The 144,179-nt window shown below is 40.7% G+C and overlaps 3 protein-coding genes across 16 annotated transcripts; 1 reads left to right on the top strand and 2 right to left on the bottom strand.

The window, feature by feature from the left end:
* The first annotated feature begins 42,100 nt into the window (after positions 1 to 42,100).
* On the top strand, positions 42,101 to 66,088 carry CSTF2 (cleavage stimulation factor subunit 2). Of its 6 annotated transcripts, XM_047715933.1 has the most exons (16): positions 42,101 to 42,237; positions 43,536 to 43,614; positions 44,156 to 44,325; positions 45,037 to 45,173; positions 45,646 to 45,765; positions 45,876 to 46,013; positions 47,557 to 47,680; positions 52,481 to 52,543; positions 54,871 to 54,930; positions 55,113 to 55,199; positions 55,578 to 55,719; positions 56,523 to 56,698; positions 57,291 to 57,598; positions 61,061 to 61,171; positions 62,091 to 62,216; positions 65,877 to 66,088. In XM_047715933.1, the coding sequence occupies exons 1-15, from the start codon at positions 42,180 to 42,182 to the stop codon at positions 62,211 to 62,213; spliced, it is 1,896 nt and encodes a 631-aa protein (XP_047571889.1). In that variant the 5' UTR covers positions 42,101 to 42,179; the 3' UTR covers positions 62,214 to 62,216; positions 65,877 to 66,088. The 6 variants fall into 6 exon arrangements, with proteins under 6 accessions (XP_047571889.1, XP_047571892.1, XP_047571893.1 ...); XM_047715936.1 differs by lacking the exon at positions 55,113 to 55,199; XM_047715937.1 differs by lacking the exons at positions 54,871 to 54,930; positions 55,113 to 55,199.
* Positions 66,089 to 68,307: 2,219 nt separating this feature from the next.
* NOX1 (NADPH oxidase 1) lies at positions 68,308 to 94,911 on the bottom strand. Of its 3 annotated transcripts, XM_047715938.1 has the most exons (14): positions 94,791 to 94,911; positions 89,514 to 89,606; positions 84,977 to 85,004; positions 84,686 to 84,768; positions 84,361 to 84,445; positions 83,492 to 83,643; positions 83,206 to 83,387; positions 82,985 to 83,117; positions 75,789 to 75,881; positions 74,462 to 74,697; positions 74,082 to 74,244; positions 73,542 to 73,688; positions 73,221 to 73,345; positions 68,308 to 69,174 (listed from the first exon to the last, which is right to left on the bottom strand). In XM_047715938.1, exons 1-14 carry the CDS (start codon positions 94,833 to 94,835, stop codon positions 69,057 to 69,059), a joined length of 1,683 nt encoding a protein of 560 aa, XP_047571894.1. In that variant the 5' UTR covers positions 94,836 to 94,911; the 3' UTR covers positions 68,308 to 69,056. The 3 variants fall into 3 exon arrangements, with proteins under 3 accessions (XP_047571894.1, XP_047571896.1, XP_047571895.1); XM_047715940.1 differs by lacking the exon at positions 73,542 to 73,688; XM_047715939.1 differs by lacking the exons at positions 84,686 to 84,768; positions 84,977 to 85,004.
* Positions 94,912 to 115,375: 20,464 nt separating this feature from the next.
* XKRX (XK related X-linked) lies at positions 115,376 to 143,952 on the bottom strand. Of its 7 annotated transcripts, XR_007124827.1 has the most exons (5): positions 142,358 to 143,952; positions 138,063 to 138,331; positions 132,431 to 133,160; positions 132,248 to 132,346; positions 127,414 to 128,940 (listed from the first exon to the last, which is right to left on the bottom strand). XR_007124827.1 is itself a non-coding variant. In XM_047716461.1 (4 exons), the coding sequence occupies exons 1-4, from the start codon at positions 142,690 to 142,692 to the stop codon at positions 132,331 to 132,333; spliced, it is 1,350 nt and encodes a 449-aa protein (XP_047572417.1). In that variant the 5' UTR covers positions 142,693 to 143,952; the 3' UTR covers positions 132,182 to 132,330. The 7 variants fall into 7 exon arrangements, 2 of the variants coding, with proteins under 2 accessions (XP_047572417.1, XP_047572416.1); XR_007124830.1 differs by lacking the exon at positions 127,414 to 128,940 and adding an exon at positions 115,376 to 115,402 and having other exon boundaries at positions 132,248 to 133,160; XR_007124826.1 differs by having other exon boundaries at positions 132,248 to 133,160.
* Positions 143,953 to 144,179: the final 227 nt, after the last annotated feature.

The raw sequence follows: 144,179 nt of genomic DNA, 5'->3' as shown, positions 1-144,179 counted from the left end.
TAGGTAGCATAGACATTTTCACAATATTTATTCTTCCAATCCAGGAGAATGGAACATTTTTCCATTTCTTTGTGTCTTCCTCAATTTCTTTCATGAGTACTTTATAGTTTTCTGTGTACAGATTCTTAGTCTCTTTGGTTAGGTTTATTCCTAGGTATCTTATAGTTTTGGGTGCAATTGTAAGTGGGATGGACTCCCTAATTTCTCTTTCTTCTGTCTTGTTGTTGGTGTAGAGAAATGCAACTGATTTCTGTGCATTGATTTTATATCCTGACACTTTACTGAATTCCTGTACAAGTTCTAGCAGTTTTGGAGTAGAGTCTTTTGGGTTTTCCACATATAGTATCATATCATCTCTGAAGAGTGATAGTTTGACTTCTTCTTTGCCGATTTGGATGCCTTTAATTTCCTTTTGTTGTCTGATTGCTGAGGCTAGGACTTCTAGTACTATGTTGAATAGCAGTAGTGATAACGGACATCCCTGCCATGTTGCTGACCTTAGCGGAAAAGCCTTCAGTTTTTCTCCATTGAGAATGATATTTGCGGTGGGTTTTTCATGGATGGCTTTGATAATATTGAGGTATGTGCCGTCTATCCCTACACTTTGAAGAGTTTTGATCAGGAAGGGATGCTGTACTTTGTCAAATGCTTTTTCAGCATCTATGGAGAGTATATGGTTCTTGTTCTTTCTTTTATTAATGTGTTGTATCACATTGATTGATTTGCAGATGTTGAACCAGCCTTGCAGCCCTGAAATAAATCCCACTTGGTCGTGGTGAATAATCCTTTTAATGTACTGTTAAATCCTATTGGCTAGTATTTTGGTGAGAATTTTTGCATCTGTGTTCATCAAGGATATTGGTCTGTAGTTCTCTTTTTTGATGGGATCCTTGTCTGGTTTTGGGATCAAATGATGCTGGCCTCATAAAATGAGTTTGGAAGTTTTCCTTCTATTTCTATTTTTTGGAACAGTTTCAGGAGAATAGGAATTAGTTCTTCTTTAAATGTTTGGTAGAATTCCCCCGGGAAGCCATCTGGCCCTGTGCTTTTGTTTGTTTGGAGATTTTTGATGACTGTTTCAATCTCCTTACTGGTTATGGGTCTGTTCAGGCTTTCCATTTCTTCCTGGTTCAGTTGTGGTAGTTTATATGTCTCTAGGAATGCATCCATTTCTTCCAGATTGTCAAATTTGTTGGCATAGAGTTGCTCATAGTATGTTCTTATAATTGTCTGTTTTTCTTTGGTGTTCGTTGTGATCTCTCCTCTTTCATTCATGATTTTATTTATTTGGGTCCTCTCTCTTTTCTTTTTGATAAGTCTGGCCAGGGGTTTATCAATCTTATTAATTCTTTCAAAGAACCAGCCCCTAGTTTCGTTGATTTGTTCTATTGTTTTTTTTTTTTTTTTTTTTTTTTGGTTTCTATTTCATTGATTTCTGCTCTGATCTTTATGATTTCTCTTCTCCTGCTGGGTTTAGGGTTTCTTTCTTGTTCTTTCTCCAGCTCCTTTAGGTGTAGGGTTAGGTTGTGTACCTGAGACCTTTCTTGTTTCTTGAGAAAGGCTTGTACCGCTATATATTTTCCTCTCAGGACTGCCTTTGTTGTGTCCCACAGATTCTGAACCGTTGTGTTTTCATTATCATTTGTTTCCATAAATTTTTTCAATTCTTCTTTAATTTCCTGGTTGACCCATTCATTCTTTAGAAGGATGCTGTTTAGTCTCCATGTATTTGGGTTCTTTCCAAATTTCCTCTTGTTATTGAGTTCTAGCTTCAAAGCATTGTGGTCTGAAAATATGCAGGGAATGATTTCAATCTTTTGATAATGGTTGAGACCTGATTTAGGACCAAGAATGTGATCTATTCTGGAGAATGTTCCATGTGCACTAGAGAAGAATGTGTATTCTGTTGCTTTGGGATGAAAAGTTCTGAATATATCTGTGATGTCCATCTGGTCCAGTGTGTCATTTAAGGCCTTTATTTCCTTGTTGATCTTTTGCTTGGATGATCTGTCCATTTCAGTGAGGGGAGTGTTAAAGTCCCCTCCTATTATTGTATTATTGTCGATGTGTTTCTTTGATTTTGTTATTAATTGGTTTATATAGTTGGCTGCTCCCACGTTAGGGTCATAGATATTTAAAATTGTTAGATATTCTTGTTGGATAGTTCCTTTGAGTATTATATAGTGTCCTTCCTCATCTCTTATTATAGTCTTTGGCTTAAAATCTAATTGATCTGATATAAGGATTGCCACTCCTGCTTTCTTCTGATGTCCATTAGCATGGTAAATTCTTTTCCACCCCCTCACTTTAAACCTGGAGGTGTCTTCGGGTTTAAGATGAGTTTCTTGTAGGCAACATATAGATGGGTTTCGTTTTTTTATCCATTCTGATACCCTGTGTCTTTTGATTGGGGCATTTAGCCCATTAACATTCAGGGTAAGTATTGAGAGATATGAATTTAGTGCCATTGTATTGCCTGTAAGGTGACTGTTATTGTATATTGTCTCTGTTTCTTTCTGATCTACTTCTTTTAGCGTCTCTCTTTGCTTAGAGGACCCCTTTCAATATTTCCTGTAGAGCTGGTTTGGTATTTGCAAATTCTTTCAGTTTTTGTTTGTCCTGGAAGCTTTTAATCTCTCCTTCTATTTTCAATGATAGCCTAGCTGGATATAGTATTCTTGGCTGCATGTTTTTCTCATTTAGTACTCTGAATATATCATGCCAGCTCTTTCTGGCCTGCCAGGTCTCTGTGGATAAGTCTGCTGCCAATCTAATATTTTTACCATTGTACCTTACAGACTTCTTTTCCCGGGCTGCTTTCAGGATCTTTTCATTGTCACTAAGACTTGTAAATTTTACTATTAGGTGACGGGGTGTGGACCTATTCTTATTGATTTTGAGGGGGGTTCTCTGAACCTCCTGGATTTTGATGCTTGTTCCCTTTGCCATATTGGGGAAATTCTCTCCAATAATTCTCTCCAACATACCTTCTACTCCCCTCTCTGTTTCCTCTTCTTCTGGAATCCCAATTATTCTAATGTTGTTTCGTCTTATGGTGTCACTTATCTCTCGAATTCTCCCCTCGTGGTCCAGTAGCTGTTTGTCCCTCTTTTGCTCAGCTTCTTTATTCTCTGTCATTTGGTCTTCTATATCGCTAATTCTTTCTTCTGCCTCATTTATCCTAGCAGTCAGAGCCTCCATTTTTTATTGCACCTCATTAATAGCTTTTTTGATTTCAACTTGGTTAGATTTTAGTTCTTTTATTTCTCCAGAAAGGGCTTTTATATCTCCCGAGAGGGTTGCTTTAATATCTTCCATGCCTTTTTCGAGCCCGGCTAGAACCTTGAGAATCGTCATTCTGAACTCTATATCTGACATATTACCAATGTCTGTATTGATTAGTTCCCTAGCCTTTGGTACTGTTTCTTGTTCTTTTTTTTTGTTGTGAATTTTTCCGCCTTGTCATTTTGTCCAGATAAGAGTATATGAAGGAGCAAGTAAAATACTAAAAGGGTGGCAACAACCCCAGGAAAATATGCTTTAGCCAAATCAGAAGAGATCCCAAATCGTGAGGGGGGAGAAAGGGGATAAAAAGGGGTTCGGAAAGAAAAAAAAAAAAAAGAAACTATTAAAAAAAGAAAGCCGATAAAAAATACAAAAAGGAATATATATATATATATATATATATATATATATATATATATACATATATATATATTAAACTATTTTAAAAACGTTAAAAAAGAAAATGGTAAAAGTTAAAAAAATTTAGCAGAAGAAGAGAAAAAAAAATTGAAAAAGAAAAAAAATTAAATTAACTGCAAGGCTAAAGAATCATGGGGAGAAAGCCATGAGTTCCATGCTTTGCTTTCTTCTCCTCTGGAATTCCACCGCTCTCCTTGGTATTGAAACTGCACTCCTTGGTAGGTGAACTTGGTCCTGGCTGGGTTTCCCATTGATCTTCTGGGGGAGGGGCCTGTTGTAGTGATTCTCAAGCGTCTTTGCCCCAGGCGGAGTTGCACCGCCCTTACCCAGGGCCGGGCTGAGTAATCCGCTCGGGTTTGCTGGATTTGCTTTCGGGAGCTTTTGTTCCCTGAGCGCTTTCCGTAGAGTTCTGGAAGACCGGAATGAAGATGGCGGCCTCCTGGTCTCCGGCCCGGAGGAGCTGAGAGCCCGGGGCCCCACTCCTCAGTGCGCCCTCAGAGAACAGCGCCCAATTACTCCCGTCACCCTGGCCTCCGGCCGCGCTCTGAGCTGACCAAGCCTGCGACCGGTTCAAGGTAACCCCGAGATTAGAGCTCACTCCTCGGCTCTGTCTCTGTAGCCGGCTTCCCCGTTCTAATACCGGTAAGCTCTGCGACACTCAGACACCCCCGATCCTTCTGTGACCCTGTGGGACCTGAGGCCGCGCTGACCCCGCCTGGGCTTCACCCTGGTTAAGCCTCTGGAGTGATGTCCCTCAGTGGAACAGACTTTTAAAAGTCCTGATTTTGTGCTCCGTTGTTCCGCCGCTCGGCGGGAGCCGGCCCCTCCCCCCACGGTCTATCTTCCAGTCGCTTTGGATTCACTTCTCCGCCAGTCCTACCTTTCAGATAGTGGTTGATTTTCTGTTTCTAGAATTGTTGTTCTTCTTCTCTTCAATCTCCCGTTGGATTTGTAGGTGTTTGCAATCTTTAGATAAGCTATTTAGCTGATCTCCCGCTACCTGAAGTAGTCTCAGCCTGCTACTTCTCCGCCATCTTAACTCCTCCTATCCTGAATTCTTTTATAAGCTTCATACATGTTTTAATACTTGTACTATAGAATGACTATATCTATGAACAAATTAAAATTTACCAGATTTACTGGTTGTTTCTCACAAAATTTCAAACTGTATCTAAATATTGGGCTTTAGGTAACCTTCTTTAACTTGTGGGGTTTTTTAAATTAACTTAAAATGTATTATTTCTTTCAGGGGTACAGGTCTGTGATTCATCAATTCAACAATTCACAATGCTCACCATAGCACATACCCTCCCCAGTGTCCATCTCCCAGCACCCCCATCCCTGCCACCCCACTCCCTTCCAGCAACCCTGTTTCCTGAGATTAAGAGTCTCTTCTGGTTTGTCTTCCTCTCTGGTTTCATCTTGTTTGATTTTTTTCTCTCTTCCCCTATGATCCTCTGCCTTCCACTGACTTTAATCACAAGGCATGGTTATACTAAGAGACATCCTAAGAGACTGACTGAATTCCAGACATACTTACCCTAAGTTCCCTTGTGTAGTAGTAATCCAATTTCCCCTTGATAATAAAAAACAATCACCCCAGGCAATGCCATAACTCCTTTCTTCTCTATTGATTCAGAGGCATGAGGAACCCAAAGTAGCCAGGTGGCAGTCTTAACCTCCAGCTCATTGGAATCATTGTTGTGTCTCCCAATAAAAGCTTTCCTCCCTCTGACACCAAAACCTCTAGGCCAGCAGAACACAATATCATGAGAACGGGAAGCAAAAATTTTGGTAGTCAGTCACTATGATAATAGTGAGTGATGCACTTTCATTTCTACCCCTTGATTCCTGGACCTGTGAATCCTGGCTATTGGAAAACAGCACCATATACTGGACACTTATTCAGAGCATCTACAGTTTTCTGGAGAACCCTGCCCTGGGCCTGCAAGGTATTGCCACCTAGCTGGTACTATAACTAAATCTTAAAAAGGTCATTTCATTGTTATATTAAGCAAGCTGCTTCAAGATGATAGGGAATAGGGGTGACTGGGTGGCTGAGTCCATTAAGCACCTGCCTTCAGCTCAGGTCATGATCCCGGGGCCCTGGGATGGAGCCCCACGTCAAGCTCCTTGCTCGGTGGGAAGCCTGCTTCTCCCTCTTCCCTCTGCCCCTCCCCCCAAAAATAAATAAATAAAATCTTTTTTAAAAAGATCTTAAAAAAAGATAGGAAATATAGTAAGACCAGTGAATTCCATAAGTATGAGTCCACTGTCATACTTCTTTTGCTGCGAAGTGATTTCCTTGATCTGCAGGCAATGCTCTGTGAAATACCACAATGGTGGATAAGGCATTCCTTAAGTCCACAGATGGTAGTTTTGGAGGAAGCACTGCATGCAGGGTAGGCAATTTGTATCTAGTATGTCTATTCCAGTAAGGACAAATGTTGCCCCTTCCATGATGGGAGCAGTCCAAGGTAATCAACCTGCCACCAGGTAACTGGCTGATTATACCAGGGAATGATACTATCAGGGGCTCAGATCTGGTCTCTACTGTTGATAGACTGCACAATCAGTGTTAGCCATAGCCATGCTCGGCTTAGTTAGTGGAAGTCCATGTCACTGAGCCTACGTATAACTACCATCCTGCCACCACAGCCACTTTGCTCATGAGTCCACTGGAAATGACAGAAGCGGCTGGAAAAAGAGTTGAATGGCACCCACAGAATGGGCCATCCTACCCACTTGATCATTAAAATATTCCTCTGGTGAGGTAATCAAACCATTGGTGAGCACTCACACAGGCTATAAATATCTTCACATCTTTTGCCAATTCAGACAGGTCTATCCACAGAACTCGTTCCTAAATTTCTTTATCACCAATTCTTTAATCATGTTCTTTCCAAGTCCCTAGCCCTTGGCCACAGCCCAGGAACTGGTATATAATCACATGTCTGGTCATTTGTCTTTCCAACATAAGTGAACAATCAGAGGTACTACCTGAAGTTCTGCCCACTAGAAGGATTTCCCTTCACCAATGTCATTCAGGGATGTCCCAGAGAGGGGCCACAGTGCTGCAGCTGTCCACTTTTGAGCAGTACCTGCATACCATGCAGAACTATCTATAAACCAGGTCCAAGTCTTTTCTTCCTGCCAAATGATTGTAGGGAACTACCGCATGAAGCAATAGATACAGGCTGGGAGGAAGAAGGCAGTATAGCAGGAGTGGGGACCATGGGCATTTGGGTCACTTCTTCATGTAACTTGTGTCTTTAGGGCCCATCTGGGCCTGATCACATATATACCACTTCCATTTGATGATGGAGCATTGTTTTGCATACCCAGCTTTAAGGCTTGCTGGGTCAGACAACGCTCAAGTTCATGAAAGGCAGCTAAGGTCATGTGGTAACTTGGTGGCCCATGGTCAAGTGTTCTGTCTCAGGCCCAGTAGCAGGTTGGAGCAGTTTCTCAAAAGGGGAGTTATTTCCAGATGATGACAGGGTCTTGCTCCAAAATCTTAAAGGACTACACTGCGATTCACCTGGAGAAGTCTACCAAACTCTTCAAACACCATCTCTGTCACTACCACTTCAAGCACCTATTGGATCTTCTGGATCATATGGCCCAAGTGCAGTACACCTTGCTAAGTAGCCTGAACTGCTGCAAAGTCTTCTCTTGTTCTAGATTTCAGTCAAAACTAGCAACTTTCCAGGTCACTCAGTAAATGGGCTAGAGTAACACACCCAAATGAATATGTTCCTTCCAAAATTCAAAGAGGCCCACTAGGCACTGTGCCTCTTTCTTGGTTGTAAAAGGGACCAAATACAATTTATCCTTCATCTTGGATGTCTCAGCATTGGTGCCCCACACCACTGGAGCCCTAGAAATTTCAGACAGAAGACCCCTGAATTTTAGTTCAATCTAATTCCCACCCTCTGAGCACAACTGTATCACCAATAAGTCTAGATCAGTTGCTAATTCTCACTCACTAGGTCCAATTACCATAATGTCATCAGTACAATGAAACAGTGTGACATCTTGTGAAAGGGAAAGGCAATCACATTCCCTGCAAACTACATCACAACATAGAGCTTGACAGCTGATTTATCCCTGAAGTAAGACAGTGAAGGTACATTGCTGGTCTTGCCAGCTGAAAGCAGACTGCTTCTGGTGGATCTTATGGACAGGTATGAGGGAAAAAAGTGCATCTGCCAAATCAATAGCTGCATACCATGTACCACATAATCTTAATTTGCTCAAGCAATGATACCACATCTGGTACAGCACCTGCAAATGGAGCCACTACCTAGTTAGGCTTAAAATAATCCATTGTCATTCTCCACCTGTCTTCTGCATAGATCAAAGATATAGAAGAACTGAAGGGGGATGTGGTAGAAATCACCACTCCTGCATCTTTCAATCTTCCCTGGTGGCACTAATCTCTGCAATCCCTCCAGGAATGTGGAGTTTTTTTTAAATTTATTACTGAAGTATTTTTGATTTATTATTTCCTAAGTAGAAGCAGTTCTAATGGCTTCTACTTGGTCTTTCCCACCATAGTAGCCCTCACTCCATAGATCAGGAAACAGCTGGGATTCTGCCAGCTGTTATGTGTTTCTATTCCAGTTATATATTCTGGAACTAAGGAAATAATCACAGAATGGGTTTGAGGACCCACTGGACTCCCTGTGAGATAGACCTGAGCTACAACTCCATTGATCACCTGATATCCATAAGCCCATATTCTGACTGCAGGACCACAGAAATCTTTCAGGCCTCCTAGAATTAGTGTCAGTTCAAATCCGTGTCCAGCAGTCCCTGGAAGGTCTGATTATTTCCTTGTCTTCAATGTGCAGTTACCTCAGTAAAAGGTTGTAGGTTCTTTTGTACAACAGAATAACAGTATAAATTCTCAATAGTATATGGGGGTCCTTCCTCAAGAGAACTGGCCTCTCCTTCCTTCAAGAGTTGTGGGCCTGGGCACATGGGTGGCTCATTTGGTTGAGTGACTGCCTTCAGCTCAGGTCATGATCCTGGAGTCCTGGGATTGAGTTCCACATCAGGCTCCCTGCTCAGCAGAAGGTCTTCTTCTCCCTCTGACCTTCCCCCTCTCATGCTTACTCTTCCTCATTCTCTTCTCTCTTTCAAATAAATAAATAAAATATTTAAAAAAAAAAAACAGAGAGTTCTGGGGCTACAACCTATCTCAAGTGTGGGAATTTATTGAGAAACTGTGATTCTTGGCTTTAGGATTTGAGTTAGACTTTAGTTCATGTGACCTAAAACTTTTCTGTTTATACAGATCAAATAAGAATCTAGTAGGTTTTCTATTTGTTTCACTTTTTAGAACACAATAGCTAGCCAGTGCCATAAGTCTGCATGAATCAGAAAAATCTGCTGTTTCGATTATACTGCCCATTACAATAACCACACCCACCTTCCCTTTGGTGTTTGAGTGCCACCACTTGGCCCCCAGGATTCAATTATTCCCATTACATTTAGTTTTTCCAACTGAGTGGCTGTGGTTCCCACTATAAGGTCTGGTCCACAGAGAAGAGCAATCACAGAGCTCTTTGAGGATGCTAGGGCTCCACTCACAAAATTATTTCTCATAGTATTAGTAAAAGGTAGGTCTTCTGGACCCTCCCAGGATGGATGAGTACATCTTAAATGACAAATCCACTCTAATAGTCTAATCTCTCTAAGCCTTTCAACTCCTTCCTCTACATTAAACTAAGGGAGATGGGACATTTCCAATTCACATAAGGTGGGCCATCTTTTGGTCCATATTTCAGCCAACCAACCAATTAAAGCCCTAATTTCCCAAGCTACATCACACTACAGAATTACATTACGTGCAGAATCTCTGCTTAGTGAGCTGTTGGAGGTCATTGAGAGGATGTGACCACTGGTTGACACATGAACTAAACCCAAGAAATTGGATGCACAAAATTGTAACTAATTGAAAACTTTTAAGATTTGTATTTGCCCTTGATGAATAATCTTATGGAAACTATACACTACATTTTGGGGAAGGAAGCTTCAATAGCAGTTGGTATTTTAGAAGTTCATCTGTTTCATTCTCAACCACAACATTCACCACTTTGTTCTCAATTTCCCAGTGATTCCACCTCTTAATGTCTCAATCAGGCTTTGTCACAAGCACTCAAAACTTTAAGCCATGGCAGTTTGTGTCCTCCTGGCTATGCAAAGGTCTCCAACTTCTTATTCTGCTCTCCTACCTTGTCTGCTAGCCCCAAAGTTAGTTGAGTAGTGAATAACTCTGGTTAACATCCTTCTCTACCTTGGCCCTTCTGCCAACTTTCTAACTGGAGCTTCAGCTTCTAATTGGGCTGAAATGCTTACAATAGAGACCGGCTCAACATAGAAGTAATCTGTTTCCTTTCTTTGCTGCAATGCACTGTGAAAAGTTTCTCAAACAAGCACATCAAAATAATGAGCATTTTTAGAAGTCTCTGTACTTAAGCAGTGATCAAGCATCTAACATACAACTACTCCCACACACAAACACACAGGTTGATGGCCAATTCAGAACTCCCCACCCCCACAGATGCCTCTTTCCCAAGACCCATTTCTGCAGTCTCCTGGCTGGCTGACCAACTGTTTATTCACAAATGGGTCCCATACACAGAGGACTAGGAGAGAACAAAGAAAAAGACCATTCCAGACTAGTATGTAGCAGTTTTAATAAGCGAGGGAACTTACATGTAAGACTTGTCCTGGGCAGTCACAAGATGAGTAAATCTCTGCAACCAACCATCAGAGCCTTACAAGTTTATTTAGTTAACTGCATCAGTCACATATTCCCTCCAGATGGACTCAGCAACACACTGCTCTCTCAAGGCTGCATCCTTGAAAACAGCTCCTACTGTGAGAATGGTGAACTGAATGTACATTCCAATGATAGGGGAGGAGGTAAGGAGCCGCTAATTGTCCAGGTCCAGTTTGTGGGTTAACTGGCAGTCACGTCCTCTCAATTACCTCCTCCTATAACAATTCTAGTTATTTTAGAAGTGATGTTACAGTGGGGTGCCTGGCTGGCTCAGCCAGAAGAGCATGTAACTCTTGATCTCTGGGTCATGAGTTCAAGCCCCACGTTGAGTATAGAGATTACTTAAAGAAATGAGATATTTAAAAAAAGGATGTCACCGAAATAATCAAATTCCCTTGCCAAATGCATTATAATGAACTCTCATCAGATCTTTATGCACAGCCACTTGTAAGTCTTATGTCATTTGCAGACAGTTGTTTTACTCTGATGCTTTGCAAAAGTGTTCCTGCAAACCTACTTTATCTTTTTTTTTAATTTTATTTTTTATAAACATATATTTTTATCCCCAGGGGTACAGGTCTGCGAATCGCCAGGTTTACACACTTCACAGCACTCACCATAGCACATACCCTCCCCAATATCCATAACCCCACCCCCCCTCTCCCAACCCCCCTCCCCCCATCAACCCTCAGTTTGTTTTGTGAGATTAAGAGTCACTTATGGTTTGTCTCCCTCCCAATCCCATCTTGTTTCATTTACTCTTCTCCTACCCCCTTAACCCCCCATGTTGCATCTCCTCTCCCTCATATCAGGGAGATCATATGATAGTTGTCTTTCTCTGATTGACTTATTTTGCTAAGCATGATACCCTCTAGTTCCATCCACGTCGTCGCAAATGGCAAGATTTCATTTCTTTTGATGGCTGCATAGTATTCCATTGTGTATATATACCACATCTTCTTTATCCATTCGTCTGTTGATGGACATCTAGGTTCTTTCCATAGTTTGGCTATTGTAGACATTGCTGCTATAAACATTCAGGTGCACGTGCCCCTTCGGATAGATGCTGGCGAGGATGCGGAGAAAGGGGAACCTTCCTACACTGTTGGTGGGAATGCAAGCTGGTACAACCACTCTGGAAAACAGCATGGAGGTTCCTCAAAATGTTGAAAATAGAACTACCCTATGACCCAGCAATTGCACTGCTGGGTATTTACCCTAAAGAAACCTACTTTATCTTTAAGGAAATTCATGGAAAAGGATCTGACAAGTAAAGGTTTTTGATAACTAAGATCATTCCACTGAACTAAGAATTTACAGAACTCTAATGGAAAAAAAATTAGATGAACTCACTAAACTGCTAACAAAAGATCAAAAATTATATGGGGCTAGAGAATGATTATGATTTTTATGACTTTTTGTTTAAAACATTCTTTGTGTGTGTTTTACACATTTAATATAAACTTTTCCTCTTTTCTCTTACACTATTGGCAATTTGCCAAGATATACCTTTATCAATAATGATAAAACACTTGTCTTTTTCTCCCTACCTGATCTCTTTAGAATTCAGAAACTCTTAGTGATTATTCTTACATCCATGATGCTAACAGTTATTTGCCTAAGTTCCATGAGAACCTGTTCTCCTTATAATGGGACACAAATGGAAACACTGGTTATGTTACCAGGGCTTTGACTAGAATGCCATATTCCAAAATGTACACAGAATCAGATATGACTAGACAGCATTAAGGAACACATTATCAGGGTAAGAACTTCCCTTCCTACCAAGGGATGGATTGAGAATATAGCCCATCAACCCACCTCTAGATACCCAACACCATGAAAGTGTATAATGGTATGGATCACAGGAGATACCCATTGTCCAGATTCTTACCATGGATCAGTGTGCTATGTTGCTGAGAATACCATGCCCCACCATGCCTGGGAAAGGTGTTAACTACTAGAGTTTGCAATAGGACATCCCACCAAGATGGGTAAATTACTTTGCACCCCTGGTTCACAGTGAACTATTCAATTTCCACTGGAATCTCATTGCCCTGGTACAAGCCGGACCTACTGAAACACCATATACCTGTAACAGAACATGCACCATTAAAAGAGTGGTAAAGGTGGGAATTCTGCTGTGGCAGATCCCACCCCCAGTCCATCTCTTCACACCTGCCAGTCCTGCCTCCCCCCGCCAATATGTATGGTATGTACAACCAGGTCAAATTCCTAAAGCTGCACTCACATTAACATCTGAGGTTCATGCCACAAGTGTAATTCTTATAGAAGGGGAAGACCTTCCCATACAAGTTCCTACTAAATATCTGTCTTTCCAACCTTAGATTTCTGCTGCTTCTGTAGGATCCAATCAGTGGATGAGCACATTCTGTTTTCTACCGATACAATCATTTGGCCACTGTCTATATACCCTCCATTGGCCTGGAGGACCTTATAGCACACATAGAAGCCCTAATTAAATTCACCCAATAAGACTTAAATGATAGACAGCAAACCTATCTTCGTTGAACACTGAAATATTTGTAATAAGAAAAACTGTCCTCCAAAATAGGATGGTCTTGGGACATTATTACTGACTCACAAGGAGGCCTCTATGCCATTATCAAAACAGAATGTTATATGTTCATATCTGATGACTCTCCTCATGTATCATCTTTATTAAATGACTTGAGGACACAAGGGAATGTCTGAGTGATCCAACCCCTAGCCTAGGGGACTTAAGAAATCAATGGATTATGTTGCTCTTGGTAGAAAAAAAAAAAAAAGATGTTATCACGAGCTGTACCTGGACAATCAGAGGCTCCTTACCCTGTACTTTGGATATATGTTCTGCCCACCATTCCCACACTAGATGCCACTTCAAGGATGCAGCCTTGAGATAAGACCATCTGGACTGTGTATGTGACTGAATTCCATTAAGAACTCTATATAAACTTTTAAGATTCTAGTGGATGGGTACAGAGACCTACTCCTCTTGCAGCCATCCAAGACAAGCCTCATAAATAAGTTTCCTTGCTTATTAAAACAACCTCCTGCCAAAACTAGAACAGCCTGCTGCTTCAGTCTCTCCAGGCCCCCCCAGTTCCAAATTTCACCCAGGAAACTCCCAAGGTTCGAACCAACATGAGCCTGTATCAATAAATTTGGACTGATCCAACTTTATATTCTTTCCACCATTATTCCATACTCTGAGTACACATTCCCACAATTTCCTTGGATTTGGGCATGTATAAATTACTTGAAAAAACTCAAGTAATTCATCTGAAGTACAGTGCACCACCCCATGGATCACATTTTATACCACATCTTTAGAGGTTTGCTGGGACTTGAGTCTATTTATAGAAGCAGTGAGGGGGTGATGAGAGTGGATCCTAAGTCTCAGTATTGTCTTACATGGAAACTGCCTCTGGGGAAGCCATTGCCATTTCCTCAAGCAATACAGTGTTAATCCCCATAGACAGGTGGAGAGGCCCACACCACTATGACTAGGGAGGTGGCTGCTACTGAGGGTAGGGAGGACACTTCTGCTGTAGTTGAGGGAAATACTTTTCCTGGGGCTGGACAGGTTGGTTCCACTGGGAGTGGGAAGACCTCTTCCACCAGCAAAGAAGTTCCTTCAGTACTTAGAAGCTCGATGTTCCTAGCCTCATCAAGATCTTCCTACACATCCTTATTGCAATTTACAGGATCCCACTCTTTCCCAATCAATGCCCCTACTTTAACAGAAGATATCCTGCAAGGTTGAGAGTTAAACTTATGTTGTAACTCAGCCAATTACAAGGTGAGGTTCTATATTTGAGTGTCAGCAATTTCAACGCTGCTATGAGATAAGACTCTCTTTCAAGGCACACATAAGGCTCCTAAGTCATTTACAGGGCATTTGAGCTGGGAATTCAAATCCCTGACCTCATTCCTTTCTTTCACCCCTCTGTCCTGCAACATTAGGAGCAATGTCATTATATTCCTTAGTTTTCAAAAAAATGTTTAAAAGTATCATATTCTGAGTCACTTAGCTCCTTGCTTCTCAAGAGTGGTTGGTTAGGAGTATCTGGTGCAGAGATTTTGCATATCTCTACGAATAGTTCGCACCATGGACTATCAGTGTTCTGTCCTAATGGAAATAGAGTCATTAGTGTCTTTTTTTAAAGATTTTATTTATTTATTTGACAGAGAGAGATCACAAGTAGGCAGAGAGGCAGGCAGAGAGAAAGGGGGAAGCAGGCTCCCTGCTGAGCAGAGAGCCTGATGTGGGGCTCGATCCCAGGACCCTGAGACCATGACCTGAGCCAAAGGCAGAGGCTTAACCCATTGAGCCATCCAGGCGCCCCCTTTAGTGTCTTAAAATCTAATCAGATTAGAGAGCAAATTCCAGAAACAACAGAACCAAATCCGAAAACATCCTTAAATTTCTATTCCTCTGGAACCACTCTTGGTTCCAAATTCTGCATTGGTCAAGGTTCTCCCAGAAACAGAATAAAACTGATATAGATAATGACATGGGGAGAGTCAGAAAGGGAGGGAAGGAGAAAGGAATTGAGAGAAGAGAGATTTATTATAGGAATTGGATCACATAGTTATGGAGACTGAAAAAAACCCACTTTTGGATATCTGCACTCCCCATCTTCAATGCAGCGTTACTTACAAGAGCCAAGACATGGAAGTCACCCAAGTGTCCACCAATGGGTAAAAGAAAGAAAATGTAGTAATACAGAGCAATTCCTCCTGAAGAACTGAGGGCTGACTGAACAGCAAAACAAAGGATAAAGGGACCATACTGAGAATGGCAGGAGAGAAGGAGGCACAGACATGTTAACAATAAAATCCCACCCCCGATGCTGCAAACTATGGTAGGGAGAGTCAGTACTGCAGAAACAGGAGCAGATTCAGTTGCCCTGGAACAGAGAAAAAAGATGCAATTTAGAAGGACAACAGCAATGAAAAGGAACTAACCCTCCTCTAAATGGTGGGAGGCTATTGGAACTCTCTTCAGCGGGGGCTAGCCAGCACCACCTTTTACATCCCCCCTCCACATTTTAAGTGCAGACAGGAGCAGGGTCCAGGTGCTCCAGTGGACTCACTGCCACAACAATCCCCAAGCCCCTAGAATATACCAGCTCCAGACACCTTGGAGTAGAGGGGGAAAAAACTGTGGTTTAAAAGAGCAACTGATGAGCACCTGGGAGGCTCAGTCTGTTAAGTGTCTGCCTTCAGCTCAGGTCGTGGTCTCATGGTCCTGGAATCAAGCCACGCATCAAGGGAGTCGGCTTTTCCCTCTCCCTCTGCTCCTCTCCCCTGCATGTGCTCTCTCCCTCTCTCTTTCTCTTTCAAATAAGTAAATAAAATCCTTTAAAAATAGTAAAAGAGCAATTGAAATATCAAGGAACAAGTCCTAAAACTCAAAGAGCAGGGGAGTTGCAGGAACTCTCTAAAATCAAAGGGACTGGTGGCACCACTGTTTATATTCTCCCTCCACCTTAACAGTAAAGACGGGAACAAGGTCCAGGCACCTGAGCCACCTGCTGCCTCAACAAGTAGTGGCCCTTAGCCCACACCAGCCCCAGCTTACCCCCAAGGTGGCCCCACTGCCTCAAACCATCCTGAGCTCCAGCCATCCCACCAAGACAACCCCAGCAGGACACACCCTGGGACACTCCTACTAGACAGTGACCACTACAGCTCCAGCCAACTGACCAAGGTACAAAGAACCCTAGAACATCCCAGGCCCACACCTAATTCAGCTCCAGACCACTTGCCAGGTCAATCACTGCATGAAGCACCATGAAACCTCCCAGCCCACACCCACCTCAGCTCCAGTTACCCACCAGGGCCCCTATTCGGGAACATCACAAGCCTCCCAGCCTATAGCCACTTCAGCTACAGCCATTTTGCCAGCGTGTCCCATGTACACAGTACCCTGAAACCACTCAGCCTGCACCCACTTTGGATCTTGCGATCTTGCCAGTGTCCACTGTGTGGAGCACCCCAGAACCCTGTGGCCCATGCGTGCTTCAGCTCCAGATGCCCTGTTAGGACACCCACTGAGTGGAATACCCCAGGATCCCCAGGCTGCACCCACTACAACTCCAGCCAACCAGCCAAAGCAACCAGGTACACACAGTCTATACAGGGGCTGTCCCTACACAAGACCATTCCTTCAACTCTAGAAGTAGCTAGTCTGCATAATTCACAGAAAGAATCACAAAAAGTCAAACAAAATGAGGAGAAAGAGGAATATGCTCTGACAGAACAAAATAAAACCTCAGAAAAAGAACTAAACAAAGTGGAGACAAGCAATCTACCTGATAAAAAGTTCACAGTAACAGCCATAAAGAAATTCACTGGATGTGAAAGAAAAGTAGATGAACTCGGTGAGAATTTCAACAGAGAGAGAAAATATAAAAAGAACCAATTGCACCTGAAGAATATAACCGAAATGAAAAATACACCAGAGGCAATCAACAGCAGATTAAGATAAGGAGGAACAGGGGGTGCCTGGGTGGCTCAGTCAGTTAAGCATCTGTCTTCAGCTCGGTCTTGATCTCAGGGTCCTGAGATTGAGCCCCACATGGGGCTCTCCACTGAGCAGTGAGTCTGCTTCTCCCTCTCCCCCTGTGATCTCTCTCACTTTAGCTCCCTCTCAAATCGATAAATAAAATCTTTAAAAAATAAAAGATAAAGAGGAACAGATTAGTGATTGGAGGCTGGGTAGTGGAAACCATGCAAGCAACACCACAAAAAAAAAAGAATTTTAAAAAACAAGGACAGATTATGGGAGTTCTGGGGAAACATCAAGCATACTAACATTCACATCATAGGGGTCCCAAAAGAAGATAGAAAGGGGCAAAAAACTTACTTGAAGAAATAATAGCTTAAATTTCCCTATTCCAGGGAAGAAAACAGACATCCATATCCCAGAAGCAGAGATGCTCAAATAAGATGAATCCAAAGACATCCACACCAAGACATGTAACTATGAAAAATATCTAAACAAAAACATAAAGAGAAAATCTTTAAAAACTTAAGAGAAGAATACTTTCATACAAGAGAAATCTCACAAGATTATCAACTGATTTTTCAACAGAAAGTTTGCTGGTGACAAGAAAGTAACACGAAATATTCAAAGTGCTGAAAAGAACCTACAACAAAGAATACTCTACCCAGCAAGGTTATCCTTAAGAATTCAAAGAGAGAGGGTGCCTGGGTGGCTCAGTGGGTTAGCGTCTGCCTTCGGTTCAGGTCACGATCCCAGAGGCCTAGGATTGAGTCCCATATCAGGCTCCCTGCTCACAGGGGAATCTGCTTCTCCCTCTCCCTCTACCTCTACTCTCTGTTTGTGCTCTCTCTTTCTTTCTCTCTCATATAAATAAATAAAATCATTAAAAAAAAAGAATTGAAAGAGAGATAAAGAGTAACCCAGAGAAACAAGAGTTAATGGAGTTCATCACCACTAAACTTTCATTATAAAAACTGTTAAAGGGACTTCTTTATTTTTTTAAAGGGACTTCTTTAAGCAGAAAACAAAAGGCAATAATTAGAAGTAAAATTATGAAAGAAAAAAAGATTCACAAGTAAAAGCATGCATACAGGAAGGATGGTAGATTAATCAATTATAAAACTAGCATGAAGGGGGGGTGCCTGGGTGGCTCAGTGGGTTAAGCCTCTGCCTTCGGCTCAGGTCATGATCTCAGGATCCTGGGATCAAGCCCCACATCGGATTCTCTGCTTCCCCCCCTCTCTCTTCCTGCCTCTCTGCCTACTTGTGATCTCTCTGTGTCAAATAAATAAAATCTTAAAAAAAAAACTAGTATGAAGGGTAAAAGACAAAAGTAGTAAAATCAATTATAACTAAAAAATCAATTAAGGAACTCATAAAAAGACGTAAAATATAACATCATATACATAAAATATGGAAAGGAAGTAAAAAATGAAACAGACTCTTAACTATGGAAAACAAAGTTATGGTTACCAGACAAGGGTGGGGGATGGATGAAATAGGTGATGGGGATTAAGGAGTGCACTTGTTATGATGAGCACCAGGTGATGTATGGTATTTATGAATCACTATATTGTAACCTGAAACTAATATGTAGGTTAACTCTCCTGGAAATAAAATTTTTTAAAATGAAGGTCTTTTAAAATGTGTTCAAATTTAAAGAACCATCAACTGAACACAGAATACTATATACTTAGGATATTATATACAAACCTCATTATAACCAAAAACCAAAACGTGTAATAGAGATGCAAAAAAACAGAGATAAATCCAAGTATATAACTAAAAAAACTCATCAATCACAAGGGAAAAGAGTAAAAGAAGGAACAGAGAACAAAACATCCAGAAAAGAGTTAATTAAATGGCATTAACTACATACCTATCAATAATTACTTTAAATGTAAATGGTCTAAATACTCCACCAAAAAAATATATGGTGAATGAATAAAAAAAAGCAAGATCCATCCATAACATGCCTAGGAAAGACTTCAAACTGAACAACACATATAAACTGAAAGTGAAAGGATGGAAAAACATAATTCCATGCAAATGGTAGTGGGAAAAATGTGCAGGTAGAAATACTTAGATCAGACAAAATAGATTAAAACAAAGACTAAGAGGCTGGGAAGATGGCAGAGTAGGAGGACCCTAAGCTTGCCTCCTCCCAAGATACAACTAGATAACACTCATATCAGTGTAAATAACCCAGAAAACAACACAAAGATTAACAGAACAGCCTCCACAACTAAAGACAGAGAAGAAGCCACATAGAAAAAGGGAGGAGACAGAGTCTGGGAGTGAAACAGACTATGGAAGTCTACAGTTGGAAGGGAGCTGAGGGCACAGAGAAGGGCAGGAAACAGACAATAACACTGCGGAATACACACAAGAAGAATATACCGTATATACATGATTTTGAAAGGAAGAGGGGCCAAATTTCCTAAGTTGTTACAACGAGCGAGACTGAAAACCTGGAATTCTAAAAATCAGTGAGCTCTGCTCTAGGAGCACACAGAAGATGTTAAGAAGCTGAGCCCCCTCCATGGGGTGCCTGAGTGGCTCAGTGGGTTAAAGCCTCTGCCTTCAGCTCAGGTCATGATCCCAGGGTCCTGGGATCAAGCCCCGCATTGGGCTCTCTGCTCAGCAGGGAGCCTGCTTTCTCCTCTCTCTGCCTGCCTCTCTGCCTACTTGTGATCTCTGTCTGTCAAATAAATAAATAAAATCTTAAAAAAAAAAAAAAAAGAAGCTGAGCCCACCCTTAAAGAGACAGCATGACAAACACAGAGATATAGCCTATAAGGCACATTTAAGGGAGAGTGATTTACTCATCTCAGAGCTTGTGCTAGAGAAGCAGGAATCACAAGGAGCCCCCTCCAGAACAAAGGAGCTGGGAAGGTACCATGTCCATTCCCCGCCCCTCAGCATAAACAAACAGCCACCTACAGGAGTCAGTGTGGTGCCAACACTCTTCCCTAACTTGCTTACACAAACCCTGTGCCCTCAATTGACAGTCTGCCCTTTTGAGTCATGCTGGCCTCAATCTCTTGCTAAAGGGCCCCTCCCCCAGAAAAACCTTGTCAAAGACAAACCTTGTCAGCCTCCCATCCCAAATATTTTGTGGGGCCTCAATTCTGATGATGGATACGACAGCAACTGCCACTGCAGTAGCAGGCCCTACTGAAGCCTGAGGTATGCCTTGTTAAGGTTCACACATGACCCACATGGACTTTGCTGATCCCCTTAGCCAGCCCAGTCCCAGCAGTGGGTCTCATTTCAAAAGCAGACGGGCAGGTAACTTGTTAAAATTAACCCAACACAAACCAGGGACCAAACACAGCTCGCACAAAAGACAGCTACTGCACACAACTGGACTGAATGAAAAGGTGTCCAGGACAAAACAGGGAACTCAGAACATACATAGGAGAAACCCCTGAAGTGCCAGGTCCTGGGGAACAGGGACATTGCACTGTGGGCACTACAGGACCTCTACTTCATAAGGCCATTACCTTCAAGAGGAGGAGACATAGGTGACTTGTCTAACACAAAGAAACAGACGCAGAGTTACACAAAATGAAGAGACACAGGAATATGTCCCAAATAAAAGAACAGGGGGCGCCTGGGTGGCTCAGTGGGTTAAGCCTCTGCCTTCAGCTCAGGTCATGATCTCAGGGTTCTGGGATCAAGCCCCGCATTGGGCTCTCTGCTCAGCGGGGAGCCTGCTTCCTCCTCTCTCTCTGCCTACTTGTGATCTCTGTCTGTCAAATAAATAAATAAAGTCTTAAAAAAAAAAGAACAGGAGGAAAAAAAACACAGTAAGGAACCTAAGCAAAACAGATATAAGTAATATGCCTGATAGAGAGTTTAAAGTAATGATCATATACTCACTGGACTTTAGAAAAGAGTGGAGGACATCAGTAAGACCCTTAACAAACACACAAAAAACAGCCAGTCCAAGATGAAGAACATAATAAATGAAATTAAAAATAAACTTGATGAGAGATGCCTGGGTGGCTCAGCCAGTTAAGCATCTGCCTTCAGCTCAGGTCATGATTCCAGGGCTCTGGAATCAAGCCCCATGTCGGGCTCCCTGCTAACCTTAAACCTAACCCTGGGATCGAGTCCCGCATAGCTTTCCTTGCTCAGTGGGGAGCCTGCTTCTCCCTCTACCCTGCTCATGCTCTCTTTCTCTCTCTCAAATGAATAAGTAAAATCTTTTAAAAAATAAAATAAGGGGCACCTGGGTGGCTCAGTGGTTAAAGCCTCTGCCTTCGGCTCGGGTCATGATCTCAAGGTCCTGGGATCGAGCCTCACATCGGGCTCTCTGCTCAGCAGGAAGCCTGCCTCCTCCTCCTCTCTCTCTGCCTGCCTCTCTGCCTACTTGTGATCTGTCAAATAAATAAAAATTTAAAAAATAAATAAATAAAATAAAATCAGAAATAAGACAATAATGCCCACTCTCACCAGTTTTCTTAAACATAATAGTGGAAATCCTAGCAGTAGCGATCAGAAAAATAAATAAATAAAAAGCATCAGTTAAATAGTCACTCTTCACAGATGACATAATACTATACAGAGAAAACCCTAAAGACTCCACCAAAAAACTATTAAAAATAATACATGAATTCAGTAAAGCTGACACAAAATTAATATACAGAATCTGTTCCATTTCTACACACTAATAATGAAGAAGCAGAAAAAGAATTAAGAAAACAACCTGTTTACAATTGTACCAAAAAGAATAAAATACCTAGGAATAAATTTAACCAGAGGTGAAAGACCAGTACTCTAAGAACCATAAAACACTGATGTAAGAAATTGAAAAGAACACAAAAAAGGAAAGATATACACGCTCATGGATCAGAAGAATTAATATTGTTAAAATGTCCATACTACCCAAGGTAATCCTCAGACTCAATACAATCCCTATCAAAACACAAACAATGAATCACAGAACACTACATCAAAAACTAATGGTGTACTGTATGGTGACTAACATAACCTAATAAAAAAAATTAATAGTACTTTTCACAGAACTAGGAAAAATAATGGTGAAATTTGTATGGACCACAAAAGACGCCAAATAGCCAAAGCAACCCTGAGAAAGAACAAGAAGATTGGAGGTATACTATGCCAGACTTCAAGATATACTACAAAGGTAAAATGATCAAAACAGTATGGCACTGGTACAAAACAGACCAACATATAGATCAGCAGGGCAGGACAGAGAGCCCACAGAAATACACCCACACTTATATGGTCAATTACTCTATACAAATGAGGCAAGAATATATAATGGCAGAAAAGACAGTCTATCCAATAAATGGTGCTGGGAAGAGTGAACAGCTACGTGTAAGAATAAAACTAGACCACTTTCTTACACCATACACAAAAATAAAGCCAAAATGGATTAAAGACCTAAATATAAGACCTGACACCATAAAACTCCAAAAAGAAAACACAGGCAGTAATCTCCCGGACATCAGCTGTAGCAACATTTTTCTGGACCGTTCTCCTCAGGTAAGGAAAACAAAAGCAAAAAATAAACTATTAGGACTACACCAAAAAGAACAACAAAAAAACCCATCAATAAACAAAAGGACACCTACTGAAGATATTTGTAAATGATAGATCTGATAAGGGGTTAATATCCAAAATACAAAGAGAACTTTATTCAAGTTATCACCAAAAAAACTCAAACAATCCAATTTAAAAATGGACAGAGGACCTGAATGGACATTTTCCCAAGGAAGACATATAGATGGCCAAATAGACACATAAAATGAGCTCCATATCACTAATCATCAGGGAAATGCAATCAAAACCACGATGAGATCACTTACACCTCTTAGCATGAAGACAAGAAATAACAATTGTTTGCAAGGATGTAGAGAAAAGAGAACACTTGCATTACTGGTGGGAAGTAAATTGGTGCAACTACTGTCGAAAACAGTATGGCAGTTCCTTAAAATGTTAAAAATAGAAATATCATATGATTCAGTAATTCCACTAATGGGTATTTACCCAAAGAAAATGAGAACACTAATTCCAAAAGACATATATGCCCCTATGTTTATTGTAGCATTATTTATAATATTCAAGGTATGGAAGCAACCTATGTGTCCATCAATAAATGAATGGATAAAGGAGATGTCATACACACACACACACACACAAAGAATAGAACATTACACAGCCCTAAGAAAGAATGAGATCTTGCCATTTGCAACAACATGGATGGACCTAGATAGAGGGTATAAATGCTAAGTGAGAGACATCAGAGAAGACAAAAACCGTATAATTTCACTTATATGTGGAATGTAAAAAACAAATGAACAAAGAAAACAGAGACAGAATTGTTAAGTACAAAGAACAAAATCATGTTTGCCAGAGGGGAGGGGTTTGGAGAGATGTGTGAAATACATGAAAAGGATTAAAGAGTTACAAACTTCTAGTCATAAAACTGGTAAGTCACAGGACTAAAAAGTATAGCATAGGGAATATAGTCAATAATATTGTAATAACATTGTATGGTGACAGATGGAGATGGTAACTACACTTTATCATGGACAGAATTATTGAATCACCACTGTACACCTGAAACTAATATAACATTTCCCATCAAATATAGTTCAAAACAAGGGAAAGAAAATATGGTAAAATATTACAATGGAATGTAATTCAGCCATAAAAAAGAGGAAATCTTGTAATTTGGGATACCATGGATGGACTTTGAGGGCATTATGCTAAGTGAAGTAAGTCAGAAGATGAAAAATAACATATGATCTCACTTACATGTAGAATCTGGGGGCGGGGGTGGAAACAAACTCACAGAGAACAGATTGGTGGTTGTCAGAGGTGGAGGTGGGCAGTGGGCTAAATGGGTGAAGGGGGTCAAAAGGTACAAACTTTCAGTTTTAAAATAAATAAGTCATTGGATATAATGTATAGCATGGTGACTACAGCTAATAATACTGTACCGTATATTTGAGAATTGCTAAAAGAGTAGATCTTAAAAATTCTCACAAGAAAAAAATATAATTATATGTGGTGATAGACATTAATTAGACTTAGTGCAGTGGTCATTCTGCAACTTATACAATTTAAGTGCTTATGTTGTACATTTGAAACTAGTAATATGTCAGTTACACCTCAATAAAGAAAAAACAAATGGGCAGAAGTAGCCAAAGGCCACCAAAAATACTTGCAAAAGAAACATTTGATAAGGATTTTAACCCTGATCAAACGACAGGTCAGAAACCTAACAGACACCTCACCAAAGACACACATACAGCACATGAGCATATGAAAGAAGCTCCACATCATATGTCACCAGGGAATTGCAAATTAAACCAACAAATATATACCACTACATAAGTATTAGAATGGCCAAATTCTAGAGCAGTGAGTGACAACACCAAATGATGGTGAGAATGTGGAGCAGCAAGAACTCTCTCATTTACTGCTAATGAGAATGTAAAATGGTATTTAGCCTCTTGGAAACAGTTTAGTGGTTTCTTACAAAACCATATATGTTTTTAACCATACAATCTAGCAATCACATTCCTTGGTATTTACCTAAAGAAGAAAACTTACGTTCATGCAAAAACCCGCACACAGATATTTTAGGAGCTTTATTCATAACTGCCGAAACTTTGGAAGCAATAAGATGTCCTTCAGTAAGTGAATGGATAAACAAACTGTGGTACATTTAAATAACATAGTATTATTCATTGCTAAAAAGAAATGGGCTATCAAGCCATGAAAAGACATGGAGGAACTTTAAATGCTTATTACTGAGCAAAAGAAGTTAATCTGAAAAGGCTACGTGTTGTGTGACTCCAACTATATGACATTCTAGAAAAGGCAAAACTATGAAAACAATTAAAAAAGAGATCAGTTAGGGGTTGCAAGCAGGGGTACCGAGCAGACATTATTTTTAAGGCAGCAGAAATACTCTGTATGATACTATAATGATGGGCATGTATAATCCCATATGTTTCCAAACCCAAAGAATTTACACAAGAATGAACTCTAAGGACACCTGGGCGGCTCAGTGGGTTAAGCCTCTGCCTTCAGCTCAGGTCATGATCTCAGGGTCCTGGGATCAAGCCCCACATCGGGCTCTCTGCTCAGCAGGAAGCCTGCTTCCCCCTCTCTCTGCCTGCCTCTCTGCCTACTTATGATTTCTCTCCCCATCAAATAAATAAATAAAACCTTTAAAAAAAAGAATTCTAGGGGCGCCTGGGTGGCTCAGTGGGTTAAGCCACTGCCTTCGGCTCAGGTCATGATCTCGGAGTCCTGGGATCGAGCCCCGCATCGGGCTCTCTGCTCTCTCAGGGAGCCTGCTTCCTCCTCTCTCTCTCTGCCTGCCTCTCTGCCTGCTTGTGATCTCTCTGTGAAATAAAAAAAAAATAATAAAATAAATAAAAAAAATAAAAAAAAAAGAATTCTAATGTAGACTATGAGGTTTGGGTGATTATAGTGTGTCAATGTAGATTCATCAATTGCAACCAAAGTACCACTACGGTAGGAGATGTTGAAAATGCAGGAGGCTATTTAAGTGTGGAGGCAAGGTGTATATAAGAAATCTCTGCACCTTTCTCTCAATTTTGCTGTGAAGCTACAACTGCTCTAAAAAAAACTAAGTCTTGGGGCGCCTGGATGGCTCAGTGGGTTAAAGCCTCTGCCTTCAGCTTAGATCATGATCCTAAGGGTCCTGGGATCAAGCCCCGCATCAGGCTATCTACTCAGCGGGGAGCCTGCTTCTCTCTCTCTCTGCCTGCCTTTCTGCCTACTTGTGACCTCTGTCAAATAAATAAATAAAATAAAATAAAATAAAAATCAAGTCTTTTAAAAAACCCACAGGATAGAAGAAAATAATAGCAAATAAGGGTCAAAAAACCCACAGGATAGAAGACAATAATAGCAAATAAGGGTCTAGTATCTAGAATATATAAAGAACTCTTACAATTCAACATCAAAATGACAACCCAGGGGCACCTGAGTGGTTCAATCAGTTAAGTGTCTGACTCCTGATTTCGGCTCAGGTCATGACCTCAGGGTTGTGAGATCAAGCCCCATATCAGGCTCCACACCAAGCCTGCTTAAGATTCTCTCCCTCTCCTTCTATCCCTCCCACCCAGATCACACTCTCTCAGGAAAAAAAAAGACAACCCAATTAACAAATGGACAAAGGACTTACATATTTTTCAATGAAGAATTATATTATCTCCACTAAGCACATGAAAAGGGGCTCAACAGCATTATTAGAGAAATGCAAAATAAAATCACAAGATACCACTTTACACCCACTAAGCTACCCAAAATTAAAAAAAAAAAAAAAACACCCAGAAATGAGTATTGGTGAAGATGTAGAGAAAATGGAACCTTTGTATACTGTTTGTGGGAATGTAAAATGGTGCAGCCACTTTTGAAAGTTTGAGACTTTGTTAAAAATTGAAACACAGAATTACCGTATCACCCAGCAATTCCACCCCTAGGTATATACATAAAAGAACTGAAAACAGGAGTTCTAAAATGATCTAAAATGACTAACAATTGCATGTGTCTGTGATTATAGTAAATATTATTGAGTAGTTTACTCTTTTTTTTTTTAAAGATTTACTTCTTTATTTTAGAGAGACAAAGCCACTCAGGCACCCCTTAATTATTTTTTGTGAATTATACAGGGATAATATCTGAAAATAGCTGCTATACCCACACACACACTCTCACACATGAATACAGAATGAAATACTGACATATGCTATATCAATGAACCTTGAAATTATGTTCATTCAGTTAAAGAAGCCAGTCACAAAAGACCACATTACATGATTCAATTTATATAAAAGTCCTTAACAGTCAAATATACAGAAATGAATGAAATATACAGAAATGAACCAATACATTATTGGTTACCCAGGGCATGACAGAATGGGGAATTGGGGTGATTAGAGCTAAAAATTACAGAGTTTCCTTGTGATGTGAAAAAATACTTTAAAACTGATGGTGGTATTGGAGAGGGCACGGATTGCATGGAGCACTGGGTGTGGTGCAAAAACAATGAATACTGTTACGCTGAAAATAAATTTAAAAAATAAAAAAAATAATAATAGGGGCGCCTGGGTGGCTCAGTGGGTTAAGCCGCTGCCTTCAGCTCAGGTCATGATCCCAGGTCCTGGGTTCAAGCCCCACATCGGGCTTTCTGCTCAGCAGGGAGCCTGCTTCCTCCTCTCTCTCTGCCTGCCTCTCTGCCTACTTGTGATTTCTCTCTGTCAAATAAATAAATAAAATCTTTAAAAAAAATAAATAATAATAATAATAATAAAACAACTCCCCCCAAAAAAATAGAAAAAAAAAACTGATGGTGGTGATAGTTCCACAGTTCTGTGAATATACTAAAAACAACTGAATTATATACTTCAAATGGGAATTATATGACAATAAACGGTTTTTCTGTAAAAGAGAAAAAAAGAACTGAAGCAGATTACTAGGAGATAAGGGGCTCAGAACTTACACTGAGATAACAAGTTAAAGGCATCAACTACAGAAGCTCATTCACACATGGAACCCTTGTGCACAGGATTTACCTCCTCTAGTCAACTAACGGACAGGGATAATCTGCTCATACGGTTCGGATCCAGGACTATGTGATCTTACATGGACAGCACAGGATTTTACCACCTGAATATGCAGGATCTGTGTCTTCCATAGTTTAGTGTGCACTTGGATGAAGAATGGCAAAATGAGTTTCTTCAGATCAAACCCACCTTTGCCACTCTAGCTTGGCTACTGCCAGATTTCCTCACAGAAACGCTGGTAGCCTTGTATTTCCAGTGGTCATTGATAATTTGCTAAGGATAATGACAGTGTTTCTCCATCTCTACTTCCCTGCTTCCATGAAGATGGAGATCCTTCCTCAGGGAAGATCCCACAATTTGGTGGACACGCAAAATGCCCCCAGTTCTGATACAACCTTTAACAGGCAATGAACCAACCTTCTTCAAAGTGAAGGACCAGCCCCAGAATTACCCTATCAGTGATATGCAACAGTTTCAGCTACAAGAGGCATAAAGAAATGAAATGAGGAACAACAGCTATATTATCAAGTGGGACACAGCCATAGCAAAGCAAAAGAAAACAATGACTACCTAGATTTTCCCAATTCTCTTTATCAGTTGTGTATACTGAAAAGAAGAAAAATAAATTCTTCCACACTTTATTCTGTAGGAAATGATGACTCATCCTTTTTAAAAGATTTTATTTATTTATTTGACAGAGAGAGAGATCACAAGTAGGCAGAGAGGCAGGCAGAGAGAGAGAGAGGAGAAAGCAGGCTCCCTGCTGAGCAGAGAGCTCAATGCAGGGTTCGATCCCAGCACCCCAAGATCGTGACCTGAGCCAAAGGCAGAGGCTTAACCCACTGAGCCACCCAGGTGCCCCAATGATGACTCATCTTTCATGAGTTTTCACTTCGACTTATTACATTTCTCACATCATTTTCCTCTCTAATTTAAGGCAAGCAATACACATCTTTAAACAGTTTTAAATTCCTAAAGTCCCATACTTTTATTTCTACCACTTTATTATCTTTCTGTATTGGTTCCATACCTTGGCTTCCTACCACATCCCCTTCCCCCATCCAATTACATGCAAATAACTTCCTACATTGTTATCACTGAAATTCTGAGTAAAATCACTCAATATAAGAGCAGTACTTTGTACAGTGAGATGATAAAGGCAAACAATAGAGGTGGTCTGGTTTTATTTTTGGAGAGAAGGATATTTTCTGACTTTACTGTAAAAAGTCACTCTAAATTATCAAACGATGTATTTCCCCAGCACTCACCTGTTACTCTCAAAGTATATTTAGCACCAGTCTGCTACTCCATCTACCTCTAGATTTTTTTTCTCAGCCTAGCTATGAGGATTCCAATCATAGCCATAGAAGGCAGCACAGCATGAACTGGGAATGGCAATGTAAAATAGTCAATCTCCACAGATTAGACACTGCTTGGTATTATGGACCCCAAGTGGCCAACCATTAAAAAGGTTCCAAGTTCTAAGACTCAGAAATAGCAATCTCCTTGAGGGAACACCTAGCTCTGGACTGAGTTGGAAGTTAATTTCCTATAGTCACAGCCAAGGGATTAAAGAAGGCATAATGAAACTGACTACCTCAGATTTAAGAAGTCCCTTTATTCATATTTGTAGATGACTATATTTGAGAGCTACTAGAAAATGTTTATCTTCCTCCTGATTATCAATAAGCAGATACTTAGTACTATCTTGACTGGGGTATTTACGCACATGTTCTTCAGGAAGATGACAGCATTAATACAAATATTTAGAAGATATGTAGGAACATAACCAAATGTTCAACACTTCGAGTATTTACACCATATATATATCAAGGGCCAGTACATTCTAGAGGATAAACAGCAGTGTTCAAAAGGCAGTAAAAAGGGAGGTATTAGCACTCCTTGTATTACTCCAGGTGGCATTTGAAGTTATTTGAATCATAGTCTAGTGAAGAAAAAGATGAGAAAAGAACATGTCATGCACGAAAATCATGGGAGAAGGTTCACAGGTATAAAAAATATGGCAATCTTATGGGGATGCCAACACTCAGGAGGAAGATTTTGGACAGTGCCCATAGTGAAAGAGGAAGACTCTTTAGGTGAAGAATCACATGATCAAATGGAAGATAATTTCTTCTTTAAGGAATCACTTAAAGAGCTCCCCTAACAAGGGTAAACTAAATTTGTTAGGAAGATAACAAAAAAATTTAATTCTATTAACAAAAAGAGATTGGGAGGTGCTTGGGTAGCTCAGTCAGTTAAGCATCTGCCTTCAGCTCAGGTCACAATTCCGGGGTCCTGGAATCAAGCTCTGCATTGGGCTCCCTGCTCAGCAAGGGAGTCTGCTTCTCCCTCTCCTTTTCCCCCTCCCCGCACTTAAGTTTGCACTCTCTCTCTCTCTCTAATAAATAAATAAAATCTTTTTAAAAAAGAGATCTGATGTTCAGTTCACATTAATATGAATATTTTATATCCAAACAACATAATTTTTTACGGTCTTGAAGAAAAACATTGATAAAAACTCAAGAGTGAACTGAACCTGAATATGGATCTGAGGAAGAGATAACTAGTTAAAGTAAAGGGTCCCTAGAACTGTTATCTACAACAGACCCACACGTGCTTCTCCAGTATGAGGCAGTGATGCCACTTGCAACTTCCCTGCGGTGATCTCAAAGGAAAACACACACTGGGTCACATCAAAAGTATTCCTAGGGAAAGAAATACAACAAGGGGGAGCTGAGTAACAGAGGCATCAAACAAAAATGGTAAGGGTTCATAGTTGTTCATGACATTAAAATAGCTAGTTCAGAGAAGTAAAGAAATAAGACTAGTAACAATAGCTAACATATGAATGCTTACTGCGTGCCAGGCACAGCAAAGCATGTGCTTTATATTATTTAATCAAATTACAGATGAGCAAATTGAGGTTCACAGACACACAATTAAAAATGTCAGAGTTGGCATTTAAACCTAAGGCTTCTGACTCTTAGTTTATGCTGTTAAATTACCTCCGATTGTAAACTACCATTCAGGAGAAAATTGGATTATGACCCTTCTGGCTTTCTCTTCTTCTTTGGTCTTGTTAACCACCTCCTATACATATATACCCTTCCAAATGAGTTTTCGTTGGCTACTACAATCTATTAGACCTTTCACATATTCTGGAAGACATCTTGATTTACTAAAAGGAACCACAGCTCTTTGGAGAAATGACTGATTCTCCAGTGGCTGAGGCAAGGAATATACAAAATAGGCATCCTGTAGTATAAGAAAGTAAGGAAAGTGCACAAAAAAACACAACAGTGAGGGCATGCCAAAGGGACATAGGGACCAACATGAAAGAGCTGAAACAATTGGAGAAACAAAATAAATAACCTACAGAAGAATGCTAAATAATTTATGTAGTCTCTCCCTCTCCAAGAAGTAGAGCTTAATTTTCCTCAATCCTTCTTAACTGTGGTATATGAAGCAGAAAAAGTAATTTTACAGAGCAGAAACCTGTCCAACACTACCTTGGCCAGCTGATCAAGGCCTTGACATGACACAGTAAGAATGGTCTTCCTCCCAAACACCCATAAGGCAGTCTAATCATGAGAAAAGCCATCAGACAAATTCAAATGAGGCACAATCTACAAAATACCTGAGTGGTATTCCTCAATACAGTCAAGGTCATCAAAACAAAGAAATTCTGTGAAACTGCCACAGTAAACAGAAGCCAAAGGATCCATGACAAGAACGTAACATGGTATCCTAGACTGGGTCCTAGAATGGAAAAAAAATAGATTAAAAGTAAGAAAATCTGAATAAAGTATAGACTTTAATTAATAATAACCAGTATTGGTTGATTAATTGTAACAAACATAGCATACTAAACTAACATGTTGATAAAAGGAACAACTGTGTAGGTCAGAGGGTGGGTGGATATGGGAATTCTGTATTATCTTTGCAACTTTCTGGTAAATCTAAAATTATTCTAAAATACAAAGTTTATTTTTCAAAAAAATCAAAAAGACCGGAAAAAGAAATATAGTCAAATCCCAGCCTTTATCCTTATTAACTGCATAACCCTGTTCAAGTCACTATCTGAGCTTTGGTATCCCTGTTGATAAAATAGATACTCTTTTTAGGGGACATCTGCAAGTTGGCAGACTAGCAAGATCTGTCCAGGCCTTCCATCCCCCACCCACACTGACATTTAAAAAAAAAAAAACAACAACTAGAGGAGACAAGGAAGATGACAGAGTAGGAGGATCCTGGGCTCACCTCCTCCCACAGACACACTAAGGCAATGACTTCATGTAGTGCAGTGCACTCTGAAAACTACCTGAACACAGGCAGAACAGACCCTCCCAACACCAATGACATTTAAAAAAAGGCGAGGGAGGCTATATTGAGAAGAGTAGAAGGGACAGAGACATAGCCAGCAATCAAATGCCTGGCACAGTGACTCACAAGCAGAAGGTGTATCACAGGCATGGAGGTCCTCTCCTTCAAGGAGTGAGGGGATCAAGACCCACACTGGGCAGCTCCAGCCCTGGGGAGCTACAGCAAAAGGAAGAGCCTCCATTATATCTGTCTCTGAAAATGAGCAGGACTCAAAACTGCAAGACTTGAAAACAAGCAGGGCTTGACTCCAGAAGAGCCACAGGACTATAGGAAACTGAGACTTCACTCCAAAAGGGCCAGTACCCTCTATCACTCAGTCTGACACTCTCAGCACAGAAGCACCAGTTTGAAAAACACCTATGTTATACGTGAAGGAGATTTACTAATTTTAGGTATGTGCTAGAAATAGGGATCTACTGGAACTTTTTCCAGGAAAGGGAATGCTAGTGGGCAGCACCATTTTTCTTGCCCTCCTTTAGTCTAGCTGGCCCAGCACTGGCGGACACCAGTTCTGATACTCTCCATCTACCTTGCTAGCACTCTTTGCCCTGCCTCAGTGTTCCCCTGCAAACCCGCCCCCGTGGGAGCCCCTCCAAAGCAACTACTACCTCATCATGCCTGGCGGGCAGCCCAGCCCAGGACAGGCACCCCTACAAGATGACTCCTGCCCTGGGGAGGGAGGTAAGATTCCTGCCCCATCTACAGGATACCCATAGCCATTGTGGCCAGCCAACTCAACCAGCTGTACCAAGATATGGTTGCACCCACTAGCAAGCCACCAGCATCTATAGCCCTGCTTCTCAGCCAGCTACAATGGGAACTAATTCCACCTACCAGCACACCAACAGCAGTTATAGATGGGACACTCAACCAGCTGTGTTAGGAGCTACCCCACCCAGCAGAAAGCCAGCAACAGCTATATTTGCACCACTCACCAAGGTGCACCAGGGTCCAGCTCTGCCTACCAGCATGCTCACAGCAGTCACACCCAGGTCACTGCTGACAACAGAGCTGATGGCCAGCCAAGCTCACAAGTGTACCAGCAGCAGTCATGGCCAAGTCACAACAAGACATATGTCCCACAGAGTGGACACTCCCACAGTGTCTGGTTCTGTTGACCAGGGAGACTGCACTACTGAGCACCACAAGGTGCCTTTTCATAAGGCCACTACTTTCAGCACCAGAAAACATAGATGACATACCTAATTCAAAGAAACAAACACAGAGACTCGGACAAAATGAGGAGATAGACAAATATATTCTAAACAAAAGAACAATAAAAAGCTTCAGAAAAAGAACTAAATGTAATGGAGATGAGCAATCTATTTGATAAGGACTTCAGAGTAATGGTCATAAAGATATTCATCAGATTTGAGAAAAGAGTGGATGAACTAAGCGAAAACAGCAACAAAGAGATAGAAAAATATGAAAAAGAACCAAATAGAACTGAAGGATAAAATAACTGAAGTGAAAAATATGCTAGAGAGAATCAAGAGCAGATTAAAAAAATGTAGAAAAACAATGAAGCAATCTGGAAGACAGGGTAGCGGAAAGCATCCAAGCTGAAGAACAAAAAGGAAAAACACTTTTTAAAAATGGAGATAGGTTAAGGGACTTCTGAGACAATATCAAGCATACTAACATTCACATTAGAGAGGTCCCAGAAAGAGAAGACAGAGGGAAGGGGGCAGAAAACTTATGTGAAAAAATAATAGCTAAAATTTCCCTAACATGGGGAAAGAAAAAGACATCCAGGTCCAGCAAGCTCAGAGAGCCCCAAACAAGATGAACCCAAGGAGGTCCACATCAAGACATATATTAATTAAAATGTTCAAAAAAATTAAAAATAAAAGGAGAATCCTTAGAGGCACTTGGGTGGCTGAGTCAGTTGGGTATCCACCTCTCTATCTCAGCTCAGGTCATGTTCTCAAGGTTGTAAGATCAAGCCCTGTGTCAGGCTCTGTGCTCAGGTGGAGTCTGCTCAGGATTCTCCCTCTCCCTCTCCCTTTCTCTCAAATAAGTAAATAAAGAGAATCTTCTAAAAACAAGAAAAAAGCAAATAGTTATGTACAAAGGAAATACCATAACCCTATAAGCTGATATATTAGTAGAAAATCTGTACGCCAGAAAGGAGTGGCATGTTATATTCAAAGTACTGAAAGGAAAATACCTGCCATCAAGAATATTCAACCCACAAGGTTATCATTCAGAATTAAGGGAGAAATAGTTTCCCAGAAACAAAATATACTAGTACATCACCACTAAAACTGCCTTACAAGAAGTGTCAAAGGGAATTCTGAAGTGGAAGAGAGAAAGCCACAACTAGAAGAAAATTATGAAAGGAAAAAATTTCACTGGTAAAAGCAAACCAAATAAAGGTAGTAAATCAGCCACTTATAAAGCTAATATGAGGGTTAAAAGACAAAATCAGTAAAAACAATTGTATCTACAAAAGTTGGCTAAGAGATGCACAAAATAAAAAGACATAAAATTTGACATATAATACATACAATGTGGAGTGCGGGAAGTAAAAATGTAGTGTCTTTAAAATGTATTTGAGGGGCGCCTGGGTGGCTCAGTGGGTTAAGCCGCTGCCTTTGGCTCGGGTCATGATCTCAGGGTCCTGGGATCGAGCCCCGCGTCGGGCTCTCTGCTCAGCAGGGAGCCTGCTTCCTCCTCTCTCTCTGCCTGCCTCTCTGCCTACTTGTGATTTCTCTCTGTCAGATAAATAAATAAAATCTTTAAAAAAAAAAAAAAAGAATGTATTTGAACTTAAGTGACCATCAACTTAAGACAGATGGCTATATATATGCCATATATATATATATATACACATATATATGTGTATATATATATATATATGTTACATATGAACCCCATGATAACCACAAAAAAAACCTGTAATAGATACACAAAAAGTAGAGAGAGGAATCCAAGCATAATACTAAAATCATCAAATCACAAGTGAACAGAACAAGATGAAAGGAAAAGAACTATAAACACAACCAGAAAACAAAAATGGCAATAAGTACACACCTGTCAATAATTACTTTGAGTGTTAATGGTCTAAATGCTCCAATCAAAAGAAATAGGGTGAATTAACGGATTTTAAAAAGCCCATCTATATGCTGCCTATAAGAGACCCACTTCAAACTTAAAGATACATAAAGACTGAAAGTGAAGAATAGAAAAAGATACTCCACGTAAACAGAGACGAAAAAAAAAAAAGCTAGGGTAGCAATACTGAGATCAGACAAAACAGACTTCAAAGACCATGACGAGAGACAAAAAAGAGCATTACACAATAAAGGATCAATCCGACAACAGGATATAACAATTGGGTACAGGATATATGTACCCAATAGAGGGGCACCTAAACATATAAAGCAAGTATTAACAGACCTAAAGGGAACGATTAACAGTAATTCAATAAGAGCAGGGGTCACCCACATACATCAGTGGATCACCCAGAGAGAAAATCAATAAGGAAACCATGGCTTTGAACAACCACCAGACCAGCTGGACTTAACAGATATATACATAACATTCCACCCAAAAATAGTAAAATACACATTCATGTGCCCATGGAACATTCCCCAGCATAAATAACATGTTAGGCAACAAAACAAGTCTCAATAAATTTATGAAGGCTGAAATCATATCAAGTATCTTTCAGACCACAGTGGTATGAAACTAGAAAACAATTACCAAAAAAAAAAAAAAAGGGAAAAACACAAACATGTGGAGGCTACACATGCTACTAAACAACCAACAGGTCAACTACAAAATCAAAGAGGAAATCAAACATACATGGAGACAAATGAAAATGGAAACACAGCTGTTCAAAATCTTGGTACACGGCCCAAGCAGCTTTAAAAGGGACGTTTACAGGGTGCCTTGGTGGCTCAGTCATTAAGTGTCTGGCTTTGGCTCAGGTCATGATCCCAGGGTCCTAGGATTGAGCCCTGCACCCAGCTCCCTGCTCAGCAGGGAGCCTGCTTCTCCCTCTCCCTCTCCCTCTGCCCCTGCTTGTGTTCCCTCTGTCACTGTCTCTGTGTCAAATAAATAATTTTTTTTTAAAAAAGAGGGAGAGACGTTTACAGCAATACAGGACTACCTCAGTATGAAAAATCTCCAACAATCTAACTTTACACCTAACAGAACTAGAAAAAGAACAAAAAAAGTCCAAAGTTAATAGAAAGGAGGGGGAAAAAAAGATCAGAGCAAAAAATAGAGTTGATCCTTCAACAGCATGGATTTGAACTATGCAGGGCCACCTTCACACAGACTGTGTTTTGTGTGTGTGTTTTTTTTAAGATTTTTTATTTATTTGACAGGGAAAGAGAGAGAGAGAGAACAAGCTGGGGCAGCAGCAGGCAGAGTGAGAGAGAGAAGCAGGCTCCCCACTGAGCAGGAAGCTCAATATGGGGTTTGACCCCAGGACCCTGAGATTATGCCCTGAGCTGAAGGCAGAAAATTGACAGACTGAGTCACCCAGGTGACCCCAGATTTTGTTTTATAAAGTATAGTACTGTAAATGTCTTTTCTCTTCCTCACAATCATTGTTTTTTTAAGATTTTATTTATTCATTTGAAAGGGACAGAGACAGAGAGAGCACAAGCAGAGGGAAAGGCAGAGGCAGAGGGAGAAGCAGGCTCCCCGCTGAGCGGGCTGCCCACTGTGGGGCTCAAACCCAGGACCTGGAGATCATGACCTCAGCCAAAGTCAGATGCCTAACCATCTGAGCCACCCAGGCGCCCCTTCCTTACAATTTTCGTAATAACATTTTCTCTTTAGCACACCTAATTGTAAGACTAGAATACAAATACATATTAAATATGCGTCAATCAATTGTTTATATTCTCAGTAAGGCTTCCAGTCAAGAACAGGCTATCAGTAAAGCTATGCAGGAGTAAAAAGTTGTATGCAGATTTTCAACTCTGCAGGGGTTGGGGCCCCTAGCCCCCACAATGGTCAAGAATCAACTGTAAATGATGGGGTGCCTGGGTGGCCCAGTGGGTTAAAGCCTCTGCCTTTGGCTCAGGTCGTGATCCCAGGGTCCTGGGATGGAGCCCCGAGTCCCCCCACGGGGCTCTCTGCTCAGCAGGGAGCCTGCTTCCCCTTCTCTCTCTGCCTGCTTCTCTGCCTACTTGTGATCTCTCTCTCTGCATTAAATAAACAAATAAAATCTTTGAAAAAATAAATACAATTAAAAAATTTTTTTAAAAAGAATCAACTGTAAATGAAATAGAGCCCCCCAAACAATCAAAAATATAATGAAACTCAGTGCTGGTTTTTTGCATTTTTTAAATTAAATTTTATTTTTTTTCAGTGTTCCAAAATTCATTGTTTATGCACCACACCCAGTGCTCCATGCAATATGTGCCCTCCTTAATACCCACCACCACACTCACTCAAACCCCTACCCCCATCCCCTCCAAGTTTGTTTCTCAGAGTCCACAATCTCTCATGGTTTGTCTCCTGCTCTGATTTCCCCCAACTCACCGTCCTCTCCATCTCTCAATGTCCTCCGTGTTACTCCTTTTGCTCCACAAATAAGTGAAACCACATGATACTTGACTCTCTGCTTGACTTACTTCACTCAGCATAATCTCAGCACTGGTTTTCTGAAGAGATAAAAGTGATAAACCTTTAGCCAGACTCATCAAGAAAAAGACAAAGAAAACTCAAATAAAATCAGAAATTAAAGAGAAGTTACAACCAACACCAGAGAAATACAAATGATTTTAAGAGGCTGCTACAAAAAATTATATGCCAATAACTGGACAACCCACAAGAAATAGAAAAGTTCTTAGAAATATACAATCTTCCAAAACTTCCAAAACTTCCAAATCAAGAAATGGTAGAAAATGTGAACAAACCAATTACTAATAACAATATTCAATCAATAATCAAATCCCAGCAAAAAAAGTCTACAACCACATGCTTCACAGGTGAATTCTACCAAACATTTACAGGAGAATTAATCACTATCCTTTTCAGAGGCACTTGGGTGGCTCGGTCAGTTAAGCATCTGCCTTTGGCTCAGGTCATGATCCCAGGGTCCTGTGATCAAGCCCATGTCAGGCTCTCTGTTCAGTGCTCTCTGGCCCTCTCAAATAAGTAAATAACATCTTTTTTTTTAAAAATGCAATGGAATACCACTTCACACTCATTAAGGTGGCTATTACTCCAAAAATAAAAATGTAAATAACAAATGCTGGTAAGGATGAATGGGAATTCCCAAGCACTACTGATGGGAATGTAAAAGATGCAGCCACTGTGGAAAATGGTATGGCAGTTTCTCAAAAAATTATACACAGAATTACCACATGATCTAGCAATTACACTTTTGGATACATACACAAAAGAATTCAAAGCAGGAACTCAAACAGGTATTTGTACTCCTATGTTCATAGCATTATTCACAATAGCCAAAAGGTAGAAGTAACACAATTGTCCTTTAACGGATGAGTGGCTAAACAAATTTTCAAGTGTACCTACAATGGAATATTATTCAACCTTAGAAAGGCAGGAAATTCTAACACATGCTACAACACAGATGAACCTTGAAGGCACTACACTAAGTGAAATATACCAGTTACAAAGTAAAAACAGTGTTAAGATTCCACTTATATGAGGTACCTAAAGTAGTCAAATTCATAGACACAGAGAGTAGCATGGTGGTTGCCAGGGGCTGGTGGGAGGGGATAATGGGGGATTAATATTTAATGGATATGGAGTTTCCATTTAGGAAAATAAAGAAGTTCTGCAGATGGATAGTGATGAAGGTTGCACAATGTGAATATACTTAATGCCACTGAACTATACACTTGAAAATGATTAAAATGGTAAATTTGGGGGCACCTGGGTGGCTCAGTGGGTTAAAGCCTCTGCCTTCCGCTCAGGTCATGACCCCAGGGTCCTGGGATGGAGCTCCACATTGGGCTCGCTGCTCAGCAGGGAGCCTGCTTCCTCCTCTCTCTCTCTCTCTGCCTCTGCCTATTTGAGATCTCTGTCAAATAAATAAATAAATAAAATCTTTCAAAGAAATGGTAAATTTTGTCATGCATACTTTGCTATAATAAAAGAATACATATAGCACACTAAAACAATCCCCCAGGTTTTGTGAGACTGAAGATCTATGTAGAAAAGCTTTGTAATCGATACAGCCCTTCACAAATACCAGCTCTTTTTAATCATTATCACCCTGTTTACTCCAACCTGATACCATTACCTGCATATTCTGTCCAGCCCTGTTCACCCAGCAGCACACTGTTGGAGTTTTAGTGTGGTACAAGTGATATCCACCTTTGTTTTGCTAAACCCTGGATTCCACACATCACTGCAATAGTTTCCCAGAGTTCTGGTTCTGAAAAAGAACAAGGCCCCCCAAAAGACCAGTTTTATACAAGCCTGATTGGATTCTAGAGAAAAAAAAACTCAGAGACTTCCTCCTCTTACCCAGTTCTCCCCAATGCTTGCTTTGGAAGCAGCCCTCATTTAGCAGCAAGAGGTCACCATGCCATTGCCAAGAACAAAGAAAATCTTCCTCCAATTCAAGCTAACTAGCTAACTGCCTGGCCTACTACCAAACAATGTATCTCATAAGGCAGCCCTTGAGCAGGTGAACAATCAGGAAACTTCAGGGTTCTAGGAAACGAATATAGGAAATGTATTCATTGAGTTTGAACTACGAATGAAAGTAGTGAGATAAGAAATAAAAAATTAAGTTTGCCTGGGTGGCTCAGTTGGTTGAGTGTCTGCCTTTGGCTCAGGTCATGATTCCAGGATCCTGGGATGGAGCCCCTCGTCGGTCTCCTTGCTCAGAGGGGAGTCTGCTTGTCCCTCTTCCTCTGCCCCTGCTCACTCTCTCGCTCACTTTCTCTCAAATAAATAAATCTTTTTTTTAAAGATTTTATTTATTTATTTGACAGAGAGAAATCACAAGTAGGCAGAGAGGCAGGCAGAGAGAGGAGGAAGCAGGCTTCCTGCGGAGCAGAGAGCCCGATGCGGGGCTCGATCCCAGGACCCTGAGATCATGACCTGAGCTGAAGGCAGAGGCTTTAACCCACTGAGCCACCCAGGCGCCCCAAATAAAATCTTTTTAAAAAAAGAAATAAAAAAATAAATAAAAAATAAAAAATAAAAAAAAAGAAATAAAAAATGAAAATGCTAAAATCAAAAGACCGGAACGACCACCTTTGATGGACTGCACAATTCTCTATACTGTAGCCTCAGAGCTGAACCCTCAAAAACTCACAGAAAGTATAAATATTACTGCAGAACAGGTGTGATAATACAGTAGTGCAAAACGTAGGAATAATGTTTCTTTCTAGAAAGCAAGCCAATTGGAACCTACACCCAGATACTGACCAGGATCTGTGTGGCCCTTCAGGTGCTCTCTGAGCACCCCAAGTTTCCTTAGCTATTACAGGTGTTGTTCCTTGAGAATTTCTCCTAACATGAGTAATGCTACAGTGCCATCTGGAATCTTTTTCATGCAATGATGTATATCCAGGAGTTGCTGCCTTTGCAGATATTCCCTGGAGACCAAAGAGGGATTTTATTCCATGGCTCTGAGGAACTTAAATGTCGGCCAAACATGAAGTAGTACTTACCACAGCCTTTTAAGTTTGACTTCTATGGCCAAGTGTGCCCTCACAATCTTGAATGTCTTCACTTGCTTCACTTTTACGTTGGCCAAGATTCTTGGTATCGTCAACAAGACTAAATAAGAACTTGGGACTTTTCCATGAAACTTTCTGCCAATGCCCCACAAATCTTGACTATGGTTTCCCAAATTCTTTGATTCTCCACCGGGTATCCTTTCTCTTCTGTGCAAATCCCCCAAATAACACTTATTCTAAGTATAATCCCACTTTTGTAGAAATGCATTTTTCCTAGTTCCCCCTCACACACCTCTTCATACTGCATTGATATTGTTAACTGAGGTTCAGTCATGACACCTACAAAAACACCATGAGACCCCCTACCTTCTGCCATCATTTTGTTATAACCTATAGGCTAAAGATATGTATCACTCTGAGAGTGTTGCAGTCAAGGAAAACAACTCTGAGGGACAACAGGCACTGAAGCAGGAATCACTAGCACAGGGCCTATAAATTAAACCCAAATATACAAAAGCAAAAGCTTAGAAACCATCCCCTGCACACACCTCCTCCTTTATAACCAGTGGAGTAGGGTTGATGAAGAGAGACCAATAATCCATTCTCTACAAATGACTGATGACAGCACAAGTCCCTGGTTATAGGTGCCTCAACCTATTCTTGAATGGTTCGTTGTTATGAGCCACCGACCCAGTATCACCAAGTCAAATGCTCTAAGTTCTCTTCCAAAAATGGTAATAAAATATGCCGAGTCGCTCATATTCCCGCAGTTATACTGGGAGACAACAGCTACGGGAGTTAAACATTCAGTCTCCGAACCAAAGCAATCCGAGTTCAAATGCTACTTTAGCCGCTTGCTGCGTACCCCAATCAATGATCTTTTCTGATACCCCGCTAGCCTATGCCCTCCGCCAGCTCGCTCCTTCACCACCACCAAACATATGGAGCTGAGGGGGGCTACACAAGAACAGACAGGAGTCTGTTCTCCCTTTACCTCCCCATCTCCTTGGCTATGGTGATGCCTTGAATTTGAGCGCTCCTCATTCTCTCATTCACTAGACTGCCGCGACTCTCCTCATATTGCTTGGTACACTCCAGCTTTTACAAACTCACCGGCACGCTGCTGGGGCGGGACCAAGCACTTCCCTTCCCTCATAGGGAGGAACTAAAATGTAAGGGCCAAGGTTGTTAGCAAATGACTTTCCCATTACCACGGTAAAGCGGCTGCCGCCATCTTTATTGTGACCGATGATTCTTCGTGTTGGTCTAAGAAAAAATGAATAATAAGGAACTCTGCAGACTAAAATCCTGCAGATTAGTCTAGGACCGCACAAGCCTAAGTCGGAACCGAGTGATAGTCCGGTCGCAACCCAGCCCGGAGTGCTTAGCTCTTGGGGATGGAGGGCGCGCCAGCTGCGGACGCAATGACGCCAGAGGAGGGGCCATGTGCGCGCCCTGCCCAGGTGCTTCCGGCTTACGAGCCCGTACTGAAGCGTGTTTAGCGCAGAGCTGAGGCGCCGTAAGGAAGTGTGCTCTGGCGCACCGGAAGCTGCCGGAAGAGAGCGATGGCGGGTTTGACTGTGAGAGACCCCGCGGTGGATCGTTCTCTGCGTTCGGTGTTCGGTAAGAGGAATTCGTGGAGCCAAGCGTCGGGGAGGGATAGAAAGAGACAAGGAGCAGCAAAGAATACCCCCTGCACCTAATGAATTCCTGCAGGAGCTGGTGATGGGTCGGGCTTGCCCGTCTTGTGGAACGGCCGCTCTAGTGGACTCGCGGGCAAAGTGATGCTCCCTTCCCGTGAGATCTCACAGCCTTTTCATGATGTGGCTGAGGAAGTTAAACTAGCGTTCAGTTTCTATGCGTTTCTCCTTTCATGAGCTTCTATTATTATCTAGAATCGAGGGCGCCTGGCAACTGTCCCGTACGACTCACTCCCTGTCCCAGAATACAGATAATATGATGAGTGTATAGAACGCTGTGTCCATTTCCCGCCCTCTCATAAGGACTTTCAGCCTCTGTTTTTTACTTGTAACATTTTGGTTCGATACTGGTAGTGGCCACCTGGAGTCTTAAAGTGGATTGTAAATGAATGAATGAACGAATAGATCTCGTCGAAGAAATTTTAAAGAGGATCAGGTCCATTCTGAGTAATCTTTTCACATGAAATAAGGTTTTTTTATTTTTTAAAAGATTTTATTTATTTATTTGACAGATCACAAGTAGGCAGAGAGGGAGGCGCGGGGGGCGGGGGGGGGGGGGAAGCAGGCTCCCTGCTGAGCAGAGAGCCCGATGGGGGGACCTGATCCCGGGACCCTGAGATGACCTGATCCGAAGGCAGAGGCTTAACCCACTGAGCCACCCAGGTGCCTGGAAATAAGTTGTTTGTTTGTTTGTTTGTTTGAAGTCCGTGTGGTGATTTTAAAGCACCTTTTGGAATGGCCATAACAAAACAGTTCAGAATAATTTTTAAACATCCTTCACTACATTCATGGTTATTCTTTGAGTTTGTATGTATGTGTGGAAATATAGAAATAATATGCCAGTTTTTAAAATATCAAATACATTGGTATTTTTAGTAGTTGTCGATAAGACTTGCAGATCTTCGAGTAAATACCAATGCCAAAGTATTTATTTTCACCGAAGGTAAGGAAAATCATAACACTTGTAAGATAAGTCTGAGAACTGATATTTCGAAGTGCCTGTGCCTTTTATATTTAATCTTAGTAGTTTGTTTTGTAATTAAAGTCAGCAGACAACATTGAAATGTTGTCTGAAATACCATGGAACTAGCAGTGTGGGAACACTATTTTGAGGTAGTTGTTACATTTTCAATGATGTAAGTACTGATTCGTTTTACTTTCTCACAGTGGAAATAGGTTACATACTCAGACTTTTAATCTGTTGTCTATTTTCTTCCATAGTGGGGAACATTCCATATGAGGCTACTGAAGAGCAATTAAAGGACATCTTTTCTGAGGTTGGACCTGTTGTTAGTTTCAGGTGAGATTCTCCTTTGATTACTTGGGGTTTTCTTTAAAATCACAAATTTGGCCTTTAGCAATAATAGCAAGGTTTTTACTGGTGATTTTCACATGCATCCTTCTGTTTGTAACAGCTTTATTCCAGTATAATTCACATACCATACAATTCACATTTATTTTTACTAAAAGATACATTTTTTTAACTTTATTTATTTATTTGAGAGAGAGAATGAAAGAGAGAGAACATAAGAGTCGGGAGGGTCAGAGGGAGAAGCAGACCAGACTCTCTGCTGAGCAGGCAGCCTGATGTGGGACTTGATCCCGGGACTCCAGGATCATGACCTGAGCCAAAGGCAATCGCTTAACCAACTGAGCCACCCAGGCGCCCTTACTAAAAGATACATATTTTTATTTAAAAATGTTTAAAAAATATTTCAGTGAAATAGTCAAAGTGATAAAGTTATTTGTCTTAGAGTGGACCAAATTAGAACATGCCCATGTTAGCAAGAACCCTATGTATATGTAACATTTGTGCCTGATACTTGGTTCTACTCCTCCAGGTTGGTATATGATAGGGAGACGGGAAAGCCAAAGGGTTATGGCTTCTGTGAATACCAAGACCAGGAGACAGCACTTAGTGCCATGCGAAACCTGAATGGGCGTGAATTCAGTGGGAGAGCACTTCGAGTGGACAATGCTGCCAGTGAAAAGAACAAAGAAGAGCTGAAGAGTGAGTATAAACCTGATTTGTATGCAACATGAATTAGTAAAGATGTAACAACGAAGATGTTTCCATTTGTGATATGTTTTAGCACCTGTTAAAATGGTTAGCCACTTAGGTTCTTGACCCCCTTGAGGCTCCTGCATTAGGGAAGTATATATCTTTGAGAAACAAGATAAAGTTGACTTTAGAAGTCCTTTAGTTACAAAGGAGTTGATTTACAGTTGAAGATGAATTCAGGCTCACCAAGCCATTAGTTGCACGAACTATGTCCTTAGGTAACCGCTGCTATAACTGTTTGTCAGATCTGTAATTGGTGGGATTACTAAGGCATCCTGGCTTTTTTCACGAGGTACCAGATCAGGAATTCCATTCTTAATTAGCATCTTTTTCTGTTATTTTGTTTTTAAGATTAGCATCTTTATCTCTTGTTTCGCTTCTAATGACTTGTCAAAAGGAAATCAGTATGCCTCATCCCTAATTTAGGTTAACATTGTCTACCTATGTGATCCTAGTCCCAGCTTTCTTCTGAGAACAGAAAATACTTCTGTCACTTTCCTCTACAGAAATAAGAGACTTGCAGATCACTTACTTCTCAGTTCCAGATAATTTAAAGTTATAACAGGTCCTGGAAAGGAAGCAGCCCTGGAAAGTAGATACTTGAAATGATTTAGCTCATAATTTTGCCTCCTTAACTTTTTGTACTTTCTTCCCGATCAGGCCTTGGCACTGGTGCCCCTGTCATTGAGTCACCTTATGGAGAGACCATCAGTCCTGAGGATGCCCCTGAGTCCATTAGCAAAGCAGTTGCCAGTCTTCCACCAGAGCAGATGTTTGAGCTGATGAAACAAATGAAGGTGGGAGGAGGCATTAGGTTAAGAACAAATCAAATCACATCAAATTTTTGAGGAGTTAATCAAGTGAATGGAAATGATTCCCTGAACTCAAATATAAGGTGTGCCTGTTGACCACCATTTCTTGCACCTTCGATATGCCATATGTGCACAGCATATTTTATATTTTGTACAAAGAGCTTTCCATTTTTTTATACACAAACACAACTATACAATCTGGCTTTTTGTGGCCCATAGATATCAGAAGTAGATCTTCAGATGTGGCTTTTCTCCTAAACGGTGGTATTATGGTATTTGAAATGCCTCTTCCTTCTCTTGCCTGTCATGACTGAAATTTTGTGTGCTATACAAAAACCGATGATAGCTTAAAAAGCTTCTTGAGTATTATATTTATCAGATGAGAATGGCTCTAAATCACTATTAATTTCTAAGTACTAAGTATTGAACCTGATGATGAATCTCTTTATCTTCCCAGCTTTGTGTCCAGAATAGTCCCCAGGAAGCACGGAACATGTTGCTTCAGAACCCTCAACTGGCTTATGCTTTGCTACAAGCGCAGGTAGTGATGAGAATTGTGGATCCAGAGATTGCTCTGGTGAGTGCTTCTTATTTGTTTATGGAAACACCACGGCACACTTTGGGGTAGGAACTGCCTGATTGCCTTGTTAAACACACAACTCATAGATTTGTCTTTTCATTTTTTAGAAAATCCTGCATCGCCAGACAAATATCCCAACACTGATTGCAGGCAACCCTCAGCCAGTCCACAGTGCTGGGCCTGGCTCAGGATCCACTGTGTCAATGAACCAACAGAATCCTCAGGCCCCTCAGGCCCAGGCTTTGGTAGGGCTTTATCTCCTATAACGTTTCTTTTACATGTTTTGAATGCCTTTTCATGTTAGGAAGATATACTGAAAGAAGAACAGTCAGGAGCTGAAGATGATAATTTCAGTTCCCAGGCATAAAAGCAGTTTTCATTTTGCAGAGTACATGGCATCTGAGTGAACATAGATTTGGTGCCAAGTTTGTGAAACAAAGCGATCCTTCATGTGTGTCCTTTTATTTTTTTTTTTAAGATTTTACTTATTTATTTGATAGACAGGGATCACAAGTAGGCAGAGAGGCAGGCGGCGGTGGGGGGGGGGAGCAGGCTCCCTGCTGAGCTGAGAGCCCGATGCAGGGCTCCATCCCAGGACCCTGGAATCATGACCTGAGCCGAAGGCAGAGGCTTTAACCCACTGAACCACCCAGGGGCCCCTGTCCTTTTATATATAGGCTAATTTTGGTATTTATGTGCATGTGTGGTACTATGGTTGGCACTTTGTTATTCTACATCCATTATCTCATCTAGGACTTAAAGTAATTGTATGAGGTTGGCATTCTTACATCTCCTTACCAATGGAAAAAAGTAAAGCTTACTTGCCAAGCATGACACAAAACTGAAGCCATAGAAAATCAGTACATTTGAAAACTGAAAAATTTCTATATAGAGAAATAGAAATAAACCCCAAAGATAAATGACAAATTGGGAAAAAGTATATGCCACACACATGACAGACAACCGGCCGATTACAAGTCCTTGGTCACGTTCAAGAATGTTTATTGCCACATTATAATTGTGAAAGGTTAAAACATCCTAAATGTACATCAGTGGAATAATGGGGAAAATGTTGTATATTTATCCAGTGAAATACTCTATAGCAGTTAAATAAATTAGACCTGTTGCCATGAATGACTTTCAAAAACTTAATTCCATATAGTAGTAAAGAGGAACTAGGATACATGGTGTAACACAGATAACTCAGAAGTTACAGAAGTGAAAATGAGTGAATGTAGAAGCCTTCCCAGAATATGGCATATTTGTATTTGCACAGATCCCAAAAAAATGTTGAATGAGTTGCAAATATGTTTATTTAGTACGTAATGATTTACATAAAATTTTTAAATGTCTGTAAAAATTCTTAAGTGGTTGTCTTAAGAAGGGGACACAGGATGCAGTTAGGGAAGACCAGAGGGCAGATTTCAAGTATATATATTTATTTCCTAAACTGTATGTTTATTTTCTTTTCTATACAATTTATATATCTGGAGCTTTTCATAATAAAAGTGTTCAACCTCAGGGTAAATGTAAACAAAAAGAACAGTAATCTACCATTTTTACCATTCAGATTGGTAGAGGTAAACAACTTGAAGTCAACCGTAGGTGCCACATATGGCCTCACAACACAGGTCAGACTTGTCAGTGTCTGCTTTTAGAGAACATGGTCCATCTTAATTGTGTTCTATATAACCAGGCTCATGTGTATTGTCCAAAGGCATATACATACCTTTTTTATTTTTTTTTTTATTTTTTTATTTTTTTATTTTTGTTTTTATTTTTGTTCAGGGTGGAATGCATGTCAATGGTGCACCTCCTCTGATGCAAGCTTCTATGCAGGCTGGAGTTCCAGCACCAGGACAGATGCCAGCAGCTGTAACAGGGCCTGGTCCTGGTTCCTTAGCTCCTGGAGGTATGTTTCCTTCACAGTCTCCACCATTTTGGTATTTTGCTAAAGTTTTGTTGTAGCAAATGGTATAATGTCACCAAAATATTATGTGATAATGAGATCTTGATATAAAATTACATAGCTAGGAAGCATATATCCTAGATGGAGGGAATAGTTAGTCTCTTATACACAGAGAGAAGGGAAAAGGACCACAAAATGGAAAAGTGAAGTAAAACTTCCAAATTAGCAAGGGGGAAATGGAATGAATGGAAACTAGCCAACAAAGCCAGCAAATAGAGGGAAAAGAAAACAACATTGTGAAGTAAGTAATAATAAACGTAGAGTAAAGAGAAAGGAATAAAGTTTCATGTAGTCGTTATTCTGCTAAATGTGAATGGACTGAATTTTCCCACCAAAAGCCAGAGACTTAGATTAGGTTGAAAGGTACATTAAAAAAAAAAGACACCAAATACTTAGTGACATTTGTTTTATTATATTTAATAGATATGAAATTGCATTTCATTAAATATAATCAGACCAAACAACAAAAGGAAAAAAGAATTTTTGAAACTGTACATTTTGATTGCAAGTATGTATGTAGAAATTATTAATGAGTATTGCTATTATGCTTTTGGTCTTTGTCATTCAATAATCATAACTAAGAGTTACTGAGTGAAATAGTGGTTCCCTATATGAAACTCCTATATGAACACATGATAGATATCAATATTTTAAGTTTTTATGCAACATATTTGCCTCTTGTTAATTTATCTAATCTGGGTTAGATTGACTGCAACACTACTCAGTGTTGAATCTCAATTGTTCTGTTTTGTAGAGAAACTGGTCTATAGACCTAAGTTGACAAGGAATAGAGGAAGGGATTTTAAAAGAAATTTCAGCAAATTCATGATTTTTATTTACCTATAGAGTAAATATCTTTCAATGAAAGAAGTGGATTCTGTATTTTATACATTTTGAGTTGTGGGTGCCTAATTTAAAAACCTTAAGATAAGGGTGCCTGGGTGGCTCAGTTGGTTAAGCGACTGCCTTCGGCTCAGATCATGATCCTGGAGTTCAGGGATCAAGTTCCAGGATCAAGTCCTGCATCGGTCTCCCAGCTCCGTGGGGAGTCTGCTTCTCCCTCTGACCTTCTTCCCTCTCATGCTCTCTCTTACTCGCTCTCTCTCTCAAATAAATAAATTAATTCTTTTTTTAAAGGATTTTATTTATGTGTATGACAGAGATCACAAGTAGGCAGAGAGGCAGGTGGGGGGCGGTGGGGGGAAGCAGGCTCCCTGCTGAGCAGAGCCTGATGTGGGGCTCTATCCCAGGACCCTAAAATCATGACCTGAGCTGAAGGCAGAGGCTTAACCCACTGAGCCACCCAGGTGCCCCAATAAATTAAATCTTTAAAAAAAAAAAAAAAACTTAAAATATCACAAGTCGAAATGTGGCCCTACTACACATGACAAGTATGCAACCCATGACATAGGCAGCTCATAATGTGAGTTGAAAAACACCCAAGTCATCTGTATTCTGTTCAGTGACACAGGTGCCCTGATCATGCAATTAGATGTCACAGAAGCATCAAACTGCTGTAAAAGTTTCTAAGTGCTCTCCATTTCTGTACTTACAGTGTCATTAATTGTTAACATACAGTATGTGGATCAACATTTCTGTGGACCACACTTTGAGTACCTTTGTACTAATAGATAAAAAATAAGTAAAAGATAGTGAATAAAGTAGTGGAACCAGTAAGCATGACTTATTATGGGAGATTTAGGTCTTTTGACTAAAAAATACACTTCTGCCCCCAAAAACCTTGGAACAGTTAAAAAACACATACTTGGGCATAAAATAAAAACAAGTTTAAAACGTAGAGATTTTACAGGCCATGTTCTCTTATTATAAATCAGTAAAATTAGAAGTAATTACAATGTGACTGAAAATAACATTTACTTGGAAAAATAAGAGACATAACACTAGGTAATCCTTGAATTAAAGGGAAAATAAAGAAGGGATTTATAAATTATCCAAAAGGCAACAAAAAGTATACAAAAAAGTATGGGAAACAGTACTTAAAATGAATACCTTCAAATGCCTGCGTTATTAAAGAATAAAGGAACTCTAAGTACTAGTTTTAAAAGAACTAGGAAAATACTTTTTATAAAGAAACAAGATACCAAAAACAGGAAATTAATAAATATAGAAGTTGAAAGTAGGTGTGAAAGGAACTTAAAGTGATATTTTTATAAGTCTGTAGCATTTCTATTTCTGAAGTTATTAGAACATCAATCAGATGTTTGAAATACCCTGTACAAAACTCATTGACAGTTGGTGAGAAGGGGAAACAGCCTAGTAGCAAAGAAGGCAAAGAAAATGAGTAGGCGCTTCGTAGAAGAGCAAATCCAAATGGCAACAAAGACAAATGCATTTGTAGCCATGGAATTACAAATTAAATTACAGGATTTCATTTTACTTAAACCCATCAATCTGGCAAAAGTTTCAAAGAGAGATGACACTATTAGTGGGGAAAGTGGTATCGTAACTTGTTACTGGAAATGTGAAATGTTTTAGCCTTTTAAGAAAGTAGTCTCACATTTAAAATCCGTGTACCCTTTTACCCACCAGTTCCACTTCTGGGAAGCTGAAAGTGAAAGTGCCATCGTGTGATAGTGTATAATATGAGAAATTATGCCCATATGTCCTTCTGCCACCACTTTCCTCAGATCCTAAATCTTTACATTGTTTTAGTGAATTGTCTGAATAAATCATAGAATGGTTTGTGATTAGAAGAGACCTTTGAAATTCTGTAGACCGGCAGTTCTCAAACTTTAATGACCACCTGAGTAGCTTATTAAAGTGCAGATGCTGGTCCCCACCGCCAGACTTTGTAATGCAGCAGGTCTGAGGTCAGGCCCTGGAATTTGCAGTTCTAACAATTTTTGGTGACACTGACACTTCTGGTCTGAGCAGCACATTCTGAGAACCACTGGTTTAAACCAGCTCATTCACTTTACAGATGAGTAAGCATGGGCAAATGTTAACTTTATCAAATCACTTGTTCAAAATCACAGTTACTTAGTAGGGATGGGGCTAGCCCAGGTTCAGGTTCTTAATCCATGGCTCTTCCGTACCTGGCATATTAAACAGACTAAGAGAATATAATGTGGGGGCACCTAGGTGGCTCAGTTGGTTAAGCATCAGCCTTCAGCTCAGGTCATGATTTCAGGGTCCTGGGTTTGAGCTGCATGAGCCCTGCACGGGGCTCCCTGCTCAGCAGGGAGTCTGCTTCTCTCTCTCCCTCTGCCCCTCCCGACCATTCACGCATGCTCACTGTCTCCCAAATAAATAAATAAAATCTTAAAGAGAGAGAATATGATGTATACTTGATCTTTTAGTTAAGTATTAATGAACTGCAAACAGCAGCTTATCTTTTCTTCTTACATACAGCATATATAGTTCCTTTGAGGAAAAGAGAATTACTGCTATATAGAAAGGATGAGACAAGGACTTGTCATACGTAATTATTCTTTGTATAGCAAAGAATACTATCCCAACTGGTTAGGGTAGAGCAGTGGTTCTCAACCCTGTTAGACCCTGCAGGCTCTTTTCATAACATTTTCATAACGTATTTCATAATGACTTTTTACTATCCTGGAATGAAATACACAGATATAACCTATTTAACATGAGTTCCCAAAAAAATATAATGCCCTTACTATAATATAAAGGAGAAATAAAAGGAAATTAACCGATAATAAAGAATATTTTTAATATGCATGTGTTCAGGCACAACTAGACAAGAAACCAAAAGGTAGCAGTCAGATGTTTGCTCCTATGCCATCAGTGTAAAAGCTACAGATGCAGACAGATACAGGTATGGTGTTTTCACAACTCAAATACCAGAGGGACTGTTGACATTTGTGTTATGATTTTCTCAGATGGTGGAAACTTTTGGTAAAGTTCTTAATGAAACAAAATGCAATACCTGTAATTGACTCAGTAATTGTATTTCTGGAAAATTCAGTTTATAAGTGTACAGATATAAATAGGGAAAAAGAGCTTTTTTGTTTACAAGTACAGCAGACTTAGGTTCTAAGTTCAGATGAATGTAAACAGATTTTCATTTGTGCTAATGTTCACCAAGACATCTGAAAATTTTGCAAGACAAGATAATTCTGGATTATGGAGGACTATCTCACACATTGGATTTCATCTAGTATCCCTGTTGGCTTCTCATGAAATGCCAGCCATGCCCCATAAATCTTTTCACAACAAAAACCCACAAATTTACAAAATACCTTGGGAACAATATTGCCTCCTCTGAGAGGAGTTATGTGGGCAAGTGCCATTGTTCTATATCACAGAATTTCTGCCAAGGTTTTAGTAACCAGGGTGATTAAATATTCTCATTTAACTCACTTTTCTATCACTGAACCCTAGAGTTTACTAACAAACTTTACCTTCTGTATAACTGTGTTGTTTAGTGCGAGTTATGATCTTTTTTTGTAGTTTTCTGCCTGTGAGGCAGAAGGGAATTTGTTAACTCAGCCACTGTCCTAATTTTTTTTTTAAGATTTTATTTTTATTTACCTGACAGAGATCACAAGTAGGCAGAGAAGCAGGCAGAGAGAGAGAGAAGGAAGCAGACTCTCCGCTGAGCAGAGAGCCCGATGCGGGGCTCGATCCCAGGACCCCGGGATCATGACCCGAGCCGAAGACAGAGGCTTTAACCCACTGAGCCACCCAGGCGCCCCACTGTCCTAATTTTTTCTCCAGTGTCCTAATTTGTGTTTTTCTTTCCTTCTCTTTATCTTCTAGGAGGAATGCAAGCCCAGGTTGGAATGCCAGGAAGTGGACCAGTGTCCATTGAGCGGGGACAAGGTAAATAAGTACTAGTATCTGGTTAATGTGGACTAGACCTGGAAATGCTGTATATCTGCACCGTTTTAATATGGCAGCCACTAACCATATGTGGCTGTTTGAATATTAAATTCATTGAAATTAGGTAGAACTTAAAATTCAGTTCCTCGTTCCTACTAGCCACATTGCAAGTGCTCAGGGGCACATGTGGTTATGGCACCACATACTGGATATGGCAGATAGATAATATTTCCCTTATTGCAGAGTATTTTGTTGCACAGTGTTAGTCTAGACTTTCCATCTGGTGGCTCAGAGCCTAGCTCTACAAGAATCAATAAAGCAGATGGATCTTTTGTTTCTGTTTATGTCAATTTTTCATAATAATCTAATGACACTGCTGACATGTCCTCTCTCACTCTGTGGATATCTGTTGACTGATTAAGGAATTTTAATAATGAGCATATAACATGTAGAAACCTAATCCAAACCACAGAGAAGACTGGGAGGGGATCAGAGGTGTGTGAAGCCTACTTGGTAAGGGTATGTTACACTGTGACCGTAACACTGGCTACCACAACAATGGCCACTCCAGAATCTCCAAATTATTTCCCTCTGTTGCTAGAGTTTGAAGAAACAGAAAAATGCAGTGGTCTGGTTGAAAACATTAGGAGGAGAGAGTGAGAAAACAGAAGGAACTAACAGTAAAATTGAGCACATGCTATAGGCCAGGCATTTTAATTTTCATCAACAACTGTGTGAGTTAGGGGGCAGCACCTCAGTATTCAGGTAAAGAGATTTAACCTTTAAATCTCAGTTTAAGCTCAGAGTTTTAAGTTATTTCTTCCTGGGCACATGGTAAGTAAATACTGCTGAGTAATGTGGACAGGACTTGGGGCACTCATCTCTCCCAGCTAGTAAGTGGCAGAGCAAGGTGCTGAAGTCTCTGACTAAAATCTTACTCTTTCTGAAAATCCTCACCACCTCTATTAACTTCCACAAACACTCTTCAGTGTCTTCTGTTCTCAGTCATGTTGTCATCATGATGAGAAAGAACAGCTATGGGCAGCACAGAGAAGCTTAAGTTACTTCTTAGCACATGGCCTATAAATGAAACCCATTTTTTAAAAACAAAATATTAAGATAAAGGCCTCTGTACTATATTTTCTTGTCTACAGTTTGTTCACTAAGGTTGGGTGCTAAAGTGACAGAATGGATCATCTGATCAGATGTTTGACAGTGGAACAAGCTCTTGACCAAATGCCTCATCTAAGTAGCCTGTGGTTTTGTGCTGTTGTGCCCCAATGCCCTTGACCACTCTCAGTAGATTGTACGTGTACCCAGAGTATTGCTGCATTAGGGAGAAGGCATTGGGGTTCCAGTCATATTTTTCTTCTTCCCAAGCCATCAGTCAATCAAACTTGAGCTGTTTGATATGTATTTCCAAAAGACCTCTTCTCTCCTGCTGTATTTCTTACCACCTCTCTGGGTCCAAAGTTAGCAAAGGGAAATAACTAGAGTTTTGAAGATATATCAGGTGTGTCTTCTCAAAGAGGTAAAGGAGATGAGTGTTCTTTTATAGTTTTTGTTCAGTACTCAGCAGAGGAAGCAAGAATCTTTCCACTTGTACCCAGTTTTCTTTCTTTTCCTGGAATCCATGCTTCTTATGCACATTTGTAATGGTAAAAGGAGACAGTGAGATTAGTTTAAGAAGACACTTCTTTCCTTCTGCCACCTCTGTGTAGTGTTGGCTCTCTTTTCATCTCATTAGTCTTTGTCTGCTGTTGTCTGGTGTTTGCTTATCACCAGAGACTCACAGTGGCAGAATATTTTTTGAGGAGTGATGTTCTCTTTCTTTGTCTAAAGATCATTCATTGCATTTCCCGCAGAGATTTTTGTGCAATAAACTACAGCAAAAACAGTACAGTCCACTTCTTTCAGAATAAATCTTGCCTTCCAGATTCAGTACAGTGTCTTTCATGATTTGCTTATGAAAATACATCTATGTTCTTTGCCTAACTAGAGATTCAGAACTGCCTTGTTTCTTGTAACTGTATAAGGAGATTTAGATGGACTCGTAGTAGCAGAGGTGGAAATTCAAAGTGGCTGAATAAAATCAGTGGCCCACCTGTTTCACTTTAGGAGGCAGTCTCATTACAGCAGAACAGTTTCAGATCCCAAAGAAGCTACTATGGTTTAGGAAGACTTTGTAGCACTCTTGGCTTTTTAACTTACATGTGTAAATCTCGAACGTCTGTATGTGTATGATTCTGTGTGTGGGTGTGTGCATGCTTGCGTGCGTGTAAGCTATTTAAGTGCTCTTTCTTCTTTTGAACTTACTGCTCACCTAGGAACCCTACAGCACTCGCCCGTGGGACCCGCCGGGCCTGCATCAATTGAGCGAGTTCAAGGTACCCATTGTATCTACGGGTTTCCTTTTGCTTGTGGTGTTCAGGGTGGGACGTTGAGAGGACAAGGGCTGCTTGGCAGTCATCCTCACGTTCGGAACCCAGAAGGGTAGTGTTTTGGGCTTTTGTTTTTAAATTTTTTTTCCTGTTGGGGCCACAAGCCTAAGATTGACCTCTTCACACAGGGCAGAGAACATGGATGATATGGGCATCTGTCCGAGGCTGTACTCCCTCCCTACTGGTGTCAGGAGGCTTGGATGGAATAGCAGTCTGTAAGGAGACAGCAGGTTCTTGCAGAGCCATGGCAGTGTTCCCATATGCCAAGACCCTACCTCTCTTTTGTGACTCTGGTCCTTGAACTAAGATTGATTTTAAGGAAAACCAGGAGCATAAGGTTCTTCAGGTTGCAGTGCTAGTCCTCGGCAGGTTGCTCCCCACTTTGTTCATTATATAATTCCATCCATACCTCTGGCATGGCACAGATGCTGCCTACACCCTGCTTCTGTTCTTGAGCTGCAAGAGGAGTCTACTGTGGTGAGGTTTCACCCACTCTCAGGTGTCTGAATTATGTTGTCAGTGGTATATAGAGTCATTTCTTGTTTCCTGATGTGTCCTTCACAACAGTAACTCCCTGTTTGTTTCCCTGTCAGTGCCGATGCAGGACCCCAGAGCCGCTATGCAACGTGGGCCCTTGCCTGCCAACGTCCCAACTCCTCGAGGTCTATTAGGAGACGCCCCAAATGACCCGCGTGGAGGCACTTTACTTTCTGTAACTGGAGAGGTAGAGCCTAGGTGAGCACTAACAAAGAAGGAAAAGACTGGGGGAATCCAAATTTTCCCTTGGTCCGAGAACACCATCTTTCTGTACCTCTTTGCCTACTTCAACAGATAAATAAATATTCGTGGCCACTATCTAAGACTAAGGAAGCACTTCTCCTTGGGCAGAACTGTATCTGTTGAGTTTGTCATTTTGAATGAACGAACCATGGTTACCCAAGTCATCTTTAGAAACTGGAAATTCTAGCACATGTCTAAACAGGAAAAACTTATATTGCTTATCGGTAGTGGCAGTATCAACAGTAGCAGTAATAATAAGATCATGATGACTGATATGAATGGGGATTATGCCTCTGACTCTGCTGTGAGTACTTTACTTAACTCATCTCATTAAATCCACACAATAGCCCTGTGAGAGTGACACTAATATCAGTCCTGTTTTACAGATGAAGAAACCGAGGCATAGAGAAGTTAACTAAATGTGCCCAAGATCACACAGCTAATAAGTGATAAAGCCTAGATTTGAACCCATGCAGTAACCCACGTTCTTAAGCGCTGTACTACATACTCATTCTATACAATGGAATATCCGTTACCTTCTCCTTAATTATGAGTGCCCTGAGCAAATATGAAATTCTAGAATACATGCATTTGTATCTCCATAGCTTTTTTTTTTCTGCCAATTCAGTTCATTCTCCTTAGCATTTGTAGACTGATGTTTGCATCGGTTCTTTTTTTTTAACTTACTGATCTTCTGCTTGGCATTTCTTTTATTGTTCTGTTCTGTTTTAAAATATCACATTTTTCTCCATCTCTAGAGGTTACCTGGGACCACCTCACCAGGGTCCACCCATGCACCATGTCCCTGGCCATGACAGCCGTGGCCCACCCCCACATGAGATGAGGGGAGGGCCATTAGCTGAGCCCAGACCTCTAATGGCAGAGCCAAGAGGACCCATGCTAGATCAGAGGGGTCCACCCTTGGATGGCAGAGGTAAGGGGAGACCATGTCACAAGGCCGCCTGGTAGTTGTAGGCTGATAATAAACCCAGCTGTCTTAGGTTCTAATCTGGGATAAAGAAGGCTGGGGCAGTGGGGTTGGCAAACATTTTTAAGGTTTATCTGCAAACCTGTAAAACTGGGAAGGAGAAAGCAAAAGCAGTCTTGTTTACAGTTGATCCTTGAACAACACGTTTGAACTGCATAGGTCCAATAGACATTGATTTTTTGTTATAAACATAGTGCAGTACTAAATGTATTTTCTCTTCCTTAACGATTTTCTTAATAACATTCTCTTTTTTCTAGCTTACTTTGTTATTAGAATGCAGAACATAATACATACAACATACAAAACAGGTGTTCAACAGGTGTAAACAACTGTTTTATTATTGATGAGGCTTCCAATCAGCAGTAGGCTACGAGTAGTTAGGTTTTGGGGAAGTACTCCAATCCTCACCTTGTTCAAGGGTCACCTGTAGTTGGGGGGAGATGTGACCAAAGGAATAGATTTCTTTCTTTGATCATTGGTTCTTTTCGCTGTGAAGATGAGCAACTACACAGTGGTTTTCTTACAACTTTCTTTACAGGCGGAAGAGATCCCCGAGGCATAGACACACGAGGAATGGAGGCACGAGCCATGGAGGCTAGAGGATTAGATGCCAGAGGATTGGAGGCCCGAGCAATGGAGGCTCGTGCGATGGAGGCCCGTGCGATGGAGGCCCGCGCGATGGAGGCCCGCGCGATGGAGGCCCGCGCGATGGAAGTCAGAGGGATAGAGGCCAGAAGTATGGATACAAGGGGCCCGGTCCCTGGCCCTAGAGGCCCTATGCCTACTGGAATCCAGGGTCCCAGTCCAATTAACATGGGGGCAGTTGGCCCCCAGGGATCCAGACAGGTATGTGCGATAACTCACTTTTTGCTTCTACTTGAAATCTTGATCTATTCAGGAATTGGCCATTGAGCCTGGCTGTGAGTGCTTTCTGATTTGGGCTATTTCTCAGCTTGTTAGAACAGGAAGATCTCCCTTTTTCTAGTTTCTCTGTCCCTTAAGATGGTTATTTTCTGGCCACCAGGATTGTAGCAATCTTATCCCACAATTTAAGGAGTTGTTCCATTCAGAGCAGAGCCCCTGCAGATTTAGGAGGCAGTGTGTATCACTAGAATCTAGGCATGGATAATTTGAAAACCTCCCCCAAGTGATTCTAATGTACAACCGTAGGAACTGCATTAGAGCATATGAAGAACTATTAGCAGTCATTTCGATAATCTTAGATTTGCAGAAACCTATTTTAATTTACTTTCATCATGTAACCTAAGTGAACGGTGGAACATGAAAGGAACATGAAAGGCAGTTTTTACTAACGTTCACCTTAAAACCTGTGCAACTGAATTCTTATCTTTTCTTTCTTCTTATTTGGCTCTCTCTAGCTATGTGTATATGGCAATCTGTAATCATCTCTGTGTTGTCATCTCCCTCTTTACACACAAATGTTTGTGGGGAGCTGGTATGTGTGTCTCTTCCCTGAATTTGTATGTGCTGGCACCTTCGTCTCCCTCCTGATCCTCCTTCCTCTATGTACTACTTCTGTCTCTCTTCGCTCTTGCATACGGTTATGTGTCTTGCTCTCGTTTGTGTGTGTGTGTATGCGTGAGAGGGAGAGGGAGAGTGTCACTGGAATGGAAGATGTTAGTCATCCAGTTCTCTCATTTTATAGGTTCGGAAACTGAGATCCAAGAATTCAGGTGACTTGTCCAAATTCACACAACTGAAAAGTGGCAGAGCAAGGAATAGAACCCACTGTTTTTTTCAGTGTACCACTCAGTCCTGTTATCTGCACATCATGTATGTGTATATGTGTATCTGCCTCCCGTTCTTTAATAGGAAATACGAATATGTTGTTTTCTGGTGTGTAAAAGAAAACTATTCTCTTTTTTTCAAATTGTGCTTTTTAAAAATGTGTCTGGGGGCCTTGATGTTTATTCTGCCCTCTAGGATCAGTAGCCTTAAAATAGAAACAGTTTTTATTCATTTACTTACTCAGTCAGCAAATATTTATTGAGCACCTATTGTGTACCAGAGAGAGCTCTAGGTACTAAGGATATAGCAGTGTGAAAAAAACAAAGTCCCCGCCCCCATGGAGCTTGCATTCTAACTGGAGAGACTGACAACAAATGACTACCTGATGTCGTTATATAATTCTATCAATAGTTTTGTGGAAAAAGACATTGAAAATAAAGGTTGGAAGACCATTTCTGGATAATGTCTTGCTTTTCTGTCTCTGCTAGTGCTTGAACTCGTTACTCTGTAATATTAGGTTTATATAGTTTTCATTCGTAGATTGTATAAAGCGTATTAGATTTGAGTGAAAAAAATAAAAATTTTATCTTCAAATCTTTTTTATATTGTTTAAATTAATATGTTCACTCATATGTAAGAGATAGACAGTGGGAACCCTGCTTCTTCCCCTGTATCTGTCTCCCCTCTAACCCCATCCCCTACAGATCATAGCTTTTATTCAATTTTTGATGGATTTTTCTAACAAAGAAGAATATATTATTAGAAAAAAATGCATCTATATTTCCTTTCTTTCACTGTTCTGTGGTTTGTTTTTAACTTTATAGTATATCCCTAGTTCATAATTTTAAATCAGATTTTTAAAAATTAATTCCAGTTTACCTAGTTGGAAACTTGTTAGTTAAAAGGCTTATTATGGGGCACCTGGGTGGCTTAGTCGTTAAGCGTCTGCCTTCGGCTCACATCATGATCCCAGGGTCCTAGGATCAAGCCCTGCATTAGGCTCCCTGCTCAGCAGGAAGCCTGCTTTCCCTCTCCCATACCCCCTGTTCGTGTTCCCTCTCTCGCTGTGTCTCTCCCTGTCAAATAAATAAATTCTTTAAAATAAAAATAAATAAAAGGCTTATCATTACTAGGGTGATTATGTGACTTATCCAAACAGGGACATGTTTGCAAGTGAGAGTGCTATTAAATAGTTACTCTGGGGCAAAAGCATAAACTGGGACTATCTTGGGCAAACCGTGGCCGTGTGGTCACCTATATTGTGACTTGTCTGCCTAGAGCAGGCATTCCTTGGAAATTTTAAATGGCCATTATTGAATGTTTAGCTCATGATATAATACTTCAAATTAGTATTAACTGTGAAGCTTCAAACTTGTTATTTTCCTAATGTTTCAGATCTGTAACATAACATTAAGGTTCAGACTGGTCTCTGGATTCAGTATTGATAAAGAACAGAAAGTGATAATAAAGTGTACTGTGCTTTCTTCCCTTTTTAAACAAGATAATGAAAAAGGATTTTTTACCATTTTGATTACTCAGGGTCATCATTGAATGTGCCTATTATATGTGCTATAATAGAAAGTGTAGTTATCTCCTGTGTGGTTTCCAATCTCCTTCACTATCAGGCTGTCGACTAGCTATTCACATTGCTATCATGGCATCTGCTCTTAACAATGTATTCACATTTCTTTTTGTGCTTTGCTGCTTCTGTTCAGCTGGGGAAGCAGGTAACTAAGCTTGTTCACAATTTGTGTTTCATAATAGTATCTAAACTCTGGGTGAATGCCTGAGTGTGAACATAACAATATAAGGACCTTTAACAGTTATTCTCGGTGCTCTGAGGCCTTTTCTTTGGGTTCTGATAGTCTTCCCAAAGATCAAACTCACCAAAGATCGTAAATAAGTATGTTATAACTGCATTTTGTTCTTTTAACTTGGGTCAGTCCTATTTCTTGCTCTGTATTTAGCAGAAAGCATCTGCTGCATATTTTCTCTGGGAAGGTATAAAAAGCAAATGTTGAGCTAATAGCATTCTTTTCCCCAGAGGCCTTCCCCTCTCCTTCTGCCACTGCCATTATGATCATCTCTGCCTTACTTATGGGATAGAGCTCTTTGGGATGAACTGCCTATGTCTGATTGAACTAGAGGTAGGCAGTATCTCTGTGAATGTCGCTTCCCCAGTGGACCAGCATACATTATCTCTAGAATCTGCTGGCTTTCATTGCTGTTTCCACTGAGCACTAGTTTCTAGGATGCTCTCAGTTTTCTTTCTGCTCATGCAGCTGGATTTTGCTTGATTTGATGGTACCTGATTGAGCTGTATGATATTTGTTGATGATGCTAGAGCTGCTATAAGCAAATGTGTCTAACTCCCTAGTTGATCTCTTGCTAAACCCTGCCTTCTGCCATTGCTAATGGTAGAAAGTGATCTTCAGAGTCATTAATTTGCTTTTTTTTTAACTCCTATCCATAATCAAACCATATCTTTCACATTGCTGCTATTGGATTCTGATTACTATATGAGAAGTTCTGAAAACTCCTCTCTCTTTGTGCACATAGGTCCCAGTCATGCAGGGAGCAGGCATGCAAGGAGCAAGCATTCAGGGTGGAGGTCAGCCTGGGGGCTTTAGTCCTGGCCAGAACCAAGTTACCCCACAGGACCATGAGAAGGTAAGCTGTCTGTCTCCATAGCCACACATCTTCTGGATTCCTCTTTTCAGTTATGATGTGGAGGTTCCTGGGTCTTTGGAGTTCCTTTGGAACTGATGTTTACTCTTACAACTTTTTATGATCTTGTTATCTGAAAATCTGTGGGCCTGGTCTTAAAATTCTTGAATGGATGTATATAAATGGCAGCTTATGTTACATTTCAGACTCATCAGGTGCTAACGGTTGTTTTCTGCAGACCAGATTGACCTGAAAATCTGATTTCCTTTTTTCCCTCTCCCCTTTCTGCTTTATCCCTAAAAACATAGCAGATTCCTCATGAGTACATCTGTTTCTATATTTGACCATCGTGGGGAGCTCATATCTGATGGGAGGACTAAAACTTTTGAAAAAGAGATTTTTAAAAGGGGCACCTGGGTGGCTCCATCCGTTAAGTGGTTAAGTATCTTTCTTCAGCTCAGGTCATGATTGCAGGGTCCTGCTGGGATCAAGCACCGCATCAGCTTCGGGCTCCCTGCTCAGCGTAGAGTCTGCTTCGCCCTCTGCCTTTGCCCTCCTCCACCCACTCACGCTCTTGCGCATGCTCTGTCTCTCTCAAATAAATAAAATTTTAAAAATCTTTAAAACAGGATTAAAAACTGAAGACTTCCAAGGTTCACAGATAGCATGTTAGTCTGTAAGAACTTTGGGTTCGTGCAGGCGTCTGTCTGATTTGAGTCTCCTAATCTTCGGTATTATTGTACTTGAGCTTTTCATTGTGCCTTTTCTTGCCAGCTGGTTTGGTTTGATTTGATTTGGGGTGGGGTTTTTTGCCTGTAGTATTCTATGTGTGAAGTATCCTTCCTTTTTGGACGGAAGCTGGTGGTGGTTTCTTAGCCGCCATCATTAAAACTCATTCCCCTTTTTTTTCTTCTCTTCACAGGCTGCTTTGATCATGCAGGTCCTTCAGCTGACTGCGGACCAGATCGCCATGCTGCCTCCGGAGCAGAGGCAGAGTATCCTGATCTTAAAGGAACAAATACAGAAATCCACTGGAGCACCTTGAAAGGTGAGCAGACTTAACCTGCCTAAGTCAGATGATCTCCTTGTGCATTTGGGGTATTAGAGACTTCCAGCCTTAACCCATGGCCCTCTCAGCTGTTCTATGAAGACTGTCCAAGGCCCACACTCCCTTTGGCTAAACTCTTCACCCTTCATTAGGTCAGCTTCTGTCAGGATGGGAAAGACAACAGGGTATCTGTTCATTTGTTGAGTTGGTTGTAAACTTTTTTAACCTTTCTTTCCTAATGGCAAAAGTAACATCACTTTTACGAATTTAATCAAATACAGAAATGGAAAAAGGTCGGAGTAGGAAGCTTGGCTTCCTTAATCTTCTTCCCGGGACAACCTCTAAATGTGGTTTGGTGTGTATCCTTCCAGGATCAGTGGTGTTATTTTATTCCAACTGTGCCATCAAAATGGTGAAAATATAAAGCATTTCAATAAAATATATAAATATTTTGGTTTCCAGTATTTATTTAATATTGACTCTTTTGATGTTAAATTGTTAGAGCACATATTTCAGGGTTATGACCATCCACTATCACCATCAGTCCCTTTACATTTTAGAGGTTGCTATACACTGCTGCCCTTTCTTTTTCTTTCTTACCTGTCAGATAAAATGGATCGTAATCATGGAACCATCTGATTCCGTGTATTGGCCTTTCTTTTAAAAACCATTTTCCCAGGGCACCTGGGTGGCTCAGTGGGTTAAAGCCTCTGCCTTCCGCTCAGGTCGTGATCCCGGGGTCCTGGGATCAAGCCCCGAGTCGGGCTCTCTGCTCAGCAGGGAGCCTGCTTCCCCCTCTCTCTCTGCCTGCTTCTCTGCCTACTTGTGATCTCTGTCTGTTAAATAAATAAATAAAATCTTTAAAAATAAATAAATAAAAACCATTTTCCCCAACATCTTGTATTTCATAAATAATTTTTTCTTGGGGCATCTGGGTGGCTCAGTGGGTTAAGTGTCCACCTTCAGCTCAGGTCATGATCTCAGGGGCCTGGGATTGAGCCCTGTATCGGGCTCTCTACTCCACAGGGAGTCTGCTTCTCCCTCGGCCTCTGCCACTCCTGCTGCTTGTGTGCACTCTCTGGCATGCGCGCACACATGCTTTCTCTCTCTCTCTCTCTCGCTCTCTCTCTGTCAAATAAATAATCTTTAAAAAATACATAATTGGGTCGCCTGGGTGGCTCAGTGGGTTAAAGCCTCTGCCTTCGGCTCAGATCATGATCCCAGGGTCCTGGGATCGAGCCCCGCATTGGGCTCTCTTCTCAGCAGGGAGCCTGCTTCCTCCTCTCTCTCTCTGCCTGTTTCTCTGCCTACTTGTGATCTCCGTCTGTCAAATAAATAAATAAAATCTTTTAAAAAATAAATAAATAAATAAATAATTGTTTTCATTTTTCTTTAAAGATTTCTTTAGTTTTAAGTAATCTCCACCCAGCTTGGGGCTCAAACTTACAATGCTGAGATCAAGAGTCGTATACTCTACCAACTGAGCCAGCCAGGCACCCCAATAATACTGTTTTCTAAAAACAACTTAAAATTTACATTGTCCCAATATCAGCTGGAATATCACCTTTTGAATTTTTGCTTGTTACCCCATCAGTGTTATAATTCCCATCCATCTAATATCAGATAATAGTGAGCTCATTTACACTAATTAGAAGTCTTTACAAATATATTGTGTTTTAGTCCATATTTGCAAAGTCATTAAAACATCCAAACTGGGGGCGCCTGGGTGGCTCAGTGGGTTAAGCCTCTGCCTTTGGCTCAGGTCATGATCCCGGGGTCCTGGGATCAAGCCCCGCATCGGGCTCTCTGCTCAGCAGGGAGCCTGATTCCCCCTCTCTCTCTGCCTGCCTCTCTGCCTACCTGTGATCTCTCTCTCTCAGTCAAATAAATCTTTAAAAAAATAAAAAAAATAAAACATCCAAACTGGAAACATGCTTCATATCTGTATTTAGACTTTTTTTTTTTTTGGTAGGTGCTCAGGTTTATTTATTTATTTTATTAACATATTATGTATTATTAGCCCCAGGGGTACAGGTCTGTGAATCGCCAGGTTTACACACTTCACAGCACTCACCATAGCACATACCCTCCCCGATGTCCATAATGCAACTACCCTCTCCCTACCTCCCTCCCCCCGGCAACCCTCAGTTTGTTTTGTGAGATTAAGAATCTCATGGTTTGTCTCCCTCCCAATCCCATCTCATTTCATTTTTTCCTTCCCTACCCCCAAACCCCCCCCCACTGCCTCTCAAATTCCTCATAGACTTTGTTTTTTTAATAATTTTTTAATTTTATTTATTTATTAGAGAGAGAGAGAGAGCGCACAAGCAGGTGGAGCTGCAGGCAGAGGGAGGGGGAGAAGCAGGCTCCTGCTGAGCAGAGAGCCCAACACAGGGCTCAATCCCAGGACCCTGGGATCATGACCTGAGCCAAAGATAGATGCTAAACTAACTGAGCCACCAAGACATCCCTATATTTAGACTTTAAGTGATTGGACTATAATGAGAAGCTGTCATAGATGGATAGCTAGCCAGACTTTTGGTATGACCAGTACTTTATCTTTTTAGTCCAGATACCCAAAGACATTTTTTTAAGTAAAAGTATAGACTGTTATAGTCAGAGCAATAGATGAAAAACTACTCCCCTCTTTTACTTTTTCTAATTTATTTATGTCAGAGAAGACATTCCCTACAATATGAGGAAATTACTGTTTCTAGATAGTGAAGAGAAAAATGTTTCTGAACGTTCTTTCGTTGTGTATTCTAGCTTGTAAGATAATTCAAAGCCTTTCACATAAACCACAGGGCAAAGGTTTTTGTTTGTTTTATATTTTATTTTGAAATAATTATAAATTCACAGAAGGTTGGGAAAATAGTACAAAGAGCCTCATGTACCCTTCCCCCAACTTCCCCCAGAGATAACATCTTGAGAAGCTGTTACGCAATACCTTTTTGATCTGTAGTACAAAACCAAGAAACTGACATTGATACATTACTGTTAACTAGATTACAGACCTTTTTCTGTTTTCACCATTTTTTAAACCTACATTCATGTGTGAGAGAGAGAGAGAGAGAAAGATGTGCCGTGTGCTTGTAGGTCTATACCGTTTTATGTGGCCAAGGTTTTAATGTGTATTTGTTGTTACTTGTACATAATATGGCCAAAATGTTGGCTCTCCGTCCATGCTATACCTTGCTAGTTGTGATCCATTTCTGCTGTCACTTCTGACAGGCTTCTATTCTGTCAGATCAATGGTTCTCAACCAGAAGCAGTTTTGCTCCCTGTAGGACTTTTGGAAATGTCTGGAGACATTTTTCATTGTCACAACTTTAGGGGATATGGTATATTATTGGCATTCAGCAGGTAGAGAGACCAGAGATGCTTCTAAACATCCTATAATCATAGGATATCTCCCCCACCCCTGTGCGCCTAACAAAGAGTTATTTGTCTCCAAATGTCAGTAGTGCTGAGGTTGAGAAACTCTGCTGTAACAGGTGATCCCTTTGGGGATCCTGGAGGCAGACACCTTAGGACTCTCTCCCTGGTGATTGGCTCTTTTGCATAGCCTCCCTCCCAACTTTAAAATTTTTTTTTCCTGATGTTTGGGAAAGAGAACTTTGTCTCCATTTCTAATGGCTTTCTCCCAACTTTTCCTTACAGGTTTTCAAAAACACCTGGCAACCAAATCGGAAAATTAATTCCATAACTTTGTTGAAATGTTGCAAAAAGATGACTTCTGCATCCTAACCCTTGAATGACTCAAATTGGTGCCAGGTGGAGGATTCCCATCACCTTCTCTCAGAACAAAATCAGTTTATTCTGTTGTCTTAGTTTGTATATTTTCTGTGACTTGAAATAAACTTTGAACACAATTTTAGTATACTGCAAATTGATATACACGACCTTTTTGCTCTTAAAAAGCTGAACACCAAGGTTGAAACCTTAGGTGTGTTTTCAGCCCTTACCGCAGTATTGTACTTTAATGTTATATTGCCATAGTTCTGTTTTTCCTTTGAGTTAACCACTTATTCTTCTTGGTAATATTTGAGAATTTCTCAGAAGCAGTGTTTTCTGCAACTTAGTTTTTGCTTTGTTTGCTTCCAGCAGGAATAGTAAGATTTGACCTTTGAGAACTTGCTAGAACTTCTGAGTTTACTGGGAGAAAATAGCCCCTGCTTAGAGCTATAAAATGGTCAAAAGGCCAACAAAGCAAAGAGCCTAGCAGAGCAGTGTATTTAGTTTAGAAAAATGCAATGATCAAAATGCACTTTTTTTTTTTATCAATAACAGGCTTATTCACATGCACAGTTAAGAGCTAAGACAAGAATGTTGAATTGGCACTGGTTGGAGTGTGTCAGCAACACAGGAGACTGTTAACATTTACCTGTCCTAAAATTTTTCAGTCTGGTAGTCAACCTTAAAAGTTAAAGAAGCCACCAATTTTTCACATGTTCAAGATGAAGTGAAAACTAAATAAAAATCAAAGGAACAATATACATTTCACTCTGCCTTCTAGATAATCATGAACTTACAGCCTTCCCCCATAACCAAACTTATTCTGGGAAATTAAAACATAGAAAACCCCAAAACTTCTACATTCTTCTCATTTATTTTAAGAGGACCACATGTAGATCACAAGCAGTCAGATTGCCCATTAGGCCTGCTCCTGCCTGCTTCCTTGCAGATACATGTGGCAGTAATTAGTGCCACTCACTGTAACCTGTGGCTCCTCCTGCCTAGTATTCTCTATCTCATAGTGGCATTAAGGAGGAACATGATTTCTCTCCCATCAGGCCAACCTCAAGAGGTTAAGAGATGCCTTAATAATTAGTAAAGTTCCACTGGAACTATTATTTGAGCCTATTTATATTCTCAGAATCCTACCCTCTGGGTGAGGATTACGGTCAAGTGAATTAAAAGCCTTCCATAGGCTTAGAGAATGTAATAGCATATTGCTTACATGTCAAGCAAAAGAATGCAATGATAATCAACTTTATGAGAGACATTGAAATTGAGGGATTTTCTATTCTGATATGTAAACATTTACTATGACAAAAATTTGCTAAATAAGCTACTTCATATTATAACCTAGGAAGAAAAACGTGCTCAAAATAGCTGAGGAGCTTTCTGGGTATCCTGCTCATCCCCAGTTGAGGTTTGGATGTTGATTATACCTAGGATTTATTATCAATACTTTTTCTGCCTACTTCCATGAATATTCTAGGCCTTAACATATTGATTTTTAGCATCAGTCTTCTCTTGAAGTATCAATACAGGTAGACATAGAAACAGAGTGAAGCCTTTCTCATTAGGAACTCATGTAAGTTTCAGGGAACACTAAGATTCCAAATCAAAATCAATGAAGATCAAATTCTATGGTCAGCAATTATCTAAGAGGAACCACGTCATCCAGGTTCCATTGTGCATTTTCCTAAAGCCTTATTAAATTTCATTTAGATCATTGAAATCCAGGAAATTGGCAACAGCTGGGATATTCCAATCTGTCCCTACAGAAATAATCCATTACTATTTTTTCCTGATGTCCAATTAATAAATGAAATGACTAGCTACCATGAGTTCATGACACCTTTGTTTTGTTCAGACTAGTTACTGAAAATTGATCTTACTAATCCTTCAAGTCATATAGGGTTTTGGATCATTAGAAACAACTGTCTATTCATTTTTGGTCACTTAATGGTAGAGAAATAGGTGCTATAATGCTTATTTAGTAAAAACATTCTTACAAATCTAATGAGTTGACTTGTCTTTGGGCACAGTGAAGTATGGGTTTTTTCCTCTCTCTTCAGGGCCCCCCAGTCTTTACTGATCACTGTGACTACTAACATCCCAGAGCCAGGTGGATGGAGGAAAAAAGCATTTTGATAGGAGAAAAAGACATCTTGCTTATGTCATTAAGTGAATGATTCCTTAATGAATAGGGAAGAGCCCGAAAAATGGTATCAAAGTTTTAAATTTATCTTTTTGAGAAACGAAACGTTCATAAACCCCCTTAGTAAAAATGATGATAAAGAGCCCCTGTTGACTAAGTCATCTTAAGATGGAGTTCAAGTTTTTGCAATTATTTCCAACAGAGCAATGTAAGCTAATGACAATTATCTGACTTTCAATTATAATATAATTTTACCTAAAATTAGCAGAGTTCCAGGATTTTCTTTCCCAAATGGAGAGCCTAGATTAAGTAATAAAAGTTTCACTCATTAAGCAAAGAAAAAAATCCTTCATTTCTTGACAAGTAAAAATAAGTAAAGCAGAAATTGCTATTCACACTGGATAAGACCATGTTTAAAATAACAGTAAGAATGTACATAGTGTTATATAGGGATGCGGTTCTTCGTGATTTTATGTTCATTGTTTTATTATTTATGCTTATTATTATGTTTTGTCATTAATTCTTCAATAAATTTTTTATTTAAAAAAAATCACCCTAATTACAAATCTTCTTTGGAGGTGAAAGGGAGGGAAAAATATGACCAAAGGCAACACCTGGAATCAACGGTATCACCTGGGGTCAAGTTGTGTAGCTGTCAACCACCACTGCTCTCAGGCCTTGTTGCACTCATGGCGTTCCAGAAGGATTTATATAGTTTTTTCCCCCAAGAAAGGATCCATGGCCTTTGCCATTAGCATGACCTCATGAAGATCAGTGACATCCAAGTTGAATCCAATCAAAAAAGAGATGCCAGGGACTCAGAGCCTGAGAGGCATGTTACCATCCTTTAAATGGCTGTGCCCAAACCTGATCAGACCAAGTAACTTGTTGGAGATTCAGGGGAGAGACTAAATGCAGATTAGCACCCTTGTTCCTATAGTTCAGAAGTTCTATTTGTTGAAGTAGAATTGAACCTTCCTGCGATCCAGACTGGAGTACTGGTGACAGCGTTTGCTCAGACTCGTTGCCAGAGTCTGAGGACCACATAGGAAGACTCCCACCACAGACCTGCAGGAATCGAACAATCGAAGGGGCTAGAATCCAGCAAAAGGGGCTAACGTCAGAGAAACTGCCTCTGCCAAGCCTCTACTACTGCCAACATCCTGCCTATTCAGCTGTTGACTCCCTCACATTATTCATGGTAGTTTTCTCACCTTTTCTGCCTGCAAGCCCCAAATGCGCTCTCAGCCCTTGTCACACTCTCAGCATGCAGCCTTGCCTAGACTGTTGAGAGAACAGAAACTCAGGAGATAGTGCAGGGTAGAGGCAAAGTGCTAGCCCCTGGAGCCCTTGGAGCCGGCTATCTGGGTTGAAATTGCAGCTCTGACACTTAACCCAGCTGGGTGACTTCAGGCAAGTCTCTTTAACCTCTCTGTTGCAGGTATCCCCCCTGTAAGATGGGAATCAAAATAGTCCCCACCTCACAGGGTTGTTTTGGGGTTTAAATGAAAAATCTATGTAAAGCAATTCAAAAAATGCCTGGCACACAGCAAGTGGATATGTGTTTGCTGCCAGTAGAGCCATCCACTGTGCATCTGTCCCCACACCACAATTTCTCACACTACAGAGGTGATGAGCCTTCTTGCCAAGGATAATCTTCCTAACTGTGCTCTGGGTCTCACCCTCACCTTCCCTCTCTCATGCCTTCCTCTCCCTTCTTTTTCACTTAATTCAGATATAATTCACATGTCATAACATTCACCTTTTAAAAGTGTACAGTTAGTGCCTTTTAGAGAGAGAGAACAGGGAGGGGGAGAAGGAGAGAGAGAATCCTAAGTAGGTTCCACATTCAGCGTGGAGCCCAGCATGGGGCTCAATCTCAGGACCCTGAGATCATGACCTGAGCCTAAATCAAGAGTCAGACCCTAAACCTACAGAGTGACCTGGGCACCCCTACAGTTAGTGCTTTTTCGTATAGCCACAAAGTTGTGTACCCACCACCACTATCTAATCCAAGAACATTTTCATCACCCCCAAAAGAAACCCCATACACATTAGGAGTCAGTCAGTCCCCATTTCCTCCCAACCACCTTCACCCAGCCCCAGACAATCAAATCTACTTTTTATGTCTAGATTTGCCTGTTCTGAACATTTCACATAAATGTAATCATACAGGGGCGCCTGGGTGGCTCAGTTGGTTAAGCATCTGCCTTCGGCTCAGGTCATGATTCCAGGGTCCTGGTATCGTGCTCCGGCAGCAGACTCCTTGCTAGGCGAGAAGCCTGCTTCTCCCTCTCTCACTCCCCCTGCTTGTGTTCCCTCTCTTGCTGTGCCCCTCTCTGTCAGATAAATAAATAAATAAATCTTTTTTGAAAATGGAAAGCTACACACATATCCAGGGCAAGATGTGTGCTCAGGAAAGACCTGAGAAGACACTAGTCTCCCTCCCCTGGCTGATCTCTAGATTCAGTGCTAGCAGGAAGTGAAGGCTGAGGAGTAGAAAGAAAAAAGAATGAAGAATGGTGAACAGAGCCTAAGAGATCTGTGGGACACCATCAAGTGGACAACATACACATATGAAAGTCCCAGAAAGAGAAGAAGAGAAAGGTGCAGAAAGAATATTTTAGGAAATAATGGCTGAAAATTTCCCAGATTTGATGAAAAGACATGAATCTACATATTCAAGAATCCCAATGAGCTCCAAATATGATACTCAAAGAGATCTACCCTGAGGCATAATGAGTCCCATGTGTCAAACTGTTAAAAAACAAAGACAAAAAGAGACTCTTAAAAGCAGCAAGAAAGAAGTGATACAACATATACAAAGAATCTTCAATAAAATTTTTAGCTAATTTCTCATTGGAAACATTGCAGGCAAGAAGTCAGTGAAATGACATATTTAAAGTGCTGGCGGGGCACCTGGGTGGGTGGCTCAATCAGTTAAGCATCTGCCTTCGGCTTGAGTCATGATCCCAGGATCCTGGCATCAAGTGCTGCATGGGGGGGGTGTCCCTGCTCAGCGGGGAGTCTGCTTTTCCCTCTTCCTCTGCTGCTCCCCCTGCTTGTGCACTCTTGTGCTTTCTCTCTGTCAAATAAATAAATTAAATCTTTAAAAAATGAAATGAAATAAATGGAACCATACACTATGTGGCCTTTGGGGTCTGGTTCTTACGCTTAACATGCTATTTCCAAGGTTCGTCCATGTTATAGCATGTATCAGTACTTTGTTCCTTTTTTTAACAGCTTAATAAGATCCCACCATGTGGATATACCATATGTTGTTTATCCCTTCTTCTGTTGATGGATAACTTGACTTATTTTCACTTTTTGGCTATTCTACATGCATTCATGTATAAGTTGTTGTGTGGCTAGCAAAGGCTGTTTTCAATTCTCCTGGGTATATACTTAGGAGCAAAATTGCTGGGTCATGTTGCTACTATGTTTATCATTTTGAGGAAATGCCAGAGTTTTCCCAAAGTGCCTCACCATTTCACATTCCCACAAGCAATGTGGGAGAAACTCTCCTATAATTTCTCCACCTCTTCACCTACTCTTATTGCCCATCTTTTTTTTTTTTAGGTTTGTTTGAGAGAGAGAGAGAGCAAGTGAGAGAGCACAAGCGGGGTGAGAGGCAGAGGGAGAAGCAGACTTCCCACTGAACAGGGAGCCCAATGCAGGGCTCGATCCCAGGACCCTGAGACCATGACCTGAGCCCAAGTCAGGTGCTCAACTGACAGAGCCACCAAGGATGGGCCCCTTATTTCTCACCTTTTATTATGGCCACCCTAGCCCTCTCTCCATTTTTGCATATTTATTTTATTCCTCTCTAGTGGCTCCTGTTCTGTCTGTAAGTATGCTAAGATCATTGTTAAGTTAAATAAGCATTTTCTGAACCCTGCCACACCTCCAACACTGTTGACCACACTTCTCTAATATTTCCTTCCTTGGCTTCTGAGACACCATTTCTCCACATTCTCCTACTTCCTCCCTGGCTCATCTTTCACCCTTCCCACACGATGTAAGCATTCCTTACTCTGTCCTCAGCCACCCACTCTCCTGGCAATCTCATCCATTCTCACAGCTTCAACTACGGTCAGCTCAATAATTAACATAATCACTTTCGTTTAAATGCTGCTTTACTGTTTACATAGCATTTTTCATGCCTGTGTTGTTTAATGTTTACAAGTCTGCAAGTGAGTAGAGAGGGCGTTTACTAACATAACCCCCATTTCATAGATAAGAAATCAGAAGATCAGAGGACTTTCTAGCTCAAGTTCCCAGAAATGGAAAGTGTCAGAACTAGTGTTAGGACCAAAGATCATCTGAATCCAAGTGACTAAGTGTTCTGACCATTGCCTCGTGAAGCCTGCCCTGGTCACCCCATGTGGGCATAGACTTTCCTTCCCTCCATGTCCATGCACTTGTTTCATGGAGTGCATCATTCTGTTTTGAGCGGATTGTATGCACCTCTTATTAAAATGTGTGCTCCTTAAAGGTGAGAACTATATTCTATTTCTCTTTCAACCTCCAAACCTTCTAGAATAGTGAGTGTTGAGCTTATAGAAGGTAACCAATAATGTCTGTGGAATTGAATTGATCTTCGGCTGCCAGATTGTTCCAGGAACTTATCTAATGATCAGCTCAATCTCCTTCCCCTTGAAATGACTGATTTCACGCACAAGATTTTCCTATATGCTCTAACATATCTCAAAACTCTTCCAGAAATACAGAGGTCAGGTCATGATTTAATTAGATAATACACTCCAAACCTTTCTTACTTTAACCAGGGATTATTAAGGCCCAAAACAATGCATTTGAATTTTTCCAGTTTTCCATTTTATTTGGTAATACTGATCGGAACTGAATCCCCTTGCCTCACTGTTTGAATGGAGGACTTGTAGGGGCAGAAAACATCTTCTCATCCATTACAAGGTCATACTCTTATTTGGCTAAAACCCCAGATGAAATTTTGTTCAGCTTGAAGCGAGAATCTGAGAGTGGTGCAAACAGTTTCTGCCCCAGAGACCTTTTCCCAAAGAGTGTTCAACATGCTATAATATTTTTCTTAAACATTAACTCTGCAGACTCAGCTAACTAGAGAAGAATATACTTACCTGGGGTGGGCATTAGCTATTGTAGAAAACTCATTGTCCCACATGGGTCTCCCAAAAGAGGTTTTCTGTTTCAGACCTGTCAGGATGTCAGTGGCCTTGTCAAAGTTTAATGTGGCATGACCGGCCTGAAGGCAAAGAAGTAAAAGTTAGAAAAGGCAGGTCCTGACAGATGTTTCTTCCTTCAGCCACTTTTAAACTTGGAGGTGGGGGTGAGGGCAGGTAAGAAATCATAAGAAATAATTATTTCCAATGAGCATGCACGACCTTGTCTGACATTGATCTTGCATCTAACATGAGAATTAGTGTGTTCTCTGAACTCACAATGTTGCTGTCCCATCCGGTAAGGAAGAGACGGTAGTTTAGAAAATCCACTTTGCCTAATTCCTCCGTCTCACGCTCCAGAGACGCCAACAGGTTATTGAACCAGGCAAAGGCACCTGTCTCCCTGCAGATCCAGTAGAAATAGATCTGGAATCAGCAAGAGAGAACATAACCTTATTCAAGTGTCTTTAAGATGTCCATTTGGTGACATGACTATTATATATACTCTCTATTTGTTGGTCACATCTGTGGGTGATCTGAAAAATCAGTTGTACAAAAGCAGCATAAAGGTCCACAGTTCTTATGACGTCCCTTAAGGAAAAAGACTTCCAACGTCATCTTTGGTTCTAGGTGATTTTAAACTCCAAATTGAAAATGACGACCCTGGTCCTATAATAAATCTATGGGAATGGATGCCTTGGCAGAGAGAAGAGATCACTCATTCTCATAGCTCCAGGGACCAGTTGTAAAGAAGTTAAGCCATGAAAGCAATGGACCAGTCAGGCCCAGACCAGATGAAAAGAAGTATGAGGGAGTTACCGTTTGTGTTTTAAGGTTGTGATCTGCATGCCGAAATTTGTACCAGATAGATTTTAAGATGCAAGCAAAGGGGGTGACCCCAATTCCTGCACCGACCAACACAGCCACTTCATACTGGAAGACATCTTCACTGACAGTGCCAAAGGGACCATCCACTTCAATCCTGGCGGCAGACAGAAGACAATGGGCAAGTGAAGTCTCGCCTCCTCTCCCCACCTCAAACATCCCTCCCAGGACATAGCTGCTCCCATGGTTCATGCAGTGCCTATTTATTTTAATCATATTTCGATTGCACTAGACTTAAAGTACAACAAGGAATTGCTTTCTCTTTTCTGCCTGTCTGCATCTGCTGTGGGTCTCAGCTGCTCTCCAGGACCTACCTGGGAATTGGTGACAGCTGCTGCTCAAAAACCCTGATGAGATTTTCTGTCCAGTCGCCTGCTGCTCTGATATGAATGGAGAAGAAGTCTTCCTCTGGAGCAGAGGTCAGAGTAAAGGGATGCCACTCCAAGTAAGAGATGGAGGGACAATTAACAAAAATATACTGTCCCACTTCCATACTGAAGCCACGCTTGTTCATCTGCAATTCCAGGACTTTGGATGGGTGCGTGACAACCTATGAATGAAGCATAGAGGCCAAAGGAGGCAAACTCAAATGGCGACAGGAGCAGGCAGATGAAATAAGTCAGTAAAGCAAGAGGGCTGGCGATGGTGGTGAACTGCAAGCAGTCCTTTCGAAAGAGGGCAGCAGTGACTGTCCAGACAGTGGGTGCTCTGTGGAACCCACTGTTCCACATGGAGCTCAGTGTTATCGGGTTGCCTGATTCTTCAGTAGAAGACAGAAAGGCCATTTTTCTTTTATTGTGAAAGCCTCCCTCTGGATGTTTAAATGTCAGCAACCAATTCAACTTTCCAAACAATCAGTGTGCAGGCCAACCGGAGGATGTCTGTGGACTCGCCCAGGCTACCTGTTGGTGGCCTCTGACGAAGACCCATGCTGATGATCTTGGCCAAACTCTTTTCCCCATAGTTCTGTCCAGCAATGGAGGAACTAAAGTGTGTTGCCCCAGTTCCTTCTTATTCCCTCCAGGGTGAAAACATGGCAATCTATTCCTATAATCAGGAAGAAAAGAACTCTTATCACAGCTAGGGGAAAGTGCATATTCTTTTAAAAAAAACTTTTTTTAAGATGTATTCATTTATTTTAGGGGAGGAGGGGTAAAAGGTGAGGGAGAGAGACTCCCAAGCAGACTCTGCACTGAGTTTGGAGCCCGGTGTAGGGCTCCATCCCACAACTCTGACTCAGATCAGGACCTGAGCTGAAACCAGGAGTGGGACACTTAACCGACTGCGCCATCCATGTGCCCCAAGTACATATTCTTTTTTTAAAGTTTTTTTTTAAATACTCTCTACACCCCATGTGGGATTTGAACTCATGACCCCGAGAGCCAGAGTCACACTCTCCTCCCACTGAGTCAGCCAGGTGCCCCGGAAAAGACAATTTTTTTTTAAGATTTTTATTTATTTGACAGAGAGAGATCACATGTAGGCAGAGAGGCAGGCGGGGGTGGGGTGGGGCGGGAAGCAGGCTCCCCGCCGAGCAGAGAGCCCGATGCAGGGCTCTATCCCAAGACCCTGGGACCATGACCTGAGCCAAAGGCAGAGGCTTAATCCACTGAGCCACCCAGGTGCCCACATATTCTTTACCTTGGTAATCACAACCTTCTGCTGTGAGCGGTAAAATCGAAGAATCCTTTCAAAGATATAAAGAACTCCTGGTGCAAGGATCCACTTCCAAGACTGCAGAGAGAGAGAGAATAAAGAATGGGTTACATATTAATCTCCTGTTGAGGATTTATATGGGTAGCAGTTCATTTCTTCATTCAATAATATTTATCAAGTTCTCTGATGTGTATCATTATCAAGCCACTAATTTCACCAAATCTTACAGACGGAAATGGAAATGAAAAAATTATAACAGTTTTATTTGCTAATATGTGACTCATAACGCAGGATCATTTCCTGAAGTTTTACAAGTCTCACTAGGAAGCAAAAGAAAAGCACAGAAATAAAATATGTGGTAATTATACATATAATATATATTATATATATTCTTAAATTACATATAAATGTTAATGTTAAGACTCCAAGACGGTCTTCCAGTACAATTTGTCCAACCTGAAAAACCAACAGAGAAGCAGATGATTAAAAACAAAACTAACGAACAAGGGAAAGCATGTGGCTGACACCATTTGTACCACTACATAAAAAACAAAACAAAACAAAAAAAAAACCTTGGTATTTACCTGTCACCTCTTTTCTCAGGTGCTCAAAACACCTAACACAGTAACATACTTTTTATCTTCTCTACATCTTTTTTAAAAGCAGCCTTTCTACCTCCCTGAGATTCTCTCAAAGGTAGCAGGTTGCTTCCTATGCACAGGAACTACTAAAAATGTATTTCCTAGCAATGCTAAGTCATGTTCTTTCTCACACAACTGCTTCAGCGTGAAACATCAGACTGTGTGGAATGAGGTTTCTTTTTTCTTTTTTTTTTTTAAGACTTTATTTATTTATTTGACAGAGAGAGACAGCACAAGTAGGCAGACAGGCAGAGAAAGAGGGGGAAGCAGGCTCCCTGCTGAGCACAGAGCCTGATATGGGGCTTGATCCCAGGGCCCTGAGATCGTGACCTGAGCCAAAGGCAGGGGCTTAACCCACTGAGCCACCCAGGCACCCCTGGAATGAAGTTTCTTATGCTGTTTCAGGCAAACAATTTCCTTGGGTATCTCCAGGGAGGAAAGAGGCAGGGATGCAGCAGGTGAACTTGAGAGTGGGTTTTATACAATTTTGATGCTACTCCTTATTTGGAAAAAAAAAAATTCTCCATGTCTTCAGAGAAAACACACAAAAAATATATTTAAGAAGTGGCTAATAACAACATGGCAAAAAAAAATTTTGACCTCAGAAATATTCAGAGAAGTGAATTTTAAACCAAAATAGCACTTTAGCTCTCAGGTTGAAAAACAACATTAAACAATAATGCCCACCATTAACTGGCATGCAGGGACATGGGCACATTCACATGTGCAATCAGTGGAGGGACAAATTAGTAGATCTTCCCAGAGAACAATTTGGCGATACATCCCAACAATCTTAAAAGCATTCCTTCTATTTGACCCAGAAATATCACTTCTAGGAAATGGAGCATAAAGATACAATTAAAGTGTGCACAAAGTATACGAGTATAGGAATGGCTCTATTATTTACTAAGAAAAAAATGACAAAAATGGTATACCACACAGATTTTTTTTTTTTGCTAATACCCAACTGTCTTTTTTCATTTTTCTTTTTATTTCATTTTTTGTATTGAGATATAACCGACATATACCATTACATTAGTTTCAGGTGTACACCATAATGATTCAATATTTGTATATATTACAAAATGATCACAATAAGTATAGTTAATATCCGTCACCATACATCATTGCAAAAATTTTTTTCTTGTGCTGAGAACTTTTAATATCTACTCTCTTAGCGAATTTCAAATATGCAATACAGTATTATTAACTAGAGTCACCATGCTGTACATGACATACGCATGACTTATTTATTTTATAACTGGAAGTTTGTATCTTTGGCCACCTTCACTCATTTTGCTCACTCCCCCACCCCCTATGTCTGGAAACCACCAATCTGTTCCCTGTACCTGTGAGTTAGGTTCATTAAAGTAAGATTCCACATATAGTGAGATCATACAGTATTTGTCATTTTTCCATCTGACTTATTTCACTTTGCATAATGCCCTCAAGGTCATTAAAAATGGTCACATAAGGGTGCCTGGGTGGCTTAGTGGGTTGAGCCTCTGCCTACGGCCCAGGTCATGGTCCCAGGGCCCTGGGATCAAGGCCCGCATCAGGCTCTCTGCTCGGCGGGGAGCCTGCTTCCCCCTCTCTCTCTGCCTGCCTCTCTGGCTACTTGTGATCTCTCTCTCTGTCAAATAAATAAATAAAATCTTTTAAAAAATGATCACATAAAAAATGACAAAATGGTATACCATAGAGCTTTTTAAAAACAAATATTTCAGTGAAACAGCAGAAAGAGAAATTAAGAAAGCAACACTATTTACTATTACACCAAAAATAATAAAATACCTAAGAATAAATTTAACCAAAGCGGTGAAAGACCTATACTCTGAAAACCACAAAGCACTGATGAAAGAAATTGAAGATGACACAAAGAAATGAAAAGATATTCCATGGTCATGGATTGGAAGATAAATACTGTTAAAAAGTGTGTACTGGGGCATCTGGATGGCTCAGTCATTAAGCATCTGCCTTCAGCTAAGGTCGTGGTCCCAGGATCCTGGGATCAAGCCTACATCAGGCTCCCTGCTCAACGGGTAGGCTACTTCTCCCTCTGCCCCTGCCCCTGCTTGTGTTCCCTCTCTCACAGTGTCTCTGTCAAATAAATAAATAAAATATTTAAAATAAATGTGTGTACTACCCATAGAAATCTGCAGATTTAATGTGATCCTTACCAAAATATCAACAGCATTTTTCACAGAACTAGAACAAACAATCCTAAAATTTATGTGGAACTACAGAAGACCCCAAATAGCCAAAGCAATTTTGAAAAAGAAAAAAACTGGAGGCATCACAATCCCAGACTTCAAGTTATATTACAAAGCTGTAGTAATCAAAACAGTACAGTACTGGCACAAAAAAAGACACATAGGACAATGGAACAAAATAGAAAACCCAGAAATGAGCCCATAACTGTATCATCAATTAATCTTCAACAAAGGAGGAAAGAATATCTAATGGGAAAAAGTCTCTTCAACAAATGGTGTTGGGAAAATTGGTCAACAACATGCCAAAGAATGAAACTGGACCACTTTCTTATATCATCCACAGAAATAAACTCAAAAATGGATTAAAGACCAAAATGAAACCACACAAATCCTAAAATAGAGCACAGGCAGTAATTTCTCTGACATCAGCTATAGCAACATTTCTCTAGTTATGTCTTCTGAAGTAAGGGAAATAAAAGCAAAAATAAACTATTGGGACCACATCAAAATAAAAAGTTTCTGCACAGCAAAGGAAGCAATCATCAAAACTGAAAGGCAACTTCCAGAATGGGAGAAGATATTTTCCAATGACATACCTGATGAAGGATTAGTATCCAAAGTATATTAAGAACTCATCAAACTCAACACCCATAAACCATTTTTTAAATAATGCAGTTTAAAAAATGAGCAGAAGACACAAGTAGACATTTTTCCAAAGAAGACATACAGAGTGCCAACAGACACATGAAAAGTTGCTCAACATCACTCATCAACAGGGAAATGTAAATCAAAACTATAATAAGATATCACCTTAGACAAGTTAGAATGGCTGAAATGAACAATACAGGAAACAATAGATGTTGGCAAAGATGCAAAGAACAGAGAACCTTCTTGCACTGTTGGTGGAAATGCAAACTGGTGAGGTCACTCTGGAAAACAGTACAGAGGTTCCTCAAAAAGTTAAAAATAAAACTACCCTATGACCCAGTAGTTACACTATTAGGTATTTACCCAAAGGATATAGAAATAATAATTCAAAGGGATATGTGCACTGGGATATTTATAACAGCATCATCCACAATAGTCAAATTATGGGAAGAGCCCAAATGTTCATCGACTGATGAATGGATAAAGAACAGGTGGTAAGTGTGTGTGTGTGTGTGTGTGTGTGCGCGCGCGTGCTTGCATGCAATGGAATATTACTCAACCATAAAAAAGAATGAAATTTTTAAAAAAGAATGAAATCTTGCCATTTGCAATGACGCGGATGGAACTAGAGGGTATTATGCTAAGCGAAGTAAGTCAGAGAAAGACAAATGCCATATTATTTCACTCATACGTAGAATATAAGAAACAAAGCAAATGAGTATAGGGAAAGGAAGAGAGAGAGGCAAACCAAGAAACAGACTTTTAAACATAGCAACAGACTGATGGTTACCAGAGGGGAAGTGGCGGGGGGATAGGTGAAATAGGTAATGGGGATTAAGGAGTGCACTTGTGATGAGCACTGGGTGTTGTATGGAAGTGCTGAATCACTAAATTGTACACCTGAAACTAATATTACACTGTATGTTAACTAACTGGAATTTAAATTAAAATTTACATATAATACCTTTTAATATATATTTATTTAAATTTATTCTATTTTATTTTCTGACTTCATTTAAATTTATTCTGTTTTATTTTCTGACTTCAAGATCTTTCTTTTTTTATTTTTTAAAGATTTTATTTATTTGACAGACAAGAGATCACAAGTAGGCAGAGAGGCAGGCAGAGAGAGAGGGGAAAGCAGGCTCCCTGCTGAGCAGAGAGCCTGATGCGGGGATCAATCCGAGGACCCTGAGATCATGACCCAAGCCGAAGGCAGAGACTTAACCCACTGAGCCACTCAGGCACCCCTTCTGGGTCTTTTTTTTCAATATTTACATTTTATTTGTATATATTACAATCAATCACACCATGATTCTATGTAAAGTATAAAAATTTCAAAAAGAGAACTTCAAAGAATGGGATATAATAATGTATGTATAGAATTTCTATTATTATTATTTTCATGCCACTAAATTATGCATGTTGAATGACCACATTCACAATTTAAAGGCCACTGTACAGATAAGCCACAGATCTTAATTTCTCCAGAATGGTCAGAATTTTATATTTAATAAATATAAACCATAGACCACATAGATGGGTTGATATTCTACAGAGGAAAAGGAAATATTTCAAATAAGCAGGATTTTTTTAAGTCATCATTCCTAAGGTATAATTTGCATATAGTAAATGTAACAATTTCTGGATTGTTTAGTAAATTTTGTGAAAGAACAGACACTTGTAACCATTATTGTCAAGATATGGAACATTTCTGTCACCTTAAAAAACTTGGCCATTCCTCTTTGCTTTTTTTTTTTTTTCCCCAATCCCCACCTCAACTACCATTCAAATAAAAACCTGAAGAACTTGATAACTGAATTTAAGTTTTTTCTCAGTCAGAGACATTTTCTTTTGCCTCATGCAAATCATAAACAAGTCCAGGGCAGGGGCATTTCATAGTCCCACGTGAGAGCACAGTTAAATAGAAGCACAGAACTGAAGAAGCAGAAGAGTGTGGCTTCAAACCAGTGTGTTGGCAGATAGAAATATAGAAGAATAATGGGTAGGAAAGATTTCTTAGGTTGTGGGGAAGTGATGGTATAACAGATGTGGCACATGCTGTTTTAGTTTGAAGGTCTTTTTAAAGCTTATTAAGGGAACACTTTTTGCAATCCTCCAGTATTAGAAAAAAAAATTCCCAGGTGGTCTTAGGATGCTTTTATAATTTCTTTCCTTTCTTTAACATTTAAATCCTTGATCCATGCATTCCTGATTCATATTTTAGTATAAAGTGTAAAATCAAGATTCAGCTTTTCTTCCTGGATGGATAACCTATTGTCCTAAAAAAATTGTTGAATGATATATATTTTTCCCAACTGATTTGAAATGCTAACTTTAGGGGATTTTTTAAGATATTATTCCCATTTTTTATGAGGACCAAGATATTGCTCTTAATTCTGCAACTGATTTAAAGACTTTAATCACCCTCAGAGCACTTTGAGACACCACAAGTCAACCTTTTCCTTCCATTTATTCCTCCATCTAACATATTTTATGAGCATACAAAGGTAAACCATGATATCCACAATAATTTTCCCAAGGCATACCTTGAGTTCCCTGGAACCCAATTTCTTCACTATTTAATAATTTCCAAGCATGTTCTTATAACATCAAAGAAAGCTGACTTTGAGAGTGCTTCTTAAAAAAAGTTGAACTCATAGAAACAGAGACTGGGAAGGTAGGTAACCAGGGCCTGAGACAGGAGGTGGGAGAGTGATGGAAAATGCTGGTCAAAAGGTATGTGACTTCAGTAATAAAATGAATAAGCTCTGGGGATCTAATTAATGTAAAGCATGGTGACTACAGTTGATAATACTGTATAGCATACTTGAAATCTGTTGAAAGAGTAGATCTTAAGCGTTCTCACCACACATGCACAAAATAGAAACTATGTGAGGTGATGGATGTGTTAATTAATCTCATTACAGTGATCATTTCACCATATGCATGTATCACTCCCCCCAAGAAAACTGATTGGATTTCAGTGGTCAAGAGCACAATCTTTGGAATCTGGAAAGCCTGGGCTTGAATTCCAATTCCACTAGTTACTTACTGTGAGAACTTGACCGTTGAATCTTCTTGAAATCCTCGTCCTATTGTCTCACAATGGAGACCAAAAAAATACCTACCTCATCGATTATTGTTTTGCATAAATGAGATAATCCATATTACACAACAAACCTGTCCCGTGGTAAACACTATTAATAATGTGAGGTACCGGGATGCCTGGGTGGCTCAGTTGGTTAAGCGGCTGCCTTCGGCTTAAGTCATGATCCCAGCACCCTGCAATCGAGTCCCACATTGAGCTCCTTGCTCAGCAGGGAGCTGGCTTCTCCCTCTGCCTCTGCCTGCCACTCTTTCTGCCTGTGCTCACTCTCTCTGACAAACAAATAAATAAAATCTTAAAAAAAATAATGTGAGGTATCATTATTTTGGAGAGGGTCTCACAACATGCAATAACCATTAGTCCTTCCTGTTCAGGATCCCCTGTTGATGGTAATTCCCCAGGCTGTTGCCAGTGATACTGGAGTCCCTTGATGGTTGGAACCTTGTGAATATATCCTCCACAGGACTCAGCACAATGCTGAACTAATAACAGTAACAATAGTAAGAGTAATAATAACCACAACAATAACAGCTTCCAGCAAGAGTCTACCCTTGCCTATGGGGCTCTTACCTCAGCAGGGAGCCCTTCAAACTGGGGATGCTTGCAGTGGGACTCCTGATCATCCCAGTGCTTGAAAGATTCTGCACACCTGTGAGGATGACTCTCATTCAGGCTCTCTTCTGTTTGACCCCGGACAAGTCCACTGAGACAGAAAAAGAAGGACAGTTTGGGGCAAAGAATTATGCAAGGTCAGGGGCTGGGGCACAAGAATGAGGGTTTGAGGACCTTACCCAATGCCGTGAATCCCTAAACCAATGATATAGATGATAAAAATATGGTGTGTGTACCAGAAGACCTCAAAATAACTCCTCCAGATAAACTCCATAGCTGATGTCACCATGAGAACCAGAGCTACTGTGATGATCAGGCCAGTGAGACCAGCAATGCTGGTAAATGTCACATACTCCACTGTCTACAAAAGGAGAAATTTCAGCCTGACACAACAGGTGCCAATCATGCCATGCCCTTCCATACTCGTGACCAGATGGCAGATGCTTTGCCATTGAGTCAACTCACCATGTTTGGAGACTGGAGAGGATTTAGCCAAGAATCTTCCCTTTTCTCTTTAGGAGATAGGGTGGAGAGAACAAAGGCAAGGGACCCATCTCTGGCCTGTCGGCTTCTGCTGTAGTGTTCAAAGTTGAACAGGTGTGCAATGATGTGAATGGCTAAATGGAAAGATGACGGTGAATTGATATGTGTCTTAGAAATATCACTGCAGGCATGCCCCACTAGCAAAGGAGAATCTTATAGATAGTGTCTAGCAGAATTCTGAGTCCACGGGAAGTGCCAGATAAATCTTGATTGCAGCGAGAACGAAGATCTTCTGTATTCTCATTCTGTTCCCAAAAGAATCAAATATAAGTTCCATGAAAATAGGCCTACAGGGGCACCTGGGTGACTCTGTTAAGTGTCTGCCTTCAGCTCAGGTCATGATCCCAGGGTCCTAGGATCCAGCTCTGCATCAGGCTCCTTGATCAACCTGCTCAGCGAGGAGCCTGCTTCTCCCTCCACTACTCCCTCTGCTTGTGCTCTCTTGCTTTCTCTGTCAAATAAATAAATAAAATCTCGAAAGAAAGAGAGAAAGGAAGAAAGGAAGGAAGGAAGGAAGAGAGAGAGAGAAGGAAAGAAAGAAGGAAGGAAGGAAGGAAGGAAGGAAGGAAGGAAGGAAGGAAGGAAGGAAAGAAAGAAAGGAAGAAAGAAAGAGGAAGGGAGGGGTGAAGGAAGGAGGGAAGGAAGGAAGGAAAGATGGACTGCCTACGGCAGTGCCTGGTAAATAGTGCCAGGTGTTTGAGAAATACTTTCTGAATGTCTAAATGTGGAGATGAATGAAACTATACTCTGAATGCTCACGAGCTTGCACATTTGTGGTTTGCATCAGTTACCTGTGAATAGGCAGATCATATATGCTACCAGCTTGTGGAAGGTGAGGTTGTGACCCAATTGCTTTCTCAGGGTACGCCTGCAAAACTACAAATGGAAAGTGATCAAGGTCAGGTGTCTCCAGGCAGTTTATAAAATTCAGTAACCCATAACCAACATGTCTTAAAGCACACCAATACCCACCCACCCTTGCCTACCCACTTGGCTACCAAAGGAGACCCCTGGTTTCCCTTCCTAGAACTTTGAGGGTATTGGGTTGCCCCACTGAGGGGTTCAGGGTCTCTTGTCTTTAATGTGAAAGTTGACCTAGGAATGGTTTGGACTCACTGAGCAGGTGCCCCTCAGGAAGGACAGCAGATTTCGACACACAGGAAGCAGGATCAACATGCTGTTAAAATTCAGGCAGCGAGGGCGCCTGGGTGGCTCAGTGGGTTAAGCCGCTGCCTTCGGCTCAGGTCATGATCTCAGGGTCCTGGGATCGAGTCCCGCATCGGGCTCTCTGCTCAGCGGGGAGCCTGCTTCCCTTCCTCTCTCTCTGCCTGCCTCTCTGCCTACTTGTGATCTCTGTCTGTCAAATAAATAAATAAAATCTTTAAAAAAAAAAATTCAGGCAGCGAGCAGAGGCTCGGGCCCAGGCCAATGCTGACTAGAGCAGAGGAGAGAAGAGATCATCAGCTGCTTCATCCCATCATCTAGGAAGTGAGAACAGCCCAGTCCACCTGTCTGAGACCTGGAAAAGGGCGACATCTTCTTCACCCCTTTCTCAGTAGCCAGCACACTAGGTCTAGGCTCTCTGTTTGCAAAATGACAGAACATTTGCTGAACTTAGCAGTAAATTGAGAAATTCTCATGACAAGTTGCTTGGAGATATTTGACTATACATCTAACAATACAAAAGAGAATAGGATTCAATAATTTCACATTAACAAATACATCCTATTGATGTAATACTTTGCAGTGAGTATCTTTGCTTAATACACTAAATTATTGGTGTGCCTGGGTGGCTCAGCTGGTTAAGCGTCTGCCTTCTGCCTTTGGTTTGGGTCATGATCTCAGGGTCCTGGGATGGAGCCCCTGTGTCATCGGGCTTCCTGCTCATCAGGGAGTCTGCTTCTCCCTCTGCCTCTGCCCCTCACCCCTGTTCAGGCTCTCTCTCATTATCTCTCTCTCAAATAAATAAATAAAATATTGGAAAAAAAAACACACTAGGGTGCCTGGGTGGCTCAGTCAGTTAAGTGGCTGCCTTCAGCTTGGATCATGATCCCAGGGTCCTGGGATTGAGCCCCGCATCAGGCTCCCTGCTCAGCGGAGAGCCTGCTTCTCCCTCACCCTCTGCCTGTCACTCTGCCTACTTGTGCTCTCTCTCTATCAAATAAATAAAATCTTTGAAAAAATACACTCAATTATTATTTTACTGTCATTTGCAAAACAATCTTGAAGATTGTATATATTTTTATTTGCATTTTAAATAAAGTTTATATATTTAGAAGTATAATTACAGACGGTGACTATTTTTTCTCTTTTCTGTACTTTCTAATGTTGCTATTATAAGCATGTACTCATCATGTAAACAACAAAAAATTTAACCATTTATATTTAAGTCACCTTTAATGATTGAATACAGCTTAGGCAAAACTAGTGAACCCCTCAGAGCAAACATTTTAAACTCAGGCCAAAATTTGAGAAAGGAGAGCTTCTGAAAACAGAATTTCAAACTGATTTCCTTGGGTGGCCAGGCAGCATACATCAAGATCAGTCTGCTCCAGCAGTACAAGTTGCCGGAAAAAGAGACAAGGAAGCCGTGCTTCAATCCAAGTACTTAGGCCCCAAACAGGCTTGATTAGGTATCGGCCAGACAGAACATGCTCAACTCCATGGTGGTCAAGTCCAACTTCCCTCCTTGACTCTGTGCAACTGGTCTCTGAGTCAGCTCCCTGTACTTGGGGCTGCAAGCTATAGACTGTACCAATGTCATAACAGCCAGCCTTACGTGTGCCAATCAGCGACTCACCAAAAGGAAGAATATGGGTCAGAGTGAACGATTTCTCCTTTTTTTCTCTCTTTCCCCCCCCCTAAATTTTTCTAATAATATTTTTAGCACAAAAGCTCATTTTCCTTGAGACACCTAAACCCAGGACAAGGTGACATCAAGCCAAGTCAAGATCTGCCTGACGTCCATAATGGCTTACCACATTCGGCAGCGCAGTGAACAGGAGCTGCCCTACTGTTTTCCATTTCTGGCTCTTCCATATGACCTGTGTTTTCTCCCTCTGCTGAGTCATACTCCGACTGTTTTTCAGAGAGACATTCTGTTCCGTTTCTGTTTCTCTGCTCATCTTAAAGATTCTGCCTTTCCACATTGGTTTGCGCAGCTTGCTTATTTGAGACACGGAGGTTTCTTAAAGCTAAAATCAGCAATTGAGTGGAAAATACAGGACTACACTTTCACAGTTCCATATTCTGGAGGGGCTATCTGTATGGGATGAATTCTTTTTAGAGGAAATCTTCTTTCCCCATTGCAGTGCACCGAAATATCCTGATTTATGTGCACTTCTCAGTATCAACACCACCTGATGTTCCAGTTCAGCTGCTGCTGTGATTAATGTCTCACTGGCTATGAATCTAAACTGCTTCTCCTGTTACCTATTTGCTCTGCTTCATAATGAATCAAATAACTCTCTGTATTTTCCCAGAGAAAGCACAAATTCAAGAAATAACTACAGAATGATTAAATAAATTATGGCACATCAATGCCATGGATGGTTAGGGTCTTCAAAGGATGAGAGCTATATGCAGGGGAGTAGGAGTGGTAAATGTTTAAGAACCAGTTTTCCAGGGAAGAGAGGAGATCTTGATTTCCAGCCTTTGCCAATTTATGTGATGTCAATACCCCTGTCATGGCAGATTTCAAGATACCAATTTGCTGTAACTGAACACCATGAATACAGGGCTGGGAAGAGATGTACGCAGAGGCTATTGCAAGCTGGTACGAGCTAGTTCCAGCACATCACTCGTTACATACCCACATGGAAAGCTATCTGAACTACATTAAGTGTAAGAAGCAATTTCCATCCAATATCAACAATACGATCCCTTTCTTGGTGAAAACAAAACAAAAAACCCTCAAACACACCAAAAAACCAAACAAACAAAAAGACCTCTTTGCTATAGTGTATGTGTTTTTCCAAATTCATAGAGTGGTATATACACCCAAAAAAAGGGCAAACTTTACTCTAGGCAGGAAATTAAAAAGTGGATAAGAATATTACCCACCTCAAAAACAAAACTTGTGTGTCTGATGCATCTGTGAACTTACATCAGTATATCTGTACAGACACACACAGAAACTATTAACAGTGGTTATCTCCGGGGAATGGAATGGGAGGACAATTTTCACATTTTTGCTTACACATTTCTGTATCATTTGCTGTCACAGAAAGTAGCATTATTTATAATTAAATGTTTTTAATAGAGAAGATTTTAATAAATGAAGTGAATGAAATGTCCACAGGATATCAGCATGATTCATTTTTCTGCGGTGGACTTTTTGGTCATGAGCTAATTAAGCTCTTAATAACTAGTCACATGTATTGCATCACTCTCTTACTAAAAAGCTATTTTTAAAATAAATTAACACTTCCTTTAGAGTTATGGTTTCCAAAGAAGGATCAAGGAACAACATTTAAAATAGAAAACAGCAGGGTGAAATAAGCCATGAACAGAACATTCAAATTGGTTGTGATCTCAACATGGATCCTTGGATCATAGAGAGAAAAGAAGTATTTTTTAGGACAAACTCTTTAAACATGTACCTTGGACAGGTCTTTGTGGAAAGCCAATGATCTAATCAAGATGAAAGTGATTTAACCAAATCCCTTACCTGCTATTGAAAAACTCATTAGAGTTAGCAGTCAAATTGGCTTTTCTAAGACTGATAAACCTATGAGACAATCAGTCTCACCTCCATGCTTCTCTCTGGTCACCTCCACATCAACGTGCCCTATCCACTCCACACCCTCCCTCTTCTATTCCTCACCTACCACTTCCACAGCCTTCTCCATCCTGTTATTCTCACCCAACCCCTGCCTTTCTCCAGGTCTTGAGTTCTGCCGTGCTACTCACCCCACAGAAACCCTATGTATCCCTCTTTTTAGATGGAGAGGTGTTTTTCCGTGAGTTCAGTCCACAGCGGTGGCTTTCAAGCTGTTTATTTACTTGTTTTAAACCAAACTCCTTCTGGAAATCATAAGCAGGAGTCCATAAGACAAATAAAGGCTGAGGGGCGCCTGGGTGGCTCAGTTGGTGAAGCCTCTGCCTTTGGCTCAGGTTGTGATCCCGGGGTCCTGGGATCGAGTCCCACACGGGGCTCCCTGCTCAGTGGGGAGTCTACTTCTCCCAATCCTTTCCTCCCACTCATGTGGTGTGTGCTCTCTCTCTCTCTCACACACACACATAAAAATGAATAAATAAATCTTTTTTTTTTAAAAAAAGGCAGGTAAAGGCTGCTTTGAATGAAGTAGGGGCAGGGGCAGGAGGTCTATTCAGCTTTCCCCTCACACCCCATGGTAGTACTTGAGTCATTTTAAAATGACTGCTTAATAGTTTTCTTTATTGTGTGTTTTTATCATGGGGTCTGGGGAGTGTGCCTTACATAGAGCTGTCAGATTTAGTGAACAAAAGTACCAGATGCCCAGCTAAATCTGAACTTCAGATTTTAAAAAGTGAGTAATTTTTTTTTTTAGCATACCTATGTCCCAAGCAATACTCAAAATATAGTTATACCAAAAAATGATTTATTTTTCTGGAATTCAAATTTAACTGGGAGAGCGGGGCTCCTCGGTGGCTCAGTCGTTTAAGCATCTGCCTTCAGGTCAGGTCATGATCCTGAAGTCCCGGGATCCAACCTCCCCGCACCCCCTCGGGCTCCCTCTTCCTCTCCCTCTGCTCTTCACCCAGATCATGCTCTCTCTCTGGGCATCCTGTATTTTTTTTTCTGGGTACCCTAACCCTAGCGGAAATTGGGGCATTTGGGTCTCAAAGGAGCCAAGGTGACAAATAACTAAAAAAACCCCAAAAACAAAAAAAAAAACAAAACAAAATAAACAAACAAACAAAAAAACCTAGAGATTCTCCATATCGAAAGTGTGATACTCACCCCCAAGATTTCTCTTGTATAGTACTTATCGGCTTTCTCATATGACTGGAAGGCATGCACAAAGAGGAAAATATTCAGCCCCAACCAAGTAGCCTGGAGGAAGAAAAAAAAACAAGCAAAGAACCAAGTAAAATTTGGATATAGGAAGGAATAGATTAGGGATAGGAAATAGTGTCACCATTTTGGCTCTTTTATGTTTATCTCTTTTCATTGTAAATGAATACAATCCCTCTAGTATCCAGCTTACTTTCAGAGAGAGTTAGCACTTCAAGACATGCATTCGTCAGATGCTAATGACCAGGGTCAGCAAACCAAGGCCCATGGGCCAAATCTAGCTCACCGTTTATTTTGTACAGCCTACAAATTAAGAATGGTTTTTACTTTTTTGTTTGTTTTCACATATTTATTTTTAAAATATTTTAATTATCTATTAGAGAGAGAGAGAGCACAAGCAGGGGGAGCAGCAGGCAGAGGGAGAGGGAGAAGCAGGCTCCCCACCAAGCGGGAAGCCCAATGCGGGGCTTGATCTCAGGACCCCAGGATCATGACCCAAGCTGAAGGCAGACCTAAGCCACCCAGGTGTCCCTGTTTCCCCACATTTAAATGGTCGGGAAAAAATCAAAAGAAGAATAACACTTCATGATGTGACAATTACATGAAATTCTAATTTCAGTGTCCATAAATAAAGTGGTACTGGAACTTAGCTACACCTACTTATTCTTATATTGTTTATGGCTGTTTTCATCATTCAGTGAGCAGCTGTGAAAGAGACCACAGGGCCTAGCAAAGCCTAAAATACATTCTACCTGGCCCTTTGCAGAAAACATTTGCCAACTTCTGGACCGGAAGCATTCCAACCATTGTAACTAAAAGATGGCAATAAGTGAATAAATGGATTTTTAAAGAAACAAAGAATAAATTTAACATCTATAACAATACCAATGTGGAAGGACTAAACAATTCCAGATGGGCCTGCCTCTTTAATTACTCCCTGACACACATTTTCCTGTTTTTAGATTGTGAGTCTCTTTTCAAATTAACCTATCATTGCTCTGGACTCATCTGAGCTCCTAAGACTGCTTTTGTCTATTCCAGGCTCTGTCGCTGCACTGGCAAAGGGGAATTTGGAACCCACTGCCCCATTGCCTTGGAGACCAACCAAGGCAGCTCTGGCCCAAGCTTTGAAGTGCTACTTTGTAACTCAGCAGAACTCTAGGGCACTGGGAGGCCCTTAATATATATTGTTGTCCCCAGGATGCATCAGAACCATCTCAGCCCGACAAGTAGAGAGCCTTTAGCTTAGGGCATGGCTTGTTCAGATTCCCTAGATCTGCACCACTCACTCACACACCTCCAGCAGCATAAGCATAGTGATTTAAAGTGATATTGGAGGGCGCCGGGTGGTTCAGTCATTAAGCATCTGCTTTTGGCTCAGGTCGAGGTCCTGGAGTCCTGGGATGTAGTCCCACGTTGAGCTCCCTGCTCAGTAGGAAGACTGCTTCTCCTACTTCTCTACAACCCTGCTCATGATGCATGCCCTTCCCCTCTGCTTTCTCTCTCTCTCCCTCAAATAAATAAATAAATAAATAAATAAATAAAATCTTTAAAAAATAAAGTGATAGTGGAGTCAAACTCCTTGGGCTCAAATTCTAGCTTCACCACTTTCTAGCTCTGTAATCTTAGATACGTTATTTAACTTCTCTAAATCTTAGTGTATTCCATAAAGTGAAGAGAATAATGATATCTACCCTCAGAGCAATGCTGTGAGTCTTACATGAAATAATTATGCAGAGTGATTAATACAACAGTTGGTGCATAGTAGGAGCTCAATAAATGCTAACTCCAGATCTAGGTTATTACCAGTATTCACTAATCCATTTCTTCCTTCATCCTTTGCTCAGACTCCATTTCCAGTATTGAGTGTCTTTCAGAGATTCTTGATCCTAATAGAAAAAGAGCAGTGACAGCCACAGACACCTCAAGAGTTCCAAAGACAGAGAGAGCAGAACAATTTCAGGATCTGAGAGTTCTTTGCCTCTGTGTCAGACCATCACCAACTGTAGGCAAGGTGAATACAGTGACATCTGGGAGTAAGGCATTCTATTTCCCATCTTCACTATCATTTCCTCCATTATGGGTGGAAAGTGAGGTAGAAGACCTGGCCAAAAGGGTGGAGGTAAGAATGTTTTTTGAATAATTTATTTTTTTTATTTTAAAAAATAGTGCCAGGGGTGCCTAGGTGATGCAGTCTGTTAAGTGCTTGACTCTTGTTTTTAGCTCAGGTCATGATCTTGGAGTCTTGAGATCAAACCCGAGACCAGCTTCCTGCTCAGCTTGGAGTCTGCTAGAATCTCTCTCTCTCTCTCTCTCTCTCTCTCTCTCTCTCTCTCTCTTTCTCTCCCCCTCCCTCTGCCCTGCCCCCCGAATGCTCTCTCTCTCTCAAATTAAATAAATAAATCTTTTTTTTTTTTTTTTTTTTTTTTTTTTTTACAGTGCGGGGCATCTGGGTGGCTCAGTTGGTTGAACATCTGCCTTTGGCTCAGGTCATGATTCCAGGTTCCTGGGATGGAGCCCCAAGTTGGGCTCTCCACTCAGTGGAAAGTCTGCTTCTCCCTCTCCCTCTGCCCCTTCACCTCCCCTGATCATGCTTTCTTGCTCTCACTCTTGCTCTCTCTCTCTCTCTCTCAAATAAATAAATAAAATCTCTAAAAAATAATGCTTTAAGTGTATATGTCAGAGATAGCAGGAAGTCTGAGCCTGCCAGCAAGATCGGTAGGGGGTGGAAATTCAAAGCTACATGGTTAAATGTGAGTCACTATAATGGGTGATGAACTCTCTGAGCAAAAACTAAGAGAGAGATACAAAATGCAGAGGATTTTAGAACTAGAAGCAAACTTAATATTTGTATCTAATCTAGTTATTTAATTTATCGCATGCACACACACAGATGACCCAAAGTCTAGAGAGAATAAATAATTTGATCAAAATCCCTCAATTAACACCAGAAATGAAACTCATTTCCAGGTTCCCTGTTTCTTCAACTAGTGCAAACGGAATTAAATATACAGGATCGAGTGTTGAAAATATAAAGCATAGGGTAACCTGCCAAAATAAGCACTGGGCCTTTTGTTGAATGCAAAACAAACAACCTTCCAGGGGAATATGATTGCTCTTCACACCTTTTTCCCTCGAGCACCTGGGCCATCCTAGGGGACCCAAAGGAAAAAGATGGAAGAAAAGAGATTACCCCAGAAGGGGTTGACACAAAGATCTAGGAAAGTGAGAAAGGAGAAAGGGAGTTCCAAGCTCGGGGTGGCTCAGAAATGGAAGAAAGAGTGGGGATAGGGGTGTGTGTGTGTGTGTGTGTGTGTGTGTGTGTGTGTGTGTAAGGAGAAGGAGGTTGTGCATACGTGGCATGCAGGGTGAAGAATTTCTGGCCTGAACACTGGGAAGGCGGATTTGAGTGATGGTTCTGCAATCCATTCACAGTGTGACATATGGGTCTTATTTTCCTTGTGAAAAATAAAGGAGCTGCTTTATAGCTGCACTAGACAATGCCATAGCCACTACCCACATGTGATCACTGGAAATGTGGCTAGTCCTAATGCAGATACACTGTAAGTGCAAAATACATATCGGGTTTCGAAAACTTAGGAAAAATAAAAGACATTAAATGATCTCATTATTATTTTCTTTTGTCTTTTTTTTAAATATTTTTTTGAGTGGAAAGTTTATTGGAAATTATATGTCAAGCATAATTAACTATATGTTAGTTAACTGAACATTAAAAAAAGATGAAAATTACTTAAAACAAATTAAAAACATCTATAAAAGTTCAGGACATTTGGTATTTTAAGATAAAACTAGGAAAGTTATAGTATCATGGTTAAGAAAATAATATTTATGAGAATCTATACATTTTTAAATTATAGAAAACATTAAAAACAAATATCTAGCAAAATGTCTTGCCGTTGCTCTGGGGGAGAAGATGAGGACAAATATTTTTATTTCATTTATATATAGTTATTAAAAGATTTCCCATATGACATTTCAAATAGTCCCATTTCCCTTGTATTTTGGTATAATACATGAATTCATACAAAGGAGATGGAATAAATAAAATTACAAATGTGGTAGAAAAGTAAACCACATCACACCCAAATATGCTGTGAATTACTGCCAAGTGCGTAACCCGAACATGTAAGACATATTAGTTTTAGAAGAAGAGCACTGCCCACCCTCATCTTGTTAATATTTTCAATATTGATTACATGTTGAAAGGATAACATTTTTAAAAGATTTCTAATCTATTCATTTGTCAAGAGAGAAAGAGCACAAGCAGAGGGAGCAGGAGGCAGAAGGAGAAGCAAGATCCCCTCTGAACAGAGATCCCGACGCAGGACTCAATCCCAGGACCCTGAAGCTGACCTGAGCTGAAGGCAGATGCTTTCTGCCTTCACCCAGGCACCCCGAATGGATAACATTTTTGATATATTGGGTTAAACTAAATAAACTACTGGACATTAATATCGCCTACTTCTTCTTACCTTTTTCAACCTAAGTACTAGAAAAATTTTTAATTACATATGTAGCTCACATTCCATTTCTAAAATGGAGAGCACTGGGCCATTATCACCAAGAATATTTCTATCTCAAACATTCAATTATTTTATGATATCTTGCTGTTGGTAGTATGGAAAGGATAAAGAGAAACGAAGGTTGCATGGCAGTAGTTAGAAGTGACATGGAAGAGAAAAAAGGTGGAAAATGAAAACACTGAGATTCCAAATACTTGAGGTTTATATCATTTGTCTCTTTACCAACCAATTTCTGGAGTTGGATTTTTTTCCCTTTTCTAAAATGTTGAAATACATCATATACACAAGATTTTATAAAACATGTGTAATCTCAGAGTTGGGCTTTTAACTGATAACTGGCCTCAATGGGCCCCATATTGGCATAGAATATTTCCATTTCAAATAACTTTAGAAATATTAACAAACAGGGGCGCTTGGCTGGCTCAGTTGGTTAAGCATCTGCCTTCAGCTCAGGTCAGGATCCTGGAGACCCAGGATCTAGCCCCGTGTTGGGCTTCCCACTCACCAGGAAGTCTGCTTCTCCCTCTGCCCTTCACCTGACTTGTGCTCGCTCTCTCTCTCTCTCTCTCAAATAACTAAATAAAATATTTTAAAAAAGAAATATCAACAAATTACTCTGTTTACAAATTACTCAAATTACTCTCTTAAGAATAATTCATAGATAGGAAACATTACTTACCAGAAACAAAACTGAGAACCAATGGTTAACCACCCAGTTGCCCATTGTCAAGAGCTGGTTTGGAGTCTCTCTAGGCAGCAGGGAAAATTCAGCAACCTGGATTCTGGAGAGGTTCTTCAGGGTTGGGACCTCTGTCTAGCTCAGAGTATGTGAGTCTTTAATAAATGAAAGATGCACAATTACCCAGAAAGCTTCAAGGAGTGAAATAAGTGCATTCTGCCTTCCTCCTCTGGATGGAACTATGTTATCAGCTTGAGGAGACCAGCCCTACCTATGACAACTGCAGGGGTTTTCCCTGGTGGGGTTTTATCCCTTCAGGAAATAGCAATCTTCTTGAGTGAGAATATTCTCTCTTCGTCTTATCAATATGACCTAATATGAGGCATTGCTTGCCTTGATAAGCCATTTGCAAAGGTTTCTCACTAAAGGCTGGGACTATAAGCAGATGGCCTCAAGAGAAACAGGGCAGGAAGCAAGCTTGTTAAGCTTTAAGGTGGGCTTTCAGAAGAGCTGCCACAGCTGCCCACTGCAATTTGGACCTCAGCCTGGCTAGCTCAGAAATGTTGCTATATACGTTCTCCTGAAGGATGATCTGGCTCTGGGGAGAGCTTGACTGACTGGGAGGACAAGGGGGGAAAATGGCCAAATAAATAAGAGAAAATTTCAAAGATATGAAGGCACACCTCGGTTCAAAAAAAACAGAGACAGAGGAGCACCTGGGTGGCTCAGTCAGTCAAGCGTCCAACTCTTTATTTCGGCTCAGGTGGTGATCTCAGGGTTCTGGGATCCAGCCTGCTTCAGGGTCCACACTCAGCAGGGAGTCTGCTTGAGGATTCTCTCTCCCTCTGCCCCTCCCCCTGTGCCTGCATGCCCATGAGCGTGCTCTCTCTCTCCCTCTGTTTCTCTCTCTCAAAATAAATACATACATCTTTTTTAAAAACAGAGACAGAATACTCAAAATGAGAGAGGTGATAGTTTTCTAGTATGGATTAACTAGAATTGTGTGTTCAGTTCTGGGCAGTTTTTTTTTTCCTTTTCTAAAATGGCGAAATATATCATACACAGCAGCAGCATAAAACATTTATATGTATTTTAAAGAATAATTTTAAGGAATGACTATTTATGTACTCACTACCCAGGTTTAAAAAAATAAAATATTTATTTCTTAAAACCCTCTGTGCATCCCTCCTTGATTACAATTCCCTCCCCCATCAGATGTAACTACTATCTTAAAATTTGAGGTAATTATTTCCTTGTTTTTCTTCACAGGCTTACTGACTGTATGTATCCCTAAAAAATATACTATATTGTTTCCTTTTTCTGTTTCTGAGCTTTTTAATAAATGGAACCTAGTTGTTTGTATGTATATATGCTCCTGTGGTTTGCTTCTTTCACTCAGTATCATATTGGATGATGATAGAGCAATGTTAACAAAATGATGTATATGCACTGCGGTTCCTGGGTCCTGGGATTTACACATGTTCAACTTTACTATTTAATGCCAAACTTTTTCCAAAGTGCTCACATAAATTGTATAATCCAATGAGCCATGGATGAACATTCCACTTCCTCCACGTGCTTACCAGCACTTGGTTTTTTTTTTTTTTTTTTAGATTTTCTTTATTTATTTGAGAGAGAGAACGAGAGAGAGCATGAGAGGGAAGGAGGTCAGAGGGAGAAGGAGACTCCCTGTGGGGCAGGGGGCCCGATGTGGGACTTGATCCTGGGACTCCAGGATCATGACCTGAGCTGAAGGGAGTCGCTTAACCAACTGAGCCACCCAGGTGCCCACACTTGGTATTTTTTATTAGACTTTTTTATTTTTATGATTCCAGTGAGTATAAAATACTACGTTGTTGTGATTTTAATTTTCATTTCCTTGATTACTAAGGAGGTTGAGTATCCCTTTTTTTAGAAAGATTTTTTTAATTTATTTATTTATTTATTTGACAGACAGAGTGAGAGCATAGCAGGGGGAGCAGCAAAGGGAGAGGGAGAAGCAGGCTCCCCACTGAGCAGGACTCAACCCAAGGGCCTGAGGATCATGACCTGAGCCAAAGTCAGACACTTAACTGACTGAGCCACCCAGGCACCAGAGGTTGAGCATCTTTTAACTCAACTAGTGACCCTTTCAATTTTCTCTTTTCAGAAGTGACTCTTAGTTTTTTACCTATATTTCTATTGTTTTATTTTTCTATGTTTATAGAGTTTAGTTCTCTTTAGAATCTGATACTAATTCTTGATTGGTTACATTTATGGCTTGTCTGATCACCCTCTCAATAGTGTTTCCTGTTAAACAGAAGTTCTTAATTTTCATGTATTCTGATTTATCAGTTTTTTCTTTTGTAAGTTATGCATTTTTGTGTCTTCTTTTAGAAACCTTTTAATACCCAGAGATCATTAAGATATTCTTTTACATTTTCTTCTAAAAGTTTTATATTTTTGCCTCTCATATTTCTTTTGACTCCATCTGGAGTTGATGTTTTTAGGTATGGTGTGAGGTAGGGGCCCAATTTACTAGTTTTCCAGATGGAAAACTAATTGTGCCAGCACCGTTTTTGAAAAGTACACTTTCTTCACTGATCTAAAATGTCAGTTCTATATACAGGTGGTTTTATTCTTGAACTCTCTTCAGCTCACGCCATGCCACAGCCTTAGTTCCTGTGGTTTTATAATAAATCTTGATATTTGATAGGGCAAATTTCCCCACCTTGTTCTTTAGGATGTTTTGACTATTCTTGACCTTTTGCACTTTTATGTAAATTTTGTATTCAACTTCCCCTTGCACCTCCTTTGTTACATTTGTTGCTCAACACTTTGTTATAGGATTGTAAATTATACTTTTTAAATTTTTAATTGTAGCTATTACATAAAAGGACAGCTTATTTTTACATATTGATTTTTATATCCAGCAATGTTGCCAAAGTTACTTATTAATTCTAATAATAGTTTTGTATGTAATGTTTTGGATTTTTTATAAACTAAGTCATACTTTTGGTATAATAACAATTTTATTTTCACCTTCCTGATTCTTATATTTTTAAATTTCTTTTTCTTTTCTTTTCTTTCTTTCTTTTTTTTCTTTTTTGGCTTCCTGCACTCACTATAACTTCCAATACAATGTTCAGCAAAGATAACAATAGCAATCTCCTTGTCTAATCCCAGTCCCAAAGAGAATTCTTTCAACATTTCACCCTTTTTAAAAGATTTTATTTATTTGAGAGAGAGAGCAAGAGTGTGCGCAAGAGCACAATCAGTGCAGAGAAGCAGCAGGAAAGGGAGAAGCAGGAGCCTGATTCAGGACTTGATCCCAGAACCATGGGACCATGACCTGACCCTAAGGCAGATGCTTAACCAACTAAGCCACACAGGTGCCCCAACATTAAACCCTCAAGTATCATGTTTGGTATAACTTTTTGTAGATACCTGGTTATATGCTCTGATTTTACTTTACACACAGAAGTGAATATTTAAAATAAGAAAAGATAACATAGCACATTTTTAATAGCTTTATTGAGCTATAATTTATGTACCATAAAGTTTCCTCATTGTAAGGGTGCAGTTCAATGCATAGCACATTTTATATTTTAAGAAGCTGAAAAATCTCTTCAATATCACAAAACTCATAAAAATAACCCTTTTGGGGCTCCTGGGTGGCTCAGTCATTTACGTGTCTGCCTTCAGCTCAGGTCATGATCCCAGGGTCCTGGGATTGAGTGAGTCCTACATCAGACTCCCAGCTCAGCTGGGAGTCTGCTTCTCCCTTCTCCCTCTGTCCCTCCAACTGCTTTTTCCCTTTCTCGCTGTCGAATAAATAAATAAAATCTTTAAAAAATAAAAAGATTTTAAAAATAACACTTTCATTAGCTTTCTAACACACCTGCAACTTAGTGTCACAATGCTCCATGAAATTAACACAGTAGGTCTTAAGGGTATTCCTGGAAGCTATTCCTACACTAAGATAGCTAGCAATCAGTCTATATATATATACCACATGATATATATTCTCCTAAAACCAAACTAAATATACCACCAACACAACTTCCCCTTAGATTTACCCAGAAATGCTCATGGCCTCTCCAGTGTGGCTCGATATGAGGGGAAGTATGACAGAGGGGAAGGAAGAACAGAAAGTGACCATCATCTTAACCATGTGTGATAAAAATATCTTAATTTTGCAAATTTTACAAAAGCACTTGACCATGCCCAAGACCACACCTTAAAAGAAAAATGAAAACCTGTCCTTGGGAGGGTAACCAGAATGATGTAATGATTTGAAACCATTTTATATTAGGAGGTGTTAAAGGATTTAGGGAATTTGGCTTGGAAAAGAGGTTTGTCCAGAGCATGAGCTTATCAACGTTTGGGTGTTGGGTTTTTTTTTTGGGGGGGGGTATTTTTATTTTTATTTTTATTGAGGTTTAGTTTGTCTTATATGTGGTCCCAAGAGGTCAACCTAAGACTGAGGGCTCTAAAGTAGTAACACATTTTTGTTCAATATAAAGCAGAATTTTCTAACAAAGGTGTTTAGAGAAGTGAAGAGGTAATGAGTTTCCTGTTATTTGAGATGCTTAAGGAAAAATGAATGACTCCTCGCCAACTATTTTATAGGGGGAATTTCAGCACCAGATGGATGGTTAATTAAATGTCTTTGAAGTATCCTCCAATGTTGAGATCCTGTGATTCATAAGAGAATGGTTTATAATCTAGGTGACAATTGATGTATTATCTAAACGATTATAGATACAACACTGAATGGAGCCTTGTGTCTATGGTGAGGGGCCCCTATTCCCAATATAAGAGTATTAAGAAGTCATTTAATAAATTGGCAGGCATAAAATCTGGGCAAAGAGAGTCTGATGATCTTAATGGAATATTATTAAACCACAACAGCAGGATCAGTTGGGCTCTTTCAGAATCGGACTATATTAATCCAGATAAAATATTCATGCCCTGAATCTGAGGCTCCTCTTTCTTGGGCAATCCTGGACACACTAAAAAGATTCTTACTATCAACCTCCTTTTTTTGGTGAATTACCTAAGAATTGCTTTCCTTCTTCTGGCTGTAGACCTTATAATACCTCGCCTCCCTTCTCTTTTACCAGACTGTCTTAATGTTTGCATTTCCCAGGTTTATAGATTTTCAAGTTTGATGTTGGTTGCTTCCTGGAAACCTCCAAGGAGTACTTAAGTGTCATCAGTAACTTATCCACGGTTACACTATAGGCTGTAGTCTTTTGGAAAGACTTCCTGTAGACAGTTGATCCCGCCCATGGTAGGTAGATTTTTGTAAATTGCAAACAGAGCCCCTCCCTGACTTGATTGCTCCGTCTTCTTCCCTGATCACTTGGCCTCTGTCACTGTATGTTCCAAACTTACTTTTACAATTGTAACTTTTATACACTCTTTCCAGGAATTAATACGTAACAGTAACAGTCAGTATTGAATTACTTAACAGTTGAAACATGTGCCTTGGACATCCAGAAAAATGCTTTTGAGAATTCTTTTAAGACTTTGATTGTTGGGGGTAGGGATACCTGGCTGGCTCAGGTGGTAATATTACCATAATATGGTGCCATATTACCATTAATAATTATTATTACGTTGGTTGTAGAGAGGACTTCAAAAAATAAAAATCTTAAAAAAAAAGAATTTGATTGTTGGTTTCCAAAAAGAAAAATTTAAATGGTCAAGATGAAAAAAAAGGTATTTATATTTATTTTACCATTTATAACTATAACTATTATTAATTGTTTTTCATTTAAATCCACAGAGGATGGTTTGGGGAAGACAGCCTTCTCTTTTTTAGAACTTAGAGCCTCTAAAGGTATTAATCTGGCCTTGATCACAGTGTCTAAAAATAAAACACCCCATACTGATAATGTGGTATTGTTTGAAATAAATTGTTTTTATTTATTATTCTCCTAAATTCTTTTCCCTATGATGGATCAGAACCAGACCTCACAAAGGGGCCTCTATTAAAGACCAATATGGTGTGATGGAGCTGGATTTAACTCCCAGCTCCTACTCACCAACAATGTTGCCTTGGAAAAGCTTTACTTTTCTCAGCCTCAGTTCCTTCCTCTGTAACTTAGTGTGTTGGTTCCTCATAGCAAAAGTGTCCAAGTAGTAGTCTTATATTAATAGGCAGAAGGTGAGGTGATGTTAGGGAAGAGGCAGCGATGCACCAGTGTGGTATAGTGGTTAGAAACACAGATTTCAGAGCCAGTCTACCAGGATTTAAAGTCTGCCTCATTTGATTTATCGATAAAATGGGTTGGTGTAAGATAAATGGGTTGGTGTACGTAAAGCAATTATAACAAGGCACTCTATAGTTGCTTGCTGCCGGGATGATGATGATCCCTAAGAAAATAGAAGCAGAGGGCCTGAACCCAGTGGTATTTTCTTTTACCACTGGAAAAGAAAGCAAAAATCATTAGAGGCCAACATTATATAAACTTTATAAGATTATGGAACATTTGCCACTCCCGTGTATCTATTAGCTTTATCTCTTGTTTCTCCAGAGTGGTTAGCAGATAAACCTTAAAATAAAATGAGCCTGGGGGCACCTGGTTGGCTCAATCGGTTAAGCATCTGCCTGCGGCTCAGGTCGGGTCCTGGGATGGAGCTCCGCATTGGACTCCCTACTCAGTGGGGAGTCTGCTTCTCCCTCTCCCCCTCCCACTGCTTGTGGTCCCTCTTCTGAGGTCTCTCTCTCTAATAAATAAATAGAATCTTTAAAAAAATTAAATGAGCCTGTATGCTTGGCTTCACATGCTGCAAGGAAGTGGGGGAGGTAGAAAGACTGTGTCTCATTCTGCATTTAGGCTTAGAGAGACTGCTACCAAAAGGAGAGAAAACAGGGGTGTCCCTGTGGCTCCAAGGAAGAAGGAACACAGGGAACAGACCTAGACCTAGAAAGGGGCTTGGGGACTGAGTGATGGCAAGGTTCATGTGCTTCCCTGCCCTCCCTTCATCCCTCATGGGACTGTGGTAAGCATCAAATGAGCTTCTGACAGTGCCTTTTAAGCAGATAAGTGTTACAGAGACATCACGTTAAATTGCAGTGAGTACGTTCATTTTACAACTATTGCATTGGAAAGCTGACCTCAAAACTGTGTTGTTAAAAGATAAACTGAGGCATGTTAAAAATATTGACAGTTTATGTGAACAAAGATCAATTCTCATCAGGCAGTACCAAACCAGAAGTGGTTAGGAGCCCTCCTCTGGCAGGAGCTAGGGGAATAACTCCCGTAAAGAAGGTACAGAAGCAAAGAAAGGAAATTATTGGATGGACTATAGCTTAAAGCCTAGTTGGCTACTTGTGATTGGTTGTCCTCAGGTTTCTATTTCTTAACCTTGAGGCATTTACAGGCAGAGGTTTAAGTTTGTTCATATAGGCCACCAAAGCATTAGAGCCTCCTCAGTCTAATGGCCTCTTCATTTAATTAAATAGTATGTAAGACCTTTCAACTGGGGAACCTGGGTGGCTCAGTTGTTAACTGTCTGCCACTGTCTGTGGCTCAGTTCATGATCCCAGAGTCCTGGGATCCAGTGCGGTGTCCAGCTCCCTGCTCAGAGGGAAGCCTGCTTCTCCTTCTCCCCCTGCTTGTGTTCCCTCTCTTGCCGTCTCTCTCTCTGTCAAATAAACAAATAAAATCTTTAAAAAATTTTTTAAAAACCTGTTCAACTCCTTAAACTCAGTTCAGTGTTTCAATATTGTCAGACCACAGTCAAACTTCCTTTAAGACTGACTGAACAAGTTCTGCCTAGTGCAGGAAGCCTTCTCTGACTGTATCAACAATCACACCACACACCCTCTTTTAATTTTCATAGGAGTTCCTCTTATCTTCCTGCAGCTGCTGAAACATTCTATTGTGATTTTTACCTTGCTCTGAATGAGTCCTGTCTCATCCAGATGGCCCCCTAACTCAGAGCAGAAAGCTTTCTATTCATAGGTGCTCAAAAAATAGTTGTCAAGTGATGGCCTATGGTAGGCAGTATAAATGGCCCCCCAGAGACGTCCACATCCTGATCCCTGGAACCTGTGAATATGTCACCCTATATAGCAAAGGGGAATGAAGGTTGCAGGTAAAATTAAGGATGCTAATCAGGTCACCTTAAAACAGGGAGGTTATTCTGGATCATGCAGATGAGCCTGATGTGATCACAAGGACCCTTAGAAGTGGAAAGAGGAGGAAGAATGGGTCAGAGTTACATAACATGAGAACATGAGCCTCTGTTGCTGGCTTGGAAGTGGATGGAAAGGGCCAAGAGCCAAGGATCGTAGGCAGCCTCCAGAAGCTGGAAAAGGAAGGACATGGGTTCTCCCCCAGAACCTACAGAAAGGAATGCAGCCCTAACAATACCTTGCTTTTTGCTTAGTGAGACCCACTGCAGATTTCTAATATCCAACATGGTAAGCCACCAAGTTTGTAGTACTTTGTTTCAGCAGCAGAGGGAAACTAAGGCAGATGGCAAGAAATGACTTTTCTGTGACTGTATTCAGTGGCCCTGAACTTCCTAGTCAGCCTAAGAAGATAAAGCCTCAAGTTTTCAGGGCTCAAGGTTGAGAGTCTATACTTCCTATTATTAATATAACCTGTGCTATGGGGGAAATGAGTCAGAACTATTTTGAAGCAAAGCAAGATACAAATAATAGATCTTTTTAATAAGGAAAGGTAACTGCTTAAAACAAAGTTTTCAAAAAAAAAAAGTTTTCCCTTGTTGTATTAAAAACATTTAGCTCATTCTGGGGGTAAGGGAACTCTTCCAAAACAGGATGCAAAAATTTGCCCTCCCTTCCAGAAAGCAGGAGATGAGATTATCTAAATTTTGAAAACTGAGCTTTTCTTGCTGTCAGGAAAAGGATTTTTGATTGTTAAAAGTTGGGACTCTGGTTATAGGCTCTTCACTATGGGTTATCAGAAAACAAACCTTGGTTTTCTTGGTAAAGAAAAGAGAACTGGGGGCACCTGGTGGCTCAGTCGGTTGGGTGTCTGCCTTCAGCTCAGGTCATGAGCCTGCTTCTCCCTCTCCTCCCCGCTCTTACTATCTCTGTAGCTATCTCTCAATAAATAAATAAAATCTTAAAAAAGGAAAAAAAAATAGAACTGGGTATGGGATAGAAAGGAGGCATCTTGAGACCCAGGGAGAGGGCACCTGGGTGACTCAGTCGGTTAAGAGTCTGCCTTCGGCTCAGGTCATGATCCCAGAGTCCTGGGATTGAGCCCCACATGAGGCTCCTTGCTCAGCAGGGAATCTGATTTTCCCTGTGACCCTCCCCCTTCTCGCGTGCTCTCTCTCTCTCTCAAATAAATTTAAAAAACCTTTAAAAAAAACAAATAAGGAAGAGAACTGCTGGGTATGTCAGGGAAAGTAGCCCAAATGCTCTGGGGCTCAGTCCTAGAAAGATGTCCCCCCACCTATAGTCAATCAAGTGCACTAAGAGCCATAGCAAAAGGCAAAACCTGTACCCAGAGCCCGTGCCCACCGGTATTCCAGTCTGCATGTGAGTAGGAACATGATTCCATTCTGCCCAGGGCTTTACCAGCCAACCACCCTGTGGGAGGAAGCAATGCCTGGAACTCAGTAAGATTTTTTTTAATTGTGGTGAAATACACCCTAACCTAAAATTCGCCATTTTAACCATTTTAAAATGTACAGCTTAGTGGCATGTAGTACATTCACAACGTTGTACAACCATTACCAGTCTCTGCCATCATTTCACAATGTATACAAGTATCAAATCATCATCATGTGTACACCTAAAAGGGATCTGTTATATGTCAATTATACCTCAGTTGAAAAAAAAAAAAAAAAGATTTCTCTCTGTCACCAACCACTTTTCCAGGAGAATATCTTCCCACAGTACCCACAAGCACCACTTGTTGGAGCTCCTCATCCAAGAATCTCTTATGCTCCTACAAATCTTGCTGGTTATGGCAAGGATACAAAGTCCCAATCTGCTCTTTGCCCAAGCCGTTTCTCAGAATTTTATTTGCAGCAAGCAGCCTTGAGAGATGAGGTAATATCTCCCCACAGATTAAAAAGTCAGCTTTCTTCTGCTTGCTATAAAGCAGCAAATCCCCCAAGCTGAGTGTTCCTTGGCCACAAAGCAAACCCATTCCATGCATAGCATCTGCCTGCCCTACCCTAATCTGTTTACACCTCCCCTGTATGACTTGAGAGGCATGAGGAAACCCACATGAAGCTTGTGCTACTTGCTGTGCTATGGGGAATAAAGTCCAATGTCTCTGACCCAGGAATCTCAGGTCTTTGCCAGCATCCATGATACCTGCCATCTCACTTATTAGCCTATAAATAAGGAAAAATCCTGGACTCTTCAGTTCTTTTTTTAAAGATTTATTTATTTGACAGAGAGAGAGAGAGCATGAATGGGGGTCAGAGGCAGAGGGAGAGGCAGACTCCCAACTGAGCAGGGAGCCCAAAGTGGGGCTCCATCCCAGGACCCAGAGATCATGACCTGCGCTGAAGGCAGACGCTTAACTGACGCCACCGAGGCATCCCGTTGATCATTCCATTCTTGACACTATATCTATAAGCCTTAGATATCTATTAGGGTAGTAAGGATGAGCATACACATCTCTTCTGGGACAGAATGTGAACAGAGCAAACTTAAACCCTAGGGCTGGAACACAACATTTGGTATTTTAAAATGTCTCTCTATGAAATATTATTTAACCATTGAGGGCTTGCATATTTTTCTGTGTCTTCTTAAAAATTTATTTATTATTGCCTGACAATTTGATCTTTTAGATTTCACTTTTATCTGTTTGTCATCTATATAAGATTCAAATGATATATTTATTTTGTATACAAGAACCTAGCTCAATTTTTCAAAATTTTAATATCTAATCTGAACATTCTTTGGATGTTACAATGTGAAAGTCAATGAAGTTTGTGGCCACCTTATAAAAAATTATTATTGAGGTGCCTGGGTAGCTCAGTTGGTCAAGCCTCTGACTCTTGATTTCAGCTGAGGTCATGATCTCAGGGTCATGAGATCAAGCTCTGTGTTGGGCTCCACGCTGAGCAGGGAGTCTGCTTGAGATTTTCTCTTCCTCTCTCTCTTGTTCTCACTCTCCCTCTGCCCCTCCACCCACCTGCATGTACTCAAGTGCTCTCTTGTGCGCTCTCTCTAAAATAAATAAAAACTTTTTACTTATTTTTTTTAAGATTTTATTTATTAGATAGAGAGAAAGCATGAGCAGGAGCAGGGGAGAAGCAGACTCCCCACTGAGCAGGGAGCCTGATGCAGGGTTTGTTCCCAAGACATTGAGATCATGATCTGAGCCAAGGGGAGACACTTAACTGACTGAGCCACCCAGGCACCCCTATTTTCAGGTGTATTTTCTCTGTTATTTTTATGGATTACTTTCCCTCTCATCTCTATGCTGTCTCTGTTCTCTCACCAATGTTCTTGAGAATAGAATTTGACTGACTGAGACTTTCTTACACTATAGGCCAGATGTGTGTGGTTGCTGGGCATTCTGTTGGATGGATTGCCTACCCTTGGGTTATGTTATCATCCAATCAGTTAATGTAACTATTAGTGCAGGACATGGCCACTAAAGCAGGAGGAGCATATGAAAACACTACAGATATGGCATAAGTAGAACAGACAATCACTTACCTCTCTAATATGAAAAATTATCTCTTGAGGAGCCCATTTTTATTCCTATAAATGGACATGAGAATAAGTCATATAGAGGCACCTGGGTAGCTCAATATTTTAAGTGTCTGCCTTCCACCCAGGTCATGATCTCAGACTACTGAGATCGAGCCCCAGTTTGGACTTTCTACTCAGTGGGAAGTCTGCTTCTCCCTCCACACTCTGTCTCTGTCAAATAAATAAATAAATAAAATCTTTTCAATTTTTTTTTAAAAAGAGAGAATAAGCCATGTAAAATACTCTGTGCTGTAAGTTGAAGGCTAAATCAATCGTTTTTAAATAGTTTTAATTCTACCAAAATGAAGAAATTTAAGAAAAACTATTGGGTGAAATACTGGGTAAACAGTATGAGGATTCTTTTTTTTTTCCCCTCACTGTTAACCAAAACGCTTTAATTACTTTACAACTTTCATGTATGATATGAAGTCTGTAATTGCTTGAAATTCTCACCTGGTTCTTGTAAAGAGTGCAGGCTACACTTTGAGTCTTCATCATCAGAAAGGATACCTAGTTATTCATTGGCCCACTGGGAAGGATCTGAATATGGAAAGTGACCCAGCACAAGATCCGAGTCATCCGCAAAATGCAAGGGAGTCCAAAACCACATGATCGTACTGAAGAACTCTGCCGGGGTCACCTGAGGTCTGGTCAGCAGGGGAAACTGTGTCTATCATGGCTCGATATGCACACCACCGCCGGCAAGACGGACTCCACCGCCTTCTGCTGCCATGGAGCCATGATAGCTCGTCATTTGACAGTTTCGTGGTTCCACTTCAAAAATAAGACAATGTTGTTTTTAATGAGACCAGCACAGATGAGAGGTAGAATAGAAAATATAAGTAGGTCAGGTAGTCAGTCTCCTATGGTGTATAATATTTTGAGAAATTCAAAATTATAGTGCTCCTCGCCACCCCACTAAAAAAATAGCATTTTAATTAGTCTGTTACAGGGCAGAAAATTCTTACTATTGCTTAAATTGCATTGTTACCTTGTGCTGGTGGGGGAGTGGGTGGGGTTGGTCTTCTGCTCAAGAGAGAAAAAAGTAACTAATCAAGAAGCCACTATCACCAGCTATTCATTATATTTTCACAGAGGGCAGGTTCCAGAGAGAAAAGTACCTAAGACAGGTAAATTTGAAGGCAAGGTCGAAACAGAAAGATCTGTAACTGGGGCTTCTGGCAAAAAAAAGAGGGGGCTGGTAGTTAAAATAGGGTATGGTAATAGAGAGCTTTAGAAAATGGGTACCTTTAGTGTTTGGAGGTGGGCTGAGCCATAAGTGAGTGCCTAACAGGGGAAGCTTGAACACTCACTTGATCTACTTTATAATGCCCTCTCCAGATCTGCTGAATCAGAATTTTCATTTTAATAGGATCACCAGGTGGTTCATGTGCACATTACATTTGAGAAGTATTGCTTTAAGGGGTCTGCAGCCCACAAGGGCTCACATAACCATTGATTTAAGCAGTTTTGGAAAAAAATTAAATGGGAAAAAGCTGGAAATTGATCTCACAAAATTGTCTAATTAAATTCCTTCTCCCTTTATTTGAGAAATTTGTCTTTTAAGAAATAGTTCAGAAACTAAATCTCCTTCGCCTCTGCTTGAATCTTCCCAGATCACAAACCACAAACGATCCCCTTTTTTATTACAGGAGAAGTATAAGTTTAGGTGAATAAACCTCAAAGATTCCGGTTAGAGTCCTCTTATGACCGTTAAGGAAATATGAAAACAAACAATAGACAAAAGCCCCCAAGAGACTTTGTTTAACTATCACTTTATCTTAGCACCTGTCATAGCTCATACAGCCCAGAGTGGGGTGGCAGGTGGGAGGTCATTAGTTTGAACCTTTGCAAGTCAGAGCTCAAAATGTACAATTTTTTAAAAAAGCTTTGGGGAATAAAATACAGCCATTGCTCTGACTTAAGGCTCTAGCATTTAGGTATCTCAATTAGAAGTCAGCTTGGTTCCTTGGTCTTTTCTGAGCAAGTTGATCTAATGAAAGGGGTCCCCTTTTTTTCCTAATAAGCAGCCCAGCCACACCCATAAATGTGTGCCTGCTGGACCTGAAAATAACTAGCCAGGCTGGAGAGAGAGCAGGAAGTGGACAATCTTTGAGGAAAGATTGAAAAGGTGCCTCTGCCTTGGAGCTGACCTTTCTTCAGTCTGTATTTTTGCTACCCTCAGGTTATTTCCTGGTAGTCCAAGCAGAGGGAAAACAGGTAACTCTGGGAGAGGGGAGTAATATTATTTTATTGTTTTATAATTGATTTCTTACAGAAGATTAGTTCATTCCAAAGTGGGAGTTGTATGTGAATATCTTGAGGATTATCTTGGGATAAGTTCCATTTTCTTAGGGAAAACTTGATTCTACTGGGCTTTCCAGAGACTATATCAGATAATCTCAAAGTGAGCATTTGCCCATTCAATGTTCATGCAACAAACATTTCTTATATACTTACTTTCTAACAGTGTTATGTGTTGATGACATAGCAGTAAATAAGATGAACAAGCTCTTTGTCCTCATGGAACTTATATTCTGATGGGAGGGAGAGATTTTTTTAAAAGTAAAAATAAATCTAATAAATCTATTTCAGGTAGAGATGGGTGCTACAACAAAAACTGAAAGAGGTAAGGGAATAGAGAATGGTGTGTGTGTGTGTGTGTGTGTGTGTGTGTGATGGAGGGGCTATTTTAGATAAGGTGATCAGGGAAAGCTTTTTTGAGGGGACGACATATGAGATGACACTTGTATGCTGAGAAGGGAACAGTCATGTTTCTTTGGGGTTCTAGACAGAAGGACTAATATGTATAAAGTACCCGAGATGGAAACGAGCTTGGTATGCTAGACGAACGGAAAGAAGGCCAATATTATGAGTTGAGTTGTGTCTCAAAAAATTCATATGTTGAAGGCATAACCCCCAGTTAACCCACATGTGACCTTATTTAATGTAGTTAAGACGAAGTGGTCCTGGAGTACAGTGGGCTTTTTATACCATGTGACTGCTGTCCTAATAAAAAGGGAGAAATTGAAACCCAGACATGCACACACAGAGAACACCATATAAAGATGAAGGCAGAGATCAGGGAAATGCTTCTAGAGGCCAAGGAATACCCAAGATTGCCCCCTCCCTCCCAAGACCCCAGGAGCTAGGGGGACAGGAATGGAACAGATTCTTTTTCATAGCTCTCAGAAGGAGCAAACCCTGCCAATACCTTGATCTCAAACTTGTAGCCTACTGAAGTGTATGACAACACATTTCTGCTGGTTAAGCCACTCATCGCACTTGGTTTTGGCAGCCTAGCAAACTGATACAGCCAGCGCTGCTGAGAAAAATCGGGAATAGGTATTAAGAGTGGAGGTCCAAGAGGTAAATAAAAGTCCGATTATCTAGGGCCTTGCAGGCCTTTGCAAATGTGTTGCGAATGGACCTAAACCTAGTGTTTTGGGTATATTGAGGTAACCTCTGAAAATTTGAGGTAAGTGAGGGCTGTAGATCACCTCCCATACAACCTCCTTACTTCTGTATATTATAAGGAAGGTAACTGTCAGGTGGAATTCTATGACATATACAGTTACTAGCAATTAGGGACTGAAACAGTCAGTACTTTGTCTCTGACCTTTAGGAACTCCAGCAAGTTCCTCCCATGAAGGAGTTACTGAAACAAATAGCTTCATCAAATGGTAGGTAACAGGATCTGCCCATCTTCTGGGTGAAGCAGGAAAATCTTCTCTCAAGTGGTATATATTAGTTATCTATTGCTGGGCTACAAATTACTCCCCAAAATTTAGTGCCTTAAATCAACAAACATTTATTATCCCACATAGTTTCTATGTATCATGAATCTGGAAGCATCTTAGTTGGGTGATTCTGGCTGACAGTCTCTCATGAGGTTTGGAGTCAAGATGGTAGTCGTCTGAAGGCTTGAATAGGCTAGGGTATATCCTTCTAAGGTGGTTTACTCTTATGCCTAAAAAGTTAGTGTTAGGCATTGGCAGATCTCAGTTCCTTACCACATGTTATAAGAACATGAAAGTTCAGGGCAATGATCCAAGATAGGGTAAGACAGAAGCTGCAATATCTTTTCTAACCTAGCCTTGGAAGTCACACTCTGGCATTTCCATAATATCTTAGTGGTTACACAGTTGTCTCTACTCCGTGTGTGAAGGAACTACTCAAGGAAGGAAGCACTGTGGACCATCTGGCCAGCCGGCTACTACATAGCAGGATAGAGAACTCCACAGAGTCCAAGGCAAAGACTTCCACTCTGAAGAGTGTGGAGCTGTTGGGCAGACTTGCCAGATTTTTAGACTCTCTTCATACAAGGGTGGTAGGACCTAGACATTATTTCTAGACACTCCACATATTTTGAACACAATACATTTCACCAGTGAAATGATACTTTTTATATCTCTTACACTTATTAATGGAGTCTATGGTGCAAGATTTCCTCGGGTCCTGTGGATAGAATTCAGGGGGACTGTGGACTTTGATGGGAAAAATCATGCTTTTTTTTTTTTTTTTTTTGACAGAGAGAGATCACAAGTAGGCAGAGAGAGAGGGGGAAGCAGGCTCCCTGCTGAGCAGAAAGCCCAATGCAGGGCTCGATCCCAGGACCCTGAGATCATGACCTGGGCCGAAGGCAGAGGCTTAACCCACTGAGCCACCCAGGCACCCCTATGCCTTTATTTTTATCGATTTCTAACTGAATATAGTCAACAAACCACAGTCTTATTAGCAGTAACTGAGACTTTGTCATCAACACATATCAAAAATTTTTTCACATCACATTACAGCTGTTGCACTTATCTCAAAAGTTCATTTATGTTCATCACTATTTCAAAACTATGGTAATTATTATAGCTACAGCTAGCTCTTGTTATTTGCTGGGTTAGCAAAAAGCATATGTATTAATATGTCAAAATTATATCTTTAATATTTTGACAATTGCTTTACAACACAATTGGTCTTATTTATAATCTTATGTGTTTTATCTTGTGCATTACAAACACGTCTCTCATTTCTCCAAAGAAGACATACAAATGGCCAACAGACACATGAAAAAATGCTCAACATCACTTGGCATCAGGGAAATACAAATCAAAACCACAATGAGATACCATCTCATACCAGTCCAAATGGCTACAATTAACAAGTCAGGAAATGACAGATGTTGGCTGACAGATGTTGGCGAGGATGTGGAGAAAGGGAACCCTCCTACACTGTTGGTGGGAATGCAAGCTGGTACAGCCTCTCTGGAAAACAGTATGGAGGTTCCTCAGGACATTAAAAATAGAGCTACCCTTCAACCCAGCAATTGCACTACTAGGTATTTACCCCAAAGATACAAATGTAGTGATCTCAAGGGGCACCTGCACCCTACTGTTTACAGCAGCAATGTCCAGAATAGTTAAACTATGGGAAGAGCCCAGGTTTCCATCAACAGATGAATGGAAAAAGAAGATGTAGTATATATATGTATACACACACACACACACACACACACACACACACACACACACACGATGGAATATTATGCAGCCATCAAAAAGAATGAAATCTTGCCATTTGCAACGACGTGGATGGAAGTAGAGGGTATTATGCTAAGTGAAATAAGTCAATCAGAAAAAGATAATTATCATATGATCTCATTCATAAGTGGAATTTGAGAAAACAGAGGATCACAGGGGAAGAGAGGAAAAAGTAAGACAAGATGAAACCAGAGGAGACAAACCATTGGAGAGACTCTTAATCATAGGAAACAAAGTGAGAGTTGCTAGAGACGAGGGAGTTGGGGGAATGGGGTAGCTGACTGATGGACATTAAGGAAGGCATGTGATGTAATGAGCACTGGGTATTGTATAAGACTGATGAATCACAGGCCTGTAGCTCTGAAACCAATAATACATTACATGTTAATTAGTTGAATTTAAATTTAAAAAGTAAAAGTAAAATAAAAAGATGTCTCTGGAAAGGGCTCACCAGTTGGCCAAAGAGGCCCATGGCACAAAGAAAGTTTAAATACTCCTGCTTTACCACAAGTTCAGATAGGAAAAGATGAACATCTGGGTGTAGCTGCCATTGGGTTAAGGATACCTGAGTAGGATCTTTTATCTTTTTTAAAGATTTTATTTATTTGTCAGAGAGAGCACAAGCAGGGAGAGCGGCAGGCAGAGGGAGAAGCAGGTTCCCCGCTCAGCAAGGAGCCGGATGTGGGACGATTCCAAGACCCTGGGATTCAGGACCTGAGCAGAAGGCAGAGGCACAACAGACCGAGTCACCCAGGTGGCCCCACCCATTCCCAGTAGAATCTTTTAAGTGCTAACTAAACACTCCTGAGTGTCTCTCCCTGAATAGGATAATTCAAATGTTAATCACCCCCCAGAGTGTGGATTAAAACTAATTTACAATGAGTTCTGTAAATTGTTTATAAGTATGAAAAATGTTGCCTGTTTCTCCTCCACTCCAAAATATATATTAACATGTTTACCTGGAATGTATTTTAGTTATTTTTGTATATTGTAAGCAGAAGCCTGCACATTTTGTATCTTGTGCTTTCTCTTTCGTAGGACATATGCAGTGTGATTCAGTTGTTTTCCAGCATTTTTTTGTGCTGACCTAGGAATGTTGGTCATATCAAACATTGAATGTTAAAATGTCTGCTCTTTTAATTAAAATCAACTTTTTAAAAAAGATGTATTTATTTATTTGACAGAGAGCACAAGCAGGCAGAGGGGCAGGCAAAGGGAAAGGGAGAAGCAGGCTCCTCCCTGAGCAGGGAGCCTAATAAGGGGCTGGATCCCAGGACCCCAGGACCATGACTGGAGCCAGACGCAGACACTTAATCCACTGAGCCACCCAAGTGCCTCTAACTAAAATTAATTTTTAAATGTTTATAGGAATATGTGCTATAAGGTGATCTGAAATTTGTAGTATTTTTGTCATGAGCTGTACTGTGTCTGATTACTGGAATGTAATAAAAATAGTTATGGTGACTATGATAGTGTGTTTAAAAAAAAAACCCAAAATAAATATTAAATCCACCCCTTCTTCCTACCTCCACTGCCCCCACCTAGACCAGTATTTCAAAAGGCCATTTTATAGCTTGATATCCCACTTCATTAAATCATTGATTCTATGAATCCACGACGTCATAGATTGTAAGACCCATCATTCTTTTGTGCACCAAGAAAGAAATACTGCTTTCATTTAAGCTATGTCATGCCATTAATAGTACATTCACCCCAATTTTAGAGGTGATAAAACCTGAAAAAATGTATCTTCAAATAAATAAGGTATATTGCACAGCTGATACTGAAGTGTTTTGAAGTAAATCATAGACAATAGAAAACATTGCACATACACAATATAACATAGAAAGGAGTTGGAATTTTATTTTAAATGTGATAGAAAGCAGTTTTGAGCAGGGAAGTGTTAGGATCTGTCTTCTATTTTTTAATAAGTACACTCTGGTACTGATGCAAAGGACAAATTTTGAGAGAGGGGGCTGTGACCAGAGTGGATTGGTTTAGGGTCAAGACAGTTGAGGTAGGAAGAAAGGGTAGAGTCAGGACATATTTTGAACAGAAGGAACCAGCAATGTTTATTCACACCGATAAATAATTTATACAACTCACTAAGCAAAAACAAAATATTGCTACAATATCTTAATAATTCCCAGAGTTGTTGGGGCGCCTGGGTGGCTCAGTGGGTTAAGCCGCTGCCTTCGGCTCAGGTCATGATCTCAGGGTCCTGGGATCGAGCCCCGCATCGGGCTCTCTGCTCAGCAGGGAGCCTGCTTCCTCCTCTCTCTCTACCTGCCTCTCTGCCTGCTTGTGATCTCTCTCTGTCAAATAAATAAATAAAATCTTTAAAAAAAAAATAATTCCCAGAGTTGTTAATGGTTGTTTTGGCATTTTTTTTAAGGTTTGATTTATTTGAGAGAGAAATAGCGAGAGAGAGGACACGAGCCGGGGCTGCAGGGAGGTGGGTGGCGGGCGGCAGGGAGAGGGAGAAACAGGCTCTCCCCACGGAGCAGGGAGCCGCCGGAGCCCCGGGAAGCAGGGCCCAATCCCAGGACACGGGAAACACAACCCCAGCCAAAGGGAGACGCTCAACCCAATGAGCCACCCAGGCGCCCCTGTTTTGGCATTTATTTTTTTAAGATTTTACCTATTTATTTGAGAGAGGTGAGAGGCAGGGGCAGACTCCCCGATGAACAGGGAGTACCACCCTGGACTTGATCTCAGGACCCCGGGATCATGACCTAAGCTGACCTAAGCTTAACTGACTGAGCCACCCAGGTGCTCCTATTTTGACATTTATTAACTCGGTACTGTGGGGTGTCTGTAACTTCCAGAAGCTCTGCCAATCCCTAATTAGCTGCAGCTAGTTCGACCTCCAGGCGCCAGGACTTCACTTCATTGTAAAGAAAGCAGCATATCAAATTAAGTAATCTTGGGACATGAGTGTCTGGCAACAGCAGCCCCTTGTGTTAGTCTTCCCCAGGAACATCGACATTCTGGCATGGGTGTTTTGTTTTTTTACGCTTTTATTTAAATTGCACTTAGTGAGCAGACAGTGTAATATTAGTTTCAGTGTACAACAGAGTGAGTCCACACTTCTATAGAACATCTTGTGCTCCTCACAAGTGCGCTCCTTTAATCTGCATTAAAATAAAAAGTAAGTATGTGTTTCAGTCTTCATGGGCTGCCTTCACAAAACAACACAGACTGGGTGGCTTAAACAACAGAAATTTCTCTTCTCACAGTTCTGGAGGCTGGAAGTCCACGATTAAGGTGCCCTCAGGATTGGTTTCTGGTGAGAGCTCTCTGCCTGGCTTGCAGAGAGATACCTTCTCCCTCTACCATCCTCATGTGGCCTTTCCTCTTTGCACACAGAAACAGGAAGTGAGAGAGAGCTAGAGGAGGGAGAGAGGGAAAGAGGGGGGGGAAGACAGGGAGAGAGAGAACTGTGGTGAGAACTGTGGTGTCTCTTCCTCCTTTTTTTAGATTTTTATTTATTTATTCGAGAGAGAGTGAGAGAGAAAGCGCGCGCGCGCACACACACACACACACACACACACACACACACGAGTGGGGGAGGGGCCAGGGAGAGGCAGACTCCCCGCTGAGCAGGGACCCCCCCCCCCCCTCCAAATGCGGGCTTGATTCCAGGACCCTGGGATCATGACCTGAGCTGAAGGCAGACACTTAACCGACTGAGCCACCCAGTGCCCCCTCTCTTCCTCCTCTTTTAAGGACACCAGCCCTACTGGATTAAGGTCCCATTCATATAATCTCACTTAATGTTTTTTACCTCCTTATAGGCCCTATCTTAAATACAGTTGCATTGGGGGAGCGATTAGGGCTACAACGTAAGATTCAGTTCATAATATCAGTCTTCAGAATATGTACTAGGGAAATAATGTGAAGTACAGAAAAAAGGTTTATTAATCAAGAGGTTCATTGTTCATTGAAGCATTAGCTATAGTGCCTCCCACCAAAAGGAAACAGTCTAAATGCTCAATAGCAGAAAATAGTCAATTATAGTATACTACATTAGTGGAACATTACAGAGCTCTTTCAAAGAATGTAACAGGAAAATGTATATGCTATAAGTTAATGGAGAAAAAAAACAAGCTACAGTGTAATCACTGTTATGTAAAATTTGGCATGTAAAGACACCTGAAAGGAAACATAGCAACATATTAAGTGTGGCTATCGATAAGTGAGTTTCTTCATTAGTTTGTTTATTTTTATTTTTCTGAAGTTGCTAAAATTTTATAATGAGCATGCATTGCTTTTTTGTTTTATTTTTATCAAATTTCTACATTATAATTTATAGAGTTAAATAGTTCTGTGAGTTTTGTTATGAAAACAGTGCTCTCTTTTTCTTTCCCCATAATTTCCCTTTTCTCACAGGGGCAAGAGCTTTCAACTCTTTTAGCTGATTCTTTCGGTATTTACCTTGGTTCTCTAAATAACATTATTTTATTGCTACTTCTTTAAGTTTCTGACATTGTCTATTGACCTACCTACCCACACACCCTGCTCCCCACTGCACCCAAAGACTCGTCATCTCCCTATATTCTTCCAATATGGGCATGTCGTAATTTGGTTGGACTACTATTCAGTGTTTATAGTTGGTCCAGTAAACTTTATTCATAGCTGAGCCATGAAGTATCACAAATAACTTTTCTTTACTCACACAACTTAGTGTTTTTTCCTGGAGCTAATATTTTTTTTCTTTAAATAGTTTTCTATTTACTTAGCAGAAATTCAGTTTTAAACTCCTCATCAGTTACTTCCATCTCCTTAATGTGTTCAGGGTTATCAGATATCACAGATATCTCTTCTAATCCTTTGTGACCTGAATGAGCTTGTCACCCTCTATTTCTTCCTGATGTGCAGTTGTCACCCTCAAACCTCCCTTCACCATAATTCTGGAGCTTCTTTTTTGGCTCTTTCTTATGCTGGATCCTTTCCCCAGTAAACCAAACCTTTCCTCTTTCTTGGTTTTAAAATCTTGTTTTAACCAAGAGGTGCATGAGGATTAAATTTTTGGTAAACTTTGCTTGTCTGCAAAAGTCTTTATTCTATCCTTACACTTGATTGACAGCTTGGCTGGTATAGAACTCAAGGTTGAAAGTAATTATTCTTCAAAATTTTGAAGACATTTCTAATTATGTCCTAGTATACATTGTTAATATTACAAAATCCAAAGCCATTCTGATTCTTGATCCATTATATGTGACCTGCTTTTACCATTGGGAGCTTGTAGAATCTCCCTTTTAACCCAATGTGGACACATTTTATGAAGGTGTGTCTTGGTGTGGGTCCATTTTCATTGCTCATGGGATCTTTCGACCTGGAAATTCATGAACTTCAGTTTTGAGGAAAATTTCTGGAATTAATATATTAAAAACTTTATTCCCTTCATTTTGTCTTCTCCTCTCTGACTAGAACACCTATTATTCAGATATGGGACTCCTTTTTTTCCTATATGATTCAAAATGCAAATGCATAAAACAATTATAAATCTACATAAGCAAAACACAATGTATAGAGATAATTTGTGACAATGACACCATAAAGAGGGGATGATGGGGCTGCATAGGAGCAGAGTTTTTGTATACTATTGAAACTCACTTAGTATTAATTCAAACTTATTTGTTATAAAGTTAAGATGATAATTGTAATCCCCAGGATAACTACTAAGAAAAAAAACTAAAAAACAAAATACAGAAAAAGAAATGAGAAGAGAATCAGATAAGTATACTATAAAATATCAAACACAATATCCATAAAGTAAATGGAATGAACTCACCAATTAAAAGGTAGGGATTGGCAGAGTGGATAAAAAAAAAAAAAAACATGATCCAACTATATGTTGTTTACAAGAGACTCACTTTATTTGTTTTTCCAAGTAGGCTCCACACTCAGCACAGAGCCTAACACGGGGCCTGAATTCACAAACCTGAGAACTCACAAGACCTGAGCCAAGATCAAGAGTCGGATACTCAACCAACTGAGCCACCCAGACACCCCACAAGAGACTCACTTTAAGTTAGAAGACACAAATAGGTTGAAATAAAAAGGATGGAAAAATATTTCACTCTAATAATTACAAAATGAGAGCTGGGAAGGCTAGACTAATATTAGACAAAAAAGACTTTAAGATCAACAATTGCTACAAGACACAAAGAACATTATATATTAACAAAGTGGTTTACCCATCTAGAAGATATAAAACTTATAAACCTTTATGACTAACAACAGAGACCTCAAAATATATGAAATGAAAACTAACATAAATGGAAGGGAAAAATAGTTCTACAATAATAGTTGGAGATTTCAACTGGCGCCTCCTGACAGGGCACGGGAGAAGAATGAGGCACAAACAAGTCAGCTGCAAGAAAAAGGGAGCAGGGATGACAGTAGTAAAGACTGTCGCCCCAAACAACTCCTCAGTCTCTTATTTATTTATTTATTTATTTATTTATTTATTTATTTATAAAAGATTTTATCTATTTATTTGACAGATCACTAGTAGGCAGAGAGACAGGCAGAGAGAGAGAGGAAGGGAAGCAGACTCCCCACTGGGCAGAGAGCCCGATTCGGGGCTCTATCCCAGGACCCTGGGATCATGACCCTAGCCGAAGGCAGAGGCTTTAACCCACTGAGCCACCCAGGCGCCCCCTCAGTCTCATATTTATTAGGAAGTGAGTAACAACCAACAAAGAAGCTGGAGTAGATTACACATTGACCATGAGTCGTGTAGATACGTAAGAAGAAAGGCAAAATACGTCTGGTCACGTAGTACATGACCTACAGTGAACAAGCCCAAACTAAAGGATTGTTTAACTGCTGATGCTCTCTGGGGAAGGGGGGATAATGGAAAAATGAAGCAGGCGGCATTCTGCCCTAAGTGAGCCGGGCATCCCCAGCAGCTCAGCTTCAAGGACATACATCGTCCTCTCCCCCAGAGGCCTGTTGCCAGTACATGTTTTTTCTTAAGGCTATATCTAAGCATGCTTGGTAACTAGTATAATTTCTCATGGGTTATATTTTAAGCAGTACCTTGTTCTGAGGGACGGTTACATTCAATACCCCACTTTTAATAATGGGGAGAACAACTAGACAGGAGACCAGTAAAGAAACAGAGGACTTAAACAGCATTATAAACCACCTAAACCTCTGAGAAATATATAGAACATCCACTCAACAACAATAGAATACACATTCTTCAGAAGTACACATTTTTCAGAATAGGTCATATGTTAGGTCACAAAACAAATCTCAATAAGTTTTAAATGATCAAAATCATACAAAGTATCTTATCTAATTAGATGTGGAAACTAAAAGTTATAAAAAAAAGGAAAACTGGAAAATTGATAAATATTTGGAAATTAAACAACACACTCTTAAACAACCAATAGGTCAAAGAGAAATTACAAGTGAAATTAGAAAACACTTTGAGACAAATGAAAATTAAAATATAATCTACCCAGACTTATGGAATGCAGGAAATACAATGCAAAGAGGGAAAATTATAGCTGTAAATAATTATATTTTAAAAAAGAAGATTCTGGGGTGCCTGAGTGGCTCAGTCATTAAGCGTCTGCCTTCCACTCAGGTCATGATCCCAGGGTCCTGGGATCAAGCCCTGCATCAGGCTCCCTGCTCAGCAGGAGGCCTGCTTCTCCCTCTCCCACTCCCCCTGTTTGTGTTCCCTCTCTCAGTCTCTGTCAAATAAATAAATAAAATCTTTTTTAAAAAAGATTCTAAATCAATAACCTTAGCTTTACACCTTAAGGAACTAGAAAAAGAAGAGCAAGTTAAACCTAAAGTTAATAGAAGGAAGGAAATAAATATTAGAGTGAAAACAAAATAGAGAACAGAGAAACAATGAAGGGGATTGACAAGATCAAAAGTTGGTTCTTTTAAAACAACAAAATTGCCAAGCCTTCAGGCTAGACTGACAAAAAAAAAAAAAAAAAACTAAGAGAGAGGGTTCAAATCACTAAAATCACAAGTTAAAGTGGGGACATTACAACCAACTATATAGAAAATTGAAAGAATTGTAAGAGTATTTAATGAACAATTATAGGCAACAAATTAGATGACATAGATGAAATGGACAAGTTCCTAGAAACACACAAACTACAAAACTGACTCAAAATGCTATAGGAAATATGAACATACCTATAACAAGTAAAGATATTGAATCAGTAATCAAAATCCTCCCAACAAAGAAAAGACCTGGACCAAACTGTCATAAACCTGAGAATGCTAAGGGAGATGTGACAGTTAAATGTTATGTGGTATCCTGGGTGGGATCCTGGGACGTAAAGGGCATTAGTAAAAAGCTACTGAAATCTGAATAAACTATGGAGTTTAATTAATAACAGTGTACCAATATTGGTTTCTTAGTTGTGAAAAATATATCATAGCACTGTAAGATATTAAGAAGACAGGAAAATAAGTGAGCGGTATATGAGAACTCTGTATTATCTTTGCAATTTTTTGTAAGTCTAAAATTGGTCTAAAATAAAAACTTTCTTGAAAAATGACCACATTGGATTGAAGCATATCAAACATATAAAAATATATGAGTTCATAATGATGCTAAGGGCAAGAAACCTTTGTTGATCATTACTGGAGATTGCTAAGACATCAGCTTACTACTCAGAACACTGATAAAGAGGGGGGAAAATGCAGCTTTTATCCTGCCTTTCCTGTATGAATTGTGTCTCAAAGTAAGCAACAGCTGATTAGAGGGAATTCTTATTTATGGAAGAATTCCAGCTAATAAACATGGAAGAAACGTTAGCATTAGAAAAATCATTTTGCGATTCCATAATAAAATAACGGATCTAGGTGATGATTATTAGGTAAAAGTTTGATGGAAGTCTTTAGAATGGGGAGATAAGCTGGCATCATCTGAACTCTACTGACCAATTTTAGCATCAGTCAAAATGAGATATGCAGACATAATGCACTTCATGGGATGCAGGAGGAATTAAATAGCACCATCCATCAGATATCATGTCTAAAAATTGACACTGATTCTACTCAAACCTCTCAATCTATTGGTTCATAGGAAATACAGTGGACAGAGGAGCAAGTTAAACAATATCATAAGGAAGCAGTTGGCTAAATCCAGAGTGCAGGACAGTCTACAGAAAAAATGACCCAGTTTCTTCAACAACTCAGTGACAAAAAAGGAGGGGGGTGGTAGCAGACAATTATAAAATAAGAGACACTTAAAAAATCGATTAACCAAGTGCAGTGGGTGGATCTTGTTCGGATCCTGATCTGAATAAGTCAGCTGTAGAAAGACATCTTGAAAACAATTGAGAAAATTTGAATATGAACTACGAATTAAGAAATTAGGGGTGCCTGGGTGGCTCAGTCAGTTAACCATCTGCCTTCAGCCCAGGTCATGATGCCAGGGTCCTGGGACTGAGTTCCACCTCGGGCTCCCTGCTCGATGGGGAGTCTGCTTCTCCCTCTCTCTCTGCCTGCCTCTCCCCCTGCTTGTTCTATCTCGCTCTCTCTGTCAAATACATAAAGTCTTTTTAAAAAGGAATTAAGAAATTAGTATCCGGGGCGCCTGGGTGGCTCAGTGGGTTAAAGCCTCTGCCTTCGGCTCAGGTCATGATCCCAGAGTCCTGGGATCGCGCCCCACGTCGGGCTGTCTGCTCCGCAGGGAGCCTGCTTCCTCTTGTCTCTCTCTGCCTGCCTCTCTGCCTACTTGTGATCTCTGTCTGTCAAATAAATAAATAAAATCTTTTAAAAAAAAGAAAGAAATTAGTATCCATCTTGTTGAATATGATGATAGCATAGTGATTCTGTGTATTTCTTGATGTCCTTTCCAGTTATAGATTGCATGCCAAAGTAAGTATTGTAAAATTTTCCTTAAAATCCTCCAGCCAAATTGGTGCAGCCACTGTGAAAAACTGTGTGGAGGTTGCTCAGAAAATTAAAAATAGAATTATGGAGGCACCTGAGTGGCTCAGTGGGTTAAAGCCTCTGCCTTCGGCTCAGGTCATGGTCTCAGGGTTCTGGGATCGAGCCCCGCATCGGGATCTCTGCTCGGCAGGAAGCCTGCCTCCTCCTCCTCTCTCTCTGCCTGCCTCTCTGCCTACTTGTGATCTGTCTGTCAAATAAATAAATAAAATCTTTTAAAAAATAAAATAAAAATAGAATTATGATATGATCCCACTACTGGGTATTTACCCAAAGAAAACAGAAACACTGATTCAAAAAGATATATGCACTCCAATGTTTATTGCAGCATTATTTACAATAGCCAACATATGGAAGTAACCCAAGTGTCCAACCATAGATGAGTGGATAAAGATGTGGTATGTATATATACCACATACATGTATACATGTAGATGTGGTATATATACATACATATATGTAGCACACACACATACATGTATACACAATGGAATATTACTCAACCATAAAAAGATGACATCTTGCCATTTGCAACAACATGGATGGATCCAGAGGGTATAATGCTAAGTGAAATAAGTTAGAGAAAGACAAATACCATATGCTTTTTATATGTGGAATTTAAGAAAATAAAACAAATGAACAAAGGGAAAAAAAGACATTTCAGACTCTTAAATGCAGAGAACAAACTGGTGGTTGTCAGAGGGGAGATGGGTGAGGAAAGGGGTAAAATAGATAAAGGCGATTAAGAGATGTAATGTATAGAAATGTTGAGTCATTATATTGTACACCTGAAACTCATAGAACACTTTATATTAATTATACCTCAATAAAAAATAATCGAAAAAAAATACAGTCCTCCAGCCAGTTGAAAAAAGACTGGGGGCTAGCTAAAATAAGAATGGCAAAATGATAATTGTTGAAGCTGGGTGATGGTACATGGTACATGGTTTGAACATTTTCATAAGAGAGAGGTGTGTTGTTGTTGTTGTTGTTGTTGTTGTTTAAATCTGAAGTAGGGGTATGAACGCTGGCTTCCGTTCTGATTTGCCCTTAATTATCTATGTGATCCTGGCCAAGTCACTTCATTACAGTACCTCAACTCTCTCATAACACAGAAATAATAACTGATTAAAATGTATCATGTCTGCCACATACTATAATTATTCCGAATAGTACAAATGAACAAAAAAACCCTGTATCTATCCTACCTATTCTTCTACCTATTCTCAAGGCATCAGGGTGGGGGAAGAGGAGAAGGAGGAGAGGAAACAGGGCTTTGGAAATGTAGAATATTCTAAAGAAGAAAATTGTCACCTCTAATTCCACCATGCAGAAATAACAAATTAAGGCCTTAGTGTATATTTGACACCTTCTAGACATTTTTGTCTGAAAACGGATCCATGTCTTTAAAAAAAAAAAGACATTTGAACAATACTACATGTGTTCTTTCATGGCCTGTTTTTGTTTTGTTCAGTTTGTTTGTCTTTGTGTGTGTGTGTACCATTATATCCTTTGGGTAATCTATACTAAAGTACATCAAAACATTGTAGATATAAAACATGACCTAGTTTAGTGCCATTTTCTTCCCACAGCTGTTTCATTAACCACAATCAGCCTTTTAATGAATATGTACCACATGTGCCAAAGGAATGGTCATCTCTGGTTTGAACTCTTGCAGCTGGTTTCCTGGCTTCTAGTTTTACCCTACTCTAATCCATCCTTCACACAAACACCGAACTGATCTTCCTGAAATACCTCTGTGTCACTACAATGCTCAAAAACCTTCTAGAGGTTGTGTTCCCTATGATTCCATTTATATGACAGCCTCAAAAAGACAAAACTATAGGGACAGAGAACAGATCAGTGGTTGCCAGGGGTTGGGAGTGTTGGGAGGGTGTGACTGCTGTTCGGTGAACATATATGTCCATGTGAACCTTGATACCTGTGTGTCTTTGCTTGGAATGTTCCCTCTGCTAAAATACATCCCCATCCACCACCAATGGCAACCCTACTTGTCCTTCAAGGCTTAGTTCAAATCTCCCATCTTCTGCAGACCTTTCCTCAGCTCCTCAGTCAGAACTAGAATCTCTCTTTCCTCAGTGTTCCCACAGCGCTTTGCTTAGATCTCATAGCCTGACACCGCCAGTTATTACAGGGAAAGTCCAAGCAGAAGCAGACTCCAATAAGTAAGCAATAAAACCCCAAACCTCACGCAGAAGTATTCACTTAGCGTCAAGCATATGCGTTCCTTCTTTCCTTTCCTTGGTGCCCAATGTTTCACTGGTGTCCAGGCCAGGCTACAACTGTAGATTTTAGATGTGCCCTGTTATTTACTTCCTCATCCTTCAAATCCCATCTTCAACTTCATTCTCAAATACTCTTTTCTTCTCTGGCACTGAATTCCTGGCTTGGCCCCAAGCACATGATTCTTCCATGCCACTCCCAGGGATAGCCTAGTTTTCTGACCTATGCCTGTTCAATCCTACTCTCCTGGCTGGAAGACAAGGGAGCTTGCCTAACAGGTGTGGGTACCTAGGGCTGAGGCTGGTGAGAGGAATGTCTCATTGGCAAGCAAGCCAATCCAATGGGGAAGAGCAAATTGGAGAGCCGGGTGAGGCAGGCAGAGGTTGAGTAAACCAGAAAATCAGAGCCAAACAAATTATGTCAAGAAAGCCAGGAGGGACTAGAGCCTAAAGCAAAGAATATGAGCACATATGGATGGGGGTGCCTGGGTGGCTCAGTGGGTTAAAGCCTCTGCCTTCGGCTCAGGTCATGATCCCAGGGTCCTGGGATCAAGCCCCGTGTCGGGCTCTCTGCTCCTCGGGGAGCCTGCTTCCTCCCCTCTCTCTCTCTGCCTGCTTCTCTGCCTGCTTGTGATCTCTCTCTGTCAAATTAAAAAAAAAATGAGCACATATGGATGGCTGGGAACTATATTAGAGCAGGCTAAGCCATAGGCTAGTTGGGTAAATATTAGAGATAGGGGACCTTTGCCTGTTCCCTACTGTTATATGTGAATGCACCTGCCCCACTTAAAGAGCAAAAAAAAAGAGTATAAATACCCACCTTCTTCAGTCCTACCCAGTCCAGACCATGCGACCCAACATCTATGGGAGGCAGTGTGGTAGACCGGAAAGAATATAAACTTTGGAATCAGAAAGACCAGAGATTAAATTCTGGCTCTTTCCCCTTATTAGTTGTGTGACCTTGGGTAGTCATCCGGCTTCAGTTTCTTCATCTGAAAAATGGAGATAGCATCTACCTCAGAGGATCATGATGATGATGAAATGAAATTATGTAAATGAACCAATATAGACCTTTGTATCTAATAAGCGCTCAAGAAGCCCATGTCTTTCAAGGGCACCTATCATAATTTGCCTCGTATTTCTAGTTAGTTGTATGCAATACATGTCTCTCTTTCCAATCAGATCTTAAATTTGAAGGCAGACACTGTGTATGAATAATTTTTTACATGTATTTGCTTTTTAAATATATTTTCTGATTGCAAATACCATGTAAACTCATATAAAATTTAAGTATTGCAAACCATCTAACACTGAAGAAATCCCCCTCAAACCACGCTCCCAACCAGAGTGCTGCTGTAAAGAATTTGGAGCATTTTTCTCTTGCTCCCCCAACTACCATATTGTTTGTTTTGTTTTTACAAAAATAGGATCCTGTTAAAATATGATTCTCAGAATGTGTTTTTTTTTTAAGTTTCATCCAAATAGAGAGTGAGCATGTGTCAAAGTTTAATTTTAACTCACAAAGGAGGAAACCAGCAAGATGGTAAAGTTAACTCTAAAGAGGATATGAGGACTGTTTTTTTTTTTAAGATTTTATTTATTTATTTGACAGAGAGAGAGGGAGAGATCACAAGTAGGCAGAGAGGCAGGCAGAGAGAGAGGGGAGGAAGCAGGCTCCCTGCTGAGCAGAGAGCCTGATGTGGGGCTCGGTCCCAGGACTCTGAGATCATGACCTGAGCCGAAGGCAGAGGCTTAACCCACTGAGCCACCCAGGCGCCCGAGGACTGGTATTTTATAGTCAGTTTAAAAACAAAGAAATGTTAAAATAATACTAAAATCATATTGCTAAGTTAGAATTAAAGCTGGTTAATGTCCTACAAGGCATTAAGGACCAACATCATGCTTTAGGTGGATAGAAAATCTTGTTGCATTTTGTCAGTTTTATAGATTTGTAAAATGACTGAACCCTAATCACTTGTGCCAAATTATAATTCTCTAGATGTAGAGAGGCAGATGACCCTCAGGCCTGTTAGAAAATGCTCTTAAGGTGACATTAAAGCATCAAGTAATCATCTTTTCCCTTAGTATTAGTTTCTTAGTGCTGTTATAATAAATCATCACAAACTGTTGTGGCTTTAAAAACACATATTTATTTTCTCACAGCTCTGGAGATCAGAAGTCCAAAATCAGTTCCACCGGGCTGAAATCAAGGTGTTGGCAGGGACCTGCTCCTTCTGGACACTCTCTAGGAGAATCTGTTTCCTTGTGTTTTACAGCTTCTAGAGATGCATTTGTCTGTGGCCCCTTCCTCCATCTTTTAAAGCCAACAGTGTAACATCTTTAATATCCCTGTCTCCATCTTCACATCAACTTCTCTCTCATGAGGACCTTTATGATTACATCCAGCACACTGACATAATTCAGGGTAATCTCTCCATCTCAAGGTCAGCTGATTAACAACCACAATTCCACACTTAATTCCCCCTTACCATGGAACATAACACATTCACAAATTCTGAGGATTAGACGTGGAGATCTAGAGGGTGACACTATTCTTCCTATGACGCTCTTGTTTCCAGGTTTTCAATAATTCTTCATAATCTCATCCTATACATTTTGTCTTTCAACTTGCTTTTTTTTTAACCAGGCTTTTCACTTAGCACATACTGTATACATCTACCCTATATTTTTTAGTAGACACACAATGTTACATTAGTTTCAGGTGTACAATATTATGCTTTGTTCACAAGTGTAGAATCTATCTGTCATCATACATCACTATTACAATATTATTGGCTTATTCCCTATGCTGTACCTCTTATTCCATGACCTTCATTCTGTAACTGGAAGTCTGTATCTCCTTTTCCCCTTTGGCCCCTTTTCATCCTTTGGCCCAATCCCCCACTTCCTACCCTTCTGACAACCATTAGGTTTTTTTCATTATTTATAGGTCTGATTTTGCGTTTTGCTTATGCATTTTTTAGATTCCACTTATGAGTGGAATCATATGGTATTTTTCTTAGTCTGATTTATTTCACTTAGCATAATACCCTCTAGGCCCATGTTGTCACAAATGGCATGATCTCATCCCTTTTTATAGCCACATAATATTCCATTACACACACACACACACACATACACACACACACTCACACACCCCTTCCTTATCCATTCATCCATTGATGGATACCTAGGTTGCTTCCATATTTTGGCTATTGTAAATAATGCTATAATAAACATAGGGGTACATATATCTTTTTAATGGATGGACAGTATTCCAATGTTAGAAATACCAGAATTTAATCATTTCCTTATAGGTGGAAATTTAAGTTGTTAACAACTTTTCACTGTTACAAACTGTGCTATAATAAACATTCCTGTGCACATCTTTTGCATAAGTGTATCTATGTTGCCATAGGAAAAATTCCTAGAGGTTAAAATTCTGAGACAAAAAGTATGTCCATTTAATTTTGACAAATACTGACAATGCCTTCCAAAAACTTGCGCCAATATTTTGCTCTCATACCAGTGATGACAACCAGTGGCTATTTATCTCCAATATCACTGAAACTCAATATTTGGGATTTTCTTTTGAGTCTTTCAGCATCTATAAAGCACTCTGAAATATCCATGTAGGTTTCCCTGGCACAAAATGAGTTTAATAATTGTTTAATAAATTAAAGGTTAGAACATTGCAAATTCATATGTACAGCTCAGAGGGCTTGTCCCAACAATGATACAATGGTAACAGAGCTAGTATGTATCGATGCTCTTCGCATATAGTACAGTGCTATTCAGATGTTATTTTCTCTATACATGAAAGTATATCGTTTTCACACTTAGTTCCCATAGCTCACACAGGTTGGCCTTGCTACTTCCCGGTTTCACATGGTGTGTGCTTTGTTGCCAAGGCTCATATCATACTTTCACTTTGCACCCCAGAGGCTCTAAGACCTAAAGTGTATATGACTAATGGTGTTGGTCCTTCAAGAGGAAAGGCATAAGATTCTGCACATGTGTGTCCCCTGAAGATAGTAATGAAGCCCAATAGCAAAAGTTTCATAGAATGAGGATCCCCACTCTTGGGTAGATAAATATTTCGGAGGGTCCAGAGTCCTTTGCTTTTATACTAAAGGACTTTTCAGAAATGGAACTCCACAGGGGTGTGGGTTTTGTTTGTTTAACATTTTCTTTTTAAGTAATCTCTACACCCAACAAGGGGCTCGAATTCACATCCCCAAGATCAAGAACTGCAGGCTCCACAGACTGAGCCAGCCAGGCACCCTGGAACTCCCCAGGTTTAGATGGAATGTCCCGGTGAATGTTCTACCCTTCAGCTGCTCACACCACCCTTACCCTGGAAGTAGCAATCAACTCTGAATGCTGAGGACCATGACCTAGAGAGGTGCAGGCAGGAGCAGGCTCGCTGAAAGAGCACTGAGTGTTGACTTAGGCTCTCAGGACTGTGACAGTTGGGGGAAGGTCATTATTCTTCCACATCCTTATCCTGTGGCCTGCTTTAGAATCAGGAGTCAGCTTCTCAAGAGGAGTAAGGGCAGTGTTGCTAAGAGGAAGTATAAGAGAGTCAGCTTCAGCACTCCCCTGCTGTGATTGGTTGTTTGGGGGGTTGGGGGGGGGAGATTCATACAAACCTGGGTAGTAATTGCTCCCTCCAGTTTTATTCCCATGAATAGGGTCTGGAAGCTGTGTGTTCAAGAACACACAGGAGACAAAATCCTGAAACTAGAAAGGAAATGTGTCTATCTACCTCTCTCCCCCTGCCTTATCCCCCCATCATTACATGTAAACATTAAATATAAGTACATGTGAACATTAAGTAACATCAACCTATAAGTACAGGTGAACACATACTCCATTTTCATCCCAGGCCTTTTAGGACTTGACCTTTTTCTCTCGAGTAAATCCAGTGATGCCCCTTGATTACAGCCCAGAAAAGATCCCTGGAATCACTAACATATTAAACTAACTCCACAAAGGACTTAAGAGGATTTAGAGGCTTGTGTCATGATGAAGAGTGTGAGCTCTGGAGCCTGAGTGCCCAAGACTGAATCCTGGCTCTGATAACTAGCTGTGACTTTGGACAGGTCACATCACTGTTCTATGCCTTAGAATCTTCATCTGTAAAATGGGGGATAATAGTACCTACCTCATAAGGGATTGTTTTGAGAACTGAATGAAATAATGCATATAAAGCACCATGCCAGGCATATAGTAAATGCTTATAAATATCAACTATTATTTAATTCTCCTACAGTGCTTCCCAGTTCTAGGCCCCAAAGTCTTTAAACATTTGTGAAACAAATGAAATTGACAACTATGAGTTTATTTGATACATTTCCTTAACATGTTCATTTTCAGGTACTTAGCAGGGCGGGGAGTGGGGGGACTGTGGCTACAACAGCCTCTCTTTACCCCCACACTTCATGGTTCTGCCTTCCTTTTCTAAGACCCATTTCCTGGCCCCATTTCTGCCTCTTCTCCCAGGAAGGCTGGCCCCTACACAACTACCCTGTGTCACTTAAAGATTTCAAAGGGTAAAAAGAAAGTAGTCAATTAAAGAGGTGTTTGCAGATGGGAGCACTTCCCTTGCCCATCCACCATATTTTGAAATTTCTCCTTTTTCTGTGTATCTAGAAGACTGCTGTGGAAAAGAAAGGCAACCACGTATAGGACGTTCTGAGAGTTCATTTGCATAAGGTATCACTAGACTCTATTCTCCTTGGGTAAGGGCAGCAGGTTTTTCAGGTCCGAAAGCTGTCCCACACCCCTCATCCTGAACTCCCTGCATTCCAGAGATATTAAGTCACAGAGGCTGGGGAGGGTACGTGGGAAAAAATATGCCTGGTCTAGTACCAAGGCACATGTTTCTGCCCTGTGTATCTCCACTCCAGCTCTAATTGGCCTGCTTGGCTTAGTGTGTGCCTTAAGTAGCTGACTCACATGGCTTTTATGGGCCAAATTACAGTTCCACACTGCTTCTTATTTTAATAGAAGGGAATATTAACCAGTAGAGAGAAATTGTTGTTTGAATTCCAAAGAGACAGCATGTTCTTCTGGAGGCCTAATAGATTCTTTCAAATTCACCTTAGATAACATAGTCAGAAGATAGGAGTGTGAGCGTTTTCAGACACCAACCTAAGTCTCTCCATCAAAGATAAAATGAGGGAGTTGGATTGACAAAGAAAGTCTTCACTGCTCCAAAGCAAGTAACTTGACTCTCCTTCCCAATTAACGATTCAATCCTTTTGGCCCCCAAACAGTGGTTGAAGATGGGAAACCACACTAGACATGCCAGGAAATAGGACTATTCTGGCTAACAGCCCTGCTACTTGAAAGAGGGAGCTCTTCCACCATAAACTCCTGACACTGGATAAGAGGAAGGGATAAGGCTAAAGATAAACTCTTAACATGATCTCATGAGTAAAACTGGATAGGGACAAGAAACTTTAGGGTCAGATCCTTCACAATTTCTCAAAACATTGCGGCAGCAACAATTAGTACATACTGCTAGGAATTCTCTACTTTCCTCGTCTGTAAGGGGTGAGCATTAGGTAAATGCTGGGATACTAGGTCCCAACAGGCAGTGGCCATACTAACCTCAATTCCTTGGTTAACTTAGAGGCATCTGAGCTGACATCCCCATCAAAATACCCACAGATATGAGATTCATGAGAAAGGGAGATATGCATTCATTCATTGGGAGTGTGGGAATGAGCAGAAGATTGATAAACATTTCCTTATTAGAAAATAAAGCCCGGTGGTCAAAAACCAGTACCAATGATGAGTTAATGTGATCTGGTTTCCTTTCTCTGTCTTCACTCTACCTTGGAGTATTAGCTGCCCCGCAAACCCCAAACAGCAGGAAGGTAATAGCCCAACTATTATTACCTTTTCTCTCCCCTAGGGGGGAAAAAAAAACAAGCCAGCAAAATACTCAGAAGAGTAGGAGACACAAAGCAATCTTCATTTCTTCCATACATTAGAAACATTTTCAATTACAGCTCCGCTTCTCTGAAATCTATCTCAAGTAGTAAACTGCCATGAGCACAGAAAAACCAGTTTGGAGGGAATTCCTGATAACGAGGCAGGAAGTGAGAGATTTTACTCAACCACTCCATTCCACAAGCTGGATGCCCCTGCAGGTCCCTGAGAAAGAGTCATTCTGGATTATGCCCTGAAGGAATCCTACTCCACACTCCCTCCTGGGAGTGTGCCTAGGAAGGGTTGCTTGAAAAGAGAGGTCTTTGATTACTAAGATCACTACTAAAATCCTAATGCTAAGCTAACTTGTTTGGGGAGCAGCTCTTTTAATAGTGGGGGTTTTCTTCTTAAAACAGAGTTTCTCAGTGGAATTAAAAAAAAAATAAAACCCAGCCATGCTTACAGTTATAATTCCACATTAATCAGACAGTTTCCTGGGAGGTACCCATAATCAACAAATTGTCACATCTCTGATCAGTCAGTATATATTCTGGTGGAATTCTGGGCATTCATCCCAGCCCTAGGAAAGCTCAGTAATGCCCTGGAGCAAACAAGCCGAGTAACAAGATCACAGAGTAACAAGATCACACCGAGAGAGAACTTAAGGTGCTTGGAGGTAAATTATCCCCTTGGGCAGCCAAAGAGCTGCCCTGGGTGGGAGGGGAGCGGTTCACAGTATCTCTGAACCTTCTTGGTAAGCTAACCTTCTTAGCTACCCTGGGTTTCCAAACATAGCACTCAGTCTTAAAGAAATAAAACCTATTTGCGGGACGCCTGGGTGGCTCAGTTGGTTAAGCAGCTGCCTTCGGCTCAGGTCATGATCCTAGCGTCCTGGGATCGAGTCCCACATCGGGCTCCTTGCTCGGCGGGGAGCCTGCTTCTCCCTCTGCCTCTGCCTGCCATTCTGTCTGCCTGTGCTTGCTCTCTCTCCCTCTCTCTCTGACAAATAAATAAAATCTAAAAAAAAAAAAAAAAACTATTTGGGAGTTGCTCTTTCTTCTTAGAGGCTTACCAGAAATTTCAAGAAAATGTCCTGGTGGGTACTCACCTATGAGCCTCATCCTCTCCTTCAATTGCAAAGTTGCTCTTGGCCACTCCCAGCCTATCCCGAAGGACCCAGAAGATAGAATCTCAGACAATGCTTTGCCTTGCTTGGGCATCACAGGGTAGCTCTGAGTTCTCAATCCTGCCCCGAAGGACCCAGAAGATAGAATCTCAGACAATGCTTTGCCTTGCTTGGGCATCACAGGGTAGCTCTGAGTTCTCAATCCTGCCCCGAAGGTGCCGACGGCAGCAGACACAATGGAGGTAGTCCACTACGTTGTGGGTAAAGAGTGAGCGCAATGGGTGCAAGTATTGGAAGAAAAGGAGCATGAAGCCAATGGAAATCAGATAAGCAATGATGAGCTGCAAAGCAATCAAGGAATGACAGTAATCCAGCAACACTTTCACTCCAAAGAAGTTAAAAACCAAAACCATGACCACGTTCTCTACGAACCTCACACTATAGTGTAGGCCCATATGCCCCCAGTTCTGGCCTTTGTCAACAAGGTCCCTGTCTGCCAATTTCAGCTGCAAAGCTGACCAGCAAGAGAAGTTGATGCCCGCATAGAGAACGGTGATGGAGATCAGCACCACCAGGGTGCCAACCCGGCTGAAATTTTTCTCAATATTATTGGGCATCTGGGCACCACTCCTCCAGAACTTAACCCAGGGCTCAAAGAGGATGATCAGGAAGTTAAGCAGTAAGAATGGCACAGCTTTCAGTTTCAAGGTAGCTGAGAAGAGCACCAGAATCACGAGGCGGGAAGTGATCTCCAATGTCCGCCAAATGGTGATGCAGAGGACTTCTAATGGCCCGAGGCGAATCTTGTATTCATCATACTTGATCTGGATAGCCAACATATTGCAGAGGGTAGCCCCATAGGTGACAGAGATCAGGGAAAAAACCATTAGCACAACTGTAAGAAAAAAAATAACAGAAAAAATAGACAATCAGACTATGTTAACAAAGCCTGAACTCAGACCCGGAGGTCCAGAGAGATGATTAAGGGAGGCTTGAGGGCCCAGTTAAGAACAAATTCACGTATGAACATAGCTATGTTGGCACAGTTCCCGATCCCAGGGAGCCACAGAGATGTCAACTTAATTTGCAAGAAAAGTGAAGACTTCCCCCATGGAAACCCAAAAAGAAGCACAAGTTTGTTTCCAAGATCTTTTTCAGCTCTAAGTGGAGTGCTGGAATCTCAAAGACTAGAGAGACTCTCTTGAAGTGTCTACACTTGGCCTTATTTTTATTTATTATTTTTCCATGTTTGTTGAAATATAATTGACATATAATATTGTATTAGTTTAAGGTGTACAACAAAATAATTTGATGTACTCTTAGCTTTATAAACCACTCTTAGTCCCATCCTTAAGAGTTGATGCTCCTAGTTAGGAGCATCAGAGTATATATACATCTAGACAAGTGTAGTGATGCTGTCCCTTAAATTAGAACTCATTTATTGATAGTAGTGAAATAAAGGAAAGCCTGATGTTTCCAATAAATGTAAAAACACCTTCCATCTGTCTCCCTACAAATAGACTCATGCCATAAGAGATCATAATGCTGTTAGTGTATTTGCTCATCTATGCTGATCCAGATGGCCTCCAAGAGAAAAAGAGATTAGAAAAAGGGGTAGCAAGGAGAAAGCAGAAGAATGGATGAAAATGAGGAAACCTAACCCAAAAAACTGTTTACCAAACTTTAAGAGATGGTACCGGCAGAAAGTTTCTAATAGGAGAAATCACCAAAGAGTTGAAAACAAGGTCTCGAAGAATGTTTCCCTTACATCCTTTGTATAGTGATATAGTTAGAAACATGGCTCTGCAGGCAGGCATCCTGGATTCCAATCCCATCCTTGCCAATTATTACTTATGAAAGCATGGGGGAATTTGCTTAACCTCTCAGTGCCTCTGTTTCCTCATTTGTTAAAATGGGGGTAGTGGGCACCTGGGTGGCTCAGTTGGTTAAGCAACTGCCTTCAGCTCAGGTCATGATCCTGGAGTCCCAGGATTGAGTCCTGCATCAGGCTCCCTGCTTGGCAGGGAGTCTGCTTCTCCTGCTGACCTCTCTCCTCTCATGCTCTCGCTCTCTCATTCTCGCTCTCTCAAATAAATAAATAAAATCTTTTTAAAAATGGGGGTAAGAATTATATCACAGGGTTGTTGTAAAGACTAAATGAAATAATTACAAATAAGAGGCTTAGAGAAACATTCAGGACACAGTAGATGCTATCTGCTAGCTCCTATCATCATCATCATCATTCACCGTTTCCAAAAGAGTAGTACACGCATTTCCCCTACTTAGGTACTACACTGACACTTAGGAAATCAGGTGATTTAAAAACTAATGCCTAGGGGTGCCTGGGTGGCTCAGTGGGTTAAGCCTCTGCCTTTGGCTCAGGTCATGATCTCAGGGTCCTGGGATGGAGTGAGTCCGGAGTCTGCTTCCCTCTCTCCCTCTGCCTGCCTCTCTGCCTACTTGTGATCTCTCTGTCAAATTAAAAAAAAAAAACTAATACCTAGAAATGTGCAAAACCAATAGCAAGAAAACTATAAACTTTATCAAAGTACATTTCATTAAATATTTTTCAATGTATTTTGATAAAGTTGTATGGTTTTCCTGCTGCGGGCTTTGCACATTTATGGCATAGATTTTAGGGATATTTCCTGGATGTATACTTATTTCCAGACTCATCAAGTTGGATATGTTAAATAGGTAGAGGTTTTTGTTAATCATACCTCAATAAAGTGATGTAAAAATACTTAACGAAATGGAGACATACATCTCTTCTAATATGAAACTGATTGATCCTGTAAATATGAAAATTCCCTCCAAAACAACCCAAATAATTTAATGCAATCCCAATACACAGTCTCAGTGAAATTTCTTTTTCTTTTGTTGTTACTGTCCTGCTTTGTTTTGTGTTTTGGTAGGGGAATTGACAAACTGAATGTGGAAATTCATCTACTTGGAAGATTAGGCTAAATTGCCTATCAGATAAGAATTGTGAAAGGCTTTCGTGAGAAGTGCACAAGATCTAAAGCAATAAAGAATTTAAATGATAAAAATTTAATATTTAAGAAAGCCAGGAGACCATTTAAAATGTGTGTATGTACACACATACAAAACATGCAAATGTATACATACACACTTATCTACAGCAGAGAAAGGATTAATATCAGAATAAGAAAACAGCTCCTGCAAATTAATAAGAAAAAGACAACCCACTATAAATCAGCAATTTAAAGAACACAATAACCAAACATGAAAAGATGCTCAGCTGGCTTCATAATTAAAAGCAAATTATTTATGTAATCAGTTATTTTATAATTATACAACTAAATGATATTTAGTTTAATATATAAAGAAAAAGCATATTCATACACTACAGGTAGGAATATAAATTCAAACAACCTTTTGGGAGGGCTATTTGGCAGTACTGATAAGATTCCGAACATGTATATCCTTTCACCCAGCACTTCCATTGCTAAGAATTTATCCTATGAAGTCTCATTCTGGGACACAGATACTTAGAAAGATGTTCGCTGGAGTATAGTTTGTGATTAGAAAAAACTTTCTTGAATGCAAACATCAGAAACAAACTTCAATCCTACCAACATAAGATCAGAGAAATAACAAAGAATGATCCAGTTCACATAAGAAAAACATATATTATGTATTTATCATTTATTATTATATATGTATGTATAAATAACCATTAAAGAAAGATATACTGGCAAAAGACATTGAACAGAATGTTTAATACAGCCCTTTTTGTTAAAAATACATATACGTATATAACTTATGTATATTTACATAGTAAAAAAAAAGTCTGGAAGGATATATACTGAATGGTTAACAGAGATTACTTTTGAGAAGTAAAATTACATCTCCTGTTTGATATATGTTCTTTGTGGTTCTGATTCTTTACCATAACCCTGTCTGATTTTTATAATTAAAAAAATAAGGACCAAAAATAGTAACACATGGTCATAGCAAAAATTTTAAATCATATAAATTTCAAACCATACAGAAGGGTATAAAGAAAAAGGTAAAAGTCGACGACTTCTCATTTTCACTCCCCAGCGGTAAATGATTTCTGACATATCTTTCCAGAAATTTTCTACGCATATACGATTACTCGTGGGTCAATTGGTTTGTGTATGTATTACTTTTGTAAAGTATATATATTTTAATTAGATGATTTGATGACCTTCAAAATTCTCAGGAAGAAAATCATCATCATTTCCTTTTCTCTTCACACTATTGTCAATCCTAGGTACGTAAAAAGCGTGAAGACCAACAATTTCATGAACAATTCTTGGTGGAGGAAAGGAGAAAAGGAGACAAATGCCCTCCTTACATTCATTTGCACCATGGGGTTTTGGCAAGCAGGATCGCCATTTAACAAGGAAATGGTTCAAAGTTGTACCCACAGCTCTACCAGCTCCAGCCTAACTAGATGAAGCTAATGTTGAGCTGTTAAAACTCATTAACAGTACTTTATCTTGACTTTGAAAACATGACTCACATTTCCTCCTCTCCTAGAGGTCTTACTCATCTAAAGATCCGTCTTTTACAAGTGGGAAATTAAGACTGTGACCTCTTAGATAACTTCCTCCAAAAATCACACAGAAGGTCAGAACTGGGACCAAGCCTCATTCTCATCTGTATTCGTTCCACACCTACATTTCTTTCTCCCCACCGGAGTTGGGAGAAGTAATTAAATCAGTGGTTCCCAAATGTGGCTGATCAGACTCAACTGGGGCATTTTTTTTTAAGATTTTATTTCTTTATTTGACAGACAGAGATCACAAGTAGGCAGAGAGGCAGGCAGAGAGAGAGAGGGAGAAGCAGGCTCCCTGCGGAGCAGAGAGCCCGATGGGGGCTCCATCCCAGGACCCCGGGATCATGACCTGAGCGGAAGGCAGAAGCTTTAACCTACTGAACCACCCAGGTGCCCCCAGCTGGGGCATTTTTTAAAAAGTACAGATTCCTGGCCTCCCCACACTCAGATTGAGTCAGGTCTGAGTAGGAGATGTAATTTTTTTAAAAAAGATTTTGTTTACTTATTTGACAGGGAGAGAGAGAGTGAGAGAGGGAACACAAGCAGGCGGAGTGGGAGAGGGAGATGCAGGCTTCTCGCTGAGCAGGGAGCCCAATGCAGGGCTCCATCCGAGGACCCTGGGATCATGACCTGAGCAGAAGGCAGACTGAGTGCCACGTCTGAGTGTTACTCTCAGTACCACTGAGAGTGAGTCTCATGAGTCACAACTGAGCCACCCAGGTGTCCCATGAAGATGTAATTTTTTTAAGAAGGAGTTTTCACCCAGTAATATGTTTTCTCATGATCAGTAATATTTGGGAATCTCTTCTTAAAAGATGGCCATCCCTAAACCAAAACAAACAAACAAAAAACCCTCAGTATAATTTAAACACTCTGGGCTAGGGAAAGTATCTTACTAACTGCTGGTATTACCAGCTGTTTCTGGGCCCAGAGAGGGCTTATCTCTGGCACTTTAAGGCTTAAATAGTTTACCCTCATTAAATAAATCTGGCAGGCCTAAGATGTCTGGCTCCCCAAGTTCTTTGACTATCTACCAGTGCTATCTAATACGGTAACCACTAAGCACACACGGCTACTGAACACTTGAAACGTGGCTAGTACGACTGAGGAAGTAAATTTTTTATTTCATGTTTCATTTTAATATAAATAGCCCCTTGAAGCTGGTAGCCAGTGCATTGGACAGTTCAGGTCTTTATTTCTAAGACCCTTGATTTAAATGGAGCCCTCCCCTCTCCTGACCCTACTCACCTCTACCCAGGGGGACCTCTGCAGAGATCAGGGTCACATAGAGCTGATAGGTCAGCTGGGGCACTGAGCCCAGGAAGGCTTGGATCTGTGACATACGTTTGTAGGCATTGCGGTGCATAGCCAGGGTCCGGATGGAGTGGCCCACCTCCCATTCTATCAGCACTTCCTCGCCATTTATTAGCATCTTCTTTCGGGTGAGGCTGACATAGGGCTCCTCCTGCCCCTCTTTCTTCCACAGTGTGAGGTACTTAATCATGGCCTCCAAACATCTGCAGAGGTAAAGCATCACAGGTACTTAACTAAAACTGTCCTGGGAAGAAAGGTTGTAGTGGGGGGTGGGGGCGGGGTGGGGCGGATAATAATACAATTCAGGGAGTTTGTGCTGCTTTTTGCCATTCCTTAATTCCCATTCTACTCATTCCTCATGAGTCAAAGAGTTGTCATTCCTTCCACAAGTTGAGTCTAAATCCTTTTTTGTTTGGCTGGTTATCTACTGACCTGAGAACACCATTTCAGTGTTTCTTTGAGAATTTAAGGAATTGCTTTGTCTCCTTAAGAATAGGCCTGTGGGGGACGCCTGGGTGGCTCAGTTGGTTGGATGACTGCCTTCAGCTCAGGTCATGATCCCGGAGTCCCGGGATCGAGTCCCACATCAGGCTCCCAGCTCCATGGGCAGTCTGCTTCTCCCTCTGACCTTCTCCTAGCTCATGCTCTCTCTCACTGTCTCTCTCTCAAATAAATAAATAAAATCTTAAAAAAAAAAAAAAAAGAATAGGCCTGTGGTAGAAAGGCACCTTGAACACAAAGATATGTAAATAATGTGCTGAGAGAAAATGATGAAGGTTCTTAAAGGCCCTGGTTTTCATAACACCTCAAGTTGCTAAGGTAAAGCATTTCTTTATGCTTTATGCAAAGCATTCAGCTTCATATTTGGGGCTTTTGAGTTCAGCTTTTTTCAAGACAAAGCCCACAACTATAATCGTCTTGCCAAAAAGTCTTGAAGGGGAGCTTGGAAAAAACCTCACATCTATACAGTAATGCCATTCAATCACCAAGGTACTTAAAGACTTGTCAACTCAGAACTGAATGTGCTACATACCCAGGGAACATCAAAAGATCTCTCTAAAGGTTATTTTTGGGGCCTCTTGATCTGTTTGGGGCCAAGAGCCTTTGAAACTTCCTTCTTTCTTTACAAAGAGGAAAACATCCTCTTAAGGATCGCAAGCCTACCAAACTTGAAATAGTGATAAGACCCCATTTCTTGCTGTATCTCTCCCACATACATCAGAAGCCTGTAAACAGTTCAGATGTGGTGACTAGAAGAGAAGCAATCAGAACATTTTGTTTTGGAACACCTGAGTTACCACTTCCTCCACTACCCTTAAATGAATGGAAACTGTGGACTGTTATAATAAGAAAGAAGAGTTGTGGTGAAAATGAAGCCATCTTTCCTGCCTGAGGGCATGGGTTGTATTCATCTTGGGTATTTGATAAATATTTTCTGTGTAAATGAAAGAGTAAGAAGGAAGAAAAGATTATAGGGTGAGAAACGATGGGAGGAGAGGATAATAATAATGGCAATGTAATTTAATGGAAAAATAGGCTAAAGACAAGCTCAGAGGTTTATGTGCTTTTTAGGCCTTTGGCTCCCAATAGGAAGGTTCGAACATGTGCTGGCTGCCATTCTCCACAGGATCCCTCGGAGACTAGGGCATAGGGGCCAGTCTGAAGCATGGAGTTTTCTCCCTAGGAAGTGGACATTTCAAATTCTAAAACCTGGGAGAGGAAAAGGTGGGAGGAGGAGAGAACAGGGAAGAGAAAAAGCCAAGTGCATTTCCAATAAAAGATTTTAGATTTTAACCCAGGCCCATCAGTGTTATTGCTGAAGAAAATACTGGGGGAGGTAGTGGCAGGAAGCATTCTGTTTATGCTTCTAAAGGCTATTTACTGATTTAAGTAAGGGTGTTCGCTTTGGTTATAAACCTCAGTAAATTAGAGTACATTTTCATTTTCAGAAGTAGTTTGCATTTCATATAAGGGAGCCAGATCCTCCAAACACCTTCATATGCCTAATAGCACTAATCAAGTTCCTACCTGCCCATAAAGTAATTTGCCTTGAACATAAGCATATCAAGGATATAATATATGGGCTTTTAATTATTTCTTCCCTGCTGTCAGGCTATTATAAATGCTTTCCAATCATTTCTAGTGGAAGCTAAATAACAAAAATGAAATACAGTACTCAATACTCCATATGGTGGGGCCAAATTAAAGATGGCTTGGGGAGCCACAAAGCAAAGGAGGGAAGTCTAAACTCTGGACTGGGGCAGTACCTGCTGAAATTTGCACTTTGAGTGCGCTTGATCTGTTAACTCAGGATATCGCATTGGAAAAGGCTGATAAAAGAATGTTTTCCTTGTACCTCTGGTGACATCTCTTAATTTGTGGGGTTTTCTCTTTTTTTAGAGAGAGAGCATGAGTGACAGCATGTACATGCACGGGGTGGGGAGGGGGAGAGGGAAGGGAGAGAGAGAGAGAGAATCTTAAGCAGGCTCTACACCCAGCATGGAGCCCCACGTGGGCCCGACCTCAGGACCCTGAGATCATGACCTGAGCCGAAACCCAGACCAACTAAGCCATCCAGGTGCCCCAACATCTCTAAATTTCTTGGTTCCAAGTTCAAGATGAGGTCTTTGTTTTACAGCTTAACTTCAACGATTTAGAATTGGAAAGGTGCTATAGATTGCCTAGTACAAAGGTTACATATAGGCCAGCTGAGTCACATCTGACCAACAGCTGTGGTTTGTTTGGTCCATACTGTGTTATTTCGTCAGTCAAGCTGCCAAGATTCAAACTGATATTTCATATAAAATCCTGTCCTGGAAGGTTCTCTTGAAAAGTTAGGGCCTATGGCAGTATTGGGTCTGGATTCCAACAGTGAAACGATAGGGATGGAATTACAGAGTAGCTGCCTCTTTTAGGCAAATCGTGTAGACTCCAGCTTGCCACACTATTCACTATTCTCCATCATTCCTCTAACACTAAGACTTCATTTTCATTTATCATCACACTCGAAGCTGCTGGTTTTCTTGTACTTGGCCTGCTTCACTCATATATGAGACCTGCCTGGCCCGTTTAAGCGTTTGCATTTGAGACCCATGATCTAACCCAACCCATTTATCATGCAGATGAAGAAACTGGGGTCCAAGACATCTTCAGAGATTTCATCAGAGCCATGCAACTAGTCAATGACAGAGGGAGGACCAAACTCCAGGTCACTGGAATTTCAGGCTACTGTTTTCTCCAATGGAGCCTGACCAATCCCTCCTCGTTTGAGCATATATTGATTAAAAAAAATTTTTTTAAGGCAGAAGAGTTCCATCCTTGAACAGTTTCAGACTGCGTTTAGTTCTCTAAGGATGAAACATCTTCCCTCTGCAATTACAACATCAACACTCTGACACATATTCTTCAGCTGATTGCAATCAAGACAAACTTGGTCCATTCTTTCCTCCTGACTTCGTTAAGTTTTGCAACATCTCCCTAACTTGAAAATCCCATAGTATCCAGATGAGACAGCCGACACAGATGCCTGTCTCCCTAAGATAAGGCACGTTCTCATCCCTTCAAGGCAATCTGAATAGAAAGACTGGATACTACTACAATGAGTTACAACATTCAGATGGAGAGATGACCTATCCTCCTTTGTCCCCTCTAACCATGTACCTTTATAGCAGAAAGATACAAAGAGATAAACAGGAGACTGATGAACCAACAGAAAAAAACAAACGACAATGGGTTGGGGTACTAGATGACCACAAAGAGCTGAAAATATTTTCCAGATGTCAAATAACTCTGGAAAATTTGAAAGCGCCACGACCACTAGCTCAAGCAGCTCAGGATAAAGAAATTGAATGTGAGATACAGTTTATACAGTGTCTAAAAGGCAGAGTTAAAATAACACACTCTGAAGGTATGGCCTGTGTGCACAGGTTAACCACATCAGCTGGTCCCATACCAATTTTCACAACTCAAATCCAAATAGCAAACACTGTCTGATGAAGTCTTATCAGTGGTACCATACATGGCTTTGGAACACGAGTACACACCACATGTTCACTGTGGTGGCATTTAAGGTTTCAGATAAGATTTTTTGGATGGTAGGCAGGACAAGGAAGCCAAGAGTGGGAGGGAATGGGAGAATTGATTAGAGGCACAGTACCAGTCTTGTAAATATTGGCTTCATCTTTCTCTGCACAAACCCGGGGATGGGGTAGAAATTAAAAATTGCTCACCTGATAACAGGTCCCAAGAGGATTAGATGCATAAATAATGATAGCGGCTTGTCTTTGGCCAGATCTCTGTGAACAAAGATGAGGGTCAACTGGACCATAATGGATGAAAACATAAAGAAGGATAAAGTGTATGCCATCCAGTATGTTTCGCTATTCTTTCGATAGATTCTAACCATGTACAAGGTAGATGCAGCCTCCCCACAGTACAAAAAGGTGGAGAAGAGGATGCCAAATGGGAAGGTAAATCGCGGGTTGGCCCCACGGATGACATCTTCCTCCAGAGATGAAATTGGATCCACGTTGGACTCCTCAGGAATTTCATAAACTCGGTCCATTGTCGAGGTTCTGAGTGTTGTAGTCTGGTCTTCAGAGCAAACCCCACCCCCGCTCAAGAGAACCCTGGAGCCACTGCAGTCCAAGTATCTAAGAGAGCAGTCAAGGACAATTCCAGAATGGAGATCTGCTAGTTAGACCAGAAGAACCCTCTCTCTAGTTTCATGTTACACTTGTTGGAGTATGGGAGGGAGAACCCAGGAGTACCACTTCGAACTTGACTCTTCATTGGCCCGGGCTTCCAATTGTCAACAGACATGCTATGAAACCTGGACAGGACGAAAGCAAGCATTTTAGCGCCCAGTCCGGAGTCCAGTTCCAGGCACGTGAAAAACTTGGGGACAGCTGTCTCCTTGGCTCCTTCTCCTTTCGCAGCCCCGCAGGGAGTCGGGGTAGCCACTCTGTCGGGGCACGAACACTCAGCAGCACCTCTCGAGGAGTTTTGACCACCAGTACGCCCTCTCAAACCTGCCGAGAACTGAACCAGGGCAGAAGAGGGGGTGCAGCCTGAAAGTCCCTTCGGGGGCTCATTTCAGTGCTTAGGCACCCTAAGCTATCCTTAGGCTGTGCCTATCAGCTCGCCCGCTCACCACTGCTCTCTCAGGACCCGCGCGGAGTCGAAGGCTCTCCAGCAGGCTCCACAGATTTCCCAAGCTCCGCCCCCCAAGGCCGCGGGCCGGGGCAGGGGAGTGCCGAGGGAGGGAGGCCGAAGTGGGGTGGTAGCGGCTGGAGCAGGGGGCTGGAGCAAAGGCACCACCTACGTCGGGAGCGCAGTCTCAGGTGGAGAGAAGCCGAGCGCGTCCGCGCGCGCGTTGCAGGATCCGAAGAAAGCTAAAGAGGCTTCTTTTCCACAGAGAAACTTTGCTATCGAGAAGCACGACGTGCGGGGCGCCAGCCCAGGAGGGCAAAGGCAGATGTCGTCAGACTCTTGGACGCCGTCGACTGCTGGGGTCCTCCCTGTCCTGCAGTTCCAGCTGCGGGAAGTCGTGGCTTCGGGAACTGAGGCACTGAAGGCGGGGGCGGGCGGAATGGGAGGGACCTCTGGGGCCAAACAAAACTAGCCTTCGAGTGCCAGGGCCGGCAGCCCAAGGATGCTCCGGGTGGAGAGGCGCGACAGAAAAGGGGGCTTGGGCTAACCTTCGGAACCGCTTCTCACTACGACCCCTGGATCCCAGAGGGAGCCACAGCTTTCCTATTCCCCCAAAGCAGCAGACGCCCACTTCCACTCCGCCCTCGCGAACTAGCTAGCTCGCACACTTGCACAACCCACGCGGTTAGGCAGGTCTCTCTCTCTCTCTCTCTCTCTCTCTCTCTCTCTCTCTCTCTCTCTCTCTCTCTCGGCCTCAGGGTTGAACTACGCTAGGTCCTATTGCCCTCCAGATACCATCACGGTGGGGTGTGGGCAGAGGAGACCTGACAGGCAACTGGGCCACAGCTTCCTTTCCGGACAAGACTGTGTGTAGGAGAGGTTAAGATAGAAAGGGATTGG

This window comes from Lutra lutra, chromosome X (assembly GCF_902655055.1).
Source record: "Lutra lutra chromosome X, mLutLut1.2, whole genome shotgun sequence".
In the NCBI taxonomy this organism is placed as follows: Eukaryota; Metazoa; Chordata; class Mammalia; order Carnivora; family Mustelidae; genus Lutra; species Lutra lutra.
This window is presented reverse-complemented; position numbering and strand designations above follow the sequence as displayed.

Excerpts from the sequence above, each read along its gene's own strand:
- NOX1 (XM_047715938.1), bottom strand. The coding sequence starts at position 94,835 with ATGGGCAACTGGGTGGTTAACCATTGGTTCTCAGTTTTGTTTCTG. Across the intron at positions 83,644-84,360 it reads TATGATCTGCCTATTCACAG|CCATTCACATCATTGCACAC; the intron begins GTAACTGATGCA and ends CTTTCCATTTAG. Across the intron at positions 73,689-74,081 it reads ACAACCTTAAAACACAAACG|ATCTATTTCTACTGGATCTG; the intron begins GTAACTCCCTCA and ends TGCTGATTCCAG.
- XKRX (XM_047716460.1), bottom strand. The coding sequence starts at position 142,692 with ATGGACCGAGTTTATGAAATTCCTGAGGAGTCCAACGTGGATCCAATT. Across the intron at positions 138,332-142,357 it reads CTCTTGGGACCTGTTATCAG|ATGTTTGGAGGCCATGATTA; the intron begins GTGAGCAATTTT and ends TTACCTCTGCAG. Across the intron at positions 133,161-138,062 it reads AGAGGTCCCCCTGGGTAGAG|TTGTGCTAATGGTTTTTTCC; the intron begins GTGAGTAGGGTC and ends TTTTTCTTACAG.
- CSTF2 (XM_047715931.1), top strand. The coding sequence starts at position 42,180 with ATGGCGGGTTTGACTGTGAGAGACCCCGCGGTGGATCGTTCTCTGCGT. Across the intron at positions 45,766-45,875 it reads TGGATCCAGAGATTGCTCTG|AAAATCCTGCATCGCCAGAC; the intron begins GTGAGTGCTTCT and ends TTCATTTTTTAG. Across the intron at positions 47,681-52,480 it reads TGGTTCCTTAGCTCCTGGAG|GAGGAATGCAAGCCCAGGTT; the intron begins GTATGTTTCCTT and ends TTTATCTTCTAG.